The 144,179-nt window shown below is 40.6% G+C and overlaps 4 protein-coding genes across 8 annotated transcripts; 1 reads left to right on the top strand and 3 right to left on the bottom strand.

Moving 5' to 3' along the window:
• Nucleotides 1-5,266: 5,266 nt before the first annotated feature.
• Nucleotides 5,267-6,149, bottom strand: LOC134220049 (large ribosomal subunit protein bL21m). The gene is made up of 2 exons (XM_062698994.1): nucleotides 5,946-6,149; nucleotides 5,267-5,882 (listed from the first exon to the last, which is right to left on the bottom strand). Exons 1-2 carry the CDS (start codon nucleotides 6,001-6,003, stop codon nucleotides 5,332-5,334), a joined length of 609 nt encoding a protein of 202 aa, XP_062554978.1. The 5' UTR covers nucleotides 6,004-6,149; the 3' UTR covers nucleotides 5,267-5,331.
• A 3,314-nt stretch (nucleotides 6,150-9,463) lies between these two features.
• On the top strand, nucleotides 9,464-11,959 carry LOC134224642 (POC1 centriolar protein homolog A). 4 transcript variants are annotated; one of them, XM_062704105.1, is made up of 4 exons: nucleotides 9,464-9,622; nucleotides 9,681-10,567; nucleotides 10,622-10,882; nucleotides 10,948-11,959. In XM_062704105.1, the coding sequence occupies exons 2-4, from the start codon at nucleotides 9,698-9,700 to the stop codon at nucleotides 11,161-11,163; spliced, it is 1,347 nt and encodes a 448-aa protein (XP_062560089.1). In that variant the 5' UTR covers nucleotides 9,464-9,622; nucleotides 9,681-9,697; the 3' UTR covers nucleotides 11,164-11,959. The 4 variants fall into 4 exon arrangements, with proteins under 4 accessions (XP_062560089.1, XP_062560092.1, XP_062560090.1 ...); XM_062704106.1 differs by having other exon boundaries at nucleotides 9,500-9,599; nucleotides 9,664-10,567; XM_062704107.1 differs by having other exon boundaries at nucleotides 9,509-9,599.
• Nucleotides 11,208-24,354, bottom strand: LOC134224643 (copper transport protein ATOX1). Its single transcript, XM_062704109.1, has 3 exons — nucleotides 24,176-24,354; nucleotides 23,810-23,888; nucleotides 11,208-12,167 (listed from the first exon to the last, which is right to left on the bottom strand). The coding sequence occupies exons 1-3, from the start codon at nucleotides 24,182-24,184 to the stop codon at nucleotides 12,034-12,036; spliced, it is 222 nt and encodes a 73-aa protein (XP_062560093.1). The 5' UTR covers nucleotides 24,185-24,354; the 3' UTR covers nucleotides 11,208-12,033.
• Nucleotides 24,355-37,131: 12,777 nt separating this feature from the next.
• Nucleotides 37,132-135,651, bottom strand: LOC134224637 (bestrophin-4-like). Of its 2 annotated transcripts, none has more exons than XM_062704094.1 (6): nucleotides 135,503-135,651; nucleotides 97,708-98,764; nucleotides 73,617-73,727; nucleotides 58,913-59,084; nucleotides 57,344-58,240; nucleotides 37,132-38,821 (listed from the first exon to the last, which is right to left on the bottom strand). In XM_062704094.1, exons 2-6 carry the CDS (start codon nucleotides 97,776-97,778, stop codon nucleotides 37,907-37,909), a joined length of 2,166 nt encoding a protein of 721 aa, XP_062560078.1. In that variant the 5' UTR covers nucleotides 97,779-98,764; nucleotides 135,503-135,651; the 3' UTR covers nucleotides 37,132-37,906. The 2 variants fall into 2 exon arrangements, with proteins under 2 accessions (XP_062560078.1, XP_062560079.1); XM_062704095.1 differs by having other exon boundaries at nucleotides 57,410-58,240.
• Nucleotides 135,652-144,179: the final 8,528 nt, after the last annotated feature.

Here is a 144,179-nt window from a genome sequence, read left to right as displayed (position 1 = left end):
TCAATCTACAGCCACCATTGGCCCGCATATTAGTTCTAGTTTTTGGAGAAAGCATAAAACATGATGAAAGTAAACGTCACATAAAATGACAAGCAGTGGAAAAAATGCATCTTGAACATACCTTCGGAAAACCCGGAACATCTACGGTGGCCAAGAACCAATCTTAGGTTTTGCAGGGGGGCAGTATACTAGAAAAGCGTCCTTTTCTAATGGTCCTGATTTTATCGAAATCTGATTATTGTACGCAAAGTTATGATGATTTGAATTTCGACATAATTTTGCCTATCTCAACCTTTTTGTCTAACTTCTGTAAATAGGTTAACGGTTTTCGTGAAAATCGTACCACTCGTTATGTTGAACAGCAGGCACGAAAGACCTTGCCGTAACCCTCTGCGCGTTTCGAAGAAACTCGAGAATGCCTCTGAAACTCGAACTACGAACATCACCCGATCCATTGTCGCCTTGATCAACCGTATCATTTTTACAATGTTGTGAATATGTACGTTATGTGGAAGATATTGATTTGGAAAATGTATTGGAGGTAACAATTTTCCCTTCGATGGGACTTGAACCCATGACCCTACAGTACGCTAGACTGGTGCTTTAACCAACTAAGCTACGAAGGACCTCCGTCGGCCTTCGCAACCTAGCGGCTACTGAACGAGCTCGAGAATCCCAAATTGGACGCATAGTCAAATCACTCGCAATCCATCTCTCAAGCCAACACTTCCACATGTGTATAGTACACGTTCACATTAGAGGAGCGTGAGTATTTAGAATGTCTGGCGGCTGTACACATTCTTTATCAGTAACTGTACTAATCAAGTGAGGTTGTGTAAGCTATTTGCCAGGCGGACGTCAAGCTCAGACCCGATCGCATTGCGTAGGCAAGAGCATGCAACTCAGTTTAATCCCCGGAAATAGGCAATTAACTTTGATTGAACCCAACGGTATCAGTTTATCCGGAAATCCGTGTTCGTGCATTAGCTGCCTTAGCTGGTCCTGATCGATCGTACTATATACGGCTTTGAAGTCTATGAATAGATGATGTGTGGGCACGTTATATTCGCGACATTTCTGCAATACCTAACGTATGGCGAACACCTAGTGCGTGGTAGAGCGCAAACGAACTCTCTTGCAATTCGTGCTAGTCAGCAGCATCAAATTTGGGAGAGTAGGCGGCGTTCAGCAATGTGATTGCGCGATAGTTGCTACAACCCAGCTTATTGCTCTTTTTGTAAATGGGACACACGACACCTTCCATCCAATCCTGAGGTAGAACCTTATCCTACCAAACCTTGGTAGTTGCACACTGCAGCGCTGTTTCCAGTGCCTCACCATCGTTTTTAAACACCTCTCTTGGTAGTCTCATAGTGGTCAACCCCAGGTGTTTTGTTGTTTTTTCAGCCGACCAATCTCCTCCTAGATTTCCTGGAGATCCGGAGCCGACGCGGGTGCGGCACATTACCATACCGCCACCGTTGTTTACCCCTTCGACATTCAGGTGTTCTTCGTAGTGCTGTCGCCACCTTTGGATCATCTCACACTCGTTCATAAGAAGGTTCCCGTTTATGCCCTTACACATATCAGGCTGTGACACGTGGCCTTACGTGAATGGTTCAATTTCTCAAAGAACTTTCATGCGTTATTAGCGCGATACAGTTGCTCCGTTTCTTCACGATTTCGATTTCCTGCTGGCGCATTTTCCTCCGGAAAATCGAGTCTGGTCTGTTGGGCGCCCGTTTGTATCGTGCCACGTTCGCTCTCATGCGGTGACGGGGTGTAGCCCTAGAAGCACCCTCGGCGGACCACTACCCGGCATGCGGGTGGTCTCCGAGCAACTCGATGATATCATTGAGTTCGCGAACGCTAGGCAGAACATCAATAAGGAACTGAAACAGAACCTTCGGGTGCTCCATCGTTCGAGTCGCAAGACAAGAATAGGGTGCGTTTATCAGGCGGGTGGTGGGAAGAGAGAAGGCCGAAGGTGCTCCGAGCAAAGTCAAACGACGTACGACCATAAAGGCTAAACGTCGTCAGGACGGAGCAGATCAGGTGCAGAGGAGCCCGAAGAGCGTCAACCCGAGACTCTGGCCAAAAAGGCGAAAGGCACCAACCAGGCGCAAGTCGCCGGGCCGTAAGAGGGTACCAGCCGGCCTGTGCCATCGGCACAAGATAGCGAAAGACCCGTGCAGCTGGTCAGTAGGGCAAAGCGGAAGTCGAACGCATCTCGACCCGCAAAGAAGGCTAAGAACAGAGGCGTTGTAGCCGCCTTGTTGGTGAAAACTGATAAGGAAAAGTATGCTGAAGTCCTTAAATCGAAGCGGGCGGCCGAAAAGCTTTCGGCGCTGGGTCAGGACGTGCGAAGCGTCAGACGCACCAAGACCGGTCAAATGATTTTGGTTCTGAAACGCGGATCGCAGGCTAGTGGGACTGACTGGCCCATGAGGTCTTGGGTGACGACGCCGAGGTAAGGTCGTTGGGGGCGGAAGTGACCCTCCAGTGCAAGCAACTGGAGGAGGTCACGAACACGGACGACGTCGTCTCTGCCGTCAGAGACCAGTGCGACACAGAGGTCGAGAAGTCCTCTGTACGCCTAAGAGGCGGTCCTTTTGGCACGCAGGTAGCCTACCTTAGGTCACCGGTTGCGGAAGCCAAAAAGATAATGGAGCGAGGGAAGTTGAAGATCGGCTGGTCAGTATGTCAGTATGTGAACAAACTCCAGCCGCCTTCAGTGGACAACCTGTGTCGTCTTTGTGGTGAGGAAGGACACAGTGCGCAGGAATGCACCAAAGTACCTCATATGCCCCAGCAAAAAGTAAGCCTGTAATCACGTTATAGGTGGATTTTCAAAAAGACAAACAAGAATAAGCCGTGCGTGCAAGTAACACAGCTGAATCTTAACCACTGTGTAACTGTACAGCAGCTGCTGTGGCAGTCGGTCTCGGAGTCGAGGACCGATGTCGCCCTGCTGTCCGACCCGTACAACGTCCAAGTCGATAACATCAATTAGGTGGCGGACGGGTCTAGGATGGTGGCTATTTACACGACGGGACGGTACCCAATCCAAGAGATGGTACACTCCACTGTTAAGGGTGTCGCGTTAGCCAAGATCAATGGTGTGTTCTATTGCAGCTTCGCAGCTTCTATGCCCACCAAGGTGGCCATTAGAACGGTTAGACCAGATGATCGATAGGCTTTCGTCTGACCTAGTTGGTCGTAACCCGGTAATCATAGCAGGCAATTTCAACGCTTGGGGCGTGGGGCAGCCGCTGCATCAATCGAAGGGGTCAAGCGTTACTCAAGGCAGCAATCATAGCGAGCCCGAACATGTTCAGGCTAGCTATGCAGAGATGCCTTGATGAGTGTAGATTCCTCGAAAGATGGAAAAGGCAGAAATTGGTGTTGTTGCCGAAGGCCGGGCGACCCATCGGCGCATAGACCAATTTCTCTTATAGACACGATGGGCAAGTTGCTAGAGAGGATCATCCTCAACAGGATCATCCTCAACAGGATCATCCTCAAGCAATCAGTTCGGTTTTCGCAAGGGTAAGTTCACGTTGGACGCTATTAACTCGGTGGTAAAGACCGCAGAGATAGCGATCCAACAGAAAGGCGAGGTATTCGATACTGTGCGTTAGTGACACTTGATATGAAGAACGTACTCAACAGCGGAAGCTGGGATGCCATCGCGCTCTCGTTACACCGGCTTAGCCTGTACCGGATTTTGGAAAGCTATTTCCAGAACCATGTACATGAAGCGTTCCTATTACCGCAGGTGTTTCGCAAGGTTCAATACTGGGTCCGGTATTATGGAACCTTGTGTATGACGTGGCTTACCTGCGGAAGCTGGAAAGTACGTACCGCCAGATGTGTCTCAGAGTGATATCTGCCTACCGCACGATATCACACGATGCAGCCTGCATGATTGTGAACATGATACCAATCGGGCTGGTCGTCCGGGAAGACGAGGAGTGTTACGAGCTAAGTGGCACCAGAGGAGCCCGCGAACGCTTTAGGTTGACTTCGGTTGCGAGATGGCAGCGTGATGGCAACCTGTCTGAAGTCAGAGAGACATGGAGAGCTCCGTCTGCCTTGACTGCCCAGGTGTTGATGAAACTGCAGAGCACATACTGTTCGTATGTCCTCGTTTCGACGTCGAAAGAAGAGCTATGCTAGATGTTTGCGATCGGGATACAACCCTGGATACCCTTATCCAGAGGATGTGCCAAGCGGTAGAGAAGTGGAACGCAGTTTCGACTGCAACCACTCAGATTGCCAGCAGCTTGCAGCATGACTAACTTGTGATTGGCTAGTTAGAGCGAAAACAAGCTGAGCGCAAGGAATTGATTGAGAGGTTTGTACGTATCGAGGTAAGAGTGTCGCAGCGGGTGGCAACCGCAGTCGCCACCACGAGGCATGGCAGAAGAAGAGAGGTGTGAGTATGGACTGCACATGCCGAGGTAGGAGGGTAGAACTAGTTCGTAGCGTATATGGCCCGTTTACATATGAGCTAGTTCTAGCGGACAATGCACTATCCGACAATACTAGCGCGATATTAGCATAATGTAAACACTATTAGCAGATGACAATTCCTGTTTACATTATGCTAATTTCGCGCTAGTATTGTCGGATAGTGCATTGTCCGCTAGAACTAGCTCATATGTAAACGGGCCAATAACTGTTGGTACCAACCGCTATCGACACCTCGATGGCAGAGGAGAGTAGAGTGAACGAGCACCCAAGTCAGACTCACATGGCATGTCAGAAGTGAGAACCTAAGTAAGTCCCACATGTTGCGTCAGAGTGTGTGTGGCACTTTTATAGGCATGTGCAAAAGCTTAATAAACAACACACTCAAAGACTTTTTTACACATCATTTGTGAAAACAAACTTGCAGTATAACATGTTTTACAATTATATTTTTGATAAATTGGGGTTGTTAAATAATCCACGAGAAAGACACAATCACTGCTAAGTGGATCAATCTGGATTTGATTATTTGAAAACGATTTGGATTTCTTAGTTACACCTAGAAATTTCCTTATCAGCATGGATTTGCTTTACCTGTTTCATTCTCCTTTAAAAAAAAAACTCAGTAGAGGCGTTGGTACAAATCTTCCAAATTGAGGGGACCGTGCCTCCTGATATGAGATGAAGTGCCGAACAGTTCCCCTATTTAGTACAGAAAACGCAAAAACGGAGAGAACTATGCGGCATATCATTGATGTACGGATGTTTCTCAAAGCATTCTTACATAGAAATATTATTATTTTTTTTCAACTGTCAATCTATTTCATCGTAAATGGAACGGAAAAAAATGTAGAGCCTTTAATAAAACCGCTCCAAATCTTTCACACCTCCATCGTTCCGATTATTCAATCCTTCTGAATTAACTTCAATGGAATTTATTCTGAGCATCGTCTGCTGAGTGCGATAGAAGTTGATCCGCATATACTGCTTCCTGCGCTTCTTGCGGAAATGTGTCTTCGTGTGAGAAAGCGATTTCTCCACAACCGTTGCGTTAATGTTCACCAACCCGTGCGGCACCATTGGCCGCCCTATGAGGGAGAAATCTTTTCCTCCCGCAAGCAATACCTTATCCAGACGAATTTGATCTCCACTGGTCGGTGGCCAGTAACCCTCAACTATGATTATATCTCCGGAGGTAATCTTGAACTGCTTACCGCAGAGCTGGACCACGGCGAATAGCCTCCCATCGGTGCCCGACTCGACCTGCTGTTTCACATTCTTCAAGGCTGTATCACTATGCTGGGTTGATGCCAAAGACGAATTAAAACGAGAAAAGTAGGGTTTTACCGGTGTGACTGCTGCAACTGGTAAGAGTCTAGATGTTTGAGCGGCGGTGTTCCGTAGTGGATCTGAAATCAAAACATTGATTACATCAACATCTAGCAGAGGTAAATACAGGGAGGAATACATACTGGCAAGAACATTTATAACTGGAGTTCTAAATAATGATGATAAACGATTTAGAATCATCTTTCTGGTACGAATAATTGAAATACTACTGAAAATTGCTTTAATTTTAATTTTTCATAAAACTTCTATGTTAAATCAAAGTTTGCATGCTGTTTCTTCCGTAATTTCCGACCGCTGCTTTGTTTTGATAATTCAAGACAAAATTTTCAAAACGACTTATCTGCTTTTGTAAACAAAGATTCAAACGACGATTTGACGAATCTGATAGCTCACCCACGCAAACCAATACCATCAATAGGTAGGGGAAGGATTCCGCTACCTGTTGATGGTGTTGGTTTGCGTGGGAGAGCTATCAGATTCGTCAAATCGTCGTTTGAATCTTTGTTTATCAAAGCAGATAAGTCGTTTTGAAAATTTTGTCTTGAATTCGACTTTGACAATAATTATTAAATACCACAGTTTATTTAAAACGGGTCTTGACATTAGGTCGAAAATCCTCTATAGGCCTTTTCACGAGACGTTTAAAAACAGCTGATTTTATCGAGCCGGTGACAAACGGCCTATAGGCTTTTTCATGGTTAAAATCAGTTGATTTTGCAAAAGCCCCAAACGGTACATTCGTAACATTTTACTCCTTTCCTTATGGCCCGTTTACATATGAGCTAGTTCTAGCGGACAATGCACTATCCGACAATACTAGCGCGATATTAGCCCAATGTAAACGCTTATTAGTGAGGACAATTCATGTTTACATTGGGCTAATATCGCGCTAGTATTGTTGGGTAGTGCATTGTCCGCTAGAACTACCGAATATGTAATAGCCCGTTTACATATTCGCTAGTTCTAGCGGACAATGCACTATCCGACAATACTAGCGTGATATTAGCACAATGTAAACAGGAATTTATTGTCCTCGCTAATAAGCGTTTACATTATGCTAATTTCGTGCTAGTATTGTCGGATAGCGCATTGTCCGCTAGAACTAACTCATAAGTAAACGGGCCATTAAGGTAACTTGCGGTGGCACTCCAATATTGTTGGCGTAGCACAAAAGATATTTTAGTTACCTGATAAAGATTGTCGCTGTCCGGAACATCTTTTGCTGACGAGGATACACTCAGCGAACTGTACTATCGAAATTCATAACTGGCGCCATATGAATCTTCGAATGATTATTCCACCAACAGTGCTTCTTATACGCAGTTACCTTCCCGAGTATTCAACCATAGAGAAACAGACGTATCACTGTACACATGTTCCATTGTTCATATTTTTAAGGGTGGATTCAATTTTTGTAGGGTGTCGATCGGCCACCGATGGCGCTTCCATCGGTTTTGCTTGTGTTTGACGTTCACTCATTACCGCCATCTGGTTGCCGCTTGTCCACCTACAGTGCTTTTAGCATTGGGCTTACCGTTTCCGAGACGATGATTTTGGTTGCATTTTGTTCTAAGTGAGACGTCTGTTTCTCTGTGATTCAACCGTCAATGGGCGTGTGGTCTACATACCGACCTCCCGAATGGTTCGGGCCCAGTCTGCCGCACTTTACTTTTTTTTAAAGGAAAATCATCATTCATAAGGCAGCACATTGAAATTCATTTAAAGTGCATCTCAGCAAGTAGTTCGTAATTTATGAACGCACTTTAGAACGCGATTTATGCTACGTTTAGACAAGGCAAGTGAATTGAACACGTCGCCTGAATCGAACGCGAACGGAACGTGTAAACACCTTAATTCAATTCACTTGAACGAAAAGAAAGTTGAACATGTTCATCTTTTGGCAAGTCAATTGAATTCAACTGAGTTGTTCAATTCACTTGCCTTGTCAAAACGTAGCATTAGCATATATGGCCGGGGTTCAGCCAAACCGCACCAAGCGGCTTTTCGACTGACTTGTGATATTTTGTTAGTAAAAGGACAACGGAAATAGTTTCATATCACTTTTAACGTACATTTCAAGACAAAATTTTCAAAACGACTTATCTGCTTTTGTAAACAAAGATTCAAACGACGATTTGACGAATCTGATAGCTCTCCCACGCAAACCAACACCATCACCTGGTAGCGGAAACCTTCACCTACCTATTGGTGCTGTTGGTTTGCGTGGGAGAGCTATCAGATTCGTCAAATCGTCGTTTGAAACTTTGTTTACAAATTCAGATAAGTCGTTTTGAAAATTTTGTCTTGATTTATACAGTCGCGATTCGCTGGTTGGGCCACGACCTCGGCCCAACTAACGAATTCGGTTTTTTAGTTGGGTCAACTGACAGCCATTTGAACACGTGTATTTCAACTTGAACATCACAAATGATCTTCAGTGACGCCCAATCCCGTTTTCCGTGTTTACATTGAATTTTGGCGTATGGCTGCTTTTTAGTTGGGCCATTGCCCAACCAGCGGAGGCCCAACTAAAAAGTGACCCAAGTATTAAAATCCCAACCAGCGAATCCCGACTGTAGTAGGATATACTCAATTAAGCCCCAAACGCAATACAACGGAACGGCGACGGAAACGGAAAATTTGATAGTTAGCCCATATATTTTCTGTCAAATTTGCCGTTTCCGTCGCCGTTCCGTTGAATTGCATTTGGGGCTTTATGAAGGTAAAGTATATTCGATACGATTTGCGATCAATTAAATCTGCTAAACGAAAGTTTGAGCAGTAAAATCGATAATTTTTGGTTGGCGCTTGGTGCGATTTGACAATAGAGGTGATAAACTATATAGGACGATTGTCGCTGCGGTTCCCTTTGTTATCGTACTCAAACATGTTGGGTACCTATCTGTCAAAACTACTGATTTTTCCTTCGTTGACATTTATTCGCCCTATCTTCGCCAGCAAAAGATGTTTCGCCAGTGACGACAGCGACAATCTTCCTCTATCCAGCTTTCTACGCTCGGTAATGGCGGCTTATCGGTGTTTTTTTTTTTTTTTATAGAGGGATGAAGGCAAATCTGCATACAGACACCTGAAATTATCACTCAGGGAGTGGGGTTGACGCGGTTGGCAGAAGGCCAGACCGCCGGACCCACTAAACCCACCCAAGCAACAGAAGGTTACTTGAGTTACCCTCTCTTCTAATGCACAATTCCGCCTGGGACTACCTTTCAGTATTACTTCTGTGGGGCGACTTATCGGTGTGTAAAAATCAATTGGTCACTGTACTGTTTGACACTAGTTGGAGGAAAGCCCACTGGCGTTCCTGGGTGAGGGGAAGGGAAAAAAGGCCTTTTCGACAGTGAGTTTTCCTCCAGCTAGTGTCAAACAGTACAGCAACCGTTTGATTTTAACACACCGACAAGCCGCCATTACCGAGCATGGAATGCTGGATAGTTTATTACCTCTATTGATTTGACTGAACCCCGACCATATGAAACTGGAACAACAACTTACAAATGGGCAGTTTCATATTGATTGATGTCCCGTACTGCTCCGTGACCATTTCGTATCCCGCCTTTGTTTTCGATTTAATGATTGTCGACCTAAAGGACCTTTGTTCAAGTTTTTTCCACAGTAGATAATGATGCAAACAAAACTCAAATTTTTAAACGACTCTCACAACACGAAGACGGTTAAAAAAATTTATATCTCAGAGGATATTTTTATTTTTAAATTGCATTTTTGAGTGTTTTCTTGTTTTTTTTGCAATAAAATAGGTATTAAATTGTTGTCCATCCAAGTAAGCTCATTTTCATTAAATTCAAATGTTTCAATCTAAAGCAAAACATTGTTTTCAGCTCCGTACCTTACAAAAATGTCATCCGATCCAGTGCTGCTCCGCCACCTCAAAGGGCACCGAAGTCGAGTAACGGGAATTTCATTCAATCCGGACGGTGGTCGTTTTGTATCCGGTTCCACCGATAATACGGCCATAGTGTGGAACGTCAACGAACAGGTACGGTGCATGCGTTTTGAGGCCCACACAGACGTGGTCAATGATATCAGCTGGTCGCCGGATGGGCGTATCGTGGCTTCAGCCTCCAAAGATCGAACGGTCAAAATCTGGGTGCCATCGTTGATGGGCAACTGCGACGAGTTCCGAGCGCATACCTCCAACATCCGGTCGGTTGATTTCGATTCAAAAGGAAAGAAGTTGATAACGGCCTCCGATGATAAGTCGATTAAGCTGTGGAAGGTATCGCGGAAGCACTTTGTTTCGTCTTTCACCGGGCACACCAATTGGGTACGATGTGCGAGATTTAGTCCTGATGATAAATTGATAGCCTCGTGTGGCGACGATCGGACGTTGAAACTGTTTGATCCGCATTCCGGGCAGTGTGTGCACAGCTTCTTAGACCAGAAAGGCGCCGGCAATAAAGTGGCTTGGCATCCGGATGGCACGCTGGTGGCTATTGCTTTGGATAACGCCAGGGTCAAGATTTTCGATATCAAGATTCGGAAGCTGATTCAATATTACAGGATTTTTGCGGGTTCCATCAACTCACTGGATTTTCATCCATCGGGAAACTATCTGATCACCGGTAGTGATGATGGTGCTGTGAAGATTATCGATTTGCTAGAAGGGAGGCACATTTATACGTTGACGGGACATACCGGACCAGTAACGGCGGTGAAATTCTCTGCAAACGGACAGGTGTTTGCCACCGGGAGCGAGGATCGTCATGTAGGTAGAATGAAATGAAGGGACATTCAGATTTTAATTTAATTAAATTTTTAGATTATGCTCTGGAAAGTAAACTTCAACGGAGAATCCTCGGAGAATTCACTTTACTCTTCGGAGTGTAGTGATCTACAGCAAAATAAGTCGCATCCTCGACTCACGATGCCGGCGAGCAAAAAGCTAAGTTATGAAGATTCCCAGGGAACGGACGAAGATGAGGATGTCCGGTTCGGTAACAATAAGGAAAACCATCCGGACACGAGCATACTGGTGGACGCCAGAAAAACGGACAACTTCCACGTTACGGATGTACACGAGGTTAGCGAGTAGAATTTTTAGAATTTTAACAGATTTTAAATGTCATTGTCGATGGTAATTTTAAGGAAATTGTAATAAGACTGTGTCAGAAGCCTCACGTTCGTTGTCTGTCGGAATCCTGTTTGAACCCGTCCACAGGCGGCAAGGGATACGACTCAAGCAAACATAGTACCAACTTTGAAAAGCATGTTATCCGGAAGATGGGACTAATCGAAAGTGCAGTTTCAAGTCTCGAACGGCGGGTTTCGCTTCTCGAAGATGTTGTGCTTAACCGAAGTTGAGGCAAATTGTTTGAAGGTGTTTCGTTCAATCAATTTCATATTCATACACGTTTATTTTTTAATTGTAAATAATTAAACAGATTTATTTTCATAGCATTACGGTCTTGTAGGCGGCTCCAAGTTGGCAAAAGAAGAAATTCTATTCAGTACGAATTACATGACAGCAGCAATGATTTAATTTCATTCATTCATTTCATTTATTTAGTTAACATCTAAACAGATAACACTGAATCAATGAAAATGATTTAATTTATGAATACTTTTTTTTCAAATTGTTTCAGTTACTTGTAGAGTTTTGAAAATTTCCTGAATCTCAATCAAATTAGAATTAAATTAATTTAATTCATATTTGTTTGGAAACATTTCAAAATATCTACCATGCTGTTCCATGTATCTGCATTTGTAAAATCTAACACAGTTGATTTATTTTTTCGTTTACCAACTTGAGTGCGTTTTGTCTACGAACAGCAACAGCAACAAAAACTGATTATATATCTAATCAAGAAATAATTTTATGATTTACTTTATAATCTTACATTTTAAAAATTAGTTATCCTGTATTATAATTTTTTATCCGATTGATTTAAGAACAATCAATAATTATTATGATTCTTTGAAAATCAGAATTTGCTGCATGTTTTCTGAACGTATTTTTATGTCGAAACCGCGATACGTTTTTCTGATATTAATACCGTTTTAATCGATATGACTGTTCATAACACAATTATTTACTAATAAATTTGCCTTTGCGCTGACGCTAGAAAGTGTGATGCAATGCAGCTCTATACATATCATAGCTGCAAAGTATAGTAATAAAAACGGGAAAAACAACATTGAGAACATCCCTGAGTCACATCCTGGCATTGCGTTCTATGCTTTCAGTCCAACGTAGTTTGTTTCTTTGCCTGTCTTCTTGATAGTCTCCAACAGTTCGTCCGAAGACAGTGAAGACGTTACGAACACCTTCTTGTTTATCAAATCGACCTCAACCCTTTTGACCTTTTCTGAAGAGAAAAAAAGTAACGTTACTCAAGAGAAAAAATATTTCGGATTTTTTTTTCAGTAAAGGTAATTCAACAGAAGGAGTACCATCAGCAAGCTTAGGGCTGAAATTTTCAAGAAAAAATGGGATACGCAAAATAGCCATTTTTATCTCTCGTTATCTTTTCACTCTCAACCCTATTTTTACAGCACTTATTTGGGGGACGTAAAAAGAATTTTAGTTACAAGTAACTAGTTTTCCACTTAATTTATTGATGCTTGGTCAGTTTAAATACAATACATAATCATAGCAATCCAAAGACCTAAACTGGATAGTTGTTATCACATGTTCTAGAGCTTCCAAGAGATCCCTGGAGTTTAGGCTTTCAGGCCTCCACACCTAAACTAACTAAACTAAAATAGGTATTTTTGATGTGGTACATGCTCCCAGCGGTCCAAACATTATTATTATTATTATTATTTATTTAATTCATCTGACAGCAGTCTACATGAATGTCTTAGATAACTAATTTAGTCTTCCGGACCTTTCTACCCTACTAATGAACAATCTACAATTTTCCCCGAAATCGAAGAGATCGTCTACTAAAGAGAAAATTCGAACACACGATGTAAGCGGTTTGTGGTATGGATTCCATTGTCGTACGATGGAATCTGGTCATCAGCAAAGACGAAGATTGCAGTTGTTTACCAATGGTACGAAATTCGATGCGGGACAGAAGTTCAGAAGCAACAATCTCACCTATTAATATTTTAGCAACTAGTGAAGCCTGCTGAATCTTTCGGCGTCGAAGCAGCGTATCAAGTCCCAGAAGCCGACAACGCTCTACGTACGGAGGAAGATTTAGCGAATCTCTCCATGGTAGATCTCTTAGCACAATGCGGATGAATCTTCGTTGAACGCTTTCAATTCTGGCAATCCACAATAGATGGTAAGTAGTCCACACAACAGCTGAGTTTTCCAGTATTGGTCGTACTAATGCACAATAAAGTGCTTTGAGGCAATGAGGGTCGGTGAAATCACGGGACACTTTCGTGAGGAATCCCAATTGACGTGAAGCTTTGGATATAATGTAAGAAATGTGCTGATCGAATGTTTGTCCTGCGTCCAGAAGAACGCTCAAATCACTGACCTGATCGACGCGCTCGAGAGCATTTCCGTCAATGCTGTATTCGAACGTGATAGGAGTTCTCAGTCCATGAAACGTAATCACAACGCATTTGCCAACGCTAACTACAAGTTTGTTCAGTTTACACCATTCTGCAAAGGTATTCAATAATCCTTGTAGTCGATAACAATCTTCTATTGCAGCGGTTCTCAACCTTTTCCTTGAGAGGTACCCCTTCAAGCTTTTGCATTAATTGAGGTACCCCCTCTTGAAAGTAGGCTTCAAGTCTCTTGAAATAATGATTCCGAGCTCTTCAAGGGAGGCGTCCGAGCCTCTTGGAAGGAGCTCCTGAATCTCTTGAAAGTAGGCTTCCGCAGCTCTTGATAAGAAGCTTCTTAGCCTTTTGTAGAGAGGCTTTCGAATCTCTTGAATAGCAGCTTTGAGTCCATTAAAATGAGGCTTCCTTTGCAGCTTGAAAGGGTGCTTCTGAACCTTTTGAAAGTATGCTTTCAATCCTCTTGTAAGAAGTCGAGCTTCTTGAAGGGAGGCTTCCGATTCACTTGAAAGTAGGTTTTCGAGACTCTTCAAAGGACCCTTCCTAGCTTTTTGAAAAAGGCTTTCTGCCCTATTAAAAGGAGGCTTTTTCCTGAAAGTAGGCTTCCGGGCCTCTTGAAAGCAGGCGTCCGGGCCTCTTGAGAGGAGGCTTCCGAGCCTTTTGAAAGGAGGCTTCCGAGCCTCTTGAAAGGAGGCTTCCGAGCCTCTTGAAAGGAGGCTTCTGAGGCCTCTTGAACGGAGGCTTGAGCCTCTTGAACGGAGGCTTCTGAGGCCTCTTGAAAGGAGGCTCTGAGGCCTCTTGAAGGGAGGCTTCTGAGGCCTCTTGAAAGGAGGCTTGAGGCCTCTTGAAAGGAGGCTTCTGAGCCTCTTGAAAGGAGGCTTCTGAGCCTCTTGAAAGGAGGCTTCTGAGCCTCTTGAAAGGAGGCTTCTGAGCCTCTTGAAAGGAGGCCTGAGCCTCTTGAACGGAGGCTTCTGAGCCTCTTGAACGGAGGCTTCTGAGGCCTCTTGAAGGGAGGCTTCTGAGCCTCTTGAAAGGAGGCTTCCGAGCCACTTGAAAGGAGACTTCTGAGCCTCTTGAAAGGAGACTTCTGAGCCTCTTGAAAGTGGGCTTCTGAGCCTCTTGAAAGGAGGCTTCTGAGCCTCTTGAAAGGAGGCTCTGAGCCTCTTGAAGGGAGGCTCTGAGCCTCTTGAACGGAGGCTTCTGAGCCTCTTGAAAGGAGGCTTCTGAGCCTCTTGAAAGGAGGCTTCCTGAGCCTCTTGAAAGGAGGCTTCTGAGCCTCTTGAAAGGAGGCTTCCGAGCCTCTTGAAGGGAGGCTTCCGAGCCTCTTGAAAGGAGGCTTCCGAGCCACTTGAAAGGAGGCTTCCGAGCCTCTTGAAAGGAGGCTTCCGAGCCTCTTGAAAGGAGGCTTCCGAGCCTCTTGAAAGGAGGCTTCCGAGCCCTTTGAAAGGAGGCTCCCGAGCCTCTTGAAAGGAGGCTTCCGAGCCTCTTGAAAGGATGCTTCCGAGCCTCTTGAAAGGATGCTTCCGAGCCTCTTGAAAGAAGGCTTCTGAGCCTCTTAAAAGAAACCTTTTGAAAAGAACCTTCCGAGTCTCTTGGAAGGAGGCTTCCAGGTTTTTGAAAGAAGGCTTCCGACTCTTTGAAAACGAGGCACCCGGGCCTCTTGCAAGAAGACACAGGTTTCTATAAAGGAAACTTTCTAACCTTTCGAAAGAAGGCTTCTGAACATATTGAAAGGAGGCATTCGTGCTGCTCTGAAGACGGCTTCCGTTAAGCGTTAAAAGATGCTTCTAAACCTCTTGCAACGAAGCAACTGAACATTTTTTGAAAAAAAGCCTACATGCATCTCAAACGGTAATACCTCTAGGTTTACTAGGTTAGCAACTATTCCAGAAATTTCTTTAGTCCTTCGGAGATTGTTTTGACATTTTTTTTCGGAATTTCCATTGAGTTTTTTTTCGAGAATCTTTTCAGAAAATCATTAGGAAGCTCTCAGGAATGTTTTTTTGATTTTTTTTTGAGAGTTCATTTAGAAATTTCTATCGATAGTCCTCTGGGGAATCCTTTGGAATTTCCATTAGAAACATTCTTCAATAATTTCCCGTAAGAATTTTTTCAACAAAATTTCCAGAATAATTTCTGCAGGAAAGTTGGATAGAATTTTATATTTTACTAAAGAAATTTCAGGAGAAATTCAAAAAGCCCCTTCGGGAGATTTTCTAAAAGAATTCCTCGAAGAATGTTCAAAGGAACTACCGAGGAATTATAAACATTATTGCTGGAGAAGTTTCTGAAAGAATTCCTGGGAGAATTACTAAATGAATTTCAGGAGGAATTTCCAAATGAATAGATCATCGAAAAAAAAAATTCTAAACGAATTTCTGAAGGAATTGTTGAAGAAATTTCTAAAAGAATAAATAAAAGAATCCACAAAAGAACTTCCAATGACGTGTCCATACAAATACCTATTGGATTTTTTATACAAATTTCTAAATTTAGTAGAAAAACAAAACTCTGTACCATCGGCCGAATACCATTCCAAGAGTTCCTCCAGAAATTCTTCCTAGTGTTCCTCAAAGAAATTCCTCCAGAAGTTTCTCAAAGCAATTCCTCCATAAGTTCCTCGAAGGAATTCCTCTTAAAGTTCTTCGTAAAGTACTTCTTAAAGTACCCAACAAACATTGGAAACTTATAGAGTGCTTATTAAACCAAAAATACCTAGTCTTCTTAAGCTAAAACTAACTTTTTCAGCTTAAATTCTTTGTTGGGAATTTCTTTGGAAGTTCTTCAAAGTAATTCCTCCTGAAGATCCTGGAAGCAATTCCTCCGGAAGATCCTCAAAGGAATTCCTCCGGAAGTTCCTCAAAGTAATGTCTCCGGAAGTTCCTCAAAGCAATTCCTCCGGAATTTCCTCAAAGGAATTCCTTCGAATATTTCTCATAGAACTTGCTCCGGAAGTTCCTCAAAGGAATTTTCCCGGAAGTTTTAGCAGGATGGTAGAACAGGTGTACCAAAAGTCCACGAGACGCCCCTGAAGTTGTCTAATGTTTTTTATAGCTTTTGTGCACACACATATGTACACACACATACACACGGACAGACAGACATGTGCTCAGCTCGTCGAACTGAGTCAATTGTAATATAATACTATGGGTCTCTATAAAAAGTTCGTTTTCGGAGTGAAATTATAGCCTTTCGGTACAACTTAGTTGTACGAGAAAGGCAAAAACTGATGCGAAATGTTTGGCAAACATCGCACAAGACTCTTGTGCTGACATCGATTCAGAATCGTCCAGATAGACGTGCGACGGGATGGAAGAGCTTTTTATTTTCGAGTTTATGAAGCTCAATGTTCGATAAATACTCTGTTAGTGCTTCGAAGTTGATACGACGATAATTCAAACGTCGAATGTCATCATGACAAAGCGGAATGTTTCTTACAGAAGGAATAGTAGCCGCAACATCTAACGGAGGATGATGTAGGTCAATTGGCAATATAGTGGAAACCGCTCTCGTTACATTAACGTCATTGTCACCTGAGAAGTAAACCAGATCGAGCACTCTACCAAGGTGATTGTACTCAGAGTTACCTTGCATCGGTGTCAGGCCATTTGGCCGAAGGTCATTAGGCCGAATGGACATTAGGCCGAACGGTCATTAGGCCGTATGGCCATTAGGCCGAATTAGCAAAAAGAAGCAAGAAGTGAAAAATGAGAAGCTCTTTCTTCACCTCACCCCTTCTTCCTTCTCCCATCTTGAATCTTCCTTTTTCTTTCTTCTTTCTTCTTCCTTCCTTCTTCCTTCTTCCTTTTTCCTTCTTACTTTTTCCTTCTTCCTTCTTCTTTTCTCCTTCTTTCTTCATCCTTCTTTCTTCTTCCTTCTTTCTTCTTCCCTCTTCCTTCTACCTTCTTTCTTCCTCCTTCTTTTTTATTCTTTTTTCTTCCTACCGTTTTCTTCCTTCTTTCTTCTTCCTTCTTATTTATTCTTTCTTCTTCCTTCCGTTTTCTTCCTTTTTTCTTCTTTCTTCCTTCTTCCTTCTTACTTTTTCCTTCTTCCTTGTTCCTTCTTCCTTCTTTCTTCTTCCTTCTTTCTTCTTCCTTCTTTCTTCTTCCTTCTTTCTTCTTCCTTCTTCCTTCTTCTTTCTTACTTTTTCCTTCTTCCGTTTTCCTTCTTCCTTCTTCATTCTTACTTTTTCCTTCTTCCTTCTTCCTTTCTACTTCTTCCTTCTTCCTTTCTACTTCTTTTTTCTTCCTTCTTCCTTCCTGCTTCTTCCTTCTTCTTTCTTCCTTCTTCCTTCTTCCTTCTTTCTTCTTCCTTCTTTCTTCTTTCTTCTTTTTTCTCTCTTCTTTCTTCTTCTTTCTCTCTTCTTTCTTCTTTCTTATCTCTTCTTTCTTCTTTCTTCTCTCTTCTTTCTTCTTTCTTTTTCTTTCTTCCTTTTTCCTTCTTACTTCTTCCTTCTTCCTTCTTCCATCCTCCTTCTTCCTTCTTCCTTCTTCCTCCTTCCTTCCTTCTTCCTTCTTCCTCCTTCCTTCCTTCTTCCTTCTTCCTTCTTCCGTTTTTCTTCTTTCTTCCTTCTTTCTTTTTCCTTCTTCCTTCTTTCTTCTTCCTTCTTCCTTCTTTCTTCTTCCTTCTTCCTTCTTCATTCTTACTTTTTCCTTTTTCCTTCTTCCTTCTTCATTCTTACTTTTTCCTTCTTCCTTCTTCCTTTCTACTTCTTCCTTCTTTCTTCTTCCTTCTTCTTTCTTCCTTCTTCCTTCTTCCTTCTTGCTTCTTCCTTCTTCCTTCTTCTTTCTTCTCTCTTCTTCCTTCTTTTTCTTTCTTCTTTCTTTTTCCTTCTTCCTTCTTCCTTTTTCCTTCTTCCTTCATCCTTCATCCTTTTTTCTCCTTTCTTCTCTCTTCTTCCTTCTTTCTTCTTCCTTCTTTCTTTTTCCTTCTTCCTTCTTCCTTCTTGCTTCTTCCTTCTTCCTTCTTCCTTCTTACTTCTTCCTCCTTTTCCTTCTTCCTTTCTACTTCTTCCTCATTGCGCACTACTCACTTCTCACTCCCCAGTTCTCATTCGGCCTAATGGCCATTCGGCCTAATGACCGTTCGGCCTAATGACCGTTCGGCCTAATGACCATTCGGCCTAATGGCCTTCGGCCTAATGACCCAGCATCCCTTGCATCATATTAAGGAAATAAAAACCATCAACCAGTGTAGAAGCTGCAAGAGGAAGTTACACAGAACGATCGTAAAATATACCTTTGGGTTGTTTAGACCAGGACAAACGCGGTTGATTATAAATAGTCCCCACAAATAATAACTTTGTCGTCGGATGAACCTTTTTCGTGAAGCTCCTGTGCAGAGGCGCTGTGTGCGTTAATTATCGAAACATCTTGACTTCGATCGGGTGGAATGTAGACGGCCATTAACCGTAAATTTTGCCCCTTGATGACAGACGATACGCTTACTTGCTCTAATGATTGACTATTCATCATATCGATCGACGAGCTAATGTATTGTTGAGCAATAGCGATGAGGACACCTCCAAAACGCGACTTCAGACTGTTCAAAGTACAACGATCGCATCGATATACGTTGTAGGAAGTACCGAATAGCTGCAGAGAAGTGATGCAGCTCAACCAAAACGATGACATCGTAATTGCTGTCACAGGTGGCAAGAAACAGCTCATCAATTTTTGTCCGCACTCCACGTACGTTTTGAAAATAAATCGAGATTTCACTGGATTCACATTGACGGTTGCTTGGTTGTCGCTGTCCAATCGTCGAAGAACTAGAAGCGGGAATCTCATCACCGTTTGAATTGTTCGGAATTATAGTGTACTTGCCATCAGATGCGGCTTGGAAGACCCCTTCCACAGGCCCAGACACGGGACCAGAACGGCTGACGAACGATGGCAGCAAAGGCGCAACCGGGCACTAGAAGCGGAAATCCGATCAGGAAGAGTTGGTTCTTGAACGTATTGGTACTTGCCTAGTGAAGCAGGCTGGAGAACCCCATCGACAGATTCGACAACAGGACCGCGACGACTCCGATGACCGATGACTGCATTAGGCGGGACCGTGTCGATCCTAGATGGGGTCTCCAATGTGCTTTCTACGATGCGTCGCGGTGTATAGCTTGTTGTTGTTTTGCGTCCTTGGTGATAAGCGGATCCGAAGGCAGGTACGGTGAACCGATTTCGGTCATCGGGCAAAAGAGGCGAAACAGTTTTAAACTGCGGATGGGAATAACTCTTCAAAAATTGTGAAGTATCTTTCGATGCTTCGGCGGGACATACACCACTGTAAAACTTACCCGATGAAACAGGAAGTGCGGCTAAGTGGCGGTTACGGTTACTGGAAAACTGGAAGCCGTACTAGTGATCCGGTTTTTGGATTTGGTTCAAATTCTCGTACAGTTATCCCCTCTGGCCAATAAAAAGAATCACCAACAACATTTGAGACTGTTCTGCTGACTGTCACTTTGAAGGATACAAAGGACAAATCTTCTACGTTCTTGCCGCGGGGAACTAATTTGACTGCTTTTATCATGGAAGTGTCAATGTTAGAAATTTCAGCTACGTACTGTTTGATTTCGTCTTCGTTCTGGTCAGGTGAGAAAGGTGTCCAAATCTAGAGTAGGCTGCAAAACGTTCGCAATTTTCAAAGGAATTGAGCTTGTATTGCCGGGTCCACCTCGAGCAACACGGCGATTTGCAAACTGGTCATCATTCCGCTCGGAATGTTTATTGAGTCCTGTACTTAGTGTTTGTTGAAGAGCAGTTGATGATGCTTTATTGCTCGATATGTTCGAATGCTTCTCAGGTGCGGCCGGAGTTGATACGCTGACGCGAGAGGTAGTTTTGTTGACTCCAGAATCAACCGAATTTGTGACGATTTGCACACGTTTGTTCGACCCAACGACAAATTTATCAGGAAGTTGTGCAATAGAATTATTTATTTCATCCAGGACTTCAAAGAACGACCCGACGTATCGTCGCAAGACCTAGAGCGGTTAATAGGGTCTTCGGTAGTATCGTCCAGGGTTAGTTCATCAATGCATCGTGAAAAAGAGGCTTGGTGATGCGAGTTGTTAGTCGGCTTAGATTGCGTTTGAGTTCCAAATATTGTCCGATTGATCTTCCGAAGATTTTCGCCATAATTTCCTAGGCGGGTATCCATCGAATCAGTGCGTATGAGCAATTCACGTAATGCCCGTATGATGGTTTTCTCCCGATCGTATACTGCCGGTTCAAAGTTTAAGCGGCAAGAATTGCAGAACAAAAACAAACCGGTTTTCGCACAGTTCAACGCAAACGAAGTGAAAGGTCCTACCACAGACAGACGTTCAAGCTCGACTCATCAACTTGTGTAAAAAGCATGGCCGCCTGATTGCCAAGTAGCAATAAGCGAAGAGATGGCGCCACATGTCAAAGCAGCATTCGTTATTTGCTTTTCTGTTTTGATTTTCGATTCCGTCAGAATTTTTTAGTTTATTGGATCTGCTCGATGGGACTCTTTTATAAAAATGCTTGAATCACGACCACGTGCGCTGTTGATTTTTGTACATCAGTTTTGACAAATGGCACGATCAGCACGCAAGAAATAGTATTTGCGACTCAGGAGGGGTTATTTCATTTTTGATTTTTAGATTCTTTTTCATGTCCTATATGCACTATTTGTTGGTTTTGCAATAAAAATCTACGATTCTCGGTCTAGACTCATGTTTTCGAAGAACAATCGCAAACAAAAAAATACGCATATTAAAGGATTCAAAACAACCTAAGCGAAAGTTCCGGACACATGGTAACAGCTCACAATTTATATACGTAGCTTTGCAATCATTTACTCAAGGCATAAACTGCAAGTAAAGTGATTCGCTTAGTTACATTGTAAAATTCGATTGTATAAAGTTGAATATAAAGTCATGCAGATAAAAATGCTTTTTTGCAGCCGTGCGGGAAGATCTTTGCGTTGATTGTTTCTGTTTTGCTTCCATTATTCGGTGAGAGGCAAACGGGGGTGAGGTAGAGCTGTAGAAAGCGATAAGGCAAAACGTCAGTTTTCATGTAGCAATAAGTTGTGTAGGCGGCGCTAGCATGCTATGCAATTTCAACGTATTTAGATTTGAAAATTTACACAAGAAAATCGAATTCAAATGTATGAACATAAACGTCTGTCTGCGGGAGAACCATCTATCGTTCACACCGCAAAAATCGGAAGACTGCGATGGCCCGGACACGTAGCCAGAATGTCGGACAGTAATCCGGTGAAAAAGGTTCTCGACAACGATATCAGGGCCTGAACTTCAGTGAATTTTTGAATGAACGGGAAAAGAACAATCATTGTTGAACGCTCATTCAATTCTATGGATCGCATTCAGCATAAACGATTGAAAAGGTGACGTATGCGCCAAATTACAACATATCTAGAGTGCTTTGAGAATAGGTCGTATGTGCAAAAGAGAGCCTCTCTTCGGTTACATTCTCTTTCGATTATTACAAAGCTATACACAAATTTATGTTGGATTTTTTGGCAGATATCTAAAGACAATAACTTTGTCTAGCGTGCTAAAGTGAAAATGTAGCAGAAAATGCTAAACTTGCCGATCTATGAGCGAAAGAGAGCGTGAACAAAGAGAATCTCTTTTTTGCACATACGACCTATTCTCAAAGCAATCTAGATATAGATTTTCCATTTTTCTTTTAAAGAGTGCGACGGGTAGTGTCCGTTAACAGTATCGATACAAACTCGCGGTGGGTGGCTCACGTTATCTTTTCTTGAACCTTTTCCTATCAAGTAGGTACTTCGTCTTCGACATATTGATGACTAGTTCTAACCGCTTAGCTTCGTATTACTCCAAAAAGATGTTGAATAGCAGGCACGAATATTCATTAACTTACAGTAATCTTCTGCGCGTTTCAAATGGGCTCAAATGGGCCCCTGAACTGAAACTCGAACTATGCACATCACCCGATCCATCGTCGCATTGATCAACCAGTTTATCCGAAAATCCGCTTGAGCTGAGTCGATTGGTATATAACACTACAGGTCTCCGAGGCTCCTAAAAAGTCCGTTTGTGTTGTAAACACATCGATCAATATCAAATACAAAAACCCAAACCTAGTAGTAAAGCTCCATTTCTCTCTGTAATTAGTTGACAATTTTTGTCATTAGATACACCATTTTCATAAGCTTTTGTTCAGCGGCCAATTTTTTTAAAATTTTATTTTTACAGTCCAGGACACAGAAAAGCTAATATTCTCGCTTTGTTTGCGTACCAGACAACTCTTTGAATACATCTACAGGCAACTTAAATATTACAAAATAGTCACCCAGTCATACGATAGGTTGTAATTGGTCATCACATTTCCTAAAGTATTCCTTTGATAAACCTTTAAAAAATACTATTCATCTTTTAGCAAGAGATTGTACGCTCAATTTAGTAAAAATTATTAACGACACTCTGAGAAAAACTTAAAAATCGTAAAGGTTTCACTTGCTCAATTACTGAGAAAAGCCAATGAAAACTTAGGATTTGATAGCATTTTTTCGGTAACCTAAACATTCTGTGTCTCTGTGAATCTTAAGGTGATTATACAATCAAGCCATGTGGTGAATTTTGAATTCACCACACGGTTTTATACTCCTATTATCAAAAGTTCAAATCTAGCGTAATAATTTTCGCACAATGCTGAAATTAAAGTCGATTGTTTAGCATAAGTAAGCAAACGATCTACGGATGTTTCATCCCCGTGGGCAATGTGGTTCTCTCAATTCGTGCCCTTGAAAAATCACTATAAAAAGCACGTGGTTTCCAAGATGGCCGATTTCTGGCTTTGTTGTATAACCACCTTAAAAAATGTTTGCAAAACCCGAGCAAAGTGTGAAAACATAATGAGAGCATAAAGAAAACACATTTTGATTTTGACATCAAATTGAAATCACAGGTTTTAAACAAAAACGACGAGCGTAAATAAATTTAAAAGTGATAAATAATTGTATGCAACTAGTTGCTAGGGGGCCCTCCTGCGGTAAGGCACGCGGCTATAAAGCAAGACCATGCTGAGGGTGGCTGGCTTCAATTCCCGGTGCCGGTCTAGGTAATTTTCGGATTGGAAATTGTCTCGACTTCCCTGGGCATAAAAGTATCATCGTGTTAGTCTTATAATATACAGTGCAAAAATGGTAACTTGGCTTAGAAACCTCGCAGTTAATGACTGTGGAAGTGCTTAATGAACACTAAGCTGCGAGGCGGCTCTGTCCCAGTGTGGGGATGTAATGCCAATAAGAAGAAGAAGAAGAACTAGTTGCTCTGGTCTATGATGAAATTACAAAAGAGCAAAAATGGCAACTTTCTAATACTTTTTTAAACTCCTTTTGTTAAAATATTAACCACCTGTCTCGTATCTAATGATACTCCTCGTTTCTCTTTAATTTTGATTGCACCAATCTAACTAACCAATAATCTACGTTGTCAACCAACTGTTGGCTATTTGCTTACCTTTTAGCTTACTGAGGACCCGTTCCACCGCACCAGAGCAACCGGTGCAGGACATTTCCACATTAAATTCGTGCGTCGGCTAGAACGAATAGAGGAAGTTGTGGTTTATTAGTAGAAATGCTCATCAAATCAATGCTAAGGAAAAGATCAACATCATCTTATCGTAATCAATTGTATGCTCCTGCACTGAGGATGCTAATATTTGTATATACACTGGGACACAGGTTTTCAAAAGTAGGGCTGCTAATCTAATCTTGTAAAGTGATTGAAATTGATGAAGTGGCGTATCGTTCACGAAAATTCACTTAGCAACTAACTAGCACAGAACACTTGGGGTAAATAATTTAATAGGATGGATCTACTTACTGTTGCCATTGTAATGTGATGCTATAGTGACTTGCAATAGGATGCGATAATTTCCAAAATTATTTATTATTTCGACGTAATGAGTCTCGTCTGCTGACTCGTATGTGCGTTCTCCTTTGAACTGCAAGCGTCGAGATGGCAGCAAGTAATAATATTTCGACGGTCAACTTTCTTAGCTCTAGATGAACATCAACATTAATGAACAGGTAGAAGACTTGACATTTTAGTCGTTCGTGTTAGTGCTTTGTTCATTCACATGCACATTCGAACCACGTCTTCGCTGATGGTAACTTCATGGCATATCATATCATGTCGAAGCATAATACATCGCACAGTGTACAGAGATGTATAACATAAAATACAAATTAATAAGTTAGTCATCCATGCATGCATTCCATGTTCTTGTGGCCAAAAAGATAGATAAGGTACGTCGTATATGAAACATTCCAACTTATACAAATAATTATTCTGTACATTACCTCTTTTTATGATTTATGATGATTGTTGCAGAAATTTAGGCGTACCCATACAATGTACAGTTGATAAATCAGAATTTGACATACCTCAGGAAATGTAATCAACCGCATAAAATCGTCCACATGCTATAATTTTGTTATTATAATGTTGTTTAAGGAGTCAGTTTGATATGATAAGGTAAAAAGAATATTAATTTAGGCATAGGAGAAACCGCCAAATGTTGAACGGCTAATTTTGTCGCCTATTGTTGAACTTCCATAAGAAATGCACGTGCGTTCAACAATAGGCGAAGAAATTAGCCGTTCAACATTTGGAGAATTACCCTATTGCTTTCATGCGGGATACCCTCCCCTCGGATAAGTAATCTAGTCGCGATTGGCGGGCCTATGCTAGCGCCAGCACTAAGATGGTAACCAGAGACATATCCTATCGTGGTGGCACATATCACACTAGACGTAACACTTCCCATTTCAACATCGTTCACGTGTTCAACGGTTGATTTGAAATACATCTGTGCTACGCGATTGTGCCAAGAGAGGCGCTAGTGTTCAATCGCTTTGGCATTTGATTAGTGTATATGCTGCTGAATGTTTTCTGTGTTGATGACGATGATGATGATGATTGATATAGATGTATGCGTTAGGAGCAGGCATTGCAATTTATCCCATCATTCGATCTTCTGAGCAAAGATACTAATGATATGCTGGGATATCGATCTTAGTTATCTATCTGCTCAGTAAACAAAGTGCAATGTTCGCCATGGAGAAAAGTTTTTTCACTGCTTTTGTTGTAGCAACGCCTTCGCAACGTGAACAAACCCCGAACCGCGCTGGCTATCAGGATCATCATCGAATGCTCAAATGATAATATCTTTCCAGAGTGCTCTTTGATTAGGGATAATATCTTTGCACAAGTAAAGATGATATCCTGTGCTCAGATGATATTGCAATGCCTGGTTAGGAGCAAACGTCAAATGGGAAATAATCATGGCCGACTCTGTGTCTCGCGATTTTGATAACAGATGGCAGTAGTGTTTTCTGAAAAGCGGATGACGATATTTTTTCGAACAGTTTGTATGAAGAGTTACGTCTGTTTGTCTGTGCTTTGGCTATTTTTAGTGCCGCTGTCGCGTCTAATCTGGCATTGACGTATTGGTTTTACGAATGTGACCCAACGGACATCGTGCTTTGGAGCCTTGAATGATGACACAGACAAGTAGTGCTCTTCCCTCAGAGCACCATTATCGGTCGCGAGCATTTTAATCACCCGCGCAGCGCTTTCATTTTAGTTTCGTCACTCGTTTCCGTATCGGTCACTACTTTCGGCTCTAAATTTGGTTGCTGTATTCCGTACCGGTGACGTTTGACAGTTGACAGTTAATCAAATAGCAGCGCTCTTATTGCGCTACCAAATTTGGTCACCTGTCAGTCGCGCTACTGTTATAGCAGCGCGTTTAGTATCGACCGGTAAAGTGTCAAGTAATGATAGTGCGCTGCCAAACGGCCTAAACTCACCACCGATAATCTTGCTCTCAGTGATAGTGCTATGGGATCTCGGAGATCCCGGAAACGATGAGTTGTAGTCATGCTTAAATCTATATCTATCTAGATCAGCAGTTTTCAACCTGGGGCACATGTACCCCGGGGGGTACCTTCGCTGGCCCCAGGGGGTACCTCGGACACAAACGCGTAATGGCGGATTCCAATAAAAACCTCTGATACTGATAAAGTTTTCATAATTTTTTATTCTAAAGCTTTTCATTGTAAATTTTTGAATCCTTCCCACCCCAATCTCTTTCTCTTTCTTCATTGTTATCACATCTGGAACATTGCTGCCTTGCAACTTAGTGTTCATTAAGCACTTCCACAGTTATTATCTAAGCCGATTACCATTTTTACATTCGTATATAATGATGCTACCAGAATTCTAATTTTCAAACCGAAAATTACCTAGACCAGCACCGGCAATCGAAAGAAATACTAATTTTCTGTGATTTTTCACTGTTTTTACAAATAACACACAAATTATATCAAAATATATTGCCGCAAAGCTCTGAAACAAAAGCATTGTTTGCTGTAACCATCTTAAATTTGACCAAAATGTCACTTACCCCCCTCTTCTTCTTACCCCCTCATTTATATTACTCCATGCATTCTGCGACGCATCAGAGCTGAAATAATAAAAGTGATAGTTGAGCTGGCTTGCGTTTTGAAAGGTGTGCCCTTGAAAACGCGAGTTGATTTAGTTTTAGATTCCGTGAGAATTGTCCTTATAAGGGCTGTGGGACAAAAAACCCCGCATGTGTATACAAAAACATAAGATTTGATTCTCATAAGGATACAAGCACGTCAATGGGATACATTAATTTTCAGTGCAAAACGTAAACAAGTTGGGGATATTGACAAGTCAAAACACCCCCCAATAAATGCATCCTGCTCGTAAGTCTCCTTTCAACAGGCTTCGAAGCCTTCTGCCAAGAGCCTAGAAAGCCTCTTTTCAAAAGGCTCAGAAGCATCCTTTTAAAAGGCTCCGAAGCCTTTTTTAAGATACTCTTAGAAGACTTGGAAGCATGCTTTCAAGAGCATGAGAAGCATCCTATTAAGAGGCTGAAACGCGTCCTTTCCAGAAGCCTTCTTTCGGAGACGATTCTAAGTCCTATTTCAAGAGGACCGGTAGCATAATTTCTAGAGACTCGGAAGCCTCCCACTAAGAGGCTGAGAAGCGTCCTTTCAAAAGGCTAGAAAGCGTCCTTTCAAAAAGCTCATGAGCTTCCTTTCAACAGGCTCAGAAGTCTCTCTTTAAGAGGCCCAGAGTTCTTCTTTTAGGAGGCTTTGAAAGCCTCCTTTCAATGGGTTGAGAAGCGTCTATTGTAGATGCTCAGAAGCCTCCTTTTAAGAGGCTCGAAAGCCACCTTTCATAGCAAGCTTGTTGTATAAACTATAATTTGAATTGAAAAGTTTCACGAGATAATGAAAACTTCGGACAACCTTTTAGAGAGCAGCTTGTTTTCGGGTTCTTTTTCATATATCTTATTAGTAATTTTTGTATTTACGGCGAAAAAGTAGAGGGTATCTAAAAAATTGCAAAAGTTTAAAGGGGTACCTCTCAAGAAAAAGGTTGAGAACCGCTGATTCAAATAGGTCTAGATAGATATATTGTAAGAAAATGTGTTCAAGTAATGTGATTGCAGGACAATAAAAAAATACCACACATTATAACGATGACATACATAATGTCATATTGTTCATTATAACGGCTTCACTCTCGATAATGTTTAGAGAGCAGGCGTGATAAAGTTTTACTTTACCTGTGAGCAGCGCCGTAGCGTGTGGTTGGCTCCGCCAAGGGCGCAAGCCTTACGGGGGCGCCGAAATAAAGAACTACGCTATGATGGGCCGGCTATGAAGCAAAAACGGTCTGCGAAAAAGATGTTTTGAGTAAACTATAGTGAAAACGAGGGTGCATATTTGAAATGATGATACCCATCTAATTTTGGTAAATGAAAGCATCTTCATCAAGGGATCACGGATCATTTACTTGCTTCTCCTGGCGATTCTGAGTATCAAGAAAACCACTTAAGAGTTGGATTGTGTAGATTCAAATTTGTCCAGATATGCCTCCAACAAAAAAGCCAAACACTTGGATTTTCTTCCCGGGCAGCAGGGACTATGTCCAAGGGCTTGACGATCCCTCCCCAGGCCATCTGCGAGTTGTGGGGCTTGCCTAGGATTTGGCTGGGTTCGACAGTGGGCCCTGTTAAATTCCTATAAAAAGCTGCATGTATCCGCACGTAAGCTCCACCAAAGCGACCGTGTGCCGCTCAAAGCGCACAAGCCCAAGTCCTGGTGCCAGATGGGACACAAAACAGACACGACGGCCCTCCGATGAGACAGGAGGTTTGCGCAGGCCCAATAAGCCGCCTAGAAAACCAATCATTACGAACAATATTAGAGATAATGCGACTCGATATACACCCGATTCTTTTTTTACACGGATTATTTTTACACGGCTTTTTTTGCACGGATTCTCGAAATAACACGGATTATTTTTGCACGGTTTCTCGAAATAGCACGGATTTTTTTTACACGGTTTCTCGAAATAACACGGATTACCCCATAAAACATCCTACCGACTTTTCCCCCGACTTAGTCGGTTTTCGTCGGTCGGATCGGCCTACTTTGTAGCCGACTAATCGGTTGTTTGTTGCACAGACGCTTATGGGAGATTAACAGGGGCGTTTAGCGATTAAACAATACATTAAATCGGCCTACCAAATCAATAGATTTGAACCAATTTAGTTGATTGATTAGTCGGTAAACGTAGTATAGCATAAAATACAACTAAACCGACGAAATCGACCTACGAAAATCTGAAGTATCGCATGATTAATTAGCTGATTCAATTAAATAATAAAGTATAACCGACGAAATCGGCTGATGAAAAGCAAGAAAATAGCTCGATTGGTAGTTGTATTTAGAAATACTAGAATAAGAGATCGGCGAAGACGCCATCTTGTTTCCAATCGAACCGTCAAAAGCGGTTCCATTTCGACTTGTTTACTTTTTGCACCCATAAGAAGCAAGCAAAAATTTCAAGTGCTGCCAGTATTATTTTCACGATTTCATGCATTTTCATACGTTGCCATTTCGACAGTTTTTCACTCCGCCGGTCTCTGGTTATAGGGTTGCTAGTTGTATTCTAATGAATAGCAGACGATTCCCGATGAAATCGGTTGTTTTTGTTCTACTAAATTAAGATGTAAATCGGATCTTTAAATCAGAAAGGAATCAGAACTCGATGTATTGTGCTCATTTATTTTAATTATTATAAAGTTGATTTTTATCAATATTACTTGATTTTTTTTTCTTCATTTTTTTGTCTTTATTATAGAGGTTTTCAGCCCTTGGCTGGCTCACCTCTTATTACTTGATTTAGTTGATGACGGGTGGTTTAGTTGTTTAGCAAAGATGGTGTTTGCTTCCGATCCGTCAGGTACTAGACGGCGGTGGGCAGACCAGGTGCAAAACGACTTGGCGAGCGTGGGTGCATTCGAGGATGGAGAGATGCGGCCTTGAACCGTGTATTTGGCGTCAAATTGTTGATTCAGTGTTATCTGTTTAAATGTAAACTAAATAAATGAAATGAAAAGTTGTTTAGCAGAGCCTGCTTTACACCATACTATGTTGATAGTATTGCCGGGATTCAGATCGGCGCTATTGGCATGAGTTAGAATGGAAAATGATTGATCGCGAAAATGATTTCGAAACGAAAAGCCTTACATAGTGGTGTTGATGTGCTAAAAGGTGCGATTTGCAAGGTCCAGGCATAGGAGTCGTCTTTCTGGTGTCAATCGTTGTCACTCGTTGGTCGTTGGAAAATAAGCCGACGGAGAACGAACGCAAATAATAAAAAGGTGATAAATCAATAGTTCAAAAACAAAGACGCACAAAAAATCAATATTTTTGCAGAAAACAACTGAACCTTTACGCCTTAACTTAGGGGCTGTGGTATATGCGTGGACAGGTTTTAATCAGTTTCAGATACCCTCCCTATCGTGGACTATTCTTCATATAAATTTTCAAAAATGTGTATGAACCGTGGACAGTCGACATACCCCCCCCCTCCCCCGAAATTGTCCACGTAGGATATGGACAGCCCTTTAACAGAACGTATATAGAAAACTGGTCCCTCCATAATCTTGCAGAAACTTGTTCATGTGCTTGTTGTATTATTTATTTGAACCCTGGCTTCAGATTCCCTAGTCTGATCCGGCCAATTTACCAGAGGATACGATGGGATAGGATTCCTCGTCGAATGCAACTTTCTGCGAGCAAATCAGATGGAGGTAAAAGAGTTACAGTGAACTCTCCCTTATTCGATATTGCAGGGACCATCGAGTTAGAGAGATATCGAGATAGGAAACACATTTATATTCGGCCGAATGCCGTTTGACTGAAAAGTTTAAATTTGTTTCCTTATTAAGTGAAGTGAGAAGTGAGATGTTTGAGGTGAATGATGAACAGCGAGAACTAAATAATGAGAAATGAAATGTTCGAAATGAGTACAGAGTAGAGAGAAGTGAGTACTGGGAATCGGAATTTAGTATTGAGTACATAGTGAGATGTATGCTGTAACATATGAGTAGTGGGAAGTGAGAAATAAGAAGTGAGAAGAAAGTGGGGAGAAGTGAGTTGTGATAGTTGCGAAGTGAGAAGAAGTATGCGACTAGTGAGAAAAAGAGAAACAAGGAATGAGAAGGAGAAAGGATAATTATGGGGTGAGAAGCGAGATGTTAAGCAGTGAGAAGTGAGAGGAGAGATATAAGACAGTAGAAGGAAGAGAAAAAAAAGAAGTTAAAAGAAAGAATATCGTTTTTCATTTCTTGTTCCTCGGTCCTCGCTTCTAACTTCTGATTACTCCCTTCTCATAACTGACTCCTCACTCCTAATTTCTCACTTTTCACTTCTCACTACTTACTTCTTACCTCTCTCTTCGCACATTTGGCTTCTCATTTCCCTTTTCCCACAACTCACCTCTCACTTTGTACTTGGCACTTTGCACTTCTCACTATTAATTTCACACCTCTTATCTCCCACATCTCATTTCCCACTTCTTACCTCTCACTTATAACTTCTTATATCTCACTTCTGACTTCTCATTTCTCATTCATCACTTTTCACTTCTCACTATTCGCTTCGATCTTCGTACTCTAAACTTCTCACTTCTCACCTCTCATTTCTCACTTCCCACTACTCACCACTCACTTCTTACTTATCATTTCTCACTTTACTTTTCACACTTTGAATTTCTCACTTCTCACTTATAACTTTTCATTTCTCACTATTAATTTCTCACTTCGCACTTCGCGCATCTCACTTTTCACTTCGCACATATCACTTCTCATTTTTCACTTTTCACTTCTCACATATAACTTCTTATATCTCACTTCTGGCTTCTCATTCCTCACTTCTACCTTCTAACTTTTCACCTCTAACTTCTAACTTTTCACTTCTCACTTCTCCCTTCATACTTTTCACTTCTCATAACACTCTTCGCACTCCGAATTTCTCACTTCTTACTCTGTATTTTCTACTACTAGTGTATTTCTCACTTACTTCAAACTTCTCACTTCTCATTTCTCACTTCTCACTTTCCATCTCTCACTTTTAATTTCTCATTTCTAACTTTTCCTCTCTCACTTCTCATATCTCACGTCTCATATCTCACTTCTCATTCTTCACTTCTAACTTCTTATTTCTCATATCTCATTTCTCACTTCTCGCTTATCACTTTTCACTTCTAACTTCTAACTATGTCGTGCATGTACTGTTTCTGACAACATCGAGTTAGCGAGGTGAAAATGCTTTGGAAAATTACTTCGACTTAGAGAATATTGAGTAAGGGAGATATCGACTTACGGAGGCCGCGCAATATGCTAGATTCAAGGGACTTTGAATTTCATCGAGTTAGAGAAAATATCGAGTTACAGAATATCGAGTTAGGGAGAGTTCACTGTAGTATGAAGATAAGTATCCAAAAATTGGCGAGACTTTTTTACGCGTTATTGTATAAAAAGTTGTAGTCTAGAACTGGTTTATCATGCTAAATTTTACACTAATTAAGAAAAAAATATATAAAAGGATGTATTTTAGCCATAACCTACGAGCCCATAGTTCCGGCCAATTTTTAATAAGAAACAGAATTTCCCGTCGAAACTTGTTGCGAGTTAAGGATTGGTTCCAGAAAAATGAGCGATACTTTTTGCGCACAAACATATATACATGGAGATGGCCATATCTCTGAGTATATCTGACGGATTTTCAATATACAATCAACATCGGTCGGCATATTAGTTCTAGTTTTGGAGAAAGCATGAAATATTACATCTCCGGTGCCCGAGAATCGATCTAAGATTTTGAGTAAGAACAGAATACTAGAATAATTTTCGCGTCCTATGGTCTCGATTTTATTGAAATCGGACTATTCTAAGCAAAAGTTATATGCTGATTTGAATTTCGACAAAATTTTGTCTATCTTAACCTTTTTGCCTCCCCTTGTACTTGCCATTGTACTTCGCTATATTTTTCAACTCACAAAATATAGATATTCACTTGGATATTCACTAATTTTAATAATAAATTTTTATTCTATAAACACAACAGCTGCAAAAGTAAACACTACACTAAACAAATGTAATCTATCATCCATAATCCCGATTAAATCGGTATATAAACACTGCTTAATCTGTCGATTGATACGTCGATCTAGATGATGTCTATGTGCCAGCCGATTAAATAGGTTGAAAATACAAATGATTTGGATGGCACCAGATTTAGTTGGTATTTATGAAGGTTGATTTTTACGACACCCGATTTCGTCGGTGGTAAAAACAGTTGGTTTCGTCGACACCAAGGTCAGCACCCGATTTCGTCGGCGATAAAAACAGTTGATTTCGTCGGCACCCGACTTCGTCGGTGTACCAGCAAATTTCCCATCTGTCAAATGTTTTATGGGGTATTTTTACACGGATTTATTTTTACACGGAACGCATCCCCCATATTAACAAAGAGCCAATGACTTTTTTTACACGGATATTTTTTGCACGGCTTTTTTTACACGGTTTCTCGAAATAACACGGATTTTTTTTGCACGGATTCTTCAAATAACACGGATTATTTTTACACGGTTTCTCGAAATAACACGGATTATTTTTACACGGATTTTTTTCACACGGCACGCATCCCCCGTGTAAAAAAAGAATCGCGTGTAATCGGCAAAGACCTAGGCGACGAATAAAGAATCACGATTGGAAGCTTGGAACATGCAACTGCAAATCGTTAGGTTTGGCAAGTTGCGACAGGATGATCTACGATGAATTACATCTCCGCAACTTCGACGTCGTGGCGCTACAGGATATTTGCTGGACAGGACAGAAAGTGTGGAAAAGCGGGCATCGAACGGCTACCTTCTACCAAAGCTGTGGCACCACCAACGAGCTGGGAACCGGCTTCATAGTGCTGGGTAAGATGCTCCAACGTGTGATTGGGTGGCAGCCAATCAACGCAAGGATGTGCAAGCTGAGGATAAAAGGCCGTTTTTTCAACTATAGCATCATCAACGTGCACTGCCCACACGAAGGGAGACACGACGACGAGAAAGAAGAGTTCTACGCACAGCTGGTGGAGCAGACATACGATGGATGCCCACTGCGGGACGTCAAAATCGTCATCGGCGACATGAACGCACAGGTAGGAAAAAAGGAAATGTATAGACCGGTCATCAAACCGGATAGTCTGCACACCGTATCGAATGACAACGGCCAACGATGCATGAACTTCGCAGCCTCCCGCGTAATGGTAGTCCGAAGCACCTTCTTTGCCCGTAAAAATATCCACAAGGCCACATATCACCTAACCCAGAAACGGAAAACCAAATCGACCACGTTATAATCGACGCTTAATTCTTCTCCGACATCACGAACATCCGCACTTACCGCAGTGCGAATATTGAATCCGACCACTACCTCGTTGCAGTATGCCTGCGCTCAAAACTCTCGACGGTGTACAACACGCGTCGTAGTCGGACGCCGCGGCTTAATAGTGGGCGGCTACAAGACGGTAGACTAGCCCAATAATACGCGCAGCAGCTGGAAGTGGCACTCCCAACGGAAGAGCAGCTAGGCGTAGCGTCTCTTGACGATGGCTGGAGAGATATTCGATCCGCCATTGATAGCCCCCCAACCGCTGCACTTGACACGGTACCCCCGGGCCAGAGAAACGACTGGTATGACGGCGAATGTGAGCAGTTAGTGGAAGAGAAGAATGCAGCATGGAGGAGGTTGCTGCAACGCCGCACGAGGGCGAACGTGGCACGATATAAACGGGCGCGGAACAGACAAAACTCGATTTTGCGGAGGAAAAAGCGCCAGCAGGAAGATCGAGACCGTGAAGGGACGGAGCAACTGTACCGCGCTAATAACGCACGAAAGTTCTATGAGAAGCTGAACCGTTCACGTAAGGGCCACGTGCCACAGCCTGATATGTGTAAGGACATAAACGGGAACCTTCTTACGAACGAGCGTGAGATGATCCAAAGATGGCGGCAGCACTACGAAGAGCACCTGAATGGCGATGTGGCAGACGAAGATGCCGGTATGGTGATGGATCTGGAAGAACGCGCGCAGGACATAATTTTACCGGCTCCGGATCTCCAGGAAATCCAGGAGGAGATTGGCCAGCTGATGAACAACAAAGCCCCTGGGGTTGACTAAGTACCAGGAGAGCTATTTAAACACGGTGGTGAGGCATTGGCTGGAGTGCTGCACTGGGTCATTACCAACATTTGGGAAGAGGAAGTTTTGCCGCAGGAGTGTATGGAAGGTGTCGTGTGTCCCATCTACAAAAAGGGCGATAAGCTGGATTGTAGAAACTACCGCGCAATCACATTGCTGAATGCCGCCTACAAGGTACTCTTCCAAATTTTATGCCGCCGACTAACACAAATTGCAAGACAGCTCGTGGGGCAGTATCAGGCGGCATTTACGGGTGAACGCTCTACCACAGATCAGGTGTTCGCCGTACGCCAGGTATTGCAGAAATGCCGCGAATACAACGTGCCCACACATCATCTATTTATCGACTTCAAAGCCGCATATGATACAATCGATCGGGACCAGCTATGGCAGCTAATGCACGATGGATAAACTGATCAAGGCGACGATGGATCGGGTGATGTGCGTAGTTCGAGTTTCAGCGGCATTCTCGAGTCCCTTCGAAACCCGCAGAGGCTTACGGCAAGGTGATGGTCTTTCGTGTCTGCTATTCAACATCGCTTTGGAGGGAGTAATACGAAGGGCAGGGATTGACACGAGTGATACGATTTTCACGAAGTCCGTCCAGTTATTTGGTTTCGCCGACGACATTGATATCATGGCACGTAACTTTGAGAGGATGGAGGAAGCCTACATCAGTCTGAAAAGCGAAGCTAAACGGATTGGACTAGTCATCAACACGTCGAAGACGAAGTCCATGATAGGAAGAGGCTCAAGAGAGGTCAATGTAAGCCACCCACGACGATACCGAAAACGATACCAGCAGAGAAATTTGAAGACGCATAGTGGCTGGAAATCGTACGTACTTTGGACTCCGCAAGACTCCGCTCCGATCGAATAGAGTTCGCCGCCGTACCTATCTACAAAACGCTTATTAGACCGGTAGTTCTCTACGGACACGAGACCTGGACGATGCTCGTGGAGGACCAACGCGCACTGGGAGTTTTCGAAAGGAAAGTGTTGCGTACCATCTATGGTGGGGTGCAGATGGCGGACGGTACGTGGAGGAGGCGAATGAACCACGAGTTGCATTAGCTGTTGGGAGAACCATCCATCGCGAAAATCGGAAGACTGCGATGGGCCGGGCACGTAGCAAGGTGGATCGATCAGGTGGAGGACGATTTGCGGACCCTTCGCAGACTGCGTGGTTGGCGAAGTGCAGCCATGGACCGAGCTGAATAGAGAAGACTTTCATGTGCAGCACAGGCCACTCCGGCATTAGTCTGATGGTAGTAATTTGCCAAATTTTGGGAGTGCATCAATCTTATTCTTCAGGCCGGTTCACATTGCATTACTTTTGTGATGTTTTGGTTTCAATTTTTGTAATAGAGGCGTCAAAAAAATGGGTTCTTTGGCAAGTTGACCCTATTAGGCCAAATAATCGACTGCGACAATAAAATGAGTTTATTTGTTTGTTGGGAAGGATTTAGAGCAGAAAAAAGGTGGCTAAGGACTTCTGGCTATGGCAGATAATGGTTGAGCACGGATTGAGCGCAGAGGATTACGGCAAGGTGTTGGTCTTTCTTGTTTGCTATTCATCATCGTTCTGGAAAGAGTCATACGAAGGGTAGGGCTGGACACAAACTCCGGTCAGCTATTAGGTTTCGACGTCACGCAACTTTGAGAAGATGGAGGAATGGCGAAATCGAACCAAACTGACTATCTACAAAACGCCCATTAAACCTAGAATCCTCTACGTACAGGAGACCTGGACGATGCTCGTGGAGGACTAACGCGCACTTTGAGTTTCGAAAGGAAAGTGGTTTGTACCATTTATGGTATGGTGAATGGACCACGAGTTGAAATTTCGTTTACTACTCTACGTTACCCGGCCAACATAGGTTTATATTACCGGTTTTGTGAATCAGTTGGACACGGGAGTGTCTGGGAACTGCATACAGAACTAAATGATTCGATAGAACTACAAACATCACCCGATCTATCGTCGCCATGACCAATCTTGCCAGTTTATTCGGAAAACCGTGTTCGTGCTATTGTGCCTAATTTAGCTTTGAGATCGATGAACAGATGATATTTTTATTACAGAAATTTTGTTAAGATGACTTCCTAATACTTGTCGACGAGGCAATGCAATGCAATCATAGTAGTGAAACGGATACGTTTTTAGAAGTTTTAAACCAGCAACACCTTACATGTATTTGTCTTTTATTTGTCTTTCAATAGTAATTTTTTATTTTGTAAGTTTGTAATGCGTTTCGATTCCAAAGTCAAATACGCATAAAACTCCTCTAAGACGAATGCTACTTACTTGTATGCATTTAAAGCTGCAAATATGCAATATTTTAGTCGTTCGTTTTTATGTACACTGATGTAAAATATTTATATATGTTCCGCTAAAGTATCTTTAAGTGATTGATAGCTAAAAACGACAAACCGAAATAATATCGCATGCGACCAATAATTACCATCAATATCGATACATATTTGATTTGTTCGAAAGGCATCTTAAATTGTAATACTTTTTCTTTTAAAGCCACGCAGTTATTGTTTTATTTTTAATTCTTCTCAAAATAACTACTGTTGTGCCTAGGTTTATACATGTTTATGCTAAATATCACTGAGTTCGTGTTTTGTAGTGTTCCGTTTTCACATCGAGAACATGTGCGAGTTAAAATGTGTAGACGAAGAAAAAAAAATTCTTTCCAGCAGCAGTAGTATTAAGTGGTTAATTTTATAAACTAATGTTTGTGCTTAGGGTGATAAAATGAGAAACTATTTAACTGATAGAATACTGGTCCGGAAAGCTCACTTCGTAGTGATTGTCAAAATTTAAAACTTGAATATAAATTAATCACTCAATGCCAATGCCAGCCTGGAACAAAAAGATTCACAAATTTCTCCTAGTACTAGCTCCCGTCCGTTAGATTGACCACGATCACGTTGTCATCTTCAGAGACGTAGAATCATAAGGTGGTGTCGGCTTGGTCGGGTGGGGCTGGAACCCCGGAATGTCGGCGAGTGTCGGGTGTATCGCTGCCAGATGGGCCAGCCTCTTGTTGCTGTTGCTGTTCAGCCGCCGTTTTGGTTAGTTTTTCCATCAAAATATCGGTATCCACAGGAGCGAGTCCACTGACCGATCTCGCTAAGATGGCCTTTTGACGGTCAGCCCGTTCTTTCTCACGTGCCTGTCGTAACTTTTCAAAATCATCTGTTTCACTCATGTCTCCATCTGGACCAGCATCCAAACGGTCATCAATCGTTTTCTGCGATTCTTTGCTGCCCATGAAATCGGGGTCTTCTTTATGGCTGTTGATAGGGACGAACGACGTTTCGAACCGATGTCCTACTGGCGCGGATGCGCTAAGCAAGGCATCTACGCCACCTGGCGGGAAAATTTCCGTGGATTCGTATTGGCCATGTGCCACCGCTGATTGAGTTCTCTTGTAGGCTGATTGAGGAACATCTACCGGTTCGGTGGGCCTCGGGGGGCCCTGTTCCCACAGGCTAGCAGCCATGGGCCGAGCATCGTTCTTGCCTGTCACCGACGTGATAGTCATTTGCTGTTCATCAACTTCCTCGATCACTTGGTCGGTGATGCGAACACTTCCTCGATCGGGCACTCTTGGCCCAAGATTGGAGGAACTGGCCGATCCCGGGAATTTGAACGGCCCGGTTTGGGATTCAGGCGTAGCACTTTGTGGCCTACTTACGCTGTTGTTTTCATCCTTACTGAAAAACCGTTTCAAGGCCGACGCCACAGTGTTGACACGGGTCATGGTGTTCACCACGCTGCCAAGACTATTAGTGGATGGGCCAGTTCGATGGAATGGTTTGTTGTCGTATGCCGAAAAATGGATTCCACTTGCAGCATCATCGCCCTGTGGAAAAAATGAACAGGATTAGTGACAGTTCGAAGCATATTATCTTGTATTAAAATTAAACGCAACCCACGCGCTAGAGAATGTTCTGGAAGCTTTTCTATTTCTACAATATAGTACACATTACAGACTATAGAAGCTTAACAATGGCTCGTAACTTGGAAAATTTAGCGTCATTACTTAACTATTGAAAATTATATAACACAGTAGTATTGTTAAAAGCGTGGGGGAGGGGGCTTATATATGATATTAATTATCATTTTTAATGACGTTAACCTTTCGAGCTCTTGTCGTATGCGTCGTATGTGATATTTTTCTATGTTGATATTAGGTACACTGTGTCTAATATATTCTGATAATTCCACATCAGTAACCAGAAAGAGGTAGGAAAGAAGAATGGTCCAGATTTGTAGGGAAGAAGCTCTAGATGAGGGCTTTTGAATACACCAAAGGCGAGACACAGAGTAGACTGTAAAAAATAACAACCATGTGAACCATATAGGCTTACATTTATTTAAGTATGTAAATGTATTTTCTATATCTTATTCTTATCTCAAATAAGACTAGAAATCCAAAACGGTATCAATTGAAGAATATATGAGTTACTATTCCAAGGAAAGCCAATTATAGCCTCAAGTACATTAAGCCAGTTAGAGGCTAAACAGGAGTGTTACAAAAACACTAGAGACGAAACAATGAGTTTGCTGTACAATTATTTATTTTGAAGTATATGCATGTAGCTTTATTATTTAGCCTTGATTCAAGACTAAAGGTTCCAAAGTGGTATCAATTGAATAACGTCAAATGCGAAGCATGGAATACATATTGCTTTAGTGAATCTATAGAGGTGACCATTTAACCTTCCTACTACAGTGCTCAACAAAACTCACACTTACGGTATCCGGGCCATATTGACCCGGATTTGACTTTGCAATATTTCAGGCATTTTTTAGCCAAATTCACCTGTATTTATGTTAAAGTTATGTTAAAGTTCTCCAAATTATTCTGGAGTTCAGACGAATTGGCGTAGCAGGTCAGCTGGGCTCACTACAAAGCCAACAGCAACCTATAGTGTCCATACAGCCCCGCCCCTTAGAGGTCATGCCCATGATTTACGATTTACATATGTTCAAACCGTATGCTCTATATTCTGGAGTTAGACGAATTGGTCTACCAAGACAACAGGACTCGATACAAAGTCAATAGCAACCCATGGGGTCCATACATGCCTTTAGATCCCATGTGTATTATTTAAGATTTGGATATGTCTAAACCGGATGTTAAAAGCTTTCCAAATTATTCTGGAGTTTAGACGAATTGGTCTACCAATACGAAGACATTAGCAATCCATGGTGTTTATACAGGCCGTTATAGGTCATGCACATGGTTTACGATCTAGATAAGTCCAACTCGTATTTTCTAAGTTCTCCATATCATTCTGGAGCTCAGATCAATTGGTCTACCAAGTCAACTGGGCTCAATAGCAACCCATGGTGCCCATACAGGCCATGTGCATGGTTTACGATCTATATATGTCCAAACCGGATGTTCTAAGTTCTCCAAATCATTGGTCTACCAGGTCAACTAGGCTCAATTCAAAGACATTGGCAATCCATGGTGTTTATACAGGCCATTAGAGGCCATGTGTATGATTTATGATCTAGTTATGTTGAAACCAGATGTTGCACCTGTGTGCAGAATAACAGCAGCGGATGCCGTTTTTCATACAAAGTGGTCAACTTTGACAAGCTCTAACTTTGTACCCCGATAACCGATTGAGTTGAACTTGCAGTGAACTAGAAATATGTTGAAATTTACGCATACCAAGTATCATTTTTCTAATAACGCGTTCAAAAATTACTAGTGCGAAATTGTTCAAAATAATAGCAGTTTTTATTTTTGATATATTGACCAATTCAAATGTCAAATTCCGCAATTTGTATTTTTTTTATTATTGTATATTATTCAATACTTACTGTCTCGCAGCACCTAAATTCAAATTGAAAACATTCCAATCAATTGTTTTCCTGATATTTTCAAAACAAAAACTGCTATTATTTTGAACAATTTAACCTAGTGCGTAATTTTAGATCGCGTCATTCGAAAAAAATCGATACCTAATATGTGTAAATTTCAACGTATTTGTAGTTCACTGCCAAAATTTCAACTTAATCCTTAATTGGTCATCGGGGTACAACGTTACAGCTTGTCAAAGTTGACCATTTTGTATGAAAAACGGCTTCCGCTGCAATTATTCTGAACACAGGTCAGGTGTATAAGTTCTCCAAATCATTCTGGAGTTTGAAACAGTTGGTCTACCTAGTTTACCGGTCAATAGCAACCCATGGTGTCCATACAGGCTTTTTGAGGCCATGTGCATGATTTACGATCTAAATATGTCCTAATCAGATGTTCTAAGTTCTCCAAATCATTCTGGAGCTCAGACCAATTGGTCTAACAAGACAACTGGGCTCAATACAAAGCTAATAGCAATCCCCAGTGTCCATACAGGCCTTTAAAGGCCATTCGTATGATTTGCGATCAAGATATGTCCAAACCGGATGTTCCAAGTTCTCCAAACCATTCTGAAGTTCAGACCTATTGATCTACCACGTCAGCTGGGCTCAATTCAAAGACAATAGCAACCCATACAAGGGGGGTCCCATAGCGTAGTTGGGCTACACGTTCGCCTTACAAGCGGATGGTCATGGGTTCGATTCCCAGTCCCTCCACCAAACCCTCGACAGTGTCCGGATCCGCAGCACATACGGTGGCGTTTAGGGTACTCGCTTTACCGTAACGGCTGCCTGATGACGACTGACAATTTGTTCTTCTCCGAAGCATTCCTCCAACGTTACCCGGATAAAAAGCAACCGAACAATGCAATGATCATTGGATTCACGACACGGACAAATGGACACAATGGACTCATGGTAAAATGGACCAGCAACGTCAACAACAATGAATAATGGAAAATCTAAAAATAGATTCTGTGTGGATTCTAGCAGCAGAGAATACCACAGTAGATCTCGGCACAGTAGCGGTTAAGTAACACAGAGTGCCAACCAAATAAAGAAAGGAATAAAAAAAGCAACTCATACAGGCCCTAGATGCCATGTACATGATTCATGATCTAAATATGTCCAAACCGGATGTTCTAAGTTCTCCAAATCATTCTGGAGTTCAAACCTATTGATCTACCACGTCAGTTGGGCTCAATTCAAAGACTATGGCAACCCATACAGGCCCTAGAGGCCATGTGCATGATTCATGATCTACATATGTCCAAATCGGATGTTCCAAGTTATTCAAATCATTCGGTAGTTCACACGAATTGGTCATCCTAGTCAAATGGGCTCAATGCAAAAACAATAGTGACGCATGGTGTCCATACAGGTCTTTAGAAGCCATGTGCCTGATCTATCCATGTTACGATCTAGATATGTCCATGTTCCATGATATGTTCAAGCCAACTGTGATTGGTACAAAGCCCGGAGCAATTCTTTGTATCTGGTCTACCAAGGAAACTGGGATCGATACATATCCAATAGCAATCCATGATGTGCATATAGCCGCCTGGAAGAGTCAACTCGGCACAAAACCGATAGCAATCCAGGCTACTATCGACCATGCTTACGATTTACACTCTGTTTTGAGCTCTCAGCTCTCAGTTTTGAGCTCTCAGATTATAGTATGGGAAATATCTAAATTGTGTGTTCATATGCATGGTCTTCAGGGACCTAAATAGAAATAATAACTTGCTATCGGTTATGTACCTAGTGTGATTGCAGGGCTGGTAGCAAGTCACTTTTTAGTGACTTGGTCACTATTTTGAGCCTAGTCATTAAAAAGTCACTATTTGCATCCAAAAGTCACTAAAGTCACTATTTTTCGAAAAATGGTCACTAAAGTCACTATTTTCGCACCACCGTTTGCAAAAAAGGCTCGAAATAAAAATCATTTGTACCTACCATTATTATCAACCAAATCAAATGTAAATCTGTTAGCAAAATATATAAAGTTTTAGAAATTGCTCCAAGGCCGTCTTATGAAAGGCAGAGTGGGTTCGAACCATGGACTTCGGGATCGAGAGCCCTGTATGCAGACCACACAGCAAAGCTTGGGCTTACGTTTGAGCAACTCCGTTTATAAAGCGCAGGATTGTTACGACTACGCGGATTTCGCGGTTTTTGTTGTTTTCGCGGATTAGATGCGGATTTACACAACGGTTTTGAGGATTCGCGCGGATTTAGTTTTGGGTGGAAATTTAATAAATAAGGAGCGTAGGCTTTTATTTTCGAAAGCAATGTCGTTGAGAAGGGACTCTACATTTGATGTCTATGCTTACCCATTTTTTTTGGATATTTCCAAGCCATTATTGAATGCATTATACTATTGTGCACTCGTTTAGCAAGCATTATAAGGGTAAGAACTTCACTTGTTGTCCTTTTTCATCGTTTCTGAATATCCAGTTTTTGTCACGTCAATTTTGACATAATTTCGAGATATTTCTTAGTTTCTGATTGATTAACCCCTCTATGACGAACCACACAGCATGATATTGTCGACGTAGCACCTCATTAGAATTCGGGACTTCCAAACCGAACTTTCTTCCGAAGTTTTATCTGTCAAACTAATTGATGTGTTGCTTAGCGCATTATTAGGCGAATCTAGCGCACTAAATCCAGAAAATACACCTTTGTTATAAAAAGCTTCCTTGTATTTGAAGGAGATTTTTTTTCAGGGATTCGCGGATAAGTTTTTATAATAATTGACGTGCAGTTCCTGCGGAAATTCCTGAAAGACAGCAAGGAATGTCTACAAAATATTCTGCCTCGGAAGTTTTTGTGCTGACATTCGCTATTGGATTTCTGTTGGAATTTCCGTTCGAACTCCTGGAGAAAGATTTCACAAGAATTTTCCGCACAATTTTTGAAAAAAATTCTCACAAGTTTTTCTCAAAAAAAAAAAACTTCCGCTGAAATTTCTGAAAAACAAATCAGAGTTTTCCAAAGCAATTTCTGCATCAAATTCAAGATTTTGGATCACATTTTACGAAACTTGAAACTTAGGAAACTTAGGTGTGGTAAAATTCATGTTATATATATCTGGTTAATGTTTTTAATAAAACCGAGATCAGGGTCTCGAAAAAACAAATGGCAAATGGACTATACCGTGACCTGTCCTAATTCCGCGCATTGCCTAAGGGTCTGTTCACAAATTACGTAACGCAATAGTCCGAGTTTTTGACCCCCTCCCTCCCCCTCGTAACAAAATGTAACATTTTTGGTACCCCCTCCCTCCCCCATGTAACGCGTAACTGTGAAAATTTTAAAGGCAATTTTTTTCCCTTCTCTGTAGCGTTTGGGTTTCGGAATTTTTTGAACACTGTTAGACAAAGGGACGGTACATAATAAAAAAACAAGGATATCAAGAATGCAGCTAGTAGAAACGAAAATAGAATTGCGACCGTTAGAATGCGACATTTACATAGTTTTGTGAAACTGTGGTGTCGAGAAATACAACATTCGCTTGGTTTTTTACTCATGTCAGCATGCTTGATTTCGATAATGACTAATAGACGATAACGATAAACAACAATTACAGGCATACCTCGATAGTACGTACACCTCCGTAATTTTAGTGTACGTACTATCGAAGCGTACGTACTATCGAAGCAAAAAAAAAACCGAACAAAAAAAAAATTTTCGCCTTTCTATTTATTTGGGAGTGGTGTAATGTTTATAAAACTGATCGGAAGCCAAAATTTCGATAGAAGGCTCTGTATTCTAAGCGAATTTATATTTGATACAGTACACAACGGACCAGCATGACTCAGATTTTTCTTGAAATGGTGCCTACATATAGCATTGCGCAAACTTATCGTCCTTGTAAATGTGAGGCTATTGTTTTTATGAAATATTGTATGTTAATGCTTCGGAACATCCATAAGCTACGTGATATTCGTGACGTTTTAAAGATATGTTACACGACATCATTCATAATTATGCATGTTACTACAAAAAGTAGTTGATCACAACATTTTTACGTGACGTATTTTATGGAATCCACCTATTTTATGTAAATGAAAAGCTTTTAGTTTGTCTTGCGCTGTCACTGTCGTTGCGATTTTATTGGCTCTATAAGCCAATCCATGAGACAGCTGCGATCAGCTGACCATTTTTGTTTACCTAGAATTTTTGACAGATTCTGACCGGACTGACAGAATAATCTAAAGAAAATTGTTAAGCGCGGTTTACACCAGAAGTGAGTTGCCTTCAACTGCATACACACTTTGTTTTGATTCCGATTGTCAGTCCCATCGCTGAATGTCCTCATGGAAAGCCTAATTGATGCATCCTTACCAAAGCGACAAAGTGTCAGCTATAGCAGCAAACGCATCGCGTTGATTTGAAGGAACCTTCATTATGATTCGTAATTATAGGGTAACTGTCCTATTTTGGACCCCTTGAGGAAGTTCATCCCAATATATGCTTATATCTATTGAAATACAGGTTCGATATGGGCGGAAATGACACCATTTCAAAGACGAAAGTCTTATTTATGAAATAGAAATTCAAAATTAGCTTCAGTTATTGATAAATCAGTAAAATTTGCCATTTTCTGAAATGAAAATATTCTTTGTTTTGGACAGTGCAACATGTTTTGGACCCCCAAAAGAACACATCCATCAAGATTTTTTGAAACTCAAACTCAAACCAAGAAACACATAGCGATTTGTTTTTTCAAAAATTACTTTAAGAAATTCTTCAGGAAATCCTTTCGGATACCCCCATTAATTCTGAAAAAGGAACTTCCCGGAGCAGTTATTGATGGAATTTTCTGCAGAATAATTTGAGAAAATTCTGTGGTAATTCCGAAACGAATTCCCGGATAATTTTTGAAGAACTTTTCGGGGGAACTTTAAAATAGATTTCTGAAGAAGTTCTTGAAGTAATTTCCGGGGAAATTATTGGCGGATTTTTTGGGAGAATACATGGAGGAATTTCTGAAATAATTTTCGGGGTTATTGTTTTAAGATATTGCTGCAAATTCCTGGAAAAAATCTCGGAAAATACTGAAGGGCATTTTGGATGATTTTTTATAGAAATTTTAAGCGAAGTACCGTAGAAATTTCGAGAATGGCTGCAGGATCTTCCGGGGGAATCCCTTAAATAATTTCCAGAGGAATTTCAAGGGGAATTTTTGTAGGTAATTCCGAAAGAGTTTTGACCAGTGGTGGATATCTGTGAACTTTGTTCACAAAACCCATGCCATGCAAAATACTCGCGAACACTTGTTTTGCCTTTTCTTGCCTACCTACTACTCGCAGAGAAAACAGAAAAGCGAACCCCGAAAAATGTTCGTGGAGCTTCGCGAGTCATTGGGGTTAATTTACAAAATGTCATAAACCAACATCGGAACAAATTCCCATGGAAGTTCAAGCAAAAACACATTTGTTCATTGTTACTATGCTTATGTGAGGTGAAATTTATCCATTTTGTTCGAAGTAACCACAAATACTCGCGATCGTGATTTTTACTCGCGAAAAAAATACTGCCCTACTTTTTGTCTTTGCTCTGCCCGTACTCGCGAACAAAGCAGGCAATGCAGGCAGTAGGTTCGCGCGAGTATGGCATTTCTGGTAGGCCCAATTACACTCTTTTCTTACTCGTGAAGGGAATATTTCCAGCACTGGTTTTAGCGAAATTTAATTTTTGTAGCCAGATGAATTTGCAGACGAATTTTGCAAGGAATTTCCAAGAGAATTCCCGAAGATAAAAAACGGGAACAATTTTCCGGGAGAGTTCTTGGAAGAATTTCTGGAAGAATTCCTGGGGCGTGAGTATCAAGGGCTTCCACGTGAGTTTCTGAAGAAAATCCGGAAAGACCTCGAAGTAATTAAGTAACTCCAGAGAGAATGCCCGGAGGAGTTTACATAGGAATTTCTGAATGATTTTCTGGTGGAAGTTCTGGGAAAGGGGATGTGAAAAATTCTAAGAGAATTCCTAAATGAATTGCTGAATGGAGGGTATATTTGGAAGGATTAACGGAGAAATATTTGGCTATAATTTAAGATGGATGTCGGGAGGAATTTCGTAAAAATTCGCGGAGAAATTCCTAGAGGAACTTCCGGAGGAATTCCTGGAGGAACATCCAGATAAATTCCGGAAAACTTGTAATACACGAAATTGATTCACGCTGACTCACGCCGCCGCCAATCACCACCACGCCACTGGCACTGGCTGAAAATGATCTATCACGCCTCACGGTCGATAAAATTTCAATAGGCGCACAGGTCTAGATAGAATATCAAGTTAAATCATGTATGGAATTTTCGACCAAACTACCAAGGTATCCCAGGGAGAACCCTTGGGAGAAACTACTGTTCCATGATAAACTTCTTCGGAATTCTCAGTAAGACGTCTCAGAGGAAATTTTCCACCAAAAATTTTCCTCATTTTAGTAACGCTGCTAATTTGTTTCTCAAGAAAAAAAAATGTTACCGACAAGTGAATAGAATGGAACTAAACTTAATGTAAACTAAATTAAACAGTAAAATATCTTGCCGAAAATTCTATTTTATGAATCACCATTTCCATGATGAAATTAATTTACTCTTCGGGGAAATATTTTCTGATCTATCAGGTGAACTAATGAATGGGGAAGGGTTCTAGAACTGAAACTAATTTCCTTGATAGATAAAATCATTCATAAACATAATAATTGTTCAATTAAGTGGATAGCTAATCTGCTTTCTAAGACAATCATACCCATAAAATTTTATATATTGCTGGTAACACTCTTATGCCGATGACATACTCACACGAGTGCGTGTGCGAACGCGTCCAAGACAAAAGATTTCCTCTTGCTGATATTCTGCTTTATGAGGGCTTGGACGCGCTCCGCATCGCTCAGCTGTTTCAGATGTTCCTTCAATTGTTTAAAATGCAAACATTTATGACACGCTGCTTTTTCAAAGTTTTGCTACTAAATTCCTTATAAGCTCACGATGGTGTTTAAATCAGTTGTGAAATTATTGCGTAGCATATGAAGGACCCCCGCATGTGCCATGATCAAAGCATTTTCAAATTTTTACTAAAATCGTAAAGATAATTGAACAAAAAAAAATTTTTTTTTTGTGTACGTACTATCGAGGTAAAATGTACGTACAATCGAGGGTACGTACTATCGAGGGTACGCACTATCGAGGGTACGTACTATCGAGGTATGCCTGTACTTCAATCAGTGATTAAAAATAAGACATTCAAATAAATTTTTATTCGTGTTATGCGTAACATTTGGTAGTACCCACCCCTCCCCCACCTTTTAGTGTAACAAAGTATAACGTAAGTTGGACCTCCCCCCTCCCCCCTGAAGCGTTACGTAATTTGTGAACAGACCCTAATACCGTGGATTTTATCCAAATTGATGAATATAGAGGTACTGTCTGTCATACACATCACATTATTTGGTGAAATACACAAATATATATCACAAAATGTTAGCAAATTATTATTGTGGGTATTTGTGACGTAAATTAGGCGCTAAAAAATAAATGTGAAAATGTATGGCTCGATCAGCCAAAATTTGCACCCGCTTCAAAACGCCTAAAATTATGGTTATACAGTGTTGACCCGATTTTGTCACTCCCCGATTTTGTCTACCCCCGATTTTATCACGTTTTCGACCCGATTTTGTCACCCCAAAATTTTTTGAAAATTTTAGTCATTCTTTTTATTTCCGTAAATAATACCGCAAACAACATTGATTTTCATGAAATAACTTTCACCGCCTGTAGTTTATTATGAATGACTTCTGAGTACCTGGGAAGGATTCTGTAAGCAATTTCGACAAGAAATAACGGGTACCGTTCACGCATTTTGCCTTTCCAAGGCATAAAATGATTCATATTTGTGGATTGAATTAAAAAATTGGAAATAAATAAAGTATTATCACCTCAAAATTTGCCAGGGGTGATAAAATCGGGATATTACTGTATTTCCAAGTCTTGTAACTTGATTTTTAAATGATATTTACTTCCAATATCTCATTGAGTTCAGTTTTACAGCTATAAAAATTGAGCTGGGTACTGAAATGGTGTTTAAATTTCTTGTTTTTGCATTTTTATTGATAGAAACAATTGTCGCGGTATTAGGCCATCTTCTTCGCCAGTAGTGCCTAATACCGTGACTAGGCTATACCGTGAAGTTGATATCCAGAAAAATAAAACGTAACCATCACATTGAATACATAGACCACTAGACAATATCGTATAGGTATTGAAACATTCATATTAAATATCTACGACATTTTATGCATAGGATTACTACGGAAGCATCATTCAGATGAATTACATATTGCAATATGTATTATTCCAATACTTCCGTAAAGAAAAATTTCTGTTGGAAGACTTGAAGATAATATACATCTAATGAACATACAAATCGTCTTTATTGTGTCGCTCAGCACATACGAATACAATATCATTTATGCGATATTTACCACAGACTTTAGACGTAAATATTTTTCCTGTGCAGTTTCCTTTAGAAATGAAAGTAGAGTATTTTTCATCTGAATACAAATCCTCCCATTGTCTTCAAATCTACTTAGACACTCGATTGGATATCATCTATCTAAAACCTAAAGAAATGTGAAGTAAATTATTTGAAAAATTAATAAACGCTTTTAAATCGTCAATATTGAGAAATTGCTAACTTCCCAAGGAAATGATTCTTTTCTCAGTAGGTATCTGTGTAAAATAGTAAATTTTTACGACGTTTTTTAGTATGTATGACCTAATAATTTAACTGAAATTTGTATATGATTCAATTATTTACACATTTTATTGTAAATGTGCTCTTAAGCTCATCATTTGAGCTTGTTTGATAGGGCACGGTATTAGGCAATTTACTGCGCGGTATTTGGAATCTTCTTCGGAATGTACGCAGTTAGGCATATTCATAAGTCAAATATCAAATACTATTTTCTTCATTTTTTTATGAGTTGAAGTACAAAACATATTTTTTCCTTCAAATGTATTTAATATTGATTAAAGTGACATAGTTTTCAAGGGTGATTGTTACAAATTGAATTTTATATAGCGAATTTATTGTGAACACGTCCTTAACCCCACGGTAATAGGGCATGTCACGGTATATGTATTCAAATTTGTTACGATTAAAAATGTTATTTTTAATTATTAAAAATCCTATTTTAAAAATGTCATCATAATTTTGAATTCTTTAAGTTTTTTTTTACAATTTGTCCTTATAAAGATTCATAAACTTTGTGATTCCAAATAATACTCTGTCTAGTAATTGATTAGATCATTTTATTGCTTTTTTACCGAAGAACCGTGCTAATTTTTCAACGTGCCAAAACGAATGTTCACACGTCTAACTACATACAAATTAGCGAAAGCCTTTTGGATTGGGCTTCATTCTAGCACTCTTTCACACTGTCTTGCAACTTTTGGGAATATATTTTTGACGAGACAATACTTTTTGAACAGTAGTAAAAGACAGCGCAAAAATTGTTATATTTTATTCTGCCTTTTTCATACACAAACTTCAGTTTCACGAAAAACTTCGAGCTCATGTTAAACTTCATTACCACAATGCTGTTGAACTTGCTTTACACATGACGCTGGGTAAATACCATTACGTGGTGTGTTACGGAATAAGGTTTACCATGGTCATATTGCTAGCCTCTGGATGTCCCAACTTATACCTTCCTCAATATCCATCTTCGTGGTATTTATGATGGTGTCGCCAAGTCGGTTGCCCCTTGCTAAGATCCATCCTCTCCTTAGTTACGGTGAAGATGCACACGGCCAGCAGTAGTAATCCTCATGCTTTTGTAATTTTTGTCTTTTCTTGATTTCTGATAGCATTCTAATAAGGATTTGAAAAAAAAAACATGATATCCCTAGTTTCCGATCTACTACGAGTAACACAGTGACAATACGAATGCACCTCAGCTCATACAAAAGTCACTATTTAGTCACTTTTTCTGCTTCTGAAAGTCACTATTTGTCACTTTTTTCGTCATCTTTGGTCACTAAGTCACTATTTTGAACGGCATTTATCGCTACCAGCCCTGTGATTGGCATGGAGAACTAATTGGTCTTAACTTCAAAGATTTGGAAGACTTAGAACGTCTAAACCATAAACCATGCAGATTATAATCAGGGACCTGATTGATATAGCTATCGATTTTGTACCGAGCGTAATTGACCTGCTAAACAAATTGATCTGAACTACGGAATGATTTTGTGAATTTAGATCATTTTTGCACATATTCAAATCGTTAATCGTATGGCCGCTTAAGGCCTACATGAATACCATGGATTGTCTTTGATTTTGTACTGAGCTCAATGGACTTAGTAGACCAACTGGATTGAGCTCCAGACTGAGCTTGAATTTGATTGACTGCCCGTAGTTGCTACTCTATTATGACCAGATCAGCTGTTCTTGCACAGAGAGCCAACAGATGTTTGCTTGGGACTAGCACTCATCTTCAATGTACATTGTACAAGTAGAGTAAAGAGGGGCAAGAGTGCGCGTGGGGTAAGAGTACGTTTTCGATTTTTTGAAGTTATAGAAAAAGATAAACTAGCAGTACTGCATCAGTTTGATAGGTATTCTGACCAACTATTGTCATGTGTAATTGTAAACGATTTGAATAAACAACAAGGGAGATATGGAGATAATTTTCTGGTCATTTTGCTAAAAATAATTGTGTTTTCGCAACTAGTATTCCAATACCATCTATACGATCAATCAGGTGAGCATTGTACCATTTCGATAACCTATTGTATAGAGTACTTTGTGGTGCAGAACATTAATTCGGTTGGCTTTCCAAGAAGTCAAAACCATTAACTGAATAAATTTTGGAGCTGTGGGGTAAAAGTACGCAGTAACGGGTGGGGCAAGAGTACGCATGTGAATCTTTAAGTTCTGTTGTCAAACCCGTACATCCGTCCGAAAAGACTAGTTCCACAGCGTAAAGGTCCGCAACAAAGAAAAATGGGACAGAAATCGGAAATTATCACAAATTCTCCCGGTATAGAAGTCCATTTCCTGTTCTAGCTAATGCTTTAACATGAGAAATACAAAGTAGGAGGAATGGGACGAGCCTGGGATTGAGCCCACGACCTCCTGCGTATGAGGCAGAAGCAATTGCCATATGACTACCAAGCTCGTCATTCCAACTGGACTGAGCTACTGACTGATTTGAAAAACTTAGAATATCCGATTTGAACATATCCAAAATGTAAATTATACGCATAGATAACTTAGATCATCCGGCTTAGACATTATCTAAATCGTAAATCCTGATCTGGGTGGACAATCTGGCTTGCTATTGATTTTGTACCGAGCTCAGATGATTTGGTATAGATCAATTTGTCTGAACTCCAGAATGATTTGGAGGATCTAAGATATCCGGTTTGGACACATCCAAATCGTTAATCATGGCCTCCAAGGCACTGTATGGATAACAAGGATAACTTTATATCGTACCCAGTTGACTTGCTGGATCTATTTGCCTGAACTCCACAATGACTTGAAGAGCTTAGAATGATATGGAAATGCTAATATCATCTTCCAAACTTGGACGTACATGTTCATGATAGCATTAGAGGCGAAAGTATAGAATTGATAGTTCCGTTAGGATACGGCACATGAAGAATGTTTTCATAGAAGTCGATTCCTCCGCATACGGGAGCTTGGCAGAAGGAAGGTTGTGATATTTGTGCCATCAAATATTGCCTCCGCTCGCTTTCAAATCGACTTATAAAAACATTCTTCATGCCTGCCGTATCCTAACGGAACTATCAATTCTATACTTTCGCCTCTAATGCTATCATGAACATGTACGTCCAAGTTTAAGATGATATTAGCATTTCCATATCATTGTAAATCGTTTAACTTCACGTAGAAGTAACACACACGAAATCATTAATTTAGAGCTTAGAATATCAAGTTTTGACATATCTAGATAGTAAAAGGGGCCCTCCTTAGCCGTGCGGTAAGATGCGCGGCTACAAAGCAAGACCATGCTGAGGGTGGCTCAGTTAGATTCCCGGTGCCGGTCTAGACAATTTTCGGACTTTCCTGTTCATAAAAGTATCATCGTGTGAGCCTCATGATATACGAATGCAGAAATGGTAACTTGGCTTAGAAACCTCGCAGTTAATAACTGTGGAAGTGCTAAATGAACACTAAGCTGCCAGGCGGCAATGTCCCAGTGGGAAATGTAGTGCCAATGAAGAAGAAGAAGAAGATAGTAAATCATGCACAAGGCATGTATGTACCCCATGGGTTACTATTGGCTTTGTATCGAACCCAGTTGTCTTGGTGGATCAGTTCATTTGAATTCCAGAATGATTTGGAGAACTTCTAACATCCGGTACACATATAGATACATATAGGTCGTAAACTATGCGCATGATATCTAAGGGCCTGTATGGACACCATGGGTTGCTATTGGCTTTGTATTGAGCCCATTTGACTTGGCAGACCAATTGGTCTGAACTCCAGAATGATTCGGAGAACTTAGAACATCCGGTTTGGACATATCTAGATCGGTAAATGATACACATCGCCTCTAAGGGCCTGTATGGGTTGTTATTGGCTTGAAATCGAGCCCAGTTATTGAAGGTGTAAGCTGCCGCTAACCGCAAGTCGAGCGCATCTGTATATGGAGGCCCATATACAGATGTGCTCGACTTGCAGTTAGCGGCAGTAAGGCTTTGTGGTGCATCTAGCAACACGTCTTCGCATAACGACAACCAAGCAGAGCGACAACCATGCAGAGTGGCAACCATGCATGGTACCAACCGTTAAGAGTAGAAAGCGGAAGAGACTTGTACCGCGCCTATGTATTTCCTTTTTTGAATTCGAGAATAAACCTTTTCCATTAGGCTAGGTGTACCAGTTATGGCTATAGCACCAGTTGTCGCACTAGTGCTTTATATGCCAAATGGCCAATCAAATTACCGCAAACCAAGTTCATATCGATAAAGCATATTCATATGATACGATAACACCTTTGATTTCCTCCAAAACAAGCAAAGCATAATTGTAAAAATTGATTTTGCTTAATTTTTGACGTCCTTTGCACCAGTTGTCGCACTAGTGGTCCCTATTTGGCCAGTCCCATAAGAAAACAATGGGATTTGCCAAATAAGGAACCAAAATTAAGAATAGTGCCACAACTGGTGCATGCGTTCCTATTATGGATTAATCAATTTTGAGAATAATAACCAATTTTATTGGGGTTTTCATAGCTGTTCTAAGGAGCAGAAAGAAAAACCTTTCGCTTGATATATAAAGTCCACCCACATGCCTTTTACTTATTTTTTAAAAAATAGTTGTTCTTATGTATGGCGACAATTGGTACACCCACCCTAGTTGTTTGACTGCGTAACAGAACACATCGTTTTTTATTTCAAGAGGTTATGTGCCCAGTTAAGTGAGAAGTGTGTGTAACCACGAGTTGATAAGATGGAGCGGCTAGGAATTCCGAAGCTTAATAACCACTGCCGCGAAATTCACTGCCGCGCTACTACTAGTGAGGGAGGACCTGTGGAAATATGTGAGCCCAGGAAATCCTCCGGTAGCGAATGCTGCGACGGAAGGAAACACCGGAAATGCTGCGGAAGTTGCTGCGTGGAAGCACTGGCAGAGACAGAGGTGGGGCACCACACGATGCAATCACACTATTGTTTTCATAGGCTATTGTTCTTGCGCCAAGTGGTGCCCAACCAAATAACAATAGCTGGCTCCGCCAGTGCGTGGAAGGCTGGAGACCAGAAGGCAAGAGCGACCATTGGATTGCTGGTGGAGGAAACACAACATGCTCTTATTCGTAACACGGCGACAGCAAAAGAAGCGTGGCAAAGTTTGCAGAAACACTACGAAAAAGTGACGCTGTCAGCCAAAGTTGACATGCGGTACACCGACGGTGAAAACATTGAGCAGCATTTGTATGAGATGGAACAGTTATTCGAGAAGTTGTCGAAAGCCGGGACGAATCTTGGAAGGGAGCTAGAGGTGATGATGGTCCTCCGTATCCTTCCGAAGTCTTGAACCTCACGACGGCTTTGGACTGCCGTAAGGAAGAAGAAATAACCTTAGCACTAGTGAGGCAAAAGGTCATGGATGAAGTGATGAAACGCAAAGGGAACGAAAAAAGTGAGAAAGCGTTGAAGGTGAACGAAAAATTGTCGGTCAAGAAAAGTGTTGTTTGTCACAACTTTCACAAAGTTGGACATAAGAAGAAAGACTGTCGAGTGAAACAAAAATTTCATGACATCACTCGGGACGTTGCAAAGCCAAAAAGTGCTCAAACGAAAGTTGCATCCCATATGGAAGAAGATGCATTCGTGTTCGCGGTTGGTGACTCAATCGGTGAGTGGACAGTAGACTCAGGTCCGTCATGGCATATTTGCGCAAATCGTAAATACTTTGACAGCATCGAGGATCGCAATTTGAAAACATCAACAGTAGTGATAGTGGCTGACGGTCGCAAGTGTATGGTGGGAGGAGAAGGAACGTGTCGGATCAGCTATTTCGTGCAAGATCGTTGAGTTAAGCAAGTGGTACTTTCCAGAGTTCTGTTCGTTCCGGAAATGAACGCCAATTTGATTTCTGTTGGATGTTTGGTCAAGAAAGGAGCCGAGGTGAGTTTTTCTTACATCTGGTTGTACTATTTCTTGTAATGGTCGGCGAAGCTGTACTAGTTGTACTTGTTAAAACGCAAGAAAAACCAACCACAGCAGTGACCAAGAGCAATAACCCATTATGCATTCATGAATGGCATCGAAGACTAGGGCATCGGGACACGGAGGCTATTTTTGAACTGGAGAAATGTGATCTTGCAAATGAATTTCGTATCCAGCCATGTGGTATTCGAGCAGTGTGTGAATGTTGCCTAAAAGGCAAGATCGCGAAACTTCCATTTCCGGCTCTTGGGCTCTTCCAGTAGCCGCTAAGTTGCGAAGACCGACGGAGGTCCTTCGTAACCTAGTTGGTTAAAGCACCAGTCTAGCGTACTGAGAATCGTGGGTTCGGGTTCCATTAAAGGAAAGTAGTTACCTCCAATACATTTTTCAAATCGTAATCTTCCACATAATGTACATATTCACATCTGAGTTTTCAGAACATTGTAATTTAATGTCCAAGTCGTCGGGTGGTTTAATACCCGGAAAAAAGGCAATTGACTTTGATTGAACCAAAAAGATCATGGTTTTCAATAGGTTTAAAGATGATTATTTGATTATTTGTAAAATGTGTTGCCGATTAATTATTCAAACTCGAAACGGAAAAGCAGGTATTATATTCCAGAATTGCGGAAAAAGTCGGTAGATCCCTATTTAAAATATCCAGAATTCATTCATAGCGGTTATTCTGTTAGTTGCCTTTATCGGTACAAGAACGAGCCATTATTAACAATGCCTTCCACCACAAGTTGTGCTACGTAGAATCTTATCGTTATCAACCGTTTATCACTTCGAGAGCATTCTCTTGTTACCATGTCTAGATTACGTGTTTCATTGATGTTTTTTTAGTAGAAGTTGGGTTCGTGTCATTATCATGTACTGATTTCAAAATATTGTTAAGTGTTTTAAAAGTGAGAATTAGGTTGAAATAGTGCATTGAAGGGTATTTAAAAAAGTTTGTGTGTTTCGTGTTTTGAAAAGGAAGTGTTCTTAGGTTTTTGGTTTTTGGTTTTAGATTATCCACCAGATTAGTAAGCGAGTGCTCGAATGTGATTTCATCTTACAGATGGCGTAGTTGTTTTTGATGTAGGTCCAATGTTTTCGCTAAAATAAAATAAGGAATAATTAAATGCATTATCACAGTTAAGATGTGTGATTCTATTCAAAAAGCTGCATTCTACGGACAGACTATTTCTATAAAGACAAAAATTTATAATGCAGTTAATACAAGATTTTAAATCTTCCACCGGTAATATTAAAGTTAAATAATTTTGATTCGAGGTAAGTGGTGAGAAACGCCGAAATAGTTATATAACTTTTTCCTTATTATTTTTTAAATAAATTAAAAAATAAACAATTTGAATTTGAAGCAGGGTGGCAACGTTACGGTAATTACACTTCTATCAGAGGTTCCTAAAACTGCAACACCAGTCTTTTGTGGCTATTTTTGGTTTGTTTAGTATGATATCAGTTGATTAGTTAACAAGATCCCGTCTTTGTTAAAAAAAAAACACGTGTTATTTATAGATTTAGTCTAAAGTACCCGCGGTTTTTGATATTTTTGCTAATTGAAAAAGTCTCGTTGGAACTTTATTTACTGTGTTTTATATCATCAAATGCATTTGTTTGCGTACTGGTTTAGGTTTTATGAATCATTTCCAGTGTATAAATATATCGTTGCCACCCAGGTATGAAGGTATATCCATTTCTGCGTGTGCACCGGCGAATCAAAAAATTGCAATATAATAAAAATGTAAAAAATCTTGGAGCTGTTCCAGCACTCGTTCGCTAACCTCGTCGTCAAGCATTCCCTGCTGTTCAGGGAATGTGTAATCAACATTTTGATTTTTTTTACCGACCAGTTCGTCCACCCGCACCGATGATGGAACAACCGGTATCACCTCGGCCTGTCTTCGATTGACCGTAATGTTATCGGTCGAGGGAGCCGGTGGTTCCTCCTTGATGACAGCCGAAGCTACCGTGTGAGGTAACTCCACCGGGAATCCTTCATCCCAGTACTGATCTTTCACCAGGGTTGGATGTTCGTGATGCATTTCGTCTACAATGAGATACGAAACCTGAACATTTCGATCGATCATCCAGTTCACCTCAAAATCGTCATCATCTTCGCCAAATGGATTGATCAGCGACTCCGCCACTTTGAGCCATCCCATGTAGAAGAAAAACTGCAACGTTGTAAATATCGGGAAGTATTGGTCAATTCTAGTCACGATCCCAGTGACGTTCTCTTTCGATTCAACCGATTGTTGGCCCATAACCGAAAACAGAAAATATGAATAGACGGCCAGCGTCACCACTTGAGTATACACCAGCGGAATACTGATGGTGTCGTAGGAGATCAGTAGACCACACTGACCTCGGAACTTGTTTAGCTCGTCGATGATGGTTTTGACGGCGAAGTCATCTCGGCAGCGACCTTCTTTCCGCGCTCGAGTCACAATACTCGCGGCCCAAACAATTGGTAACCAGTGCTTCGAATGCCGTGGGAATTTCTGGTTCAGATTGTGCATGATCTTGTGTTCGTTCTCGTTGAGTAGACCGGCCTCGACGAGATGGTCGATCGTGGGAAACCGCTTCTTCACTCGAGGTGAAATATTTGTTAACACCATGGTGAAGCACAGGCACACATATCGCATGATGGTTCGACGCATCACGCGACCTCGTTCATCCTAATGAAAAATAGATAAAATAGTGTTATTTATGACGGTAAGTGTCGTATTATAATATTTTAGAGCTTAAATTATGCAGATCATCCTTGTTAAATAAAGAAAGAATGTTAATCTCACTTTCCCTTGTACGAAAAAGCAACTACTTTATCCAGTTTGCATCTTTGAGCAAACAATAAGTTCTTCTGCCTAGGGCTGAAAGTCTCGTAAATAAAGACATAAAGAAATAGATTTTATTTTCACCCTCACATTTCACCTTTTACATCTCTGTAAGGTATCCTAAGGCATGAAATAATGAATCATTGAAAAATATTCTGAATCGTCTCCACGACATCATAAATTTACCGTTGCAAATCAAGCTAACAACCATGCAATATTGATGAATTGCGCGCTGCCTTCCTCACATAGAGCACAGGATGGCGCCAGACAGACTGTTGAATGCTTCGTTTACTCAAACCGCTCTCTGCCTCTTAGCGTAGGTTTCTAACTTTAAAAGGAAGCGAGGGTGTAGTGGGAGGATAATTTTATCGCATTCAATAGTGTGGTGTGAGTACTTTGCAAGGCAGGTGACTGCATCGCCTTTTTTTTGTGCACTATCACAAGCTCAGTGTACGATCGGAGTCATAATTTTTAATTCGAGCTTGTAAACAATCACCAACAAGCGAGTGCACTTACCTGTCCGTGAACATTGGCACTGACGAATACTGCTATTGGGTCCGGCCACGGTATACTGGTGTACTGATTCCACCACCGGGTCATTACGATGGTGACGTAGAAACCGAGCACGAACGATAGTGGAATTAGGTTACTATAGGTGGCACAATATTGAGCGATGTCTTCGAAGACTCTGAAAGTATAACGAAAGAATTGTTAGAATTTAATCAACATAGATTGTAATTTTTTTTCTGAAATTGTTCAATTCTCCAGATGTTTAATATAGCATATACCGTGATTCGGGGAAACATTGATCATTTTTTTATTGTTTTGTAAAAATTTCATCCGTAAGTGAAATCATGGCTTTTTTCATATTTTCAAAATGAGTACCGTCGTCGGGGGTGACAATGGGTCAAATGGGGGTGAGAATGGGTCACTGTTTCAACTACTTAGAACTAGAATGCCTTTAGAATGGATTGAATGTATCTGAAGGCAAGAAGACTAAAATATAAAAGACCTTTTTGAACGGTTTTGCTCTACGACCTCCAGGCTCCCGGTGAGAGCGGTGACCCATTCTCACCCCCCAGACCCATTGTCACCCCCGGTGGCGGTACTGCTACATGTAGAAAATACAAGGCTATTGTTCTTGATTATTTGATACCTTAAACATGTTTTAAATATTTTTTTTGTTTCGAGTTTTTTTTATTTTTCAAACTTTGATCAATCATTTATCTATAGAGCAAGCGCCTGTAAACGCCTTAAGGTAGGCATTTTCTTACGGAATCCTTTACGCTTTACGCTGACCGCTAGTGGAATTATCTGGGTTTTCAACAATAAAAATAAAAATTTCGAAACAAAAACTATGGATCAAACAAGAAAATAGGATTACTCATTACATAACTATAGGTACGAGCTTTTTTTTGTTTTTATACTTGTTTTTATACTAAATCCCATCCCTAACAAATTTATAGTGAGTTCATTTGGCGCACGGCAAATAAGGGTAAGGGGTAAAGCGTACCATTGGTACTTCGCGTACCTGAAGGAATAAAATAGACCCCATCTCGCGGTCCTTAACCTCTTAGCCAGCAACTCCTATCCCTATCTCCTCGTGGTGCTGGCCGGGATACGAGCAACCTTAGGAAAGATCGGGTAACCAACCCCGGTGGGAACTATGATCGTATGCTGACCGAAAAGAGGGGGGGGGGGGTGGGGGGTGTTTGCTCCTCTCCGGAGGTGCAAATCTTACTGAGTGTATGTACTCCATGATAGGAACGGCTCACAACAGCGTCTGTTCTCTATGTTAGGGGCGGATTATCATCGTCGGAGTGCCAGCGAGGGACTCTAAGTGAACTGTGCACCATGGTCCACCGGAAATAAAGAGGAATGATCCTCCGGAAATTTAGGGGGTTTGGTGTCAGGCTCTGCAAGCCAGCCAAAAAAACTTTCGCAACGAATAATCAACTAGAGAGTACGGACCGGAACCATCGGCGAAGACCACTGCGATGAAAAGGGACTAGCGATTGGAAACTCGGTTCGTGGAACAGCAAATCTCTCAACTTCATCGGGAGCACACGCATACTCGCCGATGTGCTTAAGGACCGTGGATTCGGCATCGTAGCGCTGCAGCAGGTTTTGTTGGAAGGGATTAATGGTGCGAACGTTTAGAGGTAATCATACCATCTACCAGAGCTGCGGCAACAAACACGAACTGGGAACAGCTTTCATAATAATGGGCAAAATGCAAAGGCGCGTGATCGGGTGGTGGCCGATGAACGAGAGGATATCCTTCTTCTTCTTCTTATTGGCATTACATCCCCACACTTGGACAGAGCCGCCTCGCAGCTTAGTGTTCATTAAGCACTTCCACAGTTATTAACTGCGAGGTTTCTAAGCCAGGTTACCATTTTTGCATTCGTATATCATGAGGCTGACACGATGATACTTTTATGCCCAGGGAAGTCGAGACAATTTCCAATCCGAAAATTGCCTAGACCGGCACCGGGAATCGAACCCAGCCACCCTCAGCATGGTCTTGCTTTGTAGCCGCGCGTCTTACCGCACGGCTAAGGAGGGCCCCATAAGAGAATATGCAGGTTTGAGGATGGAAGGCCGGTTCTTCAACTTCAGCACAATCAACGTCCATAGCCCACACTCCGGAAGCACTGATGATGATAAGGACGCATTCTACGCGCAGCTGGAACGTGAGTACGACAGCTGCCCAAGCCACGACGTCAAAATCATCATAGGAGATTTGAACACTCAAGTTGGCCAAGAGGAGGAGTTTAGACCGACTATTGGAAAGTTCACCGACTATTGGAAATCACCACTGCAGACAGAAACGCCAGAAACGCAAATCAACAAAAGTTGGACTGGTGGTGAATGCATCAAAGACAAAGTACATGCTTGTGGGCGGAACTGAGCGCAATAGGGCCCGCCTGGGAAGCAGTGTTACGACAGACGGGGATACCTTCGAGGTGGTCGAGGAATTCGTCTACCTTGGATGTTAGTCGTGAAATACGAAGGCGCATCATCTGTGGAAGTCGGGCCTACTACGGGTTCTAGAAGAAACTGCGGTCAAAAAAATTCACCACCGTACCAAATGTTTTGTGGGCTTCGAGGCCGTGCGGTTAGCGACGTCAATCTTCTAAACGCATGTGCTGTGGAGTGTGGGTTCGATTCCCGCCCCGGTAAGGAGAAAACTTTTCGTAAAGCGAAAAGTTCTCCACTGGTCCACTTGGTGTTGTGTAAATGTCCTGTCCGTTGTCTCATGCTACATGTTGAGTGTTCAGTCTATGCATCCTCTGGTCGAAGACGGTGACCCTGTCTTTTAAAAATGTGTCATGTACAAGACGCTGATTAGACCGGTAGTCCTCTACGGACATGGTGCGGTGGTGAATCTCTTTTTGACAATGCTCGAGGAGGACTTGCAAGCACTCGAAGTATTCGAGAGACGGGTGCTTAGGACCATCTTTTGTGGTGTGCAAGAAGACGGTGTGTGGCGGCGAAGAATGAACCACGAGCTCGCCCAGCTCTACGGCGAACCCAGTATTCAGAAGGTAGCTAAAGCCGGAAGGGTACGATTGGCAGGACATGTTGCAAGAATGCCGAACAGCAACCCTGCAAAGATGGTGTTCGCTTCCGATCCGGCAGGTACGAGGCGGCGTGGAGCGCAGCGAGCGAGATGGGCAGACCAGGTGCAAAACGACTTGGCGAGCGTGGGGAGCATTCGATGATGGAGAGATGCGGCCTCGATCCGTGTATTGTGGCGTCAAATTGTTGATTCAGTGTTATCTGTTTAGATGTACACTAAATAAATGAATGAATGAATGTACCACGATATTGTTACATGAATCAAGCCAACTTGAAGCAAAACTGCTTGCTCGAGATCGAATAGGTGATAGGCTGTAGCAAGAACAAGGCGGAAACGCAATATCTATGTGCATCATTCATCAGGAGTACACATCATGAAAATCGTCAAGACTGACAAATTAGGGGGTATGTCCTAATGTTGCGGTAATGTTTAAATAGTATATCCTGGATAAACAATTGTGGATCCGTTGAAACTCTTTAAATCAACCGCTAGAACACCTTTTGTTTGACGAAATTCCGTTCAAAAAGATGGAAAATCAACATTTTTCGTTAAAAAATGCGTCCTTTGAGCCTATTATTGCGGTAGTGCTAAGGTCCTATTGCAATACCGCAACAATAGGACTGATCTTCAAAAAATAGCGCAACAATAGGCAACTGCGTCCTATTATAGCGGTAGTTTGTTTTTAATGTGATAAAAGCAAAGCAACATATTTACGGAACTAGAGCATCCTATCGGAACGGGCATCCTATGCGACAACTGCAATGTAAAAAATTAAATTAATTTTAAATTAATTAATTTTTAAAGAATTTTCGAAATCAATTTTGTTTTGACGGAGCGCTTAACCCCTTAAGGTCTGAGGGAAGCTCTCTCGCGGTAGAGCGCTATTTTTGTACCAAAATGTCTATAACTCGGAATTGGGAACGAATTTCGCTTATTCCAACTGACAATCTCTTTGAAATTTATCTAGGAATGTTCCTACAAAATTTCATGGACCTACTATTTCCCAAATTTGAATTAAGCTCTAAATACTGAACTATTGTAGAACTAAAATTTTCGCTTCTCAGTACCTCTCCGATGATTTGAGGCACAAAGAAATTGAATTTCGCAAAACCCAACTGACAAAAGTTTTGAATTTTTCCAACGATCATTTTGATGTAATAAAAAGTATATGTCACCGCAATAAATTTTGGAGGAAGCTCTTTTTACTTCAACCAAGTTTTTTAAATTCCATACAAAAGTTACCATTTCGGGAGAGCAGCCAACAACATATTTTCTTGTGGCGCACGGCAGGAAAGGAGCGATGAGAGCGAAAGAAAGTCCGTCAAGAAAAAAGCTTATTCCTATTTGTGACCACGAGGATACCAAATATATAAATTGAAATCAAATATAGGAATGAGATGAGATAAACAATTGAAAATAAATAAGACAAATAAGACAAATCAAACAAATAAGTCAAATTAAACAAATAAGACAAATAAGACAAATAAAGCAAATAAGACAAATAAGACAAATAGGACAAATAAGACAAATAAGATAAATTCCATCGGAAGTTCCTCCAGGAATTCCTTCGAAAGTTTCTCCTGGAATTCCTAAGGAAGCTCCTACAGGAATTCCTAACGAAGTTCCTCCAGGAATTCATTCGGAAGTTCTTCCAGAAATTACTTCGGAAATTCTTCCAGAAATTCCTTCGGAAGTTCCTCCAGTAATTCCTTCGGAAGTTGCTCCAGGGATTCCTTCGGAAGTTTCTCCTGGAATTCCTAAGGAAGCTCCTACAGGAATTCCTAACGAAGTTCCTCCAGGAATTCATTCGGAAGTTCTTCCAGAAATTACTTCGGAAATTCTTCCAGAAATTCCTTCGGAAGTTCCTCCAGTAATTCCTTCGGAAGTTGCTCCAGGGATTCCTTCGGAAGTTCCTCCGGGAATTCCTTCGGAAGTTCCTACGGAAGTTCCTCCGGGAATTCCTACGGAAGTTCCTCCGGGAATTCCTACGGAAGTTCATCCGGGAATTCCTACGGAAGTTTCTCGGGGAATTTCTACAGAAGTTTCTCCGGGAGTTCTTCCGAAAGTTCCTCAGGGCATTCCTACGGAAGTTCCTCCGGGAATTCCTTCCTTCCTTCCGAATGAATTTCTGAAGAAACTTCCGAAGGAATTCCTGGAGGAACTTCCGAAGGAATTCCTGGAGGAACTTCCGAAGGAATTCCTGGAGGAACTTCCGAAGGAATTCCCGGAAGAACTTCCGAAGGAATTCCCGGAGGAACTTCCGAAGGAATTCCTGGGAGATTTTCCTAAGGAATTCCTGGAGGAACTTCCGAAGGAATTCCTGGAAGAACTTCCGAAGGAATTCCTGGAAGAACTTCCGAAGGAATTCCTGGAGGAATTTCCGAAAGAACTTCCGAAGGAATTCCTGGAGGAACTTCTAAAGGAGTTCCTGGAGGAACATCCGAAGGAATTCCTGGAGGAAATTTCAAAGGAACTCCTGGAAGAACTTCCGGAGGAATTCCTGGAGGAACTTTCAAAGGAATTCCTGGAGAAATTCTGAAGGAGTTCCTGGAGAAACTTTCGAAGTAATTCCTGGAGAAACTTCCGAAAGAATTCCTGGAGGAACTTCCGAAGGAATTCCTGGAAAAACTTCCGAAGGAACTCCTGGAGGAACTTCCGAAGGAATTCCTGGAGGAACTTTCGAAGGAATTCCTGGAGGAACTTCTGAAGGAATTCTTGGAGGAGCTTCCGAAGGAATTCCTGGAGGAACTTCTGAAGGATTTCCTGGAGGAACTTTCGAAGTAATTCCTGGAGGAACTTCTGAAGGAATTCCTGGAGGAACTTCTGAAGGAATTCCTGGAGGAACTTCGGAGGGATTTGCTGGAGGAACTTCCGAGGGATTTGCTGGAGGAACTTCCGAACGAATTCCTGGAGGAACTTCCGAAGGAATTCCTTTAGGAACTTACTTTATTCTTCTTCTTAGCCTTATCTATCTTATTTGTATTATTTGTCTTATTTGTCTTATTTATCTTACTTACACCAGCATCACTGTTATCATCCAAATTCTTTTCAAAGCCTTTGTGGAAACCTTGTACAGAAATCCTCTCACGATATTTTCTAATGTTGTTCTAGAAACGGCTCATGTTTTCATTTTCCAAAACCAGCTGGAGTTTGTTTATTTTGATTTCCTCATTGCGTGATTGGTCGGCGCTGCTGCTGTTCTCTCGCCGAACAACTGCATGAGTGATACATTTCTTCCGCATTATTGCCAATTCCTTTTGTTCTCCGTTTACGGCAAATTCTCAAGCAATTGTAAATTGCATAATGATGAAATCATTTTGGCGACACTGACAGCGTCATTCTGACGGGCTGAATTGGACAATTTTCTCTCTCAGAGAGTGCTGCCACGTGCTTTTTTAACGGAAAACCCTTCCCTCAGACCTTAAGGGGTGAATTCATTAGGGTGGTTCAAATTAGTATGGGAATTTTTTTTCATTTTTTTTTGATGGCCCGCCATCTTATTCGGTTCTATTTGATGCCCTGATGCTCTGGGCATAATTTCAGCCAAATCGGTCAACGTTTGGGTGGTGCTAAACTTGTTGGAAGTTTATATGCAAAAATGTATGCAGAAACATCAAAAAACAATGAATTACAGTTGGACGGCACAACTTATGATGAAGAATGATGATACTCATTCAGATCTTGAAGAATTTAATACAGAATGCTATGCAGAGAACCGCGAGAAGATTAGAGTTAGTCCGGCGAAGTTATTAGCATTTCTATGAAGGGGGTTTGAGCAAATTTCGATTCTTTTACCTTTGAAAAGAAATAAATTCACCCTTACAACACTCCAGTTAAATGCTAATATCTTTGCCTAATAAACTCTAATCTTCTCGCGGTTTTCAGCATAACATTCTGTATTTAATTCTACAAGAACTGAATGAGTATCATGGTTCTTGATCGTAAATTGTACCGTCCAACTGCAAATCACTGTTTTTGGATGTTTCTGCATACATTTTTCTATATAAACATCCAACAAGTTTAGCACCGCCCAAACGTTGACCGATTTGGCTGAAATTTTGCCCAGAGTATCAGGGCATCAATCAATCAATCCCCGCAACTTCGATGTCGTAGCGCTGCAGGAAATCTGCTGGACAGGACAGAAAGTGTGGAAAAGCGAGCATCGAGCGGCTACCTTCTACCAAAGCTGTGGCACCACCAACGAGCTGGGAACCGGCTTCATAGTGCTGGGAAAGATGCGCCAACGCGTGATTGGGTGGCAGCCAATCAACGCAAGGATGTGCAAGCTGAGGATAAAAGGCCGTTTCTTCAACTATAGCATCATCAACGTGCACTGCCCACACGAAGGGAGATCCGACGACGAGAAAGAAGCGTTCTATGCGCAGCTGGAGCAGACATACGATGGATGCCCACTGCGGGACGTCAAAATCGTCATCGGTGACATGAACGCTCAGGTAGGAAGGGAGGAAATGTATAGACCGGTCATCGGACCGGATAGTCTGCATACCGTATCGAACGACAACGGCCAACGATGCATTAACTTTGCAGCCTCCCGCGGAATGGTAGTCCGAAGCACTTTCTTCCCCCGTAAGAATATCCACAAGGCCACATGGAAATCACCTAATCAAGTAACGGAAAACCAAATCGACCACGTTCTAATCGACGGTAAATTCTTCTCCGACATCACGAACGTACGCACTTACCGCAGTGCGAATATTGAATCCGACCACTACCTCGTCGCAGTATGTCTGCGCTCAAAACTCTCGACGGTGATCAACACGAGTCGGAGTCGTCCGCCGCGGCTTAACATTGGGCGGCTACAAGACGGTAGACTAGCCCAAGACTACGCGCAGCAGCTGGAAGTGGCACTCCCAACGGAAGAGCAGCTAGGCGCAGCATCTCTTGAAGATGGCTGGAGAGATATTCGATCCGCCATTGGAAGCACCGCAACCGCTGCACTAGGCACGGTGGCTCCGGATCAGAGAAACGACTGGTATGACGGCGAATGTGAGCAGTTAGTTGAGGAGAAGAATGCAGCATGGGCGAGATTGCTGCAACACCGCACGAGGGCGAACGAGGCACGATACAAACGGGCGCGGAACAGACAAAACTCGATTTTCCGGAGGAAAAAGCGCCATCAGGAAGAACGACACTGTGAAGAGACGGAGGAACTGTACCGCGCTAATAACGCACGAAAGTTCTATGAGAAGTTGAACCGTTCACGTAAGGGCCACGTGCCACAGCCCGATATGTGTAAGGACATAAACGGGAACCTTCTTACGAACGAGCGTGAGGTGATCCAAAGGTGGCGGCAGCACTACGAAGAGCACCTCAATGGCGATATGGCAGACAACGGTGGCGGTATGGTAATGAACCTAGGAGCACGCGCGCAGGACATGCGACTTCCGGCTCCGAATCTCCAGGAAATCCAGGAGGAGATCGGCCGGCTGAAAAACAACAAAGCCCCTGGAGTTGACCAACTACCAGGAGAGCTGTTTAAACACGGTGGTGAAGCACTGGCTAGAGCGCTGCATTGGGTGATTACCAAGGTTTGGGAGGATGAGGTTCTGCCGCAGGAGTGGATGGAAGGTGTCGTGTGTCCCATCTACAAAAAGGGCGATAAGCTGGATTGTAGCAACTACCGCGCAATCACATTGCTGAACGCCGCCTACAAGGTACTCTCCCAAATTTTACGCCGTCGACTAACACCAATTGCAAGAGAGTTCGTGGGGCAGTACCAGGCGGGATTTATGGGTGAACGCGGGATTTATGGGTGAACGAGAAATTCTGAAGGAGTTCCTGGAGAAACTTTCGAAGTAATTCCTGGAGAAACTTCCGAAAGAATTCCTGGAGGAACTTCCGAAGGAATTCCTGGAAAAACTTCCGAAGGAACTCCTGGAGGAACTTCCGAAGGAATTCCTGGAGGAACTTTCGAAGGAATTCCTGGAGGAACTTCTGAAGGAATTCTTTGAGGAACTTCTGAAGGAATTCCTGGAGGAACTTTCGAAGTAATTCCTGGAGGAACTTCTGAAGGAATTCCTGGAGGAACTTCTGAAGGAATTCCTGGAGGAACTTCCGAGGGATTTGCTGGAGGAACTTCCGAATTCCTGGATGAACTTCCGAAGGAATTCCTTTAGGAACTTACTTTATTCTTCTTCTTAGCCTTATCTATCTTATTTGTATCATTTGTCTTATTTGTCTTATTTATCTTACTTACACCAGCATCACTGTTATCATCCAAATTCTTTTCAAAGCCTTTGTGGAAACCTTGTACAGAAGTCCTCTCACGATATTTTCTAATTTTGTTCTAGAAACGGCTCAAGTTTTCATTTTCCAAAACCAGCTGGAGTTTGTTTATTTTGATTTCCTCATTGCGTGATTGGTCGGCGCTGCTGCTGTTCTCTCGCCGAACAACTGCATGAGTGATACATTTCTTCCGCATTATTGCCAATTCCTTTTGTTCTCCGTTTACGGCAAATTCTCAAGCAATTGTAAATTGCATAATGATGAAATCATTTTGGCGACACTGACAGCGTCATTCTGACGGGCTGAATTGGACAATTTTCTCTCTCAGAGAGTGCTGCCACGTGCTTTTTTAACGGAAAACCCTTCCCTCAGACCTTAAGGGGTGAATTCATTAGGGTCGTTCAAATTAGTATGGGAATTTTCTTTCAATTTTTCTGATGGGCCGCCATCTTATTCGGTTCTATTTGATGCCCTGATGCTCTGGGCAAAATTTCAGCCAAATCGGTCAACGTTTGGGGGGTGCTAAACTTGTTGGAAGTTTATATGCAAAAATGTATGCAGAAACATCAAAAAAACAATGAATTACAGTTGGACGGCACAACTTATGATGAAGAATGGTGATACTCATTCAGATCTTGAAGAATTTAGTACAGAATGTAATGCAGAAAACCGCGAGAAGATTAAAGTTAGCCCGGCGAAGTTATTAGCATTTCTATGAAGGGGGTTTGAGCAAATTTCGATTCTTTTACCTTTGAAAAGAAATAAATTCACCCTTACAACATTCCAGTTGAATGCTAATATCTTTGCCTAATAAACTCTAATCTTCTCGCGGTTTTCAGCATAACATTCTGAATTTAATTCTACAAGAACTGAATGAGTATCATGGTTCTTGATCGTAAATTGTACCGTCCAACTGCAAATCACTGTTTTTGGATGTTTCTGCATACATTTTTCTATATAAACATCCAACAAGTTTAGCACCGCCCAAACGTTGACCGATTTGGCTGAAATTTTGCCCAGAGTACCAGGGCATCAATCAATCAATCCCCGCAACTTCGATGTCGTAGCGCTGCAGGAAATCTGCTGGACAGGACAGAAAGTGTGGAAAAGCGGGCATCGAGCGGCTACCTTCTACCAAAGCTGTGGCACCACCAACGAGCTGGGAACCGGCTTCATAGTGCTGGGAAAGATGCGCCAACGCGTGATTGGGTGGCAGCCAATCAACGCAAGGATGTGCAAGCTGAGGATAAAAGGCCGTTTCTTCAACTATAGCATCATCAACGTGCACTGCCCACACGAAGGGAGATCCGACGACGAGAAAGAAGCGTTCTATGCGCAGCTGGAGCAGACATACGATGGATGCCCACTGCGGGACGTCAAAATCGTCATCGGTGACATGAACGCTCAGGTAGGAAGGGAGGAAATGTATAGACCGGTCATCGGACCGGATAGTCTGCATACCGTATCGAACGACAACGGCCAACGATGCATTAACTTTGCAGCCTCCCGCGGAATGGTAGTCCGAAGCACTTTCTTCCCCCGTAAGAATATCCACAAGGCCACATGGAAATCACCTAATCAAGTAACGGAAAACCAAATCGACCACGTTCTAATCGACGGTAAATTCTTCTCCGACATCACGAACGTACGCACTTACCGCAGTGCGAATATTGAATCCGACCACTACCTCGTCGCAGTATGTCTGCGCTCAAAACTCTCGACGGTGATCAACACGAGTCGGAGTCGTCCGCCGCGGCTTAACATTGGGCGGCTACAAGACGGTAGACTAGCCCAAGACTACGCGCAGCATCTGGAAGTGGCACTCCCAACGGAAGATCAGCTAGGCGCAGCATCTCTTGAAGATGGCTGGAGAGATATTCAATCCGCTATTGGAAGCACCGTAACCGCTGCACTAGGCACGATACCCCCGGATCAGATAAACGACTGGTATGACGGCGAATGTGAGCAATTAGTTGAGGAGAAGAATGCAGCATGGGAGAGATTGCTGCAACACCGCACGAGGGCAAACGAGGCACGATACAAACGGGTGCGGAACAGACAAAACTCGATTTTTCGGAGGAAAAAGCGTCAGCAGGAAGATCGAGACTGTGAAGAGACGGAGGAACTGTACCGCGCTAATAACGCACGAAAGTTCTATGAGAAGTTGAACCGTTCACGTAAGGGCCACGTGCCACAGCCCGATATGTGTAAGGACATAAACGGGAACCTTCTTACGAACGAGCGTGAGGTGATCTAAAGGTGGCGGCAGCACTACGAAGAGCACCTCAATGGCGATATGGCAGACAACGGTGGCGGTATGGTAATGAACCTAGGAGCACGCGCGCAGGACATGCGACTTCCGGCTCCGAATCTCCAGGAAATCCAGGAGGAGATCGGCCGGCTGAAAAACAACAAAGCCCCTGGAGTTGACCAACTACCAGGAGAGCTGTTTAAACACGGTGGTGAAGCACTGGCTAGAGCGCTGCATTGGGTGATTACCAAGGTTTGGGAGGATGAGGTTCTGCCGCAGGAGTGGATGGAAGGTGTCGTGTGTCCCATCTACAAAAGGGCGATAAGCTGGATTGTAGCAACTACCGCGCAATCACATTGCTGAACGCCGCCTACAAGGTACTCTCCCAAATTTTATGCCGTCGACTAACACCAATTGCAAGAGAGTTCGTGGGCAGTAACAGGCAGGATTTATGGGTGAACGCTCTACTACAGACCAGGTGTTCGCCATACGTCAGGTATTGCAGAAATGCCGCGAATACAACGTGCCCACACATCATCTATTTATCGACTTCAAAGCCGCATATGATACAATCGATCGGGACCAGCTATGGCAGCTAATGCACGAAAACGGATTTCCGGATAAACTGATACGGTTGATCAAGGCGACGATGGATCGGGTGATGTGCGTAGTTCGAGTTTCAGGGGCATTCTCGAGTCCCTTCGAAACCCGTAGAGGGTTACGGCAAGGTGATGGTCTTTCGTGTCTGCTATTCAACATCGCTTTGGAGGGAGTAATACGAAGGGCAGGGATTGACACGAGTGGTACGATTTTCACGAAGTCCGTCCAGTTATTTGGTTTCGCCGACGACATTGATATCATGGCACGTAACTTTGAGAGGATGGAGGAAGCCTACATCAGACTGAAAAGCGAAGCTAAACGGATTGGACTAGTCATCAACACGTCGAAGACGAAGTACATGATAGGAAGAGGCTCAAGAGAGGTCAATGAGCCACCCACCACGAGTTTCTATCGGTGGTGACGAAATCGAGGTGGTTGAAGAATTCGTGTACTTGGGCTCACTGGTGACCGCCGATAACGATACCAGCAGAGAAATTCGGAGACGCATAGTGGCTGGAAATCGTACGTACTTTGACTCTGCAAGACGCTTCGATCGAATAGAGTTCGCCGCCGTACCAAACTGACTATCTACAAAACGCTTATAAGACCGGTAGTTCTCTACGGACACGAGACCTGGACGATGCTCGTGGAGGACCAACGCGCACTGGGAGTTTTCGAAAGGAAAGTGTTGCGTACCATCTATGGTGGGTTGCAGATGGCGGATGGTACGTGGAGGAGGCGAATGAACCACGAGTTGCATCAGCTGTTGGGAGAACCATCCATCGTTCACACCGCGAAAATCGGAAGACTGCGGTGGGCCGGGCACGTAGCCAGAATGTCGGACAGTAATCCGGTGAAAATGGTTCTCGACAACGATCCGACGGGAACAAGAAGGCGAGGTGCACAGCGGGCAAGGTGGATCGATCAGGTGGAGGACGACTTGCGGACCCTCCGCAGACTGCGTGGTTGGCGAAGTGCAGCCATGAACCGAGCTGAATGGAGAAGTCTTTTATGTGCAGCACAGGCCACTCCGGCCTTAGTCTGATGATAAATAAAGATAATAAAATAATGATTTATTCATTTGAAATCTAAAACCCAAAATGCTGGAGTCAAAATATACTTTGAAATAGATGTTGAGTGTGAAAGCAACTTTGGAGCTTTTTTTTTTCTGCAGTCTGAATGTGAATGTTTGTAGTGTACAACTACATAAACCATTGCATTTTGTTGGATTTCTGAATAATAATACGTTTAATTCAATCTACACACTTAAAATTCGGAATTTTACGATTGCCGAGATCAACAGCCGGGATCTCGGTAATAATTCCGACGAATCTCGGTAAAATGTTCTACTTTACCGAATTTCGGTAAAATTATGACTAAATTTCGGTAAAAAAAAATTACCAAGATTTCGGCTGTTGGAATCTCGGCGAAAATTTTGCTGAGGTCGGCAAAATAATTTAATTGTGTACATGTAGTTTTGTAAATCGTTCACTAGGACAATCCTGCCCCAATCAAAAGCAAGGATGTTATCGATCGTTCAGTAATCTGCGTTCGATCATTTAGTAGTTTGTCAATAACTCATTCCAGAGGCTAAATTTCAAAATTTGTTGTATGGTGGACTTTTAGTGCGAAGGTTTTTCTACAACTCTCCTTAACAGGGCGATGTTCGAATTCCACGATGTTTCGAATTCCAAATGAGTTACGGTGCTAGTTGCTATACTTATACTAAATGATAAAAAAATGCAATCAGTTAGTCCAAGTTACTGCTACTAGCGCTATAGCTCCGTTATTAGTGAAATTCAAACAACGAATTGTTAGGCAGAGTTGTAGATAAACCTTTGCACTAGAAGTCCACCATACAACACATTTTGAAATTTAGCCTCTGGAATGAGTTATTGAAAAACTACTAAATGATCAAAGGCAGATTACTAAATGATCGATAACATTCTTGCAAAAGTCCCAATGAATACTCGTGAAAGTGCAGAGGATTCCTCGGCTTTCATCTTAGCGAGTTTCATGTCATCAAACTTTTTCCCAATCCCCAAGCTATGGCCAAAACATAATTTTTTAGAGTAAAAATGTCATACTTGTGGCTCGTTTGCGATATCTTTCAGTTCTATTCTTCATTGCTCTCGATTTCTTTCTTCTACTTTGAGCTTTTGTATTCAACGATAAAAGCCAATGAAAAATTCAAACAAGAATCTTGTCCCAAATGTCCCATAGTCCGATCTGGCCAATTTTCAATAGGAAACAATGGGACCGAATTCCCCGTCGAATGCTGTTTAATGTGTTTAAAAGATGAGTGAGTTTTATTTTGCGCACATACATACACACACTTACACATGCAGACAGACATCATCTCAATTCGTCGAGCTGAGTCGATTGATATATAACACTATGGATCTCCGGGCCTTCTATCACAAAATCATCTTGGAAGTGAATATATAGCCTTTTCGTCGCACCATGGTGTACGAGAAAGGCAAAACGTTGTACTGAGCATAATGCTCCTGTTACAATATTCAAAAGTTTATACTTACTGTTTCTGATACTCGTCTAATGCAAATCGATAAACAATGTTGAGAATATAATACAACAGTAAAAAACAGGAGAGGTCCAGCCAAACCAGTTTGTAAATACTGCCACGCCATCTGAAAGAAAAATAAAAGAGAAGAAAAGCGTAAATAAAATTGGTATGAAATACAAATGCGACTTATTTATTATAATATGGAATCGATGGTCACATAATAATTTAAAAAATCGCATCAAAAATTCACGTGTATGAAAATCATTGTTGCTTGCGGAATACAAAAACACAGTAAATACAAAAATAAAAAGAACGCTGTGATGTGTGGTTTGGCGCGCGCACAAACATATGTAAATGCACTTGCACCAAAACACATATATCAGCCGCCTTTGATAAAATGCGCACGTTTTTCATGGCAATCAATGAATCTCGAAGTACACAACCCAACTTCCAATAAATCAACTCAAAACTATATGAAAGTTCGTTTAATCATCGTGTAATGTTCTGTGGAATCGATCTTTAACATATCAACTACCTTTGCTGCAATTCTGAGCTCAATCGGACATAGTTAACCAATTTTTGGAACGAAAGAGTGTCGGAGGCGTATTTTCCTATATATTAGAGCTGAAACCCCCGTGCAAACTTCAAATCAAATGCGATAGCTTAAGCAACAAGCGATTGAGCTGAAATTTTCAAAGATTGATTTTCTCACCCAAAGGCACAACCCCGTAGAATTCGACAACTTTTCCTATCCTGGGCCAGTCTAGTAATATTTATTACGTAAGCACTTTTGGGGGCAGGGGAGGTCCGGTTTTTTTACGCGCCATATAAATAAAAAATCATTTGTATGAGAAAAATCTTACATGGGGAAAAAACCCAGAAAAATTGCTTACGTAATAAGTGTACGACCCACTCCACCAATTTTGACCCTTCATACAGAAGTTTAATTAGGAAAGCTTTTGATCATATTTTATCGAAATAATTTCTTTACGAGTACTGGCAACAATTAATTGTTCTATTCAGGATCTGCAGTTACTGCTCGTCGTATCTATTCGAATTCATCTATTTGTTAATTGATTCTATATCAGGAAAGCTTTTGATCACCGCGTGACTTTATCGATCAAAAGCTTTCCTAATTATAGAATCCAATTGGCGAAAAATTGATGAAATACAGTTCGAATAAGATTCAATTTGGGCGAAGCATGAGCTTGCGAGAGTTATGCGTGAAGAGATTTAGCGCGCTCTTGTATGAATCTCGGAAAATATGCCACGAATCAATAGAACTGTTTACGCTTGCCGAACAGCATTTTTAGAAGAGAGTTGAAATCGCTGTTATTTTGCCTGTCTTGGTACAGTGATCACCACGTCACTATCCAAGCCGTTCCTGGGTGGACGTCAGGCAGAATAACAAAGCGATTTCAACAATGCTTGTTCTCTCATATGGCCCTCTGCTAATCTTCAGTTTCTATTCATTTCATTAATTTGCTGTCTGCTTGCGGAAAACAATCGAATCTGTATCTTCATTACTTTCATCTACTCCCTTTCGCTTTGAGTAGTATAATTATCACCGAAAAAAGCCAATAAATTAATTTCGATACAGGAGTTTAGTAAATTTCCAGCTGAACCTAGTTGACCTAGTGGAACAATTGGTTAGAACTTCATAATTATTTGAAGGTATTTGGTTAATTTTGAAACAAAACTCATACGCGTAGCCTTTGAAAGTTTGTATGGACATAATGACTTACTATTGATTTTATTCCGGACACAGTTGACCTGCCCTAGTAGCACACATATTCCACATAGGTTACTGCAACTCATATGTGACCAGATTTAGTCGCAATTAAGTTGCTGCAACCAGATTTGCCTGCTGCTCGGGTGGTAGACCAATTGGGCTGAACTACAGAATGATTTGAAGGACTTAGAACATCCGGTTTGAACATAACTGAATTGTAAATCATACGCATGGCCTCTAGGGGCCTGTTTGGATATGATGAGTTACTATCAATTTTGTACCAAGCGTAATTGAACTGGTAGACAAAGAATTTGAATTCCAAAATAATTTGGAAAATCTAGAACAGCTGCAGAGATATGGACTGCATTTCGTTTTTCATCATATATGAAATAGTTTTATTACTTTTTCGAGAAAAAAAAAAACAGTAATATATTTAATTGTTGATGCGCGATGTTATTGTGCAATTTTCGTCCATATAAAAGTAGCTAGCTGTCGATCCATTCATTGTTGATTACAGAATGAAGGTGTGTAGGAAGGTTAATATTGATAAGAAAACTATTTTGAGCTTTTAGTGGAATGTCATAAGAAAGCAACTCTCTTGTTACAGTTTTTGTTCCTAATATTTTTTCATTAGTCATCATGATTCTCGAAAGCCTTTTAATCCTAAATCCAGTAGGCGTGACATATTTTATGCACGACTTATTAGAGGCCTTTCACAAATTATGTAACGCCGAAGGGGGATGGAGGGGGTCAAGCCTAGCGTTACGATTCATACAAAATATTAAACCATACAAAAAGTCAGAAAAATATATTAAGCTCGTTTAGTGGAATGTATTAAACCGTCTAAGACGAATTAAGTACTGTCCATTTAATTCCACCAGTTATTAATTAACTGGTGGAATTAAATGGACAGTACTTAATTCGTCTTAGACGGTTTCATACAAAAAGTGTTACGAAGGGGAGGGTAGGGGTCCAAAATCACCAAATTTAGTGTTACGTAATTTTAGAAAGAACCCTTACCATGATGTAGTAAAGGAAAGGAAAACATAATTGTATGATCTGAAAACTCATATGTGAATATGTACATTATGTGGAAGATATTGATTTGAAAAATGTATTGGAGGTGACCACTTTCCCTTCGATGGGACTCGAATCCACGACCCTCAGTACGCTAGACTGGTGCTTTAACCAACTAAGGTACGAAGGACCTCCGTCGGCCTTCGCAATCTAGCGGCTACTGAATGAGCTCGAAATTCCCAAAATGGACGCATATTCGAATCACTCACAATCCATTTGCCAAGCCATTTTTTTTTTCATTGTAACGCTTGGCCAGATGCCTTCCCTCCCCCTGCAGGTTACGTAATTTGTGAAAGGCCCCTAAAGTATCAATGTTAACTCATCCGTAGATCGTTTGGAAATCGCGTGACCACAAAAACGTGCGATTCTTCCGTCGGTAGCTTTACATGGTTAGCTCAATTTGCTTCAATCTTCGATTCGACAAGGGCGAAATAGTTAGAATCGACATCGCCGTCAACCAACGATGGCATGTCAGTATAGTTGGTGATGATGTCCAGTGTTATGACTCTCAGTCGGTATAATGGCGTTACAAATGAAATCAGCGTTGCTTTGCTCAGCCAGCGACTGCTACTGTATACACAAAGTCATGGTCAGAGAAACGAAAATGAAATCGACTAAGGAACCCAAACCACCCAACCCAAACATTCACAGCGACAAGCGTGAATTGATAGGAACAATAATGAAAATGATAAGTATGGTGCATAATAGTTGTGTAAGCAAACACAACTGAAGTTCAGATAGGAACCTGATAATCAAATAAATTATAAGCCTTTTATTTGTTAGTTGCCAGAATGCGGTTTGACTTGCTAACAACTTAAATTTGGCAAAGGTAGTCACTCTCAGCCGTATACATATACCGAGTACCATAAGTCTTCATATTCTAACCGATAACGTTAAGATAAAGATATCATCAAGCGATGTCAAGCACGAAATTTAGCACTTGTTGCGTCAAGGTCGGGTGACACATTGCAATCATGGACGTAAAATCCGGGTGATTGTTCGATTCAGCCGAGACATCCCTTGACTCACCAGTACAAATTAGCAGATGACGAGTAAACAGAGAACAGTTGGCTAGCGCTGTACCGTTAATTGAGCAATATTCCTCGTACTCATAGATTTACCTACTTGCGTTTATGGTTTTGAAGGACTTTAGAGCACAACAATCGTGCTTCTATGGATAAGCGTAGAAACCTTATTTCATTTACACAGCCAAATGTCGAATACGCAGTGCAGTTGATGCAAATTCGAAGGTGTGACTTCAAATTTGAGACGTATTGAAAAAATCAGTTTATTGTTAATCAGCGCTTTGCTGTTTTTCAGACAAATATTCGACAAATATTCTGAGTATTCGTTAGAAATATGAATCAAACCGGAATCACTCACTGCTAATCAGTTACCGGCCCTATTCACACGTATAACTTACGTTAGACCATCACCTTTGAAACTGGACAAGTGCGAATTGAGACACCGTGGCTATGTTTGAACTAAAATGTTTGTTCATTCAATAAGTTATATTATATAACTAGAGATAAACCTTTGTAGATTCTGGCCATTTATATTTCTAGGTAGTGTAGTTATAGTACCGATGTAATCAACAGCACTTACTATTAAAGATAACGATCAATTTGTAGTCGCTGTTTAAAGACTTCTTATCAGTAGTAGAAGTTGAAGCTTAAGCTCCCTATACCGCTTGCCTTTTCGGCACACCTCTCAATCACAAGTAACAATTATGGTTTCATAATGTTCTTGAAGATAGCGTTTACTCTTATGGGTTATGTGGTAAATAATATACTCGTTCCACTAACTGAAGATTGAGTGGATGTAGATGCGGCTGATAATGATAATGCTTTTTGTATGGTAAGAGCATGCTTTCTTTGTATGAACGCATCTACACGTTAACATTTGAACGCGTCTGCCCAGTACAAGACGAAGTAAGAAGATAATACCTTCGTTAGAAGGACACGTATGCTCTGTATAAGGCTAGAGATGGGCTTATGCCTGTGATGTGATTTTGCTCTTTTCAATGCCTTTTTTAAGAAGTACGAAGGACGTAGTTACCTTTGATTGATTTTTTTATTGCTTTTGGCTATGCTTATTCGAATACATCATGCGGGACTTGGATGATAGGGTAGATCAAATATTACAAATTCCAGGACGTTTTGGAGAACCGAAAAAATCTGAAGTAGCTTGTGCATGTAATATGTAGTGAAATTATGCAAGGAATTATGTCAATTTAAAGCATCTACTGGGATATTTGGCGATGATGGGATACATAATTCAAAACTTGGTTGAATGGGTAGATCAAATGTTCTGAGTTCCAGGAAGAACCAAAAAAATCTGTAAAGCAATCGAAATGTTGCGTAATGTTTGAAGGACTAATCACAGTAGGGTAAAAGTTCCCATAGTCGTGGGTATTCCTACACGGTTAGAAAAAAGTACCTAATTTTAGGTACTTTTTTTCTCTTGCATCTCCCTCCCTCTTCCTTTTGTTGTCATAAAATGAAGAGCAAAACCACTCAACAATGACAGTAAAGTGTTGGAACCCAACGTTAAGTAATCTCATGTTTACAAAAGTTGGGTGAAATTTATCTAACTTTTGGTTAGTTTCTTTTAAAATTAAGTATATTTTATTTAATATTTAGTAATTTTTACTTAATATCAAGAAAAAATCACTTAATTTTGGGTTCCCACACTGAACCCCCGATTTGAGTGAAAAGTACCTAATATTAAGTACTTTTTTCTAACCGTGTATAGTTGCGGTATTATGGTATACTCAAAACTTACAAATCAATCGCAGCAACCCACAATGTTAAGACAATTATTTTGAGCTTTTTAGTGGAATGTCTTCACTTGTCATAAGACGAGTTTGTACAATCCCATTGAATTCCACCACTTAAATTGTATCTTGACAGATACGTATTTCGACCTCAACAGTAAGGCCGTCTTCAGTGTCTCGTACTTGACTCAAGTCGAGTCAAGTACGAGACACTGAAGACGGCCTTACTGTTGAGGTCGAAATACGTATCTGTCAAGATACAATTTAAGTGGTGGAATTCAATGGGATTGTACAAACTCGTCTTATGACAAGTAAACCCACAATGTCAAACAGTTAGTTTATCTGTCAGTTTCCGAACCAAGCCACAATATCTTTGGTAGCCCTTCTAAACTGGTAAATATCATCAAAATACCTTAACATTTTTTCGTCTATACACCAATAGTTGCGATATTGTTCCTATAGTTGCAAGCAGAGGCGTCGCGTCTTCAACCTGTGCACCGAGCGGTGTATTTCGGTTTTCAGTTGTTTGATGTAGCTGTCAATGAATCAGCATTAAAATTACAATTTTTTTGTAGACATATTTCTTGATGCATTCGCAGACGAGCTCGGTGGTCTAGTAGCTACCGCTTCTGCCTTATAAGCAGGAGGTCGTGGGTTCAATTCCAGGCTCGTCCCTTTCTTACTTTGTAATTCTATCATAGTTCTTTCTGTACTTCACGTTCTACCAACACGATTCCTACTGTTATAACCTTCCACACTAACAATCCCAAAACCTCCCGTGGTACCTATGAGAGGTCGTAGAGTTCTCTGCATCTTTCTTAAGTAGGTGTCCGACTAACCATCCTTCCCCTTCCCCAGCATTCGCAAGGACGTGGCCAGGACAGATCTGGACTATTGGAGAGTGCATTGCTTCCATCTAAGAGATAGTGATTAGTCCCAAATCAATATCTGTGGTAACGGATGAAAGTGATGCTACTCTCATACAATAGTCCAGGCTTGTACCACCTACGAATTTGTGCGAATTGCTCAATGCTAATGCTAATGCTAATATTTCTTGATGCATTCGAGGATATGTACTACAGAATAGTTTGGACGGCCTAGAACATCCGTAAAAGTATTTCAACGATTTTTCAGTTATATCCAGGGTTCGCATCGCTCCAGGGTTCGGGGAGAAATCACTTTTCGGGGAAGAAAAACAGCCTGGAGAGTGATAACCATTTTTCGCTCACTTCGATTGCCGCCAAACGTTGGTTTGCTCTTTTTCTTTCATATTCGAGTCTTTTCGTGGCATCTGCAATGCAAATGGTAGTAGCTTATGTAAAACAAATAACTTAATGCTTTAATACAGATAGCGTGGTGATGCGGCTAGAGTAAACGCATCCCTACGGCTATTATTGTTACTATTATGGGTTCGAATCCTGGTGTGGCCATACAATTTTGTAATTGTTCTGCGATAATTCTCACGAAAAGTGAGTGAGTGGGTAAAAGTGATGAAACGAAAAAGGATTTTCATCTAATAGGCAAAGTTTTCGTTTATCATCCAAGGCTAAAGGCCAGTATCGACTTAAAAAGTAGAGAGGTTACGGAATTTTGTTCAATATTACCAAGAGGAATTTTGACAACTGATCTGCATGGAGAAAATTGTCACTTTTACTTACGGAATAATCGAACAGAACATTTTTCCGAAAGTAAAGTGACAGCTCCCATTACTTTGCGTGGGAACCTTACAAATGCCAATTTTGTTTTTTGTTCTTTTCATGTGGATACTGTTGTAAGAATTTTGTTTCGAATCTTTACTTTTCCGATTCAGTGAACGGAAATTAACATGTGATTGAGATAGAAAAAGAAATTTCTTTTGAACACGATACCAACCTGTAGAGAAAGATTGATGGATGAAAGATGATCCTCAACATAAACAACGAAAAAAGATTCTCCCTTGGCCTGAGAAACGCTTGCTTTGGTCTCATTGAAACGAAAAGTTGAAACCCTGGTTATATCAGAACGCTTAGAGCATAACAATGTAATCCTTCGTCCTAAAGTAATAAAGGGCAAACAAACCCGCATCTTATCACTTTTATTTCGATGAGGGGAAGTCGGTGAAAAGAATCCTCTCTTGTTAGTTACGGTCTTATTACCGTTAGTGCTTAAAATATTATAAATACAACATTTAACCAAAAACTAACCCAAGTTAGTTTATTTTAAAGGCTAAATCTCTAAAAAAATGATTAAATTTTCTTGTTGATAAAAACTAGAGGCCTGAATAAGAGAAACGCGGATAGAAAATATGAATCTGACAACACTGCATTCAATCTTCTTCATCAAAGAACAACACATGAAAAGGAAGAAATGGTTTATGTAGATAAAATCTCACAATCCGCTATTTTATGTGCCCACATCACATAACAATAGAATCCAATAAACAATGGAATTTCAATTCATAATCTATAAATGACTTGCATATATTATTGCAAACTAATGTAAAATACATTCAATTTTGTTTATTTAAAAATGGCATTAAATCGAATTTGGCCGTTTTCAGTATTTGAGCCAACATTTTGGCTGCTTGACAGGTCTCCTGCTCGATTGGCTGCTGTTTTTTGACGGTTCGATTGGCGGCACATACCTATCCGCGTTTCTCTTATTCAGGCCTCTAATAAAAACGGAATAATTTTGTTGACGAAATCGGAGCGTGATAAAAACGGAACGTGATGAAATCGGAACATATCTGTAATCTAATCAATTATTATTATTACTTAGATGAATCTTTTTTTAGAATGGCTGTTTTCATACCACGTGGACAGATGTCGAACATTTTTATATGTGTCTGATCAATGCCCACATGGTATACGAATAGCTTTTGGATGTTGTATTTGACGAAAAAAATCATAATAAGCCATAATCCCATTCAATATGAAATATTAAAACGCTTGTGATCCGATGTGCTTATTTAAGACCGGACTTTCACCATGGAACGCTTTGAGAGAGCAGAAAATTTATTTAATCACCGCCTCTTTCCTTTTTCTATTTTATTCGGTTTGCGCGCTCTTCAACCAAACGCGCATGCGCTGTTTGAAGCGGTATGGGTTACCTACTCGGTAGGCACCAAACCGAGGTGCTTTTCTGCACCGGCACCAAACCGTGCACTGCAAACGATGAACGCTTTGGCTACCTACACATCGCCGATTACGGTTAAAGCGGATGACCTACACATACAAAATAATGCGTGTATGATGCATGGCAAACCGTTCTCTGCTGAAAGTGCACGTGATGGACAACATATTATGGCGGTGCGTCGTTTCTGTATCGTGGAGTAAAATATAACGCGCCCCCATCGCAGCATTTCGATTGCCTCATATCACATGTCGCCTGTAAAAATTCCGTGCATATTTTATGATTATGTATTTATTTCAATCGTTAAATTTGTACTAAACATATGACCAATGCACATGATCCAAGTATTTGTATTAGAATGACAAGAAATCTATTGAGAGTTTTAATATTAGGGACAAAATTGCTACCTGTGCACTGCACAGGTTGCACATGCGGACGCGACGCCTCTGGTTGCAAGTCCCATTAGAGAATAATGGGATTCGCAACTAGAGGAACGCAAATTAAGAAATATCGCAACTATTGGAACATTGTATCGGTAATTGGAGTTGTCATTTTAGGCCTGATAAATGAATTTTCTCCCAACCAGAACATTTTGTTATTAAAATAGAAGCGGAAGGCTTTAGAATGCATATAAGAGGTAAGTGAAATTAGATTCGATATTATTCTGGGAAAATGAATAGTGTTGGAACGTGCTTAGTTCCTCCACTATTGGAACATTTACCCTAACCAAGAACATATTTTCTAATTTGGAATAATTTGATTTGTTATTCAGGACTTGGTTGATCAGGTAGATTCCTTTTCATTGCTTTGTTTTTGATGGGATGAAATGGGAGCTATGAGATGAAGTACCGAACCGTTCCCCTATGTACTCCAAAGCGGTTTGGACGGCCTTTTACATCAATAAAAACTCAGATTAATCCACCTAGCGGTGACGATGCCTTTCTCGATTCAATCGTTTGGTTTCGCCGTAGTGTGATACACATCATAAATAATTGCCTACATTACGGCTCTTGCAAACGCTGTATAGAGAATCAACCAACCAAGCTTATATGGATTAACAAACAATTTCCTTCAAAACTTTTGAACGCAATGATCGATCGTGATTATATTCAATAGTGATCAACTAGGATATGAGCCCTCCTTAGCCGTGCGGTAAGATGCGCAGCTTCACAGCAAGACCATGTTGAGGGTGGCTGGTTTCGATTCCCGGTGCCGGTCTAGACAATTTTCCGGATTGGAAATTGTCTCGACTTCCCTGGGCATAAAAGTATTATCGTGTTAGCCTCATGATATACGAATGCAGAAATGGTAACTTAGCTTAGAAACCTCGCAGTTAATAACTGTGGAAGTGCTTAATGAACACTAAGCTGCGAGTCGGCAATGTCCCAGTGGGGGATGTAATGCCAATGAAGAAAAAGAAGATCAACTAGGGTTTGTCCCCCGTCGAATGCAATTTGTTCCGAGAAAATCGGTTAAGAATAACTATCGAAAAGAATTACTATGAAAAAGTGGCTAATGTTTCTCGGTTTTCGTGTACATACACACATACATACACACACACATCCACACACACACACACACGGGCCACGGATGCTTTCGGAAGTATTTTCATCGGTTCGGACACACCAATTCCCCGCTATGTCCAGAATGTGAGAATGTTGAAGAGACGCCGGAGCATGTGAGCAGTGTTTGGCTTCGGGTCGTCGCGGCGCCGGTGAACCGGAAGTTTTCTGTCAACCGGAATCGTCGGACCGGCCTCGGCACTCGAACAGCCAACCTGCAGAAGAAAGAAGAAGAAAGCGATTTGGGTACGTAGGGCACCCGAGGACGATGTCGAGGCAATGCGTGAAAGCGTCCCCTGCGATAGCCGCCGGTAGTCGGGGCACCACCAGTGTGGAAGTTTCCTTCACCGGAACTGGTGGACCACCCTCGACGCCGGGGGGAGTCAGGAGGATTCGAGTCAGGTGCATGTCAGTCAGTTCGGTGCATGACCGTCGAGAGATCGAGACTACGTTGCAGTGGAGCAGTGGATTAGCCAACCAGTCGGCGAACTAGCCTAAGCTAGGAGCCGGAATTTTAGAAGAAGTACATGAGCACAGCACAGGAGGCTTCCGAGCCTCTTGAGAGGAGGCTTCCGAGCCTCTAAAAAGGAGGCTTCCGAGCCTCTTGAGAGGAGGCTTCCGAGCCTCTTGAGAGGAGGCTTCCGAGCCTCTTGAGAGGAGGCTTCCGAGCCTCTTGAGAGGAGCCTTCCGAGCCTCTTGAGAGGAGGCTTCCGAGCCTCTTGAGAGGAGGCTTCCGAGCCTCTTGAGAGGAGGCTTCCGAGCCTCTTGAAAGGAGGCTTCCGAGCCTCTTGAAAGGAGGCTTCCGAGCCTCTTGAGAGGAGGCTTCCGAACCTCTTGAAAGGAGGCTTCCGAACCTCTTGAAAGGAGGCTTCCGAACCTCTTGAAAGGAGGCTTCCGAACCTCTTGAAAGGAGGATTCCGAACCTCTTGAAAGGAGGATTCCGAACTTCTTGAAAGGAGGCTTCCGAACTTCTAGAAAGGAGGCTTCCGAACCTCTTGAAAGGAAGCCTTCGACCTGCTTGGAAGAAGGCTTCCGAGAGGCGTAAAAGGATGCTTCTAATTCTCTTGCAACGAAACAACCGAGTTTTAGTGAAAAAAAATCATTTTGTTCATTCGACGTTTTGTTCGTTTGATCTTTTGTTCCGCAGCCCTTCATACATTGTGCTGGTTGTGGAAGGCAGGATTAAATTGGGATTTATTGATCGCATTACATATTATGTACAATATAAATTTTTGAAATAGAAAATACACAATTATCAAATTTTGATTGAAATTTTAATATGTCCGCCATTACGCATTTTTATCCGAGGTACCCCCTAGGGCCAGCGAAGGTATCCCCAGGGGTACATGTACCCCAGGTTGAGAACCGCTGGTCTAGAAAAGTCCTTATGCTGAACATTTTTGTGCATTTTGCTTTTTGTTTATTATTTTATACTTTACTTTCCTTAGACTAAGTCTGACATCATAATGAGGGCGAATAGAAAATATAATTATCGAAATCATAATTTGTTTCCAAAATTTGGTCTCCGTGATTTCTGAAAAGTATGAACTGATATGTTACTGATTACTTATCAAATCCAATTATTTATCAAAAACCAAAATCAAAATCAGTTTTCAATATGCTATCGTCAAGAGCAGAAATAGATTTCAATATGATGTCACAGTAAGATTTTTCTGTTGTAGATTTTGTTATTTTATCCGCTAAGAAGGATATCAAAATAAGTAATCAAAATCAGCGATTCCTCACCACCAAAACAAGTTATCGATTTGATCTCAAGCTTTGCTCGGATATTGAATGAAGAAGCAATTACGGGAACACCAATCAATAAATACATCCTTAAAAAATGTAATTTACGTGTTCTCTGAGTAATCATAGCAAAATAACGAGCACCAATTGTAAAACAGCTTTTCTCAACAGTCAACATTTCGACATTTTTTTTTCTTCAGTGAGGCCGTTACAAATATTTAATTAAAATTATGTCCTACTAGTCTCCGAAAGATTAAAGGGGGTGAATAATAAAAAAACAGGGAAATTATTTTTTTTAAATCTAGGATTTGTTTTAAAAAAATTGAAAATCCTCGAAATTTTCCGGAAATTTTATTGTTGCCCGCCTTAAAATATTATTTTTGAGCAAAAACAAAAATAGGAAAGTTGGGGACAGACTTATTTCTTTAAATATCTGTATTGGCCTAATAAAAGCGACACATATATCACCTTGTAAATTAAAGTCGAAGTAACGTCCTCTTATTTCAGGTAAACTTTACGGCGAATTCAGGGAATTGAAACAATCTACTTTTCCAATCGACAAACTTGAGGTAAGTAATTTCACAATAGTTTTGCCTTTGGCACTTTACAGAAGACTATTATCATCATGCACGTAGCAATAACAGCAATTGTATGACGGGCTTCAGGGTGAGATATAATTACCTAGTTAATAAGGCACGTCTTTAGTTTATGAGTGGTTAATACGATTATTATCGCAAAATTCATATAAGATAAAATTTGTGGCATGTTATCGATATGTTTATCATAGATAAAACTCAGACTAGATTGAAACAATAAACCGACATCCAACGTCACAACAATTATTTATCACCAGTCCAATCGAGTCATGGTTATAATTTATTGCTTTTCAATCGGTTTAACGCACGCTAAGTGGAAAACTCTCATTTGCATGTAATAATTAAAATTCAACACGAGACTACATATATGTCGCTATTATTTAAATATGCCGTTAGGCTCGTCACCATTGTGGACAGGACATGTAGAGTTGATAGTGTTTTCCACTTGAACGTTTTTGTGGCCGTTCCGTTTTGAATGGTAAAAATAAACTATTCAATAACCATAAACCGATGGAAATAACGCGTGATCAAATTTAAGGAATTTGTGTCCTGAAGTTGAACTATTATCAATAGTCTGGACAAGTACAATATTGTCTTTGAAATTTTGGTTAAGTTTAACAATAACAATAATAATCTGCAATAAGTGATCAAGTTCTTCCAATATTATTCATATAAGACATAAACATACAGACATACTGATCATGAACTAAAAATGAAGAAATTTGATTGGAATGCGGTCGAGTTATAGATGTTGGTTTCGGGATTGGGATGAGGGGTGCTGCTCAAATAGATCTTCTCCATGCAAAAGCTATAATCACCCCCCAAAGGATAAAATAAAATTGCGAGCTTGCAAGCCCCAATCGGAACCGGGTGAATGATACTTTCAAGCGTTATGTCAACAAAGGTCCGGTTTCCAAGTATTATCCAGTCTGTAGGTGCGAGTTTCTGTATCGAACCTGTCAATCGCCCACATTACTGGCGTTCAGCAATGACAGCGTTAATGGACCGTCTGTTCTGCTATTTGCTTTGCATCACTGAAAAGCATCTCAGCGACGCCAGTTTTGGCTTCCCTTTTCAACCTTGCGTCAATAAAAAGCAAAATGTGTGATTCTTACCCGTCCCCATATGCAAGATGGTGCGGCATTCATTCCGTTTCAATGTCACCATTATTTTCAATCCCAAGAAAAATGAGTCATGTGGATTTCCATTTCAGGAGCGGTAAAGTCCTGAACTGCTCGCCTTGATTTGTGAAAATGTTCTCGATCTTGGTGAAACCGGTGGAAAGCAACAAACTATCGTAATTTACTTTACCCATCCGGTACTCGCACGGAATTGGGTCACGCATGCTGCCTCGCCCGTGTAATATAATGAATTGCTCTTGACGAGAACGGAAACAAACGTCCTTCAAGATTGTTTCCAACTGTAATTTAAGCTTTAACGTCAAAATCTTTTAGAAAATCTTTCCACTTTTAAAAAATATTCTCCATTATTTTACTTTTAGTGAAGCTTCGTAGTTTTAGTGAGGCCGAGGGAAGGCCGTAGAGAAGTGAGGCTGAAGATTATTTTTTCGGCGTTTTCGGTGGAATATGGGAAGGGACAAGCGAGCTTAGGACAAACCCTCGTAATCCTGGGTGAACAAGTTGTTAGGCCTGTCTGTTCAAACCCCCGATGATGACTTTTGAGAAGGGCGTAATTGCCATATCACACGCCACGGTTAGAAGGGACGGATAATAAGGAGACAAGCTCACACCGTATCGTGCTTTCGTGCTGTGCGGTTCTTTTCTCTTTTTGCGAAAGGAAGTTGATAGTGCAGCCTGGGCACTGTTGTCCTTCTGACATCAGCTAGAGTGAGAAGGTACGCCTTGAGCGTCTGTTCACCAGGAGGTGCGGCTCAAACAGCGTCTGCCTGGTACCCAGCGGCTGATCAACGAGATGCTGTATCGCGTCAGCTATACCTAAGGTGGCAGCCCCATCATCGCGATGTAGGTAACGCGACCCCGGTAAGGTAGCTTACTGAAGCCTCTCAAATACCACGAAAAATGGAGATAGAAGAAAAAGAGAACGTTATTTTTGGCAACCGACCCGGCAACGAAATAAGGACTATGATTGGAAACTCGGTACCTGGAATGTCAGGACCCTAAATGAACCTGGACGAGTGAGCCTTCTGGCTCGTGAACTGCAGAAGGTTGGAGTGAACGTGGCCGCTAATCAAGAACTCCGATGGCCTAGATCCGGAGAACGTGAATTCCGAGCCGTGGACCTCACGACCAACACTGCATTCAAGTATAACATCTATCACAGCGGCGGCAGAAAAGCAGATCTTGGATTTGGTTTCGTAGTGATGGGCAAGCAGATGGAACGAGTGATGCGGTGGAACCCATTAGCGAACGAATCTGTGTGTTGAGGATACGGGGCAAATTCTTCAATTACAGCCTGATCAACGTTAACGCACCGACAAACGATAAATCCGACGACGTGAAGGACACGTTTTATGAATGTCTTGATGAAGCCTATGGAGAGTGCCCAAAGCATGACATGAAAATTGTTATTGGAGACGCTAACGCTCAGGTCGGTAGAGAGGATTTTTTCCGTCCTATAATTGGTGGGGAGAGCCTTCACTCTGCTACCAATGACAATGGACTACGGCTAGTAAATTTCGCTGCTGTCAGAGGGATGGCCATCAGTAACACCTACTTTGCACGAAAGAATATTCGAAAGCACACCTGGAGACACCCAAATAGTAAAACTTGCAACCAGAAAGACCATGCTCTGGTGGATGGGCGCCATTTCTCGGATGTTATCGATGTGCGGACATTCAGAGGTCCGAACATTGACTCTGATCACTACCTCGTTGTCAGTAAAATTCGATCACGATTGTCAACTGTATCGAACGGAAGATCACAGCGAACGTTATGCGTTACAATATCCAGCGATTGTCGGCGGAAGGAGCATCGGCTGAGTACCGCCAGAAGCTCGACGAACGGATAAGTGCAATCAACGTTAGTGACAACATCAACGATCTATGGGAGTCGATCCATGGAGCGATGAGCACAACAGCACGAGAAGTGGTAGGCACTGCACAGAGGCGACCCAGGACGGGTTGGTTCGATGTGAAGTGTCAGACTGATGAGAAGAACGTTGCCAGAAGCCGGATGTTGGTGTCGGGTACCCGACCGAATAGAGATTGGTACAATGAAGCAAGAGCAGCTGAAAAACGAACCCACCGCAGAAAGAAGAAAGAATATGAAGAACAAGTGATTAGTGAGGTGCAGGAAAAAAATGGAGCAGAACGATATGCGGATGTTCTATGACAATGTCAATGGCGTGCGGAGAAAGATAGCGCCATCTTCCATCATGTGCAACGACCAACAAGGGAATTTGCTGACACATAAAACCGAAGTGGCTGCCAGGTGGAAGCAACACTTCGAGACTTTGTTGATTAGTGGAAGCGATGGTGCATCGGTGAACAGAATAAATATTAGCGACGATGGACAAGCTGTGGAGTCGCCTACATTAGATGAGGTTAAAAAGCTGTTAAAGAGCTGAAAAACAATAAGGCTGCAGGGAAGGATCAGCTCCCGGCTGAACTTCTCAAACATGGCAGTGAGCAGCTTTATGAAGTACTGCACCATATTATGTCGAAAATATGCGAAGACGAGGAAATGCCTGCTAGCTGGTTGGACGGCCTCATTTGACCTCTATTTAAGAAAGGGCACAGCCTGGAGTGCGCCAGTTGCCGAAGAATTAGCCTCCTTGATTCGGCGTACGCAATTCCGCATCCTGTCCCGCATTCTGTTCAACAGATTGAGACCGCTTGAAGAGTCCTTCGTCGGCGAATACCTAGCAGCTTTTCGTGAGGGCCGATTAACGACAGATCAGATGTTTACCCTGAGACAAATCCTTGATAAATTCCGGGAGTACAACTTGCAGACACATCATCTGTTTATTGATTTCAAGGTGGCGCACGATTCAGTGAAACGGAATGAATTATGGCAAATTATGCTTGAACATGGTTTTCCGGCGAAACTGATACGGCTGATTCGTATAACGTTGGACGTATCGAAATTAAGTGTAAGGGTTGCGGATGAAATATCGACGTCATTTGTTATCTTAGATGGATTAAAGCATCACCCTGCACTCTCGAATCTACTGTTCAATATAGCGCTCGAGGGAGCGATTAGGAGAGCTGGTGTACAAAGAAGCGGTATCTTTATCACAAGATCGCATATGCTCCTGGGATTTGCGATACATCGGGATTGATCACCGTGCCGTGGAAGAGGCTTTTGTGCCTTTTAAGAGGGAGACAGCGAGAATTGGACTCACGATCAATACCAGCAAAACGAAGTACATGGTCGCTGGCAATCAACGTGGATTCATTTTTGGTGGTGCTAGCGAAATGGTGCTGGATGGTGAAAAATTTGAAGTGGTAGAAGAATTTGTGTATCTTGGAACATTAGTGACGTGCGATAATGATGTTACCCGCGAGGTGAAAAGACGAATTGCAGCTGCAAATAGGGCTTATTATGGGCTTCGTAACCAGGTCAAGTCCCGTAGTCTGCAAACGAAAACAAAACTTGCGCTGTATACTACTCTGATTCTTCCGGTGGCTTTATACGGCCATGAAACATGGACGTTAAAGGAGGCTGATCGGAGAGCTTTCGGAGTGTTTGAGGTAAACAAGAGAACGGTATCTGGCGGCGTCGCATGAATCACGAATTGTACCAGGTGTATAAAGGGCTGGATATTTTAAGCTTATTCAACACGGCAGACTACGGTGGGCTGGTCATGTTGTTCGTATGCCGGAAGAACGTCAAGCGAAGATAATATTTAGTAGAGAACCCGGAAGAGGCCACAGGCTTCGTGGAAGGCCGCCTACACGATGGCTTTTTTTGCAGTTGAAGAGGACCTGAGGGCGCTCAATGATCAGGGCGACTGGAAGCGATTGGACCAGGATCGAGTCCAGTGGAGAAGGATACTCCATTCGGCGTAGGTTCATCGAAGAGCTGTAGCCCATCAAGTAAGTAAGATGTCTATTGTCATTATGGACGCTCAAAATCTACTGAAGCAGTTTCCTCAACTGACATGGAACATGTTGCTCAATGCTTCATTGTAGAAAGTTTTTTTTTTATCCAATATGTATTAGAAAGTATTCAATCCCCGGTTCATAAAAATGACAAGTTAATAACTTTTGAAGCCACACAAGATACATACTCAAATCATGCAATGGCGGGCATAGCACAGTGTTGCTTTTTGCCGATTTCGTGCGCTTTTTTAATAGCATCATATTTGTTGATTTTTTTGCTGTAGTTTGTTTGGAGAGTTAGATATGAAAAGGGCCTATTTTTGAGAAAATCTGTAAAATGATTAATCCACCTAAAAGTGAGATAAAAATTTTGCTTAACCATCGAAACGAGATATGATCCTAGTGTCTTCAAAAAAGTTGTAGCGGATGGTATTTCAAGCCACTTTGCCGTGTCATACACACGAATATACAATACACACATACAGACATCTGCTCGGCAGCTATGGGAAAACTCACTCACTCACACGAACCACGCAGATTTAAAATCCCTATCCATCAGCGAACACACGATTGCAAAATGAATGCTACTCAACCCAACAGCGAACCAACAAACGATTCATACCTACTGAGTGTCTCCCCAGCAGGAATAAGTGAAACCAAAGATAGTGCGAAAAGAAATCGAGAGATGAGGATAAACCGATGTGTAGTGAGTGCAGCAGAAAATACTGAGTTGGACTCAGAAGATTGATTCAATTTAGACTCAATGATTCGTTTTACGGGCTGAATCTTTCTGCCGAATCCTCACTCACCACTCAATTGCGATTTCATTCGTTTACGAACCGAATGTAAACAAATACTCGGCTATGCATCATTTGCTATCTGTGGGAAAGATTCGGTGATGAATTTTGTCTGTTTGTTTTTGGCACGATTCGTTACTAACTGAAGCCAAACGGTAGACAATCGAAATCGAAAATATTGTAAGAGCTCATGTACGTTTGTCTAATTTGCGAATGTGTGTAGAGGTGAGTGAAAGATTAACGCTAAATGAACCGATTTTTCCCATACCTGCTGCTCGGTTCATCGTGTTGCAATATACTATGGGCAGGGAATCAATTTTTCTTGGATGCGCTTGCGAAACAAGCGACAAAAGAGAATCAACGACAAAGCTTTGTTTTTGTCGGAGAAAATAATGACAAAGATCCGATATTTTTTGTCAGACACAAAAAAGAAGACAATTTTGTTGCTAACTTTTCATACCGTTATTTTGCATTATCTTTACAGCAAATTTCGGTTTTATGCTATCGTAGTTTCAGCTATTATGGAAATATTCGAGAATCTAACTCTGATTACGAAAATAGCATCGTATTTTCGGAAATATCAGAGCATGCAATGGAAATGATTCTTGTCATATTGTGTTCGGGTTCTGACAAAGGCTTGTTGCGAAGTGCGTTTGTCAGTAACAAACTCTGTTGACGACAAAGAGTATATTGTTAGGCGTTGCTGGAATATTGATTCCCTGACTATGGGCTAATTGGCCACCTTCTTCTTCTTCTTATTTGCATTACATCCCCACACTGGGACAGAGCCGCCTCGCAGCTTAGTGTTTATTCAGCACTTCCACAGTTATTACCTGCGAGGTTTCTAAGCCAGGTTACCATTTTTGCATTCGTATATCATGAGGCTAACACGATGATATTTTTATGCCCAGGGATGTCGAGACAATTTCCAATCCGAAAGTTGCCTAGACCGGCACCGGGAATCGAACCCAGCCACCCTCAGCATGGTCTTGTTTTGTAGCCGCGCGTCTTACCGCACGGCTAAGTAAGGCCACCTATCAGAGGTTAATTTTTATTGTGATCCTTATACATTAGAGTGGGGCGCAGTAGTATGGAAAAACGCTAACTTCGTCCGATCAAGTGAGATCAAGGTTTTTCTGAATCGTTTTGTGACCCCAATCAACTGTGCAAAATATGGGCTCGATTGGTTGCGATCTCGCATGCCGCATAGCGTTTTAAATTTTCATGGAGATTAGTATGGGAAAACGTACTTTTTAACATTTTTGCTATTAGCGGCTTCAATTTATCATCAATCACGTGACTAAATACGTTAGCATATAGCCTGGAAGATACCGAAAGACTTTGCCGAAGAAGGTACGTAGCTGGAAGGTCTACAAAAAATGTTATTACGTTTCGAAAATTGATGATTTAAACCATATGCAAGAAATTAAAGTTTCTGCCAGCACTACCGGACAACCTGTAATTGTCAGAGGGCAAAACCCATTCTCCTTCTAGTCGGAGTTTTTACTTTGTGAAATCATTCCGAATATCTCACATTAGCTTCAAAGCCCTATAAAATCAATAATTTTGAAATAAAACTCAGTTAAATTATTGCTTCACGTAGTTCGGCAGTGTTGGCAGAATAAATGTTTTTTTGCATATGGTTTGAACACTCAATCTCACACTCGTTATAACTTTTTTCGTTTACGTTCCAGCAACGTGCCTTCGTCAGCAAAGTTTTTCGGCATCCTTTGGGTTCTACTTTAACGTAATGTGCCACTTGGTTTACGATGAACTGAAACCTCTAGTAGTAGAAATGCAAAAATATACGTTCTCCCAAAAAAACCGAAAAACCATTGATTTGAAAAAATGACCATGACGCCCCACTCTATTATACATTCACATAAACTTAGTGTACAAATAAGGCAAAAAGTGGGACATTTGAAATCTATATAACTCGAATCTGTACCATTTCGTCGAAAGACATTTAGTCGAATGGCATTTGGTCGAAAGGACATTACGTCGAATGGACATTTGGTCGAAGGGACATTTGGTCGAAAATGAATTTTAATCCACTAGAGGGGTAGGACATTTGGTCGAATGAACATTTAGTCGAAATCAGGGGTGGCATTGTGCATCTCGATTCGAACGTAATTCTATCGAGTCGAACATGTTTGGCATTACGGGTTGCGATTCGATCTCAAAAACGACTCATCGTTCGAGTATGCTCGAGGAGGTACAAGAATAACGAGATGTTTTGGCATTATGGATGCTCGATAGCACACTGAAAAACGACTCAAGTCGAACGAAAAACACTCGTCACCTTTTTAGCTTTCGAATGTTATTCGAGAGTCATTTCTAGCTGAAAGTTTTCAATTATAATTTGTTATTATTTCTCTACGAGAAGAGAATAAATGTTTTATTATTGTTTCTTGAGGAAAACAATGTCATAAGTATACCTACTTTTACAGTTCCCTGACAATATGCAATTTCTAATTATCCCGAAATCCGCGTAAAAACGACTTCAACTGAAATCGGTTTTTCGAAGTTTTCACGTATTTCTTGACGATTTCGATAAACCGCGTGAAAAATCCATGAGGAAAATCTGCGTAAAAACGTGTTTATTCCACAATCTACGTAAAAATAAATGAGTTAAATAGAAAAAAAAACGCTCATGAGATGACTCAAGTGCATTTAACTAAAACACATAGAAACATCAAAGTAATTTATTATCGAATCCTTCTTTAGCTTTAAATTATTTAGCTCAAAATTGGATCTGTGGCATACATTCGAATAAACATAAAACTTATAATTTGTGTCGTAACAATATCTCAATTTACAAAACATGTCGTATCGGCATAATGTTTTAATCGGTTGCAACTGCTCAATAAATAATATTGCTTTTTAAAGTCATCGAGCACAATTTGCTTGTTTATAAATTAACTGTCAATTCATGCCATGAAGGATGCCTATCCAACAGGCAACATACTACACGCAGATGAAATTACTCTTATTCTCTCTGTTTACTCACATTCGCCATGCGCTGAAGGTTGTCTCTCCTGCAGACGGCATACTAAACATGGAGACAGCTATCTCTTATTCTCTCTGTTTACATTCCGTTTGACAGAACATACTCGATTGAACTAGTACAACACCATTCGAAATCTTGTACTGCGACTGAATGAAGTCGAACGAAATACATAATGCCGCAATTTTTTCGAAACGAATCGAAAAACTTACGAATCGAGTGATTCGATTCGAGATGCGCAATGTCACCCCAGATTTTAGAAAGAAGAATCTTCGTACATTTGGTCATATGAATTTTGGTCGTAGGACATTTGGTATAAAGCGGATTTTCGAATTTATAATCTTGGTACATTTAGATTTTAGTGCGTTCCGTCAATTGATATTTGAAGGAAAAGAGCTTTAGCCAATAACCATTAAAAATATTTTTTTTTTGTGATTCTCAAAGTCATATAACTATTGCTCCAATATTGTCCAAAGAATGATGGGTTCATAAAAACAAAAATTATACGAAACGGTAAATATTCCTAGAGTATAAATATTGAGTATAAATATTGAGTGGAAGAAAAAGTATCATGAAAAGATTAAGTAAATCATTTTCATTCGACCAAATGTCAATCAATAAAATGTTCCAAAGCCGACTGTGATGAAGTATTGGCAAAATAACATTGATATCATTGGTTTTTGACCATGGGCCGAAAAATAGGGTCACCAGGGTCTCTAGAAGTTTCTATTAGCTCAGGTGAAAAACCCTCATTAGCTTCCGTACTCGTTTCTTCCGCTACTGATTGAACTTCCTCACATCCACTGAATTCCTCTAATCAGTTTATTCATGTATCTTGTGGATTATTTATTACTTAAAATTTAATCAAAAATCATTCGACTTAATGTCCTTTCGACTAAATGTCAATTCGACTAAATGTCCATTTGACTAAATTTCCATTCGACTAAATGTCCATTCGACTAAATGTCCATTCGACTAAATGTCCTTTCGACCAAATGTCATTTCGACTGAATGTCTATTCGACCAAATGTCCATTCGACTAAATGTCCTTTCGACTAAATGTCATTTCGACTAAATTTTCATTCGACTAAATGTCCATTCGACTAAATATCCCTTCGACTAAATGTCCTTTCGACTAAATGTCCACTTGACTAAATTTTCATTCGACTAAATGTCCATTCGACTAAATATCCCTTCGACCAAATGTCCTTTCGACTAAATGTCATTCAACTAAACGTCATTCGACGAAATGTCATTCGACGAACTGTCCCAAAGCCCGATGTGCTTCAGTAAAGGTGTGGGCCAAAGTCCTCTAAGTCTGTAGTAGTCGGAAAAATAATGTAAACAATGCCACCCACAGTGGGCGGGCGGAGTGAAACGTCACGTCTGTTATAAAAATTGTACTGAGTATGCCAGACGTGACGTCACATTCGGTCGCCTTCGGCCATCTTCGGCAACCCAGCTGAGAGTTTTTCTCTCAAAAGAGCGAATTTTCGTTGAACAAATACTACTTGAGGGTTTGGGCCACACCTGTAGTAAGGCACATCGCCCAAAGCCATATAACTCACGTATAATTTCGTGTAAACACAAGCTTCAACCGCGAGATAAGAGTAAACATTTAACAGTTTCAGTGTACTAAAAAGTTGTGTGCGCCATTTTGCGCCGGAGCAAGTTACACGATTTTAAAACACCCCTAGAAAAACACAATTTCTCAAATAACTTTTCAATTTTAAGACATAGAGCATTGCAATGTTCTACAAAAACGTGTATTTTTGTTAGGCAAACAAATTTCTAGAAGGTGGTAAAAATGCCTGTAACATAGACAAAAAAATATGCTCAAAAAAACTAATTTCAGGGACCTTCCATAGAAAATGTCACATAGCTCGTACTATATAAGTCATAGGTATGGGGTGTCTTTGGCAAAGTGGCTTAAAATATCATCCGTCACAACTTTTTTGAAGACACTAGGATCATATCTGGTTTCGATAGTTAAGCAAATTTTTTATCTCACTTTTAGGTGGTTTTTGGCCCTTTTCATATCAAACGTCTTCTTCAAACAAACTACAGCCAAAAAATCAACAGAAACGATGCTATTAAAAAACGCACGAATTTGGCAAAAAGCAACACTACTGTACATAGAAAGCTTTCAATTAATAACTGAGGAAATGCTAATAGAATACTATGTTGAAAACCAGGCCAAGTTCCAGTTGGAATGTAGAGCCATTGAAGAAGAAGATGAAAAATAGTCACAAATTTCATTTATGCTTTATTTTCGCTCCAGAGAAAGAATTATAGAATAAAATGTGTTCCTCGTTATTAATGCCATAAAACCTCCTCCAGTATGGAAGCGATAAGTCAGAACTCTGATCATATTTGACCTGAACAGAAAATTGTGTTGGGTCACCATGTGGTAGAGTAATTTAATGAAGCCAAGGCTTGAAATCATTCTAATTATTTTGATTGCTATCAGACACGAAATGTCCATAGCTACCGTGCGTGAGATAAGCCATAATTCTGATAAAACCCAATCCGCACCGGAACAAACCATTTGTATCTAGGCAGGTACCCGGATTTGTTTGTTCCTATCTGACTCGTTTTGATGTGTCAGGTGATTTCGCACCTCCCGATCTGTCGTCGTAGAGAAATATTTCTAATGAGTGTTTCTCGAATCTCTCACCTGACCAGCAGCTTCAGAAAGCAGCCAAATCCTCGACATGTGGCAACTTCGGCGGTATATGTGACGGTCATTTTGCTTGTTTACTACTGGTTTTTGCAATAGTTAATTAGTTTAGCTTAGTCGTGAGGAGTGCTACGGTTGACTGCTGATGCGATGAATTTTGTGTTGATTCGTTGTTTGGAGAACCAATTAGTAGACGATGAATTATCGCTAGCAGTTAGCAGGAGCTCTGCTAAGTATTATGTACATCACACTGCAGGATAGGACGGAATTTCCATATGACCAATCACGAAGAACATTTTCACTACTTTCTTGGCTTTTACCAATCTTCACTTATACTTCACTTATTATTATTTTCGGTATACCACACAACAATGAACAACACTGCAGACTTTCACTTTAACATTGGATGCTTCACTGAGCATTATTCGGTGCTTGTCGCGAAACCCAATGGCCTAAATTACAATTTCAATCTGCTTGGCAGTAGTGGCACAAATCACTTTTTTCCTCAGAAACAATAATTACGAGAACTCTCCGCTTTATGGGCACACTTTACGCGATACCGAGTTCTTCAATATGCCCGACACGCAGTTTAGTGAGTCGCGTCCTCATCCGACCCCGACTCAATTCACACTACAGCATAACACTCAAACGGGCTTCGGTCCGGTCGTTTCGCGCGTCCGTCGATGGACATCGATGTCGCCGGTTTGCGGGTTCGAGCTAGAATGACATCAACTCTCGCGGGCGGTTGATGCCGACTGAACGGCTGGCTGGGCGGTCGATGACGGTACAATCATCATTCCTCGTCGTATATGCTATTGCTTGTGCCGCGCCGTCCCGGAAGAAGTGAACACGAAACCAGTAGGTACCTCGTACCTATATAGGTAGAAGAGAAGTTTTGCTGGTTGTGTTTGCGGATTCAAATTAGCTTTGCCTTTGATTGTACGGCTCCTTTCCGAGTCGGCTACTAATACACATTGCAGACATGAAATGCTATTTTGACTGGGTCAGTGTTGTGTTATTTTTTTCCGGTGGGCTCCGCGCTTGACGATGGTTCCTAAATTGGAAATTCAGACGGATAAAAAAAACTTGATTAGATGACGCGCCAAGTTCTGAATTCTAGATTAAAATATTGAGTGCATGTTTTTTGTGTGGTGTAGGTAGGTGATTTGTTGAATGGGTGTTTGATTTATCAGCTGTTTAGGCTGGGCTGGCCAAAATGCGACAATAATGGTTAAGCTGTTTGAAAATAAAAACAATGATATAGCAAATAATTTGATAAAAATACCTAAATTCACTTAAGACCAAATAAATAATATTTTAGAGCTGGTTTTTTGCATTGCTCGTACAACATTGAACGTACCTACCAAAAATTGGAAATTGGAAGCTGAATAAAGCCTTATTCCATTGAAAGTAGGCTTCTTCAGCTAAAAAACTTGCGTATTCAACTTAAATTGCTTGTAGGAGGCTATTAATTTAAAGTATCTTACTTCCACTAACAATTTCCTAACAAATGAATTCATTGGATTGGATTGGATAGGTAGCTGTTCATAATAGGTAGGGGGAATGACGGCTTTGGCAGGTTTTGTTCTATTATTGGCAGGGGGGTTTTTTATGACTGGCTAGGCTCAAATTTGGCCTAAACATTCTTTGCATATCAAAGAATATTGCGGCCAAATTTCATAAAATTTGGTCGACAAAAATCCCCCTGCCAATAATAGAACAAAACCTGCCAAAGCCGTCTTTCCCCCTATTTCAATTTAATTTCACTATACTTTAGTGATTTTGTGCCTTGATAGATACGTGTTTTTCTATATCAACTGGGTGGTCGTTTTTATTTAACTTAGTAGAAAATCAAATAACCTAATCAATAAAATAAATAACCTAAAATATTTCACGTAACGTAAGCACAATTTCATGATATCGCACGACTATTTTTTAATGAATTTCAAATTGATAAAAAAGGTAATTTTCAAGTAGCACTGACTATAGGTGGATGTCAGGCAGGATTCTATGTGACATTCTATGTCTGTAAATCGACACATGAAATTGTGATGCAATCGAAACCTCATAAATGTTTACATTGCGCAAAATTCAGTAAATTAAAGTAAGTTTGTTAACAACCTATGCGTTCACCGTAATAAAGATGTGCACAGTTTGAAGGGTGAATGGATGACTTCGCAAACGGAACATATAAAACCGGTTTTGCGAAACAAAAATAAAACGAAAATCATATAGTTTAATGATTCTATTGTTACTGATGCGTGAAGCGATCCAAAGGGGGTCCAAAGTCTGTTCGTAGTTTTATGTTCTATTGACACCCCTGTTGCTAATAACTGGGTGCTGTTTTTATCATGTTTATGTAGGAATATTGCCAAAATACAATCTTAAATTCTTTCTAATGATCTAAATGAGGCTAACATTCTGAAAATCAAACCACATCTAAAGTATCTGCTCTGTATCACGTTTACTGGCGGCGCTTTGATAATAGTGGGGCACCAGCATTTTTGGCGTAATTGATTCAATTATAATTTGGCGTCAGTAGTAAGAACTATAATTGGAGGCGGTAATCAGCCAAGCGATAAATCAATTTAAAAAATTGAGCGTTTTCAAATATTACGAAAATTTTATTGCATTTTATCGTCTACAAGATTTAATGCAATCGTCTTATTTATTGAAAAAGTTTCTAGGAATTCTTTGGTTTTTTTTTTCAAAACCTTTCAATTCGAAAATTATTTCATGTGTTCCTTCGGATATCATCGAAAATTCCATTCCCTCGGAAATGTCTCCAGTAATTCCTCGGGAATTTCCTGCAAGAATCCTTTCCATAATTCTAGGACAAAATTTAGGAATTTCCTTAGTACTTTCCGAATGAATTCCTACACACTTAAAAGACTATTTTTTTGTCGGTAAAATAAATTGACGAGCACGACCGTAAAAGTATATTTCAACTGATATCTCGTCAATTAATATGACGTTTTCACAAGTTACTGAAACTCGGCAGTCAAGTTTACCATAGTAACCGGTAGTTCCGAATTTGACTGAGTTTCGGTTAACTCATCTGTCAAATGTAAAACCTGTAACGTGTTCTGCAAGAGGCATGCGAAGAAGTAAAAAGAAATTTTCATCTTTAAATTTGTTGGTAAGTATTCAATATAATTTCAATTACCTCTACGCGCAGAACACTATAATCTGTTCAATATTCATACAAAATTCTACGTTGACTTCAACGAAAGCATCAGGGATGACACAAGGTTTTCCAAACCGATGAAATCCCAAAAAAGACTGGATATTCTGCTAAAAGGACGGCAAATCTCATACGAGTTTTATCATATTTCTCGAGGGATGTGCCATCCTTTTAGGGACTTTTGATTTGGAAAAACTTGTGTCGTTCACGTTGATTGAAATTAATGAAACTTATGTTCGTTTTAATTTCAGTTTCAGATGTACTTCAATTGGCACGGCAAATGCTGGGTAAAGCGTACCATTGGTACTTCGCGTACCTGAAGGAATAAAATAGACCCCATCTCGCGGTCCTTAGCCTCTTACCCAGCAACTCCTATCCCTACCTCCCCGCGGTGCTGGCCGGGATACGAGCAACCTTAGGGAAGATCGGGTAACCAACCCCGGTGGGAACTATGGTCGTATGCTAACAGGGAAGGGAGGGTTTGCTCCGGAGGTGCAAATCTGATCGAGCGTCTGTTCTCCATGTCAAGATCGGCTCGCAACAGCGTCTGTTCTCCATGTTAGGGGCGGCTGCTCATCGTCCGAGTGCCAGCAAGGGATGAAATTGTGCACCATAGTCCACCGGAAATAAGGAGGAATGGTCCTCCGGAAATTTAGGGGTTTGGTGTCAGGCCCTGCAAGCCAGCCTTTAAAAATCTTAAGCAACGAACAATCAACAAGAGAGAACGGACCGGAACCATCGGCGAAGACCACTGCGACGAAAAGGGACTAGCGATTGGAAACTCGGTTCGTGGAACTGCAAATCTCTCAACTTCATCGGGAGCACACGCATACTCGCCGATGTGCTCAAGGACCGTGGATTCGGCATCGTAGCGCTGCAGGAGGTTTGTTGGAAGGGATCAATGGTGCGAACGTTTAGAGGTAATCATACCATCTACCAGAGCTGCGGCAACACACACGAGCTGGGAACAGCTTTCATAGTGATGGGCGATATGCAAAGGCGCGTGATCGGGTGGTGGCCGATCAATGAAAGAATGTGCAAGTTGAGGATCAAAGGCCGGTTCTTCAACTTCAGCATAATCAACGTCCATAGCCCACACTCCGGAAGCACTGATGATGATAAGGACGCATTCTACGCGCAGCTGGAACGTGAGTACGACAGCTGCCCAAGCCACGACGTCAAAATCATCATAGGAGACTTGAACGCTCAGGTTGGTCAAGAGGAGGAGTTTAGACCGACTATTGGAAAGTTCAGCGCTCACCGGCTGACGAACGAAAACGGCCTACGACTAATTGATTTCGCCGCCTCCAAGAATATGGCCATTCGCAGCACCTACTTCCAACACAGCCTCCCGTATCGGTACACCTGGAGATCACCACTGCAGACAGAATCACAAATCGACCACGTTCTGATTGATGGACGGCACTTCTCCGACATTATCGACGTCAGGACATATCGTGGCGCTAACATCGACTCTGACCACTATCTGGTAATGGTTAAACTGCGCCCAAAACTATCCGTCATCAACAATGTTCGGTACCGACGACCGCCGCGGTACGACCTAGAGCGACTGAAGCAACCTGATGTCGCCACTGCATACGCGCAGCATCTCGAGGCAGCGTTGCCGGAAGAGGGTGAGCTCGATGGGGCCCCTCTTGAGGACTGCTGGAATACAGTCAAAGCAGCCATCAACGACGCAGCGGAGAACAACGTCGGGTATATGGGTCGAAGTCGACGGAACGATTGGTTCGACGAAGAGTGCAGACAGATTCTGGAGGAGAAGGACGCAGCGCGGGCGGTCGCGCTGCAGCAAGGTACCCGGCAGAACGTGGAACGTTATAGACGGAAGCGGAGACAGCAGACCCGCCTTTTTCAGGAGAAGAAACGCCGCCTGGAAGAAGCGGAGTGCGAGGAGATGGAACAGCTGTGCCGTTCTCAAGATACACGCAAGTTCTATCAGAAGCTCAACGCATCCCGCAAAGGCTTCGTGCCGCGAGCCGAAATGTGCCGGGATAAGGATGGGAGCATATTGACGGACGAACGTGTGGTGATCGAAAGGTGGAAGCAGCACTACGAGGAACATCTGAATGGCGCTGAGAGTACAGGCAGTGAAAGTCAAGGCAGCGGAGGAGATGACTACGTCAGTTCAGCGGACGATGGAAGCCAACCAGCCCCACCTTGAGGGAAGTTAAGGATGCCATTCAACAGCTAAAGACCAATAAAGCAGCTGGTAAGGATGGTATCGGAGCTGAGCTCATCAAGACGGGCCCGGAAAAGCTGGCCACTTGCCTGCACAAACTGATAGTCAGAATCTGGGAAACCGAACAGCTACCGGAGGAGTGGAAGGAAGGGGTTATATGCCCCATCTACAAGAAAGGCGACAAACTGGAGTGTGAGAACTTTCGAGCGATCACCATCCTTAATGCCGCCTACAAAGTGATATCCCAGATCATCTTCCGTCGTCTGTCACCATTAGTGAACGAGTTCGTGGGAAGTTATCAAGCCGGCTTCGTTGACGGCCGCTCGACAACGGACCAGATCTTTACTGTACGGCAAATCCTTCAAAATGCCGTGAATACCAGGTCCCAACGCACCATCTGTTCGTTGATTTCAAGGCGGCATACGACAGTATAGACCGCGTAGAGCTATGGAAAATTATGGACGAGAACAGCTTCCCTGGGAAGCTTACCAGACTGATCAAAGCAACGATGGATGATGTGCAAAACTGTGTGAAGATTTCGGGCGAACACTCCAGTTCGTTCGAATCGCGCCGGGGACTAAGACAAGGTGATGGACTTTCGTGCCTGTTGTTCAACATTGCGCTAGAAGGTGTCATGCGGAGAGCCGGGTGTAACAGCCGGGGTACGATTTTCAATAGATCCAGTCAATTTATTTGCTTCGCGGATGACATGGACATTGTCGGCCGAACATTTGCAAAGGTGGCAGAACTGTACACCCGCCTGAAACGTGAAGCAACAAAAGTTGGACTGGTGGTGAATGCGTCAAAGACAAAGTACATGCTTGTGGGCGGAACCGAGCGCGACAGGGCCCGCCTGGGAAGCAGTGTTACGATAGACGGGGATACCTTCGAGGTGGTCGAGGAATTCGTCTACCTCGGATCCTTGCTAACGGCTGACAACAACGTTAGCCGTGAAATACGAAGGCGCATCATCAGTGGAAGTCGGGCCTACTACGGGCTCCAGAAGAAACTGCGGTCGAAAAAGATTCGCCACCGCACCAAATGTGTCATGTACAAGACGCTTATAAGACCGGTTGTCCTCTACGGACATGAAACATGGACAATGCTCGAGGAGGACTTGCAAGCACTCGGAGTATTCGAGAGACGGGTGCTTAGGACCATCTTTGGCGGTGTGCAAGAAGACGGTGTGTGGCGGCGAAGAATGAACCACGAGCTCGCCCAACTCTACGGCGAACCCAGTATCCAGAAGGTAGCTAAAGCCGGAAGGGTACGATGGGCAGGACATGTTGCAAGAATGCCGGACAGCAACCCTGCAAAGATGGTGTTCGCTTCCGATCCGGCAGGAACGAGACGGCGTGGAGCGCAGCGAGCGAGATGGGCAGACCAGGTGCAGAACGACTTGGCGAGCGTGGGGCGTATCCGAGGATGGAGAGATGCAGCCTCGAACCGTGTATTGTGGCGTCAAATTGTTGATTCGGTGTTATCTGTTTAGATGTTAACTAAATAAATGAATGAAAAAAAATGAATGAATGTACTTCAATTAGCAAAAATAGCAAAGAAACGGCTATATCAATGGAAAATGCGTCACCGTCGGCTTCACCCATACGAAGGAGCTATTAAAATAAACATGTTAACATTTGTGAAGCTTAATTTAGCAAGTTCATTTTTATTTTTTTTACAAAATGTGACCTAAAATATAACCCATTTTATATGGATTAACGCTTTTCATTTTTGTTTTGATTTGATTCATCTGAAAATAAATAATAACAATAATATTTACTGCATCTCGGCAAAGCCCTTTACCGAATGTATCGGGAACGTACTACCGAACGGCATGGTAAAATTTGACAGCTGGGTTGTGTCGATCATTTTACGACCAATCGGTAATTTGAACTTTCACCGAGATTTTTACCGAGATATCAGCTGTTGGATTCTCGGCAATTAATTTTGCCGGCCTCGGCGAAAAAAATTAAGTATGTAACGGAATTTAAAAATGATCTCTTGAAGGCATTTCCGATATGCATACATTTCTCCAAGACTTCCTCCGAAAATCGGAGAGAAATCCAGAAATTTCTGTGGAAAGCAATTTTAAGAAAATTTCGGAAATTCCTTCACGAATTCTTTTTTTTAATCTTTATTTATATGTGTTTTTTTTAATTCACAGATTAAGTTCAACACAGAGGAATTCGTTTAGAAATTCCTTTGTACTTTTTCAGAAATTAATTAAATTAAAATTCCATTAAAAATTTCTTCAGAAATACCTAAAGAAAATTCTTCGGATAATCCTCAGGAATACTTACAGAATTTCAAAAATTACGCCAGAAATTCCTTTCCACATTCGTCCAGGGAATCTTTCGGAAAGTTTTCTGTGAAAGCCTTTGTAAATTTCTCAGGAAATGCCTTAGAAACTTTATCCAGGAAATCCTGCGGAAATCCTTTTAATGAACCATATGAAATTTCTTCCGAAATTCCTGGAATTATTCCGAAAATTTTGTTACACGAATTTTTCCGAAAATTTATTAAAAAATAAAATTGGAAATACTAAAGGATCTTTGGAAGAGTTTCTAACGGAAACTTCAATGAATTTCCAGCAAAAATTTCCGAAAGAACTCCTAAAGTAATTTTCGAATGATTCCTTAAAGAATATTCGTCTTCAAGTACAGCTAATCTTCGATATATCGTACCCCCGATATAACGTACACTCGATATAACGTCACTCGATATAGCGTACATTTTCCCCTGTTATAACGTACATTTTGAAAAATAATTTTAATTTGGGTAGTTATTACAAAATAATTTACTAAATTGTTATGATCATGGCATTCTTGTATGGAGTCTAATGTTATCATCTAGAGACATTAATTATTGTTTTCCCCAGTTTTCTCCCGAGGTATTGGATGATATTGAGTTAATGAGTTGATATTAGTTGATATTAGTCGAAGTCAGAAATAATGAGGGTTGTTTCCAGATCTAAGTCAGCCAATTCCGAGTGAAGAATTGGTATTGTAGATCCATTCTTGAAATGTGTACCAGATTATTGTAAAATTATTCCTAGATAAAATTCCTGGAGGAGCTCCCAAAATAATTTCTGGCGCATTTTGTGGAAGAATTCCTGTAGGAAATTTTAAAAGTTCCAAAAAGAATTTCCGAATCAATTCATGAAAAAAAAGCTGATTGAATTCATTAAGGAATAAAAAACTGAAGAAATTTTCGAAACGAATTCGTAAAGTAATTTCTGGGGGAATATTTTAAAGAATTTCCAATGTAATTTTTGAAGGAATTCCTAAAAAATCCATAGGAGTTTCCTGAATGCATTTTTAATCAATTCCTAAAGGAATTTAGGAAGGAACTCCAAATAGAATTTGCGAAGAAATTCCTAGATTTTTACCGGAAGCGAACGGATGTTACAAAGTTACCAAAGTTGGAAGTTGAAGAATAGAGAAGCAAGTGTGTGGAACAAGAGAAGGCGTTGAGGACAACCCTACTGTTTTTGGGTTGAAAACCCCAGCAAGAGCCGGCGTCATTCCCTGGTTCCGTAGTCGGCCTAATCCGGCATTATTTTCGCCGATAGTCGATCGGCCTCCTTATTGGTCGAGTTGCAACGAAGCAAGGAGCGAGGAGATCCGCAAGCCACCCAGCGATACCACCGGTAAGCCCGCAGCGAGTCGTCGGTCTCAGAAGGAAGAGGGAGGAAAAAATGGAGTGCTGCCAGGAACGGGGCTCTAAAGACAGGTTAACTAGCTTTAAGATCACTCCTGACAGAATCCAAGTTTCAAAGTGCTCGCGTTTTCGGGGGCACACCATTCGATACGGAAGCAACGCACAACTGTCATTTTTATTTTTTCACGCATGCTGCGACGCAGCCAAGCTGAATCAACAAAAAAGACAGTTGTCCGCCGCCTCCGTATCGAGTGGTGTGCTCCCGAAAACGCGAGCACTTTGAAACTTGGATTCTGTCAGGAGTGACCTTAAGAGAGAAAGAGAGTGAAGACAGAAGTGAATAAAGTATCGCAAAGTGAAGCTCTGTGGTTTTACCTGCATTTGAATGCGAGAGTTTCCTGTCCGCGAGTTGCTTGAGGTAAGCGTGCCGACCCTGAGGCCATTGGTTCAGGGAGTCTCAGCATAGCGCTGGGCATACTTACCCGATAATTACAAATTCCCGGATTCCAGGATTTTTACATTGAGCTCCTGAAGGAACTTCCGGCATTCTTAGATTTCTCCAAGAAATTCTTTAGGCATTGCTACAAGATTTCCTCCATAAATTCCCCCTTTGAAAAATCCTCCGGAAACAACTTCGGAAATAAATCTAAAAATCATTTTTAATTTTTTTTTCTCAATGTTTCTTCAAAAATTGAAAGAATGATTTTTAAGAATTACTTCAGAATCTCAGGAGTTCCTTTGGAATTCAAAACTTCCTCCTGGAAGTCTTTCGGAAATTCTTCGAATCATTCATTTTGAAATATATTCACGAATTCCTCCACGAATTGAAATATATTCACGAAACATTCTCCAGAAATACCTGCCGAAACTCCTTTATAAATATCTACGAAAAATATTTCAGTAATTCTTTCGGATACTCCTTCGATTTTTTTTTTGGAAAGTACATCCAACAAAATATCGGATATAATCCAGTTATTTTGTATAGTTTTAATGAAGAAAAGAATTTCTAATGGAATCACTGAAAAATAATCAAAGGATAATTTTTCAGAATAATGTTGGCGTACATAAATAAATTTCAGTGAAAATATTCAATTTGGCGAGTCAGGTGTCATGTTTAAATCCACTAAAGATAGCTTTTACTCAATAAATGAGTATTCATTCAAACGGGAATCTGTGTCAAAAGGTGGAAGGTTAGTGAAATGTCAATAAGAAGTGAAAAGGAAGAAAGAAGAAAGGAGGAAATATATATATAGTAAGAAAGAAAAAGAACAGAAGATGAAAAAAGAAAAAAAAGAAAGAAAGAAGAAGGAAGATGGAAGAAGGAAAAAAAGTAAGAAGAAGGAAGAAAAAAGGAAAATAGAAGAAGGAATAAAGAAGGAAAGAAAAAGAAGAGAAGACTCAATGAAGGAAAATAAAAGAAAGAAGGTGGAAGCAAGTAACAGGAAAAGAGAAGAAAGATGGAAGAAATGAGGAACAAAGAAGAGAGAAATAAGGAAGGAAGAAGAAAAAAAGAAGAAAGATGGAAGAAATAAGGAACAAAGAAGAGAGAAATAAGGATGAAAGAAGAAGGATAAAAGAAGGAAGAAAGAAGAAAGAAAAAATAAAGTAGAACGAAAACAGGAAACAAGAAGCAAGAAGAAAGAAAGAAGGGAGAAAGAACGAAAAAAGAAAGAAGCAAGAAAGGAGGAAAAAAGAAGAAAGAAAATAGGAAGAAAAAAGGAAAAAAGAAGGTGGAAACAAGGAATAAAGACGGAAGAAAGAAAGAAGAAAAACGGAAGAAAGGAAGAAGGAAGAAAGAAGGAAGGAAGGAAGAAAAAAGATAGAAGGAAGGAAGGAAGAAAAAAGAAAGAAGGAAAACGGAAGAAAGGAAGAAGAAAGAAGGATGATAGAAGGAAGAGAAAAAGGGAGAGAAGCAAAAAAGATAGAGTAAAGAAGGAAAAAAAGAAAGAAAGTAAAAAGAAAGAAGGAAGAAAAAAAGGAAACAAAAAAGAAGCAAAAAGAGGGAGAGAGAAAGAAGAAAGAGAGAAAAAATAAAGAAGTAAGAGGGAAGAAAGGAGGAAGAAAGGAGGAAAAAAAGAAAAAAAAGAAGAAAGAAAGAAGAAAGCAAGTAGGAAGAAAGAAGGAAAAAAGAAGGGAGAAATGAGGAAGAAAAAAGAAAGAAAGAAGGAAGAAAGATGAAGGAAAGAAGGAAGTTAGAAATAAAGAAGATGAAATATGGAAGGAAGAAGGAAGAAAGAAGTAAGAAAGTAAGAAAGAAGAAAGGAGGAAAAAGAATTGAAGAAGGAAACATATGAAGTAAGATGGAAAAAGGAAGAGAATAGAAGGAAAAAGGTAGAAGAAATAAGAAATAAGGAAGAAAAATGAAAGACCTTTCGTCCTTCGACCTTTTGTCCTTTCGACCTTTTGAGCTTCGACCTTTTGTCCTACAACCGTAAAAATATTCAATTTGGCGAGTCAGGTGCCATGTTTGAATCCACTGTATTTCTTTGTTTTGCTATGAGATGAATATATTCATTGTTCAGTGAGATGGAAAACGGAACAGTTCCCCTAGATATAAAATTAGGAATTCAATTCATCGGATCATTTTTCTTAGTAACGAACAAGTTTGTAGGAAATGTTCACAAGAAAAGCTGTTTCACACTGCCTTATATAAAAAAAATATTCGCCCATAAAGTACATGATAGTACAACATTTAAGTAGTGTAAAATAAGATGATTACTCATGCTTCGATATAACGTACAACTTTGAAACTGATGTATACGAAGTTTACCTGTAATATCCGAAGGCCTCAAGGAATTTCTGATTAAATTTCCGGAGAAATGTCCGAAGGAATTCCTAAAGATAGGTAAAAATTCTTTAATGAAGTTCTGAAAAAATTTCGTAGAAATTCCAAATAATAATCTTTTCCTACAATTTTCCAAGGGATTTTTTAAGGAATACTGGAAGAATTTCTATAAGAAATTCCTGTAATATTTGGTGCAACAATTTCTAAGAAAAAGTTCGAAAGAATTCCTAAACCAATTTCCGCAGAAATTTTTGAAGAAATTTCCAAACGAAATCATAAAGAAATTCTCCTAAGGGAATTTCGGAAGGTTTTCCTGGAACAATTTCCGTAGGTTTTTTTTTCGAAGAATTTTCGGTTGAAATTCCGAAGCAATTCTTTAGAGAATTCGTTAAGAAATTTTCCAAGAAATCTTGGAATAAATTTCCAATTTTGTTTTAGAGTTTTCTTTATGTATTTTCAAAAGAATTTCTCGATCTATCTCCAACATAATTTCCTGAGAATTTGCCGAAAGAATCTCTGGAGAAAATTCTGAAGGAATTCTTGGGGGAATGCACAAGGAAAGAGATTTTCGGAAATTCATGAAAGTCGATGATATGGAATTTGTGATGGAATACCTGAAAGAATTTCTGAAAACATTGTCAAAGGGATTCGTAGAGGAAATTCCGAGGGAATTTCTAAAAGAAATCTTAGACAAATTTTTGAAGGAATTTTCGAAAGAATTACTTAAAGAATTTTTGAAGGTATTTCTAGATTAATTTGCGGAGGATTTTTGAAGAAATTCCTTGAGAGAAAGAAGAAATTTACGATAAAATTCCTGGATGAATTTTTGGGGGTATACCAGAAAGAATTTCTGGATGACTAATCAAATTAATTCTTTAAGGTATTTTTTACGAAAAAATGTCTGGAGGATTTTTCGATCGAATTTTTGAATCAATCTAAGAAATATCACCATGATGAATACTAGAGTGGGGCGCAGTTGTATGGAAAAACGCAAACTTCGTCCGATCAAGTGAGATCAAGGTTTTTCTGAATCGTCTTGGGACCCCAATCAACTGTGCAAAATATGGGCTCGATTGGTCGCAACCTCGCATGCCGCATCGCGTTTTAAATTTAGATGAAGATTAGTATGAGAAAACGTACTTTTTTACATTTTTGCTCTTAGCTTCAATTTATCACCAATCACGTGACTCAATACGTTAGCATATAGTCTGGAAGATGTCGAAAGACTTTGCCGAAGAAGGTACGTAGCTAAAAGTTATACAAAAAATGTTATTGCGTTTCGAAAATTGATTGTTTAAACCATAGGCAAGAAATCAATGTTTCTGCCAGCACTACCGGACAACCTATGGTTATCGAAGGGCAAAACCCATCTTCCTTCTTGTCAGATTTTTTTCTTTGTGAAATAATTCCGGATAGCTCTCATTAGCTCTAAAGCCCTATAAGATCAATTATTTTGAAATAACACTCAGTTAAATTATTGGTACTAGAGGGTCTTGTTTCCCGGACTATGAAAAATCCCGGGATCCGGGATTAAATTTTTCGTTATACCGGGATATCCCGGGATCCCGGGATAAAAATAAAAATACTTGCAATTTCAATTTCATATATTTGTTACATTTTTAAGAATGGTAAAATATGTATGAGTTCAATTTTCTAACGAATCGCCACTTGTCTACTCGCTGGCAATACGGTTTAAGAAATGTTTAGACGTTGATGCTTGAATCCGACAAAAAAAACTTCTTAGTGCAGTTATTTCAGAATTATAGTTAGTCAAGTTTTACGCGCTGTTTATTTTTCATATTTTTTTGTGTAGTTTTCAGAACATCCTGAACGAGTTGAAGTTGTTGCCTAAACCGTTTTTCATCCTTTCTCTGGAACATTGAGTTCTCCACTGGCGAGCGACGGACAATTCGAGCAATGTTTCGGATCCGTTTAAATGTTTCTCCGAAATCGGTTTTATATAATCGTGAATTAAATTCAGCAATTGGTTAAGAAAATCAATATAATATAAGTTCAGATATTACCAAATGAGAACGAATTGAATTCGTCATCTGATTCTTCACTACCATTGATGTCGTTGAAACAATCGTCGTCAGGATTATCTGAAAATTTTGATTCCGACATGATCGTCTTGGACTTGGGCGCTTCGATTATTGTGAAATCTGGAAAGATGATTATTTATTTTCATCAGCTCCAAACACAAGTTCGCTCCAAAAACAAAGTCAGAAGGCTAGGAGACCTATAGAATTGAGAAGATATCCGTGATTGCTTGTTTGTGTATGTTTGTATGCATGGGTGTGCATAAGACATGCGGGCAAAATAAAAGTCGATGGGCTAACAAACTAGAATCGGTGCAATTATGCAGAACATACATATATTAATTTTTCTTAAATATTTTTGTTATCATGTATTTTTTTATTTTCGAGAAATCCCGGGATTTACATAAAAAATCCCGGGATCCGGGATGCATTACATCCCGGGATTTTTGTCCCGGGATTTCCCGAACAAGACCCTCTAATTGGTACACGTAGTACGGCAGTGCTGGCAGAATAAACGATTTTTTGCATATGGTTTGAACACTCAATGTTCAAAGCGTTAAAACTTTTTCCGTGGACGTTCCAGCTACGTGCCTTCTTTAGCAAAGTTTTTCAGTATCCTTTGGGTTATACTTTAACGCAATGTGCCACTTGGTTTACGATGAACTGAAACCTCTAGTAGTAGAAATGCAAAAATTTACGTTCTCCCATACTAATTTCAAACGCGATGCGGAAAGCGAGGAAGCAATCAATAGATCCCAAATTCTGCACAGTTGTTCAGGACCCAGAAAGGCTTCGAAAAACCATTGATTTGAAAAAATGACCATGACGCCCCACTCTAATGAATACTGGAGGAATTTCCGAAGCAACTTCTGAAGTAAATTCCCACGGAATTCTTGGGAATATTTCTATTTTTGGGAATAATTCTTGTAGAAATTTAGAAATTTATATATGAAAATTCCAATAGGTAAGGGAACGGTTTGGCACTTCATCCCATAGCTCCCATTTCCATCCCATCAATAACAAAGAAATAAAAAGGAATTTGATTTGTTTTTTTTTAATTTTCGTAATTTTTTTCAGCAGTGAGCACGTATGTTTGCAAAAAAAAGCGACGAGATTGGTGCTTCGTTTAGGAATTCTTTTTCGCAATCTATTAAGTTGTTCTTCGGAAATTCCTTCAAGAATTCTTTCGGAAATTATTTCTTCCAAAATTTCTCGAGAAAATCATCCAGAAATTATTTCGGAATGTTAACAATGTTAAAGTAAAACAATGTTAAATTCCTTTCAAAATTCCTGCAGGAATTATTCCGGAAATTTTCTTGAAAGAATTATTCTGGAAAAGTATGGAAGAATGAGCTTCTAAACCGGCACTTTTTACGTGACGTACTTTATGGATCTCCCCTTATTGGTGCTAATTGTGTAGTTTTTGATTCCAAAACTTTGTATTGCACATAATATGCATGGCGATCAGTAAATCAAAACCTATTGAATTCTGCCCACTACAACCAGCATAGTGTATGAAGTGCTGTGCAACAAAAGATCAAAAGGACAAAAAGTGTAGTGATCGTAGTCGTCTTGAATCTAGAGGTTTGGAAGCCTCCATTTAAGAGATATGAAGACATTTCTGAAAAGCTCAGTAGCTTCGTTCAAAAAAGCTTGAAAGTCTCCTTGCAAGAAATTCGTAACGCTTCCTTTTGAGAATCCTCCTTTCAAGAGGCTCGGAAGCCTCCTTTCAAGAGACTCGGGAGCCTCCTTTCAAGAGGATCGGAAGCCTCCTTTCATGAAGCGCGAAAGCCTACTTTCAAGAACTTTGTAAACCTCCAAAAGTCATCAAAGTCTAATAGGAAGCTTGATGTATGAACTTAATTTGAATCGCAAAGTTTTGCAGAACAACGAAATTTTCAGTCAACATTTTTTAGAGTCACATATTGCGTTAGACTTCAGGTCGAAGACGTACCTATCGAGAAAAAGGTTGAGAACCGCTGGTCGGAGGAATAACTGTAGGAATTCCTAGAAGAATTTCCAAAAGAATTTCTGGAGAAAGTTCTGAAGAAATTCCTGAGGAAAATTTTGAATGAATTTTCTTCCTAGAATTTCCACAGGAATTTCTTAAAATGTATTCCGAAGAAATTCCTTAATCAATTGACAAACAAACTCCTAAAGGAATTTCCAAATGTATTACTGCTGAAATTTCGGAAGGAATTTCTCCTAATGGAATTCCTAAAACAATTCCCGTAGGTATTGTGCGCACTGAAGAAATTCTAAAAAGAACTCGTAAAGAAATTTCTGAATGAATTTTTGATTTATTATAATATTTTCTTCTTTACATTTCCGAAGGAATATTACAAGGATTTTTTGGATTTCATAATTTCTTCGAAGTAAGTCCCGAAGGATTTTCATAAGAAATCTCAAGACAATCCAAAATAATTCACTTTTAAAATGTTTTGGAAATGCTAATATCATCTTCCAAACTTAGACGTACAAGTTCATGATTGAATTTGAAGTTAAAGTATAGATTTGTTAGGCATGAAGAATGTTTTATAAAGCGAGCGGAGGGCAATATTTGTGAGGGTATAAATCTCACGACCTTCCTTCTGCCAAACTCCCGTGTGAAGAGGGAGGGAAGAGTATCAGTGTGGAAGCCAATGGCCAGTGTAGAGATCATAGCTTCCATTCATATCGAGTAAAGTTATCTCAGTCTTTTATTCTATATATTCCTAATTTAATGTTCTTTTTGGTTTACATTGTGCACCTAATGTATGCCTGCTGACATTTCAGGAAATACAGAAAATTATTTTGAATTGGGTTTTGCTGACCATCCAGAAAACTTTTATCGACATTGATGAAAATACAGTTTAGTTTGCAAGTTACCCCACAAGGGTAGTCAGGACCAGAGTTGTTCTACACAGTTGGCAAAAAAAATCTGTTCTTTTATTTTTCACAATTTCCAACAATTAAATGAATTCGTTCAGTGAGTGCAACTAATAGATGGATTTTTGAGTTTTCTCAATGTCATTTGCCAAAATGGTACACGCCGGGCGTGCGTGTATTTGCTGTGCACACGTCCGCGTTTATTTACCATTAAAGTCACTCAAATGAGTTTGCATATAGTGCAACTTGCTGCAAAAATCGAGTTTTGCAACGTGTTGCACACGCTATTTTTTGCAATGACGAAAAATGGGATTTAATATGTTAAATCTGAACCATATTTTACAGTCCAATTTACTCCACATGATCATTCTTGGGAATAAATCATGCTGCTGCAGAGAACTATCAGATTCCATTTTATCGTGCCACGTTGCATAGCTCTACAAACCATGAAGAGATAGATGAACTTGCATTTGGAAAAAATTGATGTGATATCTATCAAACTATTTCACTTATTACGCGATGCAGAGAATACACTATATGAACACTTGCTCAAGCTAATTCAGCAATATATTGTCAAGTAAATAACGGTACCGTAATCCGGGGGAACATTGATCAGCGGGGTAACATTGATCAGTTGAACCATTTTCAAAAGATGAATAAAGTATTACTTTCTGTTATTACGATTACTTATTATGAGTTAGGTATTTTAATCTTGACTAAATTTGCTACCGAATAATATAATCTCCACTAGAATTTGCATTTAATTTTTGCCATAGTTTGAAAAATAAAATCAACATCATTTTGTTAACTCACAGTAAGCTGCCAAAAAGCACTCAAAACAAGCATAATAACAAAAAATTGAGATCGTACCTACAATTGGGTGATAAGTAATCTTATTTTCTTTGTTTATCCATATTTTTGTTTCAAAATTTTGATTTTTATTGTTGAAAAACCAGATAATTCACCTAGCGGTCATGATGCCTTACTCGAAACAATCAATACGCTTCGCCTCAGTATAAGGATTTCAAAAGTAATTGCCTACCTTAAGGCGTTTACAAACGCTTGCTTTATAGACGTAACAAAGTGAAATGATTGATGATCAAAGTTACCCCAAATTGGAAATTCGAAAAACTAGACAAAACAGATTTTTAAAACAATTTTATAATTATCAAATAATCAAGAACAATAGCCTCAAACGTTCTACACGTAGCAGTACTCGTTTTAAAAATATGAAAAAAGCAATCATTTAATTTACGGAGGAAATATTTACAAAACATTGAAAAAATTGATCAATGATACCCCGGATTACGGTACTGATGTAGATTTTTTTTAATCTTCAGCTACCGTTTCATGGTTTGTCGAGCTGTGCAATGTTTCTCTATGAAAAGGAAACTAGATGTTTTCTGTACCCACTTGATGTTTTGGGCTTGTCTTTCGACGCTCGGTTAATAAGATTTTTATTGATAAATCAATTTTTCAATGGAGATTTGCGCAGCCAAAATTGGTGAAATTGAGATCTTTCACTAAACAAAACTTAAACCCTATTTTTTCAACTTTATTAAGTTATACAGATTCAATGCAACATGACGTAATCAACACAAAATGAAGAATCCACCACAAGCTCTGATTGGCTCAACCAAAGCAAAAATCATATTTCAGCAAAAATGAATCATATTACTATGCTGCTTAGTGAGCGGAATAATGTAATACTGTGGAACCAAAAATCACCATCAATCAAGCAAAACCTATCGTATTACTAATCGCATACCAATGAATCTATTTTTTACGCGTCGTGTGGAGTTGAAGAAAACAGTGGGAAAGGTTATTTGCAAAACTGTGAAAAGTATAGGACAGTAACGAGGGCTATATAAATGGCTTGTTATAATGGTCATGGGCATATTTTATAGGTTGTGTTCGCAATTTGGCCGACCATAACAATCCATTTATTGGCACGTGTACTTCACCAACCAAAATTTCGTCCCGTTGGTTTCTGCAGAAAGTATTCAATGATAACGGTCGGTTGTCTAGCATCCAAATTACGCGGTTACTCTGTGAACACCCTTCAGAAGAGTTTCAAGGACAAAGTCAGTAGGGCGACGGTACAAATAGTGGACGTATTTGTAAATCCACGAAAGAAAATATTTTTAAATAAATCGATAATTAAACGAAATTCACAGCTTTAATACCTAAGATAAATTATTCAATTTGCTAACAAAACTGAGATGTTGCTGAGATTTAACATCAACAACTATCAGTTTCGAGTAAAATCTTAGTATAAGTTGGAGTTAACAACATGTTTATAGCACGACGCATCAACTGAAACCATCATGAAGTGTACAGCCACGAAAAATCTAAAAAACCAATACTTCCACCATTGGAACAACCTCCACTGAGGGTACGGTTACCCTAATGAATTTGTGTTCTATGCTAACAAGTTCCGGGAAAGTCTGTGCATTTGTTTTTCACGTTGTGAAGAAAATTAACATTATCATGTTGAGTTGATTGGTTCACATGGTTTTATGGTCTACCGAAATATAGCTCTTTATGTCAACATATACTCGAGAAAAATAAGGAGAACAATTCGCCTTCAAATTATGTCGCCTTCTAAGTAAACTGATGTATAAAATTACTATATTAATTATGAACGTCTTATGTTCAAAATCTGTTCAAAAAGAATGGCATAAAATTTCGTGCAGTCTACACATTTTTTACGTGCTAATGACTATTTGTATTTTTGACACATCTTTGAACTCGAGCAGGTCCATTTTTATTGTAGAACAGAAAGTCCAGACGTAGCTTCAAATGCAATTCATTATGCAAGTAAATTGGTTAACTATGAGTATTTGAAAAACGAATGATTGTTTTGCGCAAATACAGACGCATAGCCATCTCCACAGTACGTGGAGCTGAGTCGTACACTATGAGTGTCCAAGCCACATAACAAAAGTTAGTTTTTGAAGTGATTCCATACCCATTCAGTGCACAGTGACGTACGAGAAATGCAAAGAACAAACTGAGCATTAAACTCAATAGTTTCCACCGCCGCAATGACGAATCATGATTATACAGCATGCGCCAACTAGTACGGTCGCAGTGGGACATGTGTGTTGTGTATATATTCTCAGTGCTCTATGATGTTTTCCGGTTGATGATATGTTGGCAATAATATTTGCATTACCCACTTACTAGCATCGAAATTGATATGCACACTGTGAAGCTACAGTTTGTAGTGAGGTATGATTGAGCAGTTGTTCATTGTACATATGCTGTATATTTTCTTTTTTTGATGAATATTTGCTTATGATGCAGTATATGTATCATTATCTACATTGTAAAGAAGAAAATAAATATGGGAATATAACGAAAGGTGTTTGCGGTAGAGTCCCATTCCCGATTTATAAGCTATGATAGCAACCCATCAAACATTGGAGATGATCAAAGCACTTATACAGCTAAAAGTAGTCTTCCACTAAATAATTAACTTATTCGGCATACATTGTTTGTTGGGAATAGGAAGAAGAATCACTTGAAATTTGCAGATATGGAAGCGAAAGGAACTACCTGAAAGCTAGTGCGCTTCGGAACACCTGTTTTAAGTACTTGATTTTAATTTGAAATTTAGATCCAACTATGTATGCCTAGTTGTGTCGTATATTCTCGAGTACTCATATAAATGTGAGTAAAGCCTGTATGCAATATTCATACTTAATTGTAAATCTAAAAAAATAACTTATCTGTTTAAATAAACAATGATTCTAATGTCAATAGAACTGGTGCCAGCGAAAGTGGTAGGGGACGAGGCCCCAAAACGGCTCCAAACATCCAACGTTTTGGCGAGGCAAAACGACCTAGTAGTACTAACCTACAATGTACAACGCGTCTCCATGCACTGTCCATACCAAAATGCTGATTGACGCGTTGTTTCCTAAGAGATGCCAGTAAAAAAGCGTTATAGACACATTCTTCGGACAGGTCCATACCGGAGCACTGATTTTTTAAACTCAATATTTGACAATATCTATATGTTTCCTATATTTTCCAATACCTAATCCATCAAATAAAATATTCGGTATGATAATATTTTATTTTAAAAATAAGTTTTTGACTAACAATTAGTATAATTGATAATAATGACGAGTGACGGCTGTTTAGACATATTTTCCAAAATTGACTGTAATTTGGGTTCTGATGAATCAATTTGCACTCTTTTCTCACTTATTCGAAGATGGAAAAGTATAGAATCAGTGCCCTATGTGAAATTTGATTTAAAATTGTGAGAAATCTGAATTTAGACAAGGTGAAATTTGTCACAAAAAAGCGTTGTAACGTCACGAAAAATTTATTGTTTATAATTTTCTGAGAAACACTTATAAGCTTTGAATTTAAAATTTCGTATGCTCTTTGTACTCGAAAAAAGCTTTGTTTTGGTGGTAATAGAAATAAAATCGGTGATAAATATCCTGTGTTTAACCTAGATGAAGTTTGCGTTGTAACGTCACGGAAAAATATTCCTCATAAAGTCTACGGAGCTTATAAGATATCCAACCAAATTGGCTCGATTTGTGTTCAGCTACAGGTTGAACAAAAGATATTTTAGTTACCAGATAAAGATTTTCGCTTCGGTTACCTTTGTTCTGCTGTCCGAAACATGTGTGGTAACTAACTGTCAAATCGTATGTATTTTTCCTTCATTGACATTTAGATCCCCTATCCTCGCCGCGCCAGCAAAAGATTTTCCGGACAGCGACGACAGCTACAATGTTTATCTTGTAACTAAAATATCTTTTGGTTGAACATATCAATTTAAATATAGAAAGCAAATTTTCAATCGATGTGACATAGGGTGAAGTAGGGTAACGGCTGTATTTTGGGCTCATATTTTGGACCACCTAGCTCAATTTTGCATTTATATCACACAAAACTAAATAAAACATGCAACATTTAAATTTTATTGCAAGAAGAGACTATCCATAATGTATCTCCTACAATTTAAGAAAACATAAAAACGCGGTTTTAAAACAAAACTTTTATTGATGTTTTGATTTGTGACGGATGCTTGACTGAAGGTGGTTATACAACAAAGCCACAAATCGGCCATCTTGGAAATCACGTGCTTTTTCAAGTGATTTTTCAAGAGCACGAATTGAGAGAACCACAACGCCCATGGGGATGAAACATCCGTAGATCGTTTGTTTACTCATGCTAAACAATCGACTTTAATTTCAGCATTGTACGAAAATTATTACGCTAGATTTGAACTTTTGATAATAGGAGTAGAAAACCGTGTGGTGAATTTGAAATTCACCACATGGCTTGATTGTATAATCACCTGAACCACACAATCACAAAAAGTTTTGATTTTGATAGGTTGTGTTGACATTTTTAATATTTTAACACTGCAAGAAAATACTTTCAAATTCACACTCTGCACAGGAGAAAAATACTTTTAAAATCATAAATTCACTTTGACAGTAAAAAATAAACTTTTAATTTTAAGAAAATAAAACAGCTTTTAAATGTAAAGTTGAAAAATGATGATATATGATATATAAAAAATGATGACAAATGAAAATATTTATAAAAACAATTTTTGTTTTTTGTGTGTACTGACATTGATATTAGTTTCAATACCCTTAGCTGGTAGATACTTTTCTAAGCTTTTGAGTGCTTAAAAAAAATGTATTGCTTAACAAGGACTTTAAGGATGAAAACGCCGAAAAAGCTGGAGATCACTAATTTAATCTAATAGCAACATAATTTTGACAGCAATACAAAATTATTCGAGTGGTCCAAAATATGTTCATTAGGTGGTCCAAAATAAAAACAGGTGGTCCAAAATTAAATCTAACATATCTTCAGAATTTATGATAGTTTGACTCTTCCGGTGGGATTTACAACATTTTTACTTACAAAACCTACCTACACACTTAAAATAAATCGCCGAATTCGGTAAAATTTAACCGAAATCTCAACAGCAGAACTGTTCGGTAAATAATTTAACTGATTTTCGGTGATTTTGACAGTTGAGCAATGGAAAAAATTACAAAAAATCTGTAAAATAAATTACCGAACAGTTCTGCTGTTGAGATTTCAATAAAATTTACCAAATACGGTGAAATGAGATAAGTGTGTAGCATTCACCACTTTTTAGTTGCTTACCCGGTAAAAATCGTTTACTCATTAATGGGTACTTTTTGTCTGCTATCTCTTTCTCTCTGCTGAAAAATTTACCCATTTCGGGAGAATAAGTGGATTTACTCATTTAAATGAGTAGATCCACTTATTCTCTCAAAATGGGTTAATTTTTCAGCAGAGGGAAAGAGATAGCAAAGAAAAAGTACCCATTAATGAGTAAACGTGTTTCTCCGTGTAGGGAATTGATCAAGCATTATTACAAAATCTAACTTTTATTCGACAAATTGTTCAGCCAAAATATTTGTAAGGCTGTATGAATTGTAATAAACTTGTAAAACGAAGTTGAAAAATGCAGCGTCCCGCGAAACGGGACGTCTGGTCACATTAACCAAACACTATGTATTATGCTTAAACGATCAGCTTTTTGTACTCGGTGGAATTTTACAAACTCAAAATATGTGTTCCCGTTTGCAAATTTGGTCACTGGAATTAACGCCTCGTGCCATTGATCAAAAACCAGGATTTCATCTCAATACATTATCAAACATTATATATTTTTCATTTTGGTACAATACCATACTATACGGATCGAAAACTCATGTTAAAATTGATTTTAAAGTTGTATGCTTTTTCGTGACATTACAACGCATTGAAAAACCTGTTTTTAGAGCACCTTTTGTTTTAACGTCACGAAATGTTGATGACGAACAGGGGTGCGAATTCTCAATCTCAGTGACTGAAATTTGTTGGATATTGATACCATTCCCTCTTCACACTCACTAGCAGTGAAAACTGAGAATGGTTAGCAGCAACAATCAAAGATAAAGTAAACAAAAGACCTCTCTTCTCATTGCACATGCAGCCCGCACTGACAGTCTATTTAGTTCACTCGCTGCTGTGTGAATGCGACGGCCCTATATAAATGCATGGGAGAATACTATCACTTGAAAGACAATTACAGGAAATTTGTGCCGAATGATCATCAAAGTGTTTTTTTATTCGCTCAGGTTGGAACTAGGTTCGCACTAGGGATCCTACATTCAGAGATATGCGAAAGCGGCCATCTTGAGCCAATCGAGCATTGAGAGCTGTCAGAATCTGAGCCAAATGAACATTGTTATTTTTGCGGATTGAAAGGTATTGCGATTGTAATGAAAAAGATTTTACGAAAAGTTTTGTCGAATAAACAATTTGTTTTACATTGGCAAGTTGAAGTAGTCTAGTTTATGCATGGTACTTTGTTTATTTGTATTGCACTTTTATTTTAGTGATAATGCACTGTTGGACGTTAGATAACGAAATCTGAAAATGCCATTATGCGCAAAGTCATGTTCGAGCTCCAACATTTTGCGCCATGGCAAGTGCTGGCAGCGTTTGTTTACAAAAGTAACAGCGTTGCTAAATCGTCTGGAAAAGTATTCGCACATCTCTTAATATAGGATCCCTAGTTCGCACTAGTTCCAACCCCAAAGCTGTCGGGTTCGCACTGTGTTGTTTCACGGTTTCGCACCGGGTTCACCAATACAACTGTACTTCAACTGTCAAAACCACGTGGGTGGGTGGGACTGGGCGGAATAAACAAGCAGAAGGGAGAAACGAAATTGTCTTTTTATTAAAATAAAATGCGCGTTGAAAATCTTTTTTTCCGATAATTTAATGATATTTGTTCTTGTAGTTTCAAATGAATTTAAACCGGTACTGTTGTCTATATTCAGTTTTAAAAATAATTGTTAGGGAAGTTATGTATATTCATAAGTTCATTCAGGTTTTCCTTACTGATTGTGTCATAAATTAGGTCGGTGGATTCAATTATGTAGTTTGGGAATTCCCCTTGAAACCCGTTCACAAAATCCGCTAAGAATTGTCAAAAAAATATATTTGAGGAATACCGAATAGAATTATTTCTTATGCAGAATTTCTTCACTTTCTTTACTGCCAAAAATTACTTCAGAAATTCTTTCAGTAATTCTTTCTTGAATTTGTGGCGATATCTTTCAGGCATTCCTCCATATTTTTTCCAAGGGATCCTTTCGAGATGAATTCCTTTGGAAATTCTTCTAGGAATATCTTTGAATACTGTTCCACGATTTTCTCTGGAAGTTGCTCCAGGAATTAATTTGGAAATTCCTACAATAATTCCTTCAGCAAATCCTTCTGGAATACAGGAACTTACTAGAAGTTTCCTTCAGGAATTGCTCCGCAAGTTTCGCACATAAGTTTCCCCGGAAGTACCTTGAGCAATTCCTCCGGGAGATTCTTGAAAATTGAAAATGCACGGGGCCCAAAATCCGGCGGAAAATTTTCCCGAGGTGTGAGGCTACCTTTATCAGGAGAGGTAGGAAAAAAATAGCGAATCCTGGAGAATTTTTATTACATGCTTCTGAGTGTTCTCCGAAAAAAAAACTTTTGCAGAAATAGATGAATTTTTGTAGAATAGAAAATCTCTTTTACATGAATTCTATACGGAATTCTTGGTATAAAAATGTGCACGGGATTATTGAATATAATTAAATAGGTGAACTGTTCCAATCTCCATCTCACTGAACATATATTCATCTCATCGGGAAACAAAGAAATACAGCACCAATTTCGTCGCCTCTTTTTGTCAACATGCGTGCTCACTGCTGAAAAAAATTACAAAAATAATAAACAATCCAAATTTCTTTCCATTGCTTTGTTTTTGATGGGATGAATATCGGAGCCATGAGATGAATTCCAGGAGCAGTTCCCCTATTTATATCCACCCAAAAGTAAATTCCACTATCCGCAAAAATCAGTTCACGCACTTAAACATATTTATTTATCATGATATGATTAGTCAAGGCCAACGCACTGGATGTCCTGGATCATATGTTTCGAATCAAAACAAACACGATGCTACGCACACCAACATATCCAATGACAGATGGAACTGAAAATGTTTTTTTATTCAGGGTTCGGGTTGGCACTGACCCAGGTTTAACAACGAATTCGACATAAGCTACTCCTGCTTTGTCGTTCTGACTGAAAGGCACCGTCATAGGCAAAGAGGAGCAGAGAAAAATACAAAACAAAAGAATCACACTCAGCAAGCATTGTTGATAAATTGCACCACTGATGACGAATAAAACGAACTTAGACCGCATTTAAGGCATATTACCCCTTAGGGTCATCCATTATCCTCATATATTTGAAGGGTGTTAATTATTTTTTGAGTAAAATAACGACCAGAGCAGAGAATTAACCGTGTTTAAGTCGGGGTACAAAATCACGAATACACGCGCGTTGTAACGTCACGCAGCCAATTGTATCTCAGAAAGACATTTTCCTACACATATTTGATGTTTATATAGTTTATATCTCGCTTAACTTTTCAAAAGGACCTAAGTAACATTTTTTTCATGAATTAATTTGAGTACTGCAATAGAAAGCTTTCATGTTTTTATGTTGATTGCGCTATTCAAATTATTTCATGAAAAAAATGTTACTTAGGTCCTTTTGAAAAGTTAAGCGAGATATCTATTCGATCCGAAATTATATAAGGAGACGAAAGATCCGCAAACTTACCGAGGAGAAAGCCCTAGCAGCACACATGTTCCTAATTGGTTTCTGAAACTGATATGTGACCAGATTCAGTCACAACCAAGTTGCTGTAACCATTTTTGTCTGCTTGTCATAAGGCGAGTTAGTACTACTTGACTAGAGTCAAGTACGAGACACTGAAGATGGCCTTACTGTTGAGGTCGAAATACGTATCTATCAAGATACAATTAAGTGGTGGAATTCAATGGGATTGTACAAACTCGTCTTATGCACGAAAACAAATCGGTTACCGATATCATGATTTAAAAATCATGAATTCATGAACCACCTTTTTTCATGAAATCATGATTATGACTCATGATTTCATGATCCAATTCACTAAAACCATGAGTCATAGCAACCGAAACCATGATCGTAATTCATGATTGCAATAAGCGTTACCCGTATAGCCGAATCTGTCAAACCGTGATGATAAGTTTTTGGCATTTGATTTTCTTTATTGCTTTTTGAAATTGTGAAGTGTGTACTAAAACTTGTTGTGAACTTAAAAATAGTGATAAAACATAGTTCTTTCGCTAATGTAAGTTGCCAAGTATAGATTTGAATCGTTGCAACTGTAAAAAGGCATCGGCATTTATATGAACCTACGCTAAGTCGCGTTAAGTTTTGAGTCGAAATACCATCAGAAAATGCAGATGGCTGAGAAATTCTTCGTCGAAAGTAGATTAAGTAATATAATAGACCAGTATTTGTCAGTACGGATAAACAACCTTTCTTCCTTTCATTAGGTAATTGTGCGGCGATCGTGAGATGTGTACAGGAGTTGGATTGTGAGTTGCAGGCGAATAGACAAAGGCTTCTGGAAGCGAGATTAACCCTTTGGGCATTAAATTGTGTCAAGAACAGCACATTATTATGATCAAAATATACACTATTGGAGTTTGGAGGTTCCCTTTCTCTGTGTCCTTTTTTTTCCATGATTGCTGATATCCATTTTCTTCTGGAACTGCAAACAAGAATGTATAAATCACAAATAAGCCGAGCACTCAGTCATGCATAATCTCCCATTTTCATGAATTTGATTCATGATTTTAGATCAACTGACTCATGATTCTAAGAATAAAGCTCCCAGTTTCATGAGTTCAAATCATGATTTCAGATTTGATGACTCATGATTTCATGAGTCGTCGCTATGATTTGCTATTGGTACTCCAAATCGTAACGCATCAACGCGTTATGGAGAACAGATCATAAAACAAATCATGAAATCATGATTCATAATCATGGTGTATATTCATAACATGAAAAAGCACTAGGATCATGAAATCATGAGTCATATTTATTATTTTCGGGAATGGATTTGTACCCATATGACAAGTGAAGACTTCCACTAAAAAGCTCAAAATAATTTTCTTAACATTTTTGTCTGACTTGTGCTGCTCGGGAGAGTTGGCAGTGAGCCAAGTGGTCGCCAGAAAGGAAGCCGAGTCGAAGATTCGAGTCCTTACGGAAGAAAAGCAGCTGCCAGACAGCCTGACTGCAGAACTCCGCAGACGCATGGCTGTTACTGGAGCAACTCCAAAGCTTAGTAAGGTCAGTATGGCAACCGACCTGAAGAGAGCTAGCGCCAAGCCGGTATTGCACGAGAAGAAGGGTACTAAGATCCGTCGGGAGAAGGTTGAGCAGGTAGCCGACCCTAAGGAACGACGGAAACCAGTTCCTCCTTCTACGAGGACTACTGAAGTTCGCCGGGAGGAAGGCCTGTCCTGGAGGGAAGTTGTGAATCCCAAAAAGGTGAAGAAGGGGCGAAAAGCGGTAGAGGAGGCGAAGGCGCCATTGGCCAAGAAGGGAAGTGTCCGTGGAGGAAAGGACATACCTTCCAATGGTCTTGGCAGGAAGAACAGAGGCGAAGCAATTATCGTTCTGAATGCCTTAAGAAAGCCTGCTTTGAAGAGCTGTGTAGGATGGCCAATAATACTTCATAGGGGGATGCATACAGGATAGTGATGGCTAGGACCAATAGCGCACCTCCTGAAAAATCCCCGGAGATGTTAGCCAGGATCGTTGAAGATTTGTTCCCGAAGCATGACTCATCGGACTGGCCCGCCACACCGTACGAGTCAGTGAACGTGGTACCGCTAGTGACTAACGATGAGCTGATCGCCGTTGCAAGAAAACTTAAGCTAAACAAGGCACCAGGGCCAGATTGTATTCCTAACCTGGTCCTTAAGCACGCGATTCTTGCCGCTCCAGATATGTTCAGGAGCTGCCTCCAACGTTGCCTGGACGAAGGAAATTTTCCAGATCGTTGGAAACGGCAGAAGTTGGTGCTATTGCCTAAGTCTGGGAAATCCCCGGGAGAGCCTTCAGCATACAGACCAATTTTCCTACTCAACAGTTGTTGTTAGAGAGGGTGATCCTGAATAGATTGACAGACTATACGGAGTGTGCTGGTGGCTTATCAAGCAACCAGTATGGGTTCCACAAAGGCCGTTCTACCATCGAAGCAATTCGGTCGGTAACGGAAACGGCTAAGAAAGCGCGTGGTTTAAATAGGAGAGGTATAAGGTACTGTGCATTGATTACACTAGATGTTAATAATGCATTTCATAACGCTAGCTGGACAGCTATAGCTGATTCCCTGCATCGCTTGAGATACCCGGATTATCTGTGCAGGATTCTGAAAAGTTATTTTCAGAACAGGATATTGTTAGTCGACACCGACGCTGGTCAGCACAGGGATCGATCCTCGGACCGGTTCTGTGGAATATCATGTATGATGGAGTATTACGCTTAAATCTCCCGGCTGGTGTGAAGGGCTTTGAAGGATGATGAAGAAGGCTTTGCGGATGATGTAATGCTAGAGGTCACAGGCGACACTCTCGACGAAGTTGAATTGGAAGCTTCGTACGCGATTAGCAGAGTCGAAGAATGGCACAACTCAAGGAGGTTGGCGTTAGCACATCCCAAAACTGAGGTTGGTGCATAACCACCATGAGTTGCAGCAAGCGAGGATAAACGTAGGGACCTGCACAGTTAACTCCTGATCGACGATAAGCTCAATTTTACGAGCCACGTCGATTATGTATGCCAAAGGGCTACATTGGAAATAAAATCTTTATCGCGAATGATGTCTAACGGATTGGCGGTGCAAAGTTAGGTGCGTAGGCTTATATCGGGTGAAGCACTACAATGCTTCAACGACAGGGACTTGGTGTAAGTGCGACATGTCAAGAGAGCAGCTTCGTTGCTCAAATGGCAAAAAGCATGGGACACTGCAATCAAAGGTCGTTGGACCCACAGATTGACTCCGGAGGTATCGAATTGGATCACGCATGGCGTTCGTTGTCGGGGTGCTCGTCTGCTACGCGAGTTTATGATACAAACCGATAGGTTACTATCATAGCTTGCAATCGTCGGGTGGTGAGGTTACCACTCTTGAAATCGATGTTCCGTTATAACGTCGAGTGCGTTAGCATAGGCGTGAGCGTTCTCAATAGTCCTCCCCTGATGTATTGCTTAATTGCGGGCCGGGGATACGGGCTGGCGAAAGGGTTTTGGTTTTAGTGTGTCGGGTGATCCCATCCCCACACTACCTGAGTTAACCTCATCAGGTGTCTGTTAGCAGATTTCCTTTTACCTAAAAAAATCCAGTATCTTGCGAGTGAATTTCACTGGATGCTTAGAATTTGTCAGTCTCACCGATGCTTCGGGAGAGCGGTCCGCTCTCTGCGGAATCTCGATCAAAATGGCCCGCGCGCGCCGGAAGGCAGCTCTCTTATATCTATTGAAATAATCCCATTAGCCCCGCCCTTTTGTTAATTGTTATGGATGCACCTCATATTTACACCCATTACAGATCACCAAGTGGCGGGGCCAATGGGCTTACTTTATAGAATACAAGAAAGCTGATTTTGATTCGAGAATCCGTGGAAAGCATTTTGATCGAGATTCCGTGGAGAGCAGATTAAGCTTTGCACTTCGAAGAAAATACATCTCGGATCAACTTCTTTTGCATAAAATGGTGGCTCGGGAAAATCGATTTCATTTCCAATTACTAACACTGTTTTTTCGGTCTGCTGCTGTTAGTGTTTGAAGAAGCGCATTATTGAAAATAAGAAATCGTCATCGGAGGCTATACCTCATGATATTCGTTTTGCCTTTCTCGTACAACAAAGTTGTACCAGAAGGCTATAATTTCACTCCAAAAGCCAAATTCTGATAGAAGGCTCGGAGACCCATAGTGTTATATACCAATCGACTCAGCTCGAAAAACTGAGTAAATGTCCGTCTTTGTGTGTATGTGTGCGGATGTGTGTAGCCCCGGGAATTTTTTAATGTTAAACACGTTTCATATAGAAGGACTTGACCGATTCGAGTGCAACTAGTTTCATTCGACGGAGAAACTTTCCTAGTTGGACACTATTGTTTCTGTTTGTTAATAACTCATTCGGTTTGAATAATATTTTTATTTTTCTTTAAACAAATACGCTGTTTACATGCACACTTTAAGCCATTAATCAATTTAGCCGTGACGCAATCCATTACTCTCATAGTTGAGTAATTCTTAAGTAGCGTGATATAATCGCATCAAAGCTTTCAACCGCCAAAATGTAGGCAATTTACGTGCATTTACTAAACTAATTCGAATTTAACACATTGAATCGAGAAAGGCATAATCACCACTGGTGGATAAATTTGGGTTTTTTAAAAAAGCTCCAAACGCGGGGAGCACTGGTTCTCATGATGCATTTCAACTTGTTCTACACAACTGTGCGGTTCCCAACACAAAATGAGCAAGAACAAAGCTAGAATCATCATTTCTCGGTGGGGGCTGTCTATTCGCTTCTGTTTTTCGCACTTGTATATAAGTTTGATTTGTTTTCATGGCTTGCTATGATTCGGAACAGTTTTTGCCCTTTTTAGCTTTGTTCGTTATTTGTTGAGAGCAATTTCTGCAAATCCTGGTCTTTCCATATAGGCTTGTGAACGACAAACAGTGAAATTATTCAGGGATCATATCAAAAGTGTGATCCCGAATGACAGCCGTTTCACCATTTTACATTCCCTTTACGTTTACTTCCAAAGATCCAAATGACCCTGATCTGATCTGTTCAATGATGTGATCCGTTTTGCCCATCTCAAGTCAATACCTCTTCCTGGATAAATAGTTTTAGTCCTGAAAAAGACTGTTTGCAATCAATTATTGAACTTCCTCTCACTTTTCCACCGGTGCCATAAAGAACGATACATGTATGCCTCCATCGCGGGTCGAAACCGAACGTTGCAAATTAATAAATTTGCGTTTGGTTCGCGCCGCTACCAATTCTGCTTATTTTTCCTATTTTATATTTTTGAATATGGTGTCTTCTGGCTTCTAGAATTCCGATGTCCTCCACTGAAAGCCAGAAGAGTGGCTTCAGCGGCGATAGACTTCTAGTAAAACAAATTTAATAGGAGAAACGCTTAGATTTCATTACTCGCGCAAAAAAACTAGTTAGACCCCGAAACCGACGTAAACAATCGTAAAAAATCGCGTAAAAAAATTCCAGAAAAAAACGTTTTGATTCCAAAATCCGCGTAAAAAATCGTCATAGTGTGTCTAGTGTCACAATAAGTGAAAAATGTGAAGTATCATGAGTAATGTGACCAGACGTCCCGCGTTTCACGGGACGCTGCATTTTTCAACTTTGTTTTACAAAATTATTACAATTCTATGCGAAATACAGTTTTGGAGGATCCATTTTCAAGTCAGTGACGCAATCCAGAAAGGCGTCCCGCGTTTCGCAGGACGCTTGCTGGTCACATTAATCATGAGAAAACAAAAACATTGGCAACATATTTGAATGTTCCGGACGAATGGGGTCTGTGTATCTGTTTTCGAACTGGTATTATTAGCCATTCAACATTTCTAATCCTAGAGAGCATGAAGGTATTCTAGAGGTCTTTGAACAGCTGGTTTCCAATAGTTACACCAATGGTTAGAGAAGACACGTAAACCTTAAAAAAAACCTGCCTCCCATACACAAATTTATTGCGCTATATAAATAATAAAATCTAGCAAAACAGTTCCGTTGTGGCCGTTATTGTGCGAACAATCTCGAATCTCGGGCGTAATGATTCACATCAAATTTACAGCGAAATCGCTTCAACTTTAATTGAAATCCCACCAAGTGTGACCGATAGTCAGTAAGACAACGACTCTCGACCAGGAAAGTCTACTAGAATTAGAACGGAATGAATCTTGGAAGCGAATAGCAGCATATTGATGATGTTGTGATTGTCGGCACATGTAGTAGCTAGAAGTGTAATGTATTGCAACGAATTAAGTCTCACGATGTTATTCGTTAATTGCATATAATAGACGGCACCTACACGAGACGCACAGATTGATGCTTTGATATTCTGAATACAGTTAAATACCATGTTTGTGATTTATTCTGTATAAAAATATATAACACAAAGAAATACAGTAGTGACTTGGTTAACTATAATGGGTTTTCCCATCAGCGTGAAGCTTCCAATTAGGTAGCTCTACTGGTACATCAAACAGCACTACGAAAAAAAGCCCCAAATGGGAGATCGCAAACATAAAAATACAAGCAATGACCTTGAACCACACAACAAAGTGCGTGAAAGAGGAAGTTCATTCACATTTTTACCAATTCAGTATTCATTCTGGCCTCAGTGATGATTAGAGTCTGTCACATGTGCTGCCCCTATAGCCCTAGCGTGCGGCGGGATGAATAGAAAAGACACGCGAGAACTACGTAGATATAGAATCAGTTAGGTATATTGATGTAGATTTTATTTAGTTGAATAGTTTGCGAGATTGATTGTATAAAACCACGATTGATTCATCTAGCAGCGGTTCTCAACCTGGGGTACTTTCGCTGGCCCGGGGGGTACCTCGGACAACAATGCGTAATGGCGGATTTATTATAAATTCAATCAAAACTTATTGATAAAGTTTTGATAATTGTGTAATTTTTTTTATTTCAAAGTCTATTGAATCCTGCCCTCCATAACCAGCATAGTGTATGAAAGACTGTGTGACAAAAATCGAAAGGACAAAACGTCTAATAAAAAATTAAAAAAAATCTTCGATTCAATCTACCTATTTGAAATAAAATGTCGAATAATACAGTCGCCTCTCCACATCTTGATATTGAAGGGACCATCGAGATAGGGAGAGATCGAGGAATTGAAGGAAAATTTAAATGTATACTAGATCCAAAAAATGTCATTGCTATGAAAAACGACAACAAAACAAATGTCATTTCATGTTGTTGATCTGTTTGTTATGGTCCAAAGATGGTCTAGTAACCCAAAATTTTGAACATATCGACTAAAGAGAGTGAAAGCAGAACAAAATATGATCAGAACACATCGAGATAGAGAGAGATCGAGATAGGGAGGTTATCGAGATGCAGAATGCCAAAATGTATGTAGATTGAAGGGACCAAGGAAACCATCGACATAGAGAGAGATATCGAGATATAGAACATCGAGATGTAGAGAGTCGACTGTATATTAAGAATATGCTTCTGAACTAAGATCTACAGTCTGAAGGTTCAGAAGCCTCCATTTGAGAGGGATGAAGGCCTCTTTTCTGAAAAACTTTATTGCTGGGCCAGTTGGGCTAATCATCCGGAAAGACGAGGAGTGTTTCGAGCTAGGTGGCATCAGAGAACGCATCAGGGTGGCTTCAGATGTCAGATGGCAGCGTAAGTAGGATTACTCCTCGAAAGGTCTTCGGATGCCAGATGGCGGCGCAAGTAGGATAACTCCTCGAAATGTAGGAGGACCTACGGGCTGATACCTACCATATCGAGCTGGGTGGTGAGACCCCATGGGAAAGTTCACTTCCATCTGCCACAATTCATGTCAGGCCATGACTGCTTTCGACAGTACCTCTACAGGTTTGGGCACGCGCGAATCGCCGACTGCCCTGACTGCCCAGTGTGGTAACTCAAACTTATACAGGCCGAATCTTACGCCAGCTGAAACCCACCATACGTTGGTGTGTCCGTCGCTGTCGAAGTTCGTCCAAAGAAGAGAGATCATCGCTCTTTTACTTCCTCATCCCATCGAACCATTGCCCGAGCGCGAATAGTGCCACCACATAAATTACACGTAAAACAAATGGATCTCAAATTTTGACAAACATAATCCATCTTGTATTTTTTTTTTAAATAACTTTCTCGCCAACTCATACCTACCACATTTGATCTCTTCTGTACTCTCCAGTTATAATCTCTAAAATATTTCATCTTCATAGTTTCAAAACACATATCATCTATATTTTAAAAAAAAGTGTTGAAACATCCATTCTAAGGACAAAGCTTCATACTTTTTCTATACTGTTTGGCATGGCATTCTACGATTACAACAAAGAAAATCAGGTTTTTGTCTCAGTGTATTGACGATTTTCAGGCTTGCGGGAGAACTTTGACAGCTGCGGAAGAACTTTGCGGATTACGCAAAATGGAAAATTTTGAAAAGATCCGCAATATACGTATTTACTGTCACAAAATCTTGGACCTTTTCCTCCCCCCTAAAAACTTTGGGCCTTTTTTGTTTAACGATCTCTGAATATATTATACACTGGCCGGCATAATAAAGTGCCCACTTGCCGTTTTTCATACAAAATGGTCAACTTTGGAGCTCTAGATCTCGGGTTCCCGTGAACCGATTTGGCTGAAAATTTTACCAGAGCTCAGATATAACTTGAATTTTAACATATCTAAGTTTCGACCATATTGATTCACAGGTTAAAAAATTATTGCGGTATTACCAAAGTGAATTTTTGGCAAAAATTTATTTTTAAATATCTTGAATTCTATAGGTTGTAGACTGATGACATATTCAGCAAAAACGCGTATTTTGCCAATACAAAAAAGTTTGCTATATATACCTGTACACTTAGAGATGTAGTTTTCGAGGTATTTGAAAAACAATTTTTTGCCAAAAAATTCACGTTGGTATTACCGCAATAATTTTTAACCCTGTGAGTCAATATGCTCGAAACATAGATATGTTAAAATTCAAGTTATATCTGAGCTCTGGTAAAATTTTCAGCCAAATCGGTTCACGGGAACCCAAGATCTAGAGCTCCAAAGTTGACCATTTTGTATGAAAAACGGCAAGTGGGCACTTTATTATGCCGGCCAGTGTATAGAGTTGCACAGAGTGAAGCCAAATCTACCTATTGAACTGTCGTATCGTCTACCTATCAATTGTTATTGGTAATTATTATGGCGAATAAAATCAAAAGAACTAAAATGCATGAAATTTGTTTAAGGTTGAAAAGCAATTCAATGTACCTTCTCATAAAGTAGGAACAAGGCACTCACTTGTTTGTAATTGGTGGATATCTTGGCTATATGATTTAAAAACATTAAAAATGAACATCCACATGAAGTCATAGAATAAGAAATGAGTTGTGCGAAGTGAGGAAGAAGTAGATCGGAAAAAGGAAGAAGGAAGAAGGATGAAAGAAGAAGGAAGAAATAATAAGTAAGAAGGAAGACGGGAAAAAGAAGGAAAAAAACGGAAGAAAGAAGAAGGAAGAAGGAAAGAAAAGAGAGAATGAAGAAGAAAGAAGAGAGAAGAAGAAAAAAGGAAGAAGGAAGAAGCAAGAAAGAAGAAGGAATAATAAAGAAGAGATGGGAAGGAAGAAGGAAGAAGGAAGAAAGAATAATGAATAAGGAAAAGAAAAAAGGAAGAAGGAAGAAAGAGGAAGGAAGAAAGAAGAAGGAAGAAGGAAATAGAATAAGGAAGGAGGAAGGCAGAAGGAAGCAGGCAGAAGGAAGAAGGTAGAAGGAAGAAGGTTGAGGGAAGAAGGAATAAGGAAGAAGGAAAAAAGAAGAAAGAAGAAGGAAAGCATAAAGAAGAAAGAAGATGGCAGAAGTAAAAAAGAAGAAGGGTGAAGGAAGGAAGAAGAAAAAAAGGAAGACAGAAGAAGGAAGGATAAAGAAGATGAAAAGAAGACGAAGGAGAAAGAAGACAGATAGAAAAAAGAAGAAGGAAGAACTTTTGTACATGTTTAGAAGAAGCTAAAAGAAATAATAAATATATAATCCTCTACAGTGAATACACCCAACCGGCGGTTGTTAGATTTTCTAACAATTCTGTATAAGAATCTACCAAAACCTGTATAAGAACTGGGCATATGCGAAATTGTTAGATTCTTATACAAATATTGTATAAGAATCTAACAATATTGTAAGCTTTTCTTACATTTTTTGTATAAGAATCTAATAATTTCGCATATGCCCAATTCTTATACAGGTGTTGGTAGATTCTTATACACAATTGTTAGAAAATCTAACAACCGCCGGTTGGGTGTACCAATACGTATTGTATAGGTGTAGTACATTCTACCGGTGTGTAGGTATATATTCAAAAGCATCCGTTGTTCTGAGCGAGATCTTTTTTCCTCATCGCCCGTAAGGCAAGTCAACGTTTCAATCAAGCATATCCAATGTATCATTATCGCAAATATGTAATTACCTACAGTATTTTTTTTTTCTTACACGAAAGCGAGCGTTCCGATTGAGAAAAAGTCTTCAATTAGAAAACGAAGATTAATTTGAAAATTGTGATTTTCCGTTAAAAGTGAATAAAAAAGACTAGTGAAGAATTTTCCGCTTTACGAAAATTTTTATTAGAGCGGGGGAATCGAACCCGCACTTCACATCAAACAAATGCATATATTTACGACTGTCGCCACTATCCGCACAGCCACAAAGCCCATAAAAGGACCCATTTTGGAAGAAAAAATATACGGCCGTGCAAATACAGAGTCTAGTGTACTCGCACTTGATAGTTCGTGACGGTAAATGTTTTGCCACACCACTATAATCTAAATGAGAATGAGAACTTTTTTTTCACCACATGCTACAAATAAGGAGTTATAGTCGAAGCACTAGTCTAATATTTAAAAACTCGAATAGGCATTTTTGTATCAGACAACAAGGTTAGAATTTTCAAATATCTATGATGCTACATCCTTGACAATCGCCCACGATGCTTCTGTGATATTCTTTATTCCGATTATTCACTCATCTGAGTCAATCAGCAAATGCATACTGTGCATTCAACGCGTTACAAACAAAGAACATATAATGTGACCAGCAAGCGTCCTGCGAAACGCGGGACGCCTATCTGTATCCCACCCCTTGGCCCTGGCGTGAAAATGGACAAGCAAAGTGTTTTTTGCTTAGATTTTGGCCAAGAAAAATATTTAAAAATGTTTGTGAGCCTGCATAAATTTGTATAGCTTAGAAAAATGATGTTGAAAAATGCAGCGGAACGCGGGATGTCTGGTCACATTGAACATAATGAAACATATAGAAATGAGCCACAGTTTTAATAGTAAAATAAAATATACATACACTGCGAATGCACTGTGGATATCAATTCAGCAACTGTTTACACTGCGAAACTTTGTACCCACAATTTGCCACTCCCTGAACATAGACACATCCACGGCACCAACGCGAACCGACTTCAACAAACAACTCGCGAAAACTAAAAGCCGCATTGCATCGCAGCAACGCGAATCGAAATACCGCCGGCCCGGAAGAACATGAAAGAGAATGCGAAGCTCTTCCTCTCTGCTTTTTATTATATTCGAGCATTTCTCTCAATGGTTCTTCGCCGATGCATACAATTCACATCAGCTGACTTTATAGGACTGCATATTGCATATGCATCTTCTGCTTCGATGGCATTACACTCTGGGCTGGGGACATTGCCGCCACGCAGGTTAGTGTTCGTTAAGCGCTTCTACAGTTGTTAACTGCGAGGTTTCTGCTTTGAATGACCATTTTTGCATTCGTATTTCATCATACTGGGCAAAAACCAGGGAAGCCGAGCCAATTACTACTTAACTCAAAAAATCCCTAGACCGAACCGGGAATCGAACTCAACCAACTTGAGCATAGTCTTGCTTTATAGCTACGCATCTATCAGCTAGGCCAAAGAGCAAAAGAATTAATTTAAATTTACAAAATCCTTTGCTAATGGAATTCAATTGGTATTTCTTCAGATTAGTTCTATGAATATTTTGCATTCCTCTCACAGTATTTTATATAATTTAATCAATTGGAACCTACGAGATATAAATCCTCGCCTTTGACGTCAAGGTACTAGAAACCTTAACTAGCATTTAGTGTGAAGTAATTTCGTGGTAAATATTACAAGCGTGTGCCTCTCTCACGCCAGTCCTCTCTAGTTCTCAATTTCAAATATCTTCTCTGCTCTCTATTTGTATCTTTGTACATTTGATTCGTTTGAAATGATATAAAGAAGCCGGTTGTTTGTATGTATTGATATCCAAATAAGATATTGGCGTCCGTTTATTTTTTTATTTGTAATGTTTACGATTAGGATATGTAATAAAGAGCGTTATAACACAACAAGCATTTTCAGCTAACTCATATTATGCTTGGACTTCGAGCTAAAAAACATGCTATTCCGGTAACTCAAATGAATGTGAAATTTTACATTGCACCTGGCGATAATTTGAATAATATGGGTTAACTCCATAGTCAGTGTTGGGAAGAGTCATACTCAGATAATCCAAATCGTGTTTCTGAGTTACGGGCCAACAGTTTGGTCGCCTACGCCGTACGAGTCAGTTAACCTTGACAAGGTACAATTAAGTGGTGGAATTAAATGGGATTGTACAAACTCGTCTTATGACAAGTGAAGACATTCCACTAAAAAGTTCAAAATAATTTTCTTAAATTTCTTCTTTTTTCCTATTTTTTGCCAGAATACGTATTTTTGGACGAGGATTCAGAATATATAAAAATCGCATTTTAGCCAAAAATATGACACATGCAGTATCTCAAACAAACGGTTCAGTTGGAAAGTGACAGATCTGTAAACGTACGGGAACGAAACTTGGACTGATGTTGAATGCTTCTAAGTTCGATTCTCAATCCAACCTAGAATGCGCTTTGGGCTGGTGAACACTTTCGACACTTTGGACATAGTGTATCCATTCTACTTGCCACACAAGAAATGGCAGGCATAGAAATAAAGCTTTCAAATAATAACTGAAAAAATTCTAATAGAACACTACACCCAGGTTTTTTTTTACGAGGGGGATACGTACCTCGTAAAAAAACCGTGTAAAAAAAACCGTGTTAATTCGAGAATCCGTGTAAAAAAAACCGTGTTAATTCGAAAATCCGTGTAAAAAAAAACCGCGTTGAAAAATAGTCTAAGATCCAGTTTGAATGTAGAGCCTTTGAAGAAGAAGTAGATGTTACAAGAATGATGCAAAGATGCAGAAATGATGTAAGAAGGCGAAGTGTGCAGTGAGCAAAGTGTACGGACCAGATACAAAACGACTTGACTTGAGTGTGGGCACTATCGAGAATGGAGAGATGGCCTCATAGCGTGTATTTTGGCGTCAAATTGTTGATTCAGTGCTATCTGTTTAGATGTAGGCTTAATAAATTAAATAAACGGCGCCGATAACGTCTTAAGGTATAAGAAGACAAAGAATGTTAGTTTGGTCACTTAGGTGCTGCGATCTTTGGGATGGGATTTATTAATTCGGATTAAAATCGTTCTACTCACGTTCCTTCCGGTCGAATTCGTGTACTGAAACAATAACACGAACCGATTTGAATTAGTTTCCACGAAAAGCTTGAGGGCAGCAGGGTCTATGTCCATGGGCTTGACGATCCCTCCTCAGGCCATCTGCGTATTGTGGTGCCTGCCTAGTATGTGGTGGGGTTTGACAGTGGGCTATGTTGAACTTCTATAAAAAGCTGCATGTATCCGCCAGTAGGCTTCGCCAAAGCGAACAAGCCCAGGTCCTGGTGTTAGGTGGGACGCTAAACAGACCTGACACGACGGCCCTCCACAGGCCCAATAAGCCGCTTTTAAAGACTCGATACAATCGGCAACGACCTAGGCGACAAATGTGGAAAAGCGGGCATAGAGCTACCTTGTACCAAAGCTGTGGCACCACCAACGAGCTGGGAATCGGATTCATAGTGCTGGGCAAGATGCGCCAACGAGGCAGCCAATCAACGCAATGATGTGTAAGCTGAGGATAAAAAGCCGTTCCTTCAACTATAACATTATCAACGTGCGTTACCCACACAAAGGGAGACCCGACGACGAGAAAGAAGGGTTCTATGCACAGATGGAGCAGACATATGATGGATGCCCACTGCGGGACGTCAAAATCGTCATCGGCGACATGAAGGCTCAGGTAGGGGGGAAGGAAATGTGTAGACCGGTCATCCGACCGGATAGTCTGCGTACCGCATCGACCGACAACGGCCAACGATGCATAAACGTTGCAGCCTCCCGCGGAATGGTAGTCCGAAGCACTTTCTTCCCCCGCAAGAAAATCCACAAGACCACATGGAAACCTAATCAAGAAAAGGAAAACCAAATCGACCACCTTCCAATCGAAGGTAAATTCTTCTCCGACATCACGAACGTATACACTTAACGTAGTGCGAATATTGAATCCGACCACTACCTCGTTGCAGTATGTCTGCGCTCAAAACTCTCGACGGTGTACAACACGCGTAGGAGTCCGTCCGCCGCGGCTAAACATTGGGTGGCTACAAGACTAGCACAGCAGCTGGAAGTGGCACTCCCAACGGAAGAGCAGCTAGGCGCAGAGTCTCTTGTAGATGGCTGGAGAGATATTGGACACGGTGTCCCCGGATCAGAGAAACGACTGGTATGATGGCGAATGTCAGCAGTTGGTTGAGGAGAAGAATGCAGCATGGGCGAAATTGCTACAATACCGCACGAGGGCGAACGATGCACGATACAAATGGGCGCGGAACAGACAAAAATCGATTTTTCGGAGGAAAAAGCGCCAGCAGGAGGATCGAGACCGTGAAGAGACAGAGCAACTGTACCGCGCTAATTACGCAGTTCTATGGGAAGTTAAACCGTTCACGTAAGGGCCACGTGCCATAGCCCGATATGTGTAAAGACATAAACTGGAACCTTCTTACAAACGAGCGTGAGGTGATCCAAAGGTGGCGGCAGCACTACGAAGAGCATCTGAATGGCGATGTAGCAGACTACGGTGGCGGTATGGCAATGAATCACGCGCGTAGGACATACGACTTCTGACTCCTGATCTCAAGAAAATCCAGGATGAGATCGGCCGGCTGAAAACAAGAAAGCACCTGGAGTTGACCAATTATCAGGAGAGCTGTTTAAATAAGGTGGTGAGGCACTGGCTAGAGCGCTGTACTGGGTAATTACCAAGGTTTGGGAGGATGAGGTTCTGCCGCAGGAGTGGTTGGAAGGTGTCGTGTGTCCCATCTAAAAAAGGGCGATATAGGCTGGATTGTAGCAACTACCGTGCAATCACCAATTGCAAGAGAGTTCGTTAGGCAGTACCAGGCGAGATTTATGGGTGAACGCTCTACCACAGACCATGTGTTCGCCGTACGTCAGGTATTGCAGAAATGCCGCGATTACAACGTGCCCACACATCATCTATTTATCGACTTCAAAGCCGCATATGATACAATCGATCGGGACCAGCTACGACAGCTAATGCACGAAAACGGATCTCCGGATAAACTGATACGGTTGATCACGGCGACGATGGATCGGGTGATGTGTGTAGTTTGAGTTTCAGGGGCATTCTCGAGTCTCTTCGAAACGCGCAGAGGGTCGCTTTGGAGGGAGTAATACGAAGGGCAGGGATTGACACAAGTGGTACGATTTTCACGAAGTCCGTCCAGTTATTTGGTTTCGCCGACGACATTGATATTATGGCACGTAACGTTGAGAGGATGGAGGAAGCCTACATCAAACTGAAAAGCGAAGCTAAACGGATTGGACTAGTCATCAACACGTCGAAGACGAAGTACATGAAAGGAAGAGACTCAAGAGAGGACAACGTAAGCCACCCACCACGAGTACAGGTGACGAAATCGAGGTGGTTGAAGAATTCGTGTACTTGGGCTCACTGGTGACCTCCGATAACGATACCAGCAGAGAAATTCGGAGACGCATCATGGCAAGAAATCGTACGTACTTTGGACTTCGCAAAACGCTCTGATCGTATAGAGTTCGCCGCCGTACCGGATTGACTATCTACAAAAAGCTTATTAGCCGTTAGTTTTCTACGGACACGAGACCTGGACGATGCTCGTGGAGGACCAACGCGCACTGGGAGTTTTCGAAAGGAAAGTGCTGCGTACCATCTATGGTGGGGTGCAGATGGCGGACGGTACGTGGAGGAGGCGAATGAACCACGAGTTGCATCAGCTGTTGGGAGAACCATCCATCGTTCACACCGCGAAAATCGGACGACTGCGGTCACGTAGCTAAAATGACGTACAGTAATCCGGTGAAAATGGTTCTCGACAACGATCCGACGGGAACAAGAAGTCGAGGTGCACAACGGGCAAGGTGGATCGATCAGGTGGACGACGATTTGCGGACCCTCCGCAGACTGCGTTGTTTGCGACGTGCAGCCATGGACCAAGCTGAATGGAGAATACTTTTATGTAATAATCTATATATATAAAAATGAAATGGTCTGTGTTCGTATCCGCATAACTCGAAAACGGCTGGATGGATTTTCTTCATTCCTTCAGCAAATATGTTCGTTATCGTTTCCGACGGGTTTATATGATATTTCCTCATGCGAAAATCACTAATAGGGTTGAGCAAATCATGAAAAACTAAAATTTAGAATCGTATGGAAATTTCGCATGGGTAGTTCACAACGCGCATTTTCGCCTACTATGCAGGACAACGTCTGCCGGGTCGACTAGTAATAATATAAAAATAAATAAATACCACTACTAAGTCATCGTAGATTTTTCTTATCCAATGTTCCAATTTTATATCGAATCGTATTATGTCTTATGTATTATGAACGTATCAAGCCTGATGAAGCTGATTAATTTCACCACAGCTCATCCAACTAGTCGGTAGGCAGTTTTTCACCCATATTTTCTGAATAGTATATATGTGATGGATTTATTGATACAGTTGTTCACTTCCAAGTTTGAGAAGTTCTGATATCGCCAGATCCGTTGGAATATCCCATGCGCGCGTTCAGCTTCTGGTGGTACTGCTCGGCAGCCACTTTTCAACTGCCAAGGGTTGGATATTGAAACGCATTGTTCTGTTATTTCATGAATATGTGACGCTGTATAGTCACGAGGGTCACAAGTCATAGACCATTATCATAATAGCGGAATGAAGGCTTTCTGTACCAATGACAGGACGAAAAAAGCTTTCTGATCTCCGTTCCTGATCTCTTTATCAAGGCTCTCATAGAACGCATCCTTCACGTCATCAGGCTTTTCGTTCATTGGGTCATGGATGCTGATCAAGCTGTAGCGTGTAGTTGAAACATTTGCTCTTCACTCTCAACGCCTATCGGCTTCCTCTGGCATCATATGTGTTCCGATCACCATGCAATCTACTGCATGTTCTGCTCTGTCGCCGCCGGACTCACGTTTTACGATTTTGGGCTACCGTATTTCCTGGATTGCTGCCACGCGCAACAGTTTTCATTATAGGACATTTTCAACACAATTTCCCTTCGCGGGATGAGCGGCTATTTGGAGAGAAGTGTGTCGGATACCATTGCCAGAAGTCTACTTCATGTTCTGCTTTGTCGCCACCGGACTTACGTTTTTCGATTTTGGGCTACCGTATTTCCTTGATTACTACCACACGCAAGAGCCCCGCACATAGGAAATCTGCCAAACGCAAACGTAACCTATGTGCGGGGTTCTTCACGCCGACCTTCTGTAGCCGAGCCAGGAGCTTAACGAGTTCTCGCGTGCCAAGATCTGATTTTTCAATTGTTTCGTTGTCCTTTATTTGTTGTTGGGTCTGTTTCCGTTGAATCCATTCGTTTACTCTTCTTTTGCCATTTTTGGTATCTGTAGAAACTTCGATATACTATCTTTGCAGGGTTGCGCTATACCTTCATCGTGTTGACCAACTTTGTACGATGCAGCATAGTGTGCACTGCACCGTTTTGGGTAGAGTCCCTCGCTGGAACTTGAACGGTAATCAGCCGCCCCTAACATGGGAAGCAGACGCTGTTGTGAGCCGCCTCTTATATGGAAAACCGACGCTCGACTTGATTTCCATATCTTTGCGAAGGCGTCGGATTGCCAATCTAAAGATGGCGAGTTCGATTATCCAAAGAAATGCCAATAGAATACTAAGTTGAAAAGCAGACCAAGTTCCAGTTGGAATATAGAGTCATTGAAGAAGAAAATGATCCGGAGAGGAGCAATCCTCCACTCCCATCCATGCATGCATACGACCATAGTTCCCACCGGGGTTTGTTACCCGATTTTTCTAAAGGTTGCACGTAGCCCGGTCGGCACCACGGGGAGATAGGGATAAGAGTTGCTGAAAAAGTGGACCTTGAAATCGGATCTATTTTATGACTTCACGCGATAATACGTAATGCATTTACCAATCGCATAGCTATATAAAACAATTCTCGGGTACTTATTCAAAAGGACGTATGTGATTTTGTAAACAAAGATTGAAACGCCGATTTCTCGCTTAACTTTTCAAAAGGTCCGCGCAATCAACAGAATAATATGAAAGCTTTTGATTGCAGTACTCAAATTAATTCATAAAAAAATGTTACTTAGGACCTTTTGAAAAGTTAAGCGAGATTTGTTCAATCTGATGGCACTCCCACGCAAAACAACACATCCAACAGGTAGCCGAAGGCTTCTCCTACCTGTCTGTGGTGTTGGTTCGCGTGGGAGTGCTATCAGATTGGACATATCGACGTTTGAATCTTTGTTTACAAAATCACATACGTCCTTTTGAATAAGTACCCGAGAATTGTTAACTTAAGTTAAAATGCATCATCGACACCGATGCTCCCATGCTCCCAATTCTTTTGAATGGATGAATTCTTCATGCCTCTAAATCCAATCATTATCGCTACAACTTGCACGCTTAAAATCAATAACACAGAGATGTGTTTGCATCACACTAATTCACACAAAACGGACTAAATGCGGAACATCCCCTAGATGAGCGACAGTTACACAGGCACAAAAATGCCTCGTACGGTCGTGATAACGGTCCTTTTCAACATGTAAACGTTTGTACAGATTCCTTGTTTCATGAGGAACCAAATACTGTTGAAAATATTGAAATCCAAGCTTCAATAAAACCACGAGCTATTTTTGTGGCTGTGTAACTATCGCTCATCTAGGGGATGTTCCACATTAGGTCCGTTTTGTGTGATGCAAACATCTCTGTGTTATTGATTTTAAGCGTGTGCAAAAAAATGCCCCTCACGACACGCTCACGAATATTGTCTATCCGGAATAAATTTATACCGCTTTTTATACCGAAGTTGGATTTTTCTCCAGATACAGGCAACTTTCCCAACTTCGGAAGTAGTGCGCTGGATTCGCCTAAAGATGCGCTAAACAACGCATCAATTAGTTTGACAAATAAAACTTCGGAAGAAAGTTCGGTTCGGAAGTCCCGACTTCCGAATTCTAACTTGGTGCTACGTCGACAATATATACAGAGAATGAGATTTTTTCATTTCTCTCTGGATTCAATATCTGAATATTTCATTATTACAAATCAACAGACAAAATAATTCACAAAAATAAAGTTTATAAAGAAATCTAGAGTGCTTTGAGAATAGGTCGTATGTACAAAAGAGAGTTTCTCTTTGCTTCCTTTCTCTTTCGATTACCTATTACAGATCTATACTACACTTTACTCCATGTTTCTTGGCAGATGACTAAAGATAATAGCTTTGTCTAGCGTTCTGAACTGAAAATGTACCAAAATATGCAAAACTAGTTTATATATTAGCGAAAGAGAGCGTGACCAAAGAGAACCTCTCTTCTGCACATACGACCTATTCTCAAAGCAATCTAGAAATATGACATTGAGAAGAAAGCTAGGAACTTTTTTCAAATAGGCGTAATTGTATTCGACGAATACTCTCTCTGTTTAGCATATTTTGTTGGAATCCATTCTTCCTGTGGGGTCGTTCAAAAATGATGTTACAGGTTTTAGGGGGGGAGGGGGTCTAAGATT

The sequence above is a fragment of the Armigeres subalbatus genome, chromosome 3 (assembly GCF_024139115.2).
Source record: "Armigeres subalbatus isolate Guangzhou_Male chromosome 3, GZ_Asu_2, whole genome shotgun sequence".
NCBI classification, from domain to species: Eukaryota; Metazoa; Arthropoda; class Insecta; order Diptera; family Culicidae; genus Armigeres; species Armigeres subalbatus.
The sequence above is the reverse complement of the archived record's forward strand: the minus strand, read 5'-3'. Positions and strand labels throughout refer to the sequence as shown.

What these genes read in the sequence shown, in the direction of transcription:
- LOC134220049 (XM_062698994.1), bottom strand. Translation starts at nt 6,003, where the DNA reads ATGATTCTAAATCGTTTATCATCATTATTTAGAACTCCAGTTATAAAT. An exon ending in AGTTATAAATGTTCTTGCCA is followed by an intron (nt 5,883 to 5,945) that starts GTATGTATTCCT and finishes TTTTGATTTCAG; the next exon opens with ATCCACTACGGAACACCGCC.
- LOC134224642 (XM_062704105.1), top strand. Translation starts at nt 9,698, where the DNA reads ATGTCATCCGATCCAGTGCTGCTCCGCCACCTCAAAGGGCACCGAAGT. An exon ending in CCGGGAGCGAGGATCGTCAT is followed by an intron (nt 10,568 to 10,621) that starts GTAGGTAGAATG and finishes TTAAATTTTTAG; the next exon opens with ATTATGCTCTGGAAAGTAAA. An exon ending in ACGTTACGGATGTACACGAG is followed by an intron (nt 10,883 to 10,947) that starts GTTAGCGAGTAG and finishes GGTAATTTTAAG; the next exon opens with GAAATTGTAATAAGACTGTG.
- LOC134224643 (XM_062704109.1), bottom strand. An exon ending in GGTCCTCAGTAAGCTAAAAG is followed by an intron (nt 12,168 to 23,809) that starts GTAAGCAAATAG and finishes TTTTCTCTTCAG; the next exon opens with AAAAGGTCAAAAGGGTTGAG.
- LOC134224637 (XM_062704094.1), bottom strand. Translation starts at nt 97,778, where the DNA reads ATGACCGTCACATATACCGCCGAAGTTGCCACATGTCGAGGATTTGGC. An exon ending in GTGCCAATGTTCACGGACAG is followed by an intron (nt 58,241 to 58,912) that starts GTAAGTGCACTC and finishes ATTTTTCATTAG; the next exon opens with GATGAACGAGGTCGCGTGAT. An exon ending in AGGGAATGCTTGACGACGAG is followed by an intron (nt 38,822 to 57,343) that starts GTTAGCGAACGA and finishes TTTTTTCCACAG; the next exon opens with GGCGATGATGCTGCAAGTGG.